Here is a 144,179-nt window from a genome sequence, read left to right on the forward strand (position 1 = left end):
GCATTGTAAGTTTCTTTTGCTCCCATTTGACATTTTCGTACTATGTTGGATGATGATGAAGTTAATTTCATTTTCGTCAAGTTTTCAGTTATTGTGCGAAAAACTTGTATTGTCAAACAATGTAAGCCAAATGGGCTAGGAGATATGCAAATATCTATAAAGGTAAGTTTGGACAACAAACATTTCGTCTTTTTTGTGGACATCCTTCAAATAATATTTGGACTTGACCCAACGACAGGATACCAGTGCGACTGTGTGGGCTACTGTTCATAGGAAGGTGCTACTTCATCCAGATTTTGAAAAAGATCTTACAGTGGGAGCCGTTTTGCTTTTGCACACAGTAAATACATATGTTGCCAACCTTATTCAATGGTTTAGAATAATCTGTCCACAACACTTAACACGATTTCGCTGACATGATTATGTTTTGTAATAGGTTGCAGCTTTCAGTCCCCGTCCACGACTTTGCTATGTCAACATAACTGTCTGCAACATTGTGAAAGTGTGAGTGAGAACCTTAAATTTTGTCAATGAAATATTGTCCTCTGTTTTCCACAACATCAATTTATATACATTTTGTCGTTCTTCCAAAGTAGATCTTCAAGGCAGACATATGTGAACCAACGGATGAGTTTGTTCATGCTACTTTGAAGCCTGACATTGTCCTCCACCCATCCATGGATCCGAAGGTTGATGACTTATTACGGAAACTTGTGAAACCGTCCACTGTCACCAACAACACTGACCATGGCTAAGGTTCCTCTGCCACTCATGGTACCTCCTCAAGCACTCAAGGTGCGCCAACAACGAACCAGGGAATAGAATAGACAAATTTCATTATTGTGGTGCTTAGTATTGTCAAAATTACTTTATTTCCATTAGGATGTTCCTTAGTTTGCTGCTTTGACGTTATATTTTGTGTCTGTTACTTTGTTGTTTAGTATTGTCGCTATTGTTCGTCTTTTCAAAACTTGAAGTGGTTTATTCAGTAAAGCTATGTTAAACATCGTTCTGGGGAGTACCGCATACGTATGTGGGGAGCTATAATATATTTTATGTTTATAAAGTTCCAGGTTTCACTAAAATTAATTTAATTAATCACTTTGGAACATTGAACATTCATTCAGTCTCTCAAAATGTATTTCTATCATCCAATGGCCATTCGAAGGAGCAGTTGTCTAACTTCACTATAGGGAAAAAACAGTACTATAACCAAAGTGGGGACTTACTCATAACTATGTGGAGAGTAACGTCAACATTTATTATGACAAGTTGCAGATTTTAATAATCGTTATTTAAACATCATATTTTGATCACATAATTCATTCATTGACTAAGAAAATAATTTCCATCATCCAAATATGATGGACTTAAGTGGGTGGGTGGTTTGTCAAACTGAACAACAGACAAAAAACACAACTCAAACAAAAGTGGGGAGTAAGGAATAACTTTATGGGGCGTTAGGTGCAACTTTAATTCCATACACTGCAAACTTCAGTAAAGGTGATTTATATATCGTATTTGGATTATTGGTCTTGCATTCATTGACTTACAAACCCAAAAAACAACAATATTCATGAACTAAACTGGATGGTTTAAGTAACAAGACAGAACCTAAATTACACAACTCAACAACAAGTGGGGAGTTAGGCATATCTATATGGGGAGTTACGGGCAAGTTTTGGTCTATACAGTGCAAACTTCAGTAAAGTTCATTTATATACGGTATTTGGATCATTGCTCTTTCATTCAATGACTTACAAAGTCTTCTCCATCCACCAATTTCCATGAACTAAAGTGGGTGCGTTGTCGAACAAGACAGAACCTAAAAAACACAAATCAAAAAAAAGTGGGAGTAAGGCATACCCATGTGGGGAGTTACGTTTAGGTTTTTGTCTGTACAGTGCAGACTTCAGTAAAGTTCATTTATATACGATATTTGGATCATTGCTCTTTCATTCAATGACTTACAAAGTCTTCTCCATGACCTAAAATGGGTGCTTTGTCAAACAAGACAGAACCCAAAAAACACAAATAAAAAAAAAGTGGAGAGTAAGGCATACCTATGTGGGGAGTTACATGCAAGGTTTTGTCTGTACAGTGCAGACTTCAGTAAAGGTCATTTATACACGGTATTTGGATCATTGCTCTTTCATTCAATGACTTACAAAGTCTTCTCCATCCCCCAATCTCCATGAACTAAAGTGGGTGCTTTGTCAAACAAGACAGAACCCAAAAAAAACAAATCAAAAAAAGGTGGAGAGTAAGGCATACCTATGTGGGGAGTTACGTGCAAGGTTTTGTCTGTACAGTGCAAACTTCAGTAAAGGTCATTTATATACGGTATTTGGATCATTGCTCTTTCATTCAATGACTTACAAAGTCTTCTCTATCACCCAGTCTCCATGAACTAATATGGTTGCTTTGTCGAACAAGACAGAACACCAAAAACACAAATAAAAAAAAAGGGAGTAAGGCATACCTATGTGGGAAGTTACATGCAGGTTTTTGTCCGTACAGTGGAGACTGCAGTAAAGGTCATTTATATGGTATTTGGATCATTGCTCTTTCATTCAATCACTGACAAAGTCTTCTCCATCACCCAATTTCCATGAACTAAACTGGGTGCTTTGTCGAACAAGACAGAACCCAAATAACACAAATAAAAAAAAAGGGAGTAAGGCATACCTATGTAGGGAGTTACGTGCATGTTTTTGTCTGTACACTAGAGACTGCAGTAAAGGTCATTTATATGGTATTTGGGTCATTGCTCTTTCATTCAATCACTGACAAAGTCTTCTCCATCACCCAATCTCTATGAACTAAACTGGGTGCTTTGTCAAACTAGACAGAACCCAAATAACACAAGTCAAAACTAAGTGGGAAGTAAGGCATAACTATGTGGGGAGTTACATGTAAGTTTTTGTCTGTACAGTGCGGACTGCAATAAAGGTCATTTATATGGTATTTGGATCATTGCTCTTTCATTCAAACACTGACAAAGTCTTCTCCATCACCCAAGCTCCATGAACTAAACTGGGTGCTTTGTCAAACAAGACAGAACCCAAATAACACAAGTCAAAACTAAGTGGGGAGTTACGAATACCTATGTGGGGAGTTACGTGCAATGTTTTGCCTGTACAGTGAAGACTTCAGTAAAGTCATTTATATACGATATTTGGATCACTGCTCTTTCATTCAATTACTTACAAAGTCTTCTCCATCCCCCAATCTCCATGAACTAAAGTTGGCGCTTTGTCGAACAAGACTGAACCCAAAAAACACAAATCAAAAAAATGTGGGGAGTAAGGCATACCTATGTGGGGAGTTACATTTAGGTTTTTGTCTATACAGTGCAGACTTCAATAAAGGTCATTTATATATGGTATTTGGATCATTGGTCTTTCATTCAATGACTTACAAATTCTTCTCCATAACTCAATCTCCATGAACTACAGTGGGTGTTTTGTCAAACAAGACAGAACCCAGAAAACACAAATAAAAATAAAGTAGGGAGTAAGACATAACTATGTGGGGAGTTACATGCAAGTTTTAGTCTGTACAGTGCAAACTTCAGTAAAAGTCATTTACATATGGTATTTGGATCATTCATTGATCGATTCAGTAATTTACAAAGTCCTTATCCATCATTCATGCACTGGCTTACATTCACACAAATGAAAATTTACTACTTCAATATTTTCCGATATCCTTTTTCTTTTAACAAATGTCCCAAGATAATATTAAATGGGTAGTTCCAATTGTTTTAGTATGGACTTCTGCTCAATATTGTTGTTTCAATCACTTCCCTCACTCTCTCGTCGTCTCTATTTGTCTCTCTGATACTCTGGCGACACAGTGTCGAAACTAACTTTTCTCTCTCTCATTCCCATTCTCGCTTTCCAGTTTCTCCCTTTCTCGCTTTCTTCCGTCCTCTCTCTTTTTAAAATTTCACTTTCAATTTCAATTCTGTCGCACGTGTAAACTTACATTTTTGTAATAAAAATTTAAAAAATGCATTGTCACGTCAGCATTGTCAAAACCTTGTCAAATTTTTTTGTTGAAATATCATTTTCGTTAATAAAATTTATCATCATTCATGATATACTAGGTATACTTCTGTCAAAATCAAAACAAATTTGAACAAATCTTAGGGTTCACACGTCTTTTCGGCTTAGAGGATTATAAGAAAAAGATAAACTTCCAGTGTACTTGTTCTCCGATCAAAATTATAATTACATTTCCATAAGAATGCCAAACCTTACTGAAATGAATATTAAAATTTAATTGAAAAACAATATAAAAACACAAAACTGAAGGTAGTTTTATCAAATACATAAACATGAATTGGATAAACATTACATTTTCTACGTAATTTTTGGCTGGGTAGAGCACTTCCAGGGAACAAAAAATTTGGAACCTAAAGGTCAGCAAATACAACTGCAACATTCCAAAACCGATTCCAACTTCCAAGAAGAAAAACTCCGCACAATGATCCTCCCCGGTTTCAGCATCATGTATCCTACTGCAGATTGAAAAGTTGAGCAGGCCAACTACGTTTCTGACCATCAGGACTAACACCAGCAGCTTCTAAGGAAATGTCAATGCTGCGATGCTCTGTAGAACGGACAATGCTAATGCGTAAATCGATATTTAAAGCTGGATACACCTCAGTGCCAATTGCTTCTAGTCTACCCCTCTTTTCTTTTCCAAACCCCATTGCAATAGGTTCTCTAAAGGTTAAGATCGTTTGCGACCAATGTGTTCTTGGGGTATAAGGGGATGTGGATAACACAGAAGGTGTTTCCCGGCAAAATCTCCTCGTAAAACCGGTTTCAAACCATAGGACAACACCGTAGCACCAGCACCATGTTGCTGAAGCACTTGGTTTCAATTCCAAAGTAGTAGTTGCAGTGAAATCCACTTCATTGGGCTTCATGGTTGCCAAGTCAAAAGACTGGAGAATAAAAGAAAAAAAAACATTTCAACAGTCAGTGTGCAACTATAGACTGGGTTATGAATTTATCATGAAAAATATCCTGGACAGTTGTCCCCAGCCCTGGGAAAAAAATAAGAAAAGATATTGCTTGGCATAGCCCACGTACATGTACTAGTTAATATCACAGTGAAGAAGGAATAGAAATGAGTAATGTATCAAGAAATGCATGATACTTTTTAATTTTCATTTGCATACATTCACCTATATATTTAAAAAAAAAAATAACAGTTGCAGTTTAGAAGACATGGGAGGGGCCACTTCTTGTTGGTTAAAATAATTTAAACCAAAACAATATATCGACAAGTTTATGACACGAGTACATGCAGTTCACACAAGGTACACTTCAGCTACTTTAGAATTGCAAGATAACCAGTTAAAAACAATAGCCTAAGATAAGATCTTGCAATATCCTTACAGTCATTGGAAAACTATTATTGACTGGATTACAAAAATGGATAAAAATTCACTGCTATACTAATGTCTTTCAAAACATTTACTTATGCCAAAAGCACCAACCTGTAGAATCGCAGAACTGGTAACCAAATCTTGTGAGTCCAGAACATCAACTATAGGAATTTGGGCGGCATCTACGACAAGCTCCTTCCCAATGCAAGACATGTCAAAACCGCACACGTTATCCCAAAATGGAAGACTTGTGGCTCCTTTTCCAAATCCTGCAACAAACTAGAAGAGAAAATGGAATGGTAATTTATTCTAGAGAAACTTGCATACCACCTGAAGACAATATTTTGAAAATGAAATGGTTGAGCAATGGACAAAGGAGAGACTCACAATAGTTGCTGTGTCAGGAAGAATGGCACCACCAGGCTTCAACCACCGGTCCCGTGCATAAAGCACTGAACCGAGCATGGATTCATACAACAAGCAATATCCCATCCATTCACTTAGCAATACATCAACACTATGAGGTTGAAGTTCAACTGTTTTATCAATCTCTTCAACCATACCATGAACCACTTCTATGACTCCCTTTTGGAGACCATCAATTCCACTTTGGCTTTTATTCCACCAAAGACCGTTATCCTTTGCAACCTGAATAAAAAAATGGAGAGAGAATGAATATGGAAGTAGACATGTAAGTTTAAAAGGTAATTATAGAAGCTACCAAGTTAATGATCTATACCTGAGATGCCACTGCTGCCATCTTGGCACTAGCCTCAACAGCAATAACCCTGGAAGCTCCAGCTTTTGCCGAAAATAGGCTAAAGAAAGAATAACAACAAAATGTGTCAAGCTTAAAAATGGCAGGGCAATCAAATAAAGTAACTTATAAGCACAGGCCACCAAAACCCAGAATATGCACTTATAGCAGCCATAGGCCACTTTCAGTTTTTTTTTTTTTACTCACGAAGTTTAGTATCAAAATAACAAATGAGCATTGGCATAAGAATATACAAAATTAGATTCAACATAGACTTTGTAAAAGCTGCAATGACACTATTTATGGTTGGTATGACAATAACCTTGTGTTTCTAACTTATATGTACAATTTTGGTAAAGAATTTTCTTTACAAAAGGTTTTTACTTTGACATCATCCTCCTACCATTAATTATAGATTGCATATTATATATTGAGAAAAGTCAAGGATATTTCTCACCTGAGGATTCCAGTTCCACAACCAACATCCATAACAACAGCCCCCTTTAGTAGGGAGGGATTCTTCAAAATTGCTTGACCATAGGCATCCATTCTCACCTATATAAATATTGATATTATTTCAATAAAATGGTTATACCATGGTGAAAAATCTTCAATTTTTGCCAACTTATTGTAGATAGTTAAACAACAAATTACTTAAACTAAGCCAACAAATGCAAAGCACATCTTATACCTTATCACTTAACATCTCTCGATGGATACCGAATGAACTGTATGAACCAAAATAACTTTCATTGACCTTCTTAATATGCTTTGCAATGTGATTTTGAGAATTAGCAATTAAAGGTCCCTTTTTTGGATCCTTATCACTGCACAAAGCATGTCCCATTGAGTCTTCACCATTAACAATCTCCCTTTTTGAAGAACTATCCTTATTCAAATGATTAATAGATACAGAAGCATCATGATCGTCAGAGATTCTCTCATCAATGTTCATCAAATCCTTTATAAGATCTTCATCAATTGGTGTAATTTGCTCATCTTCACCTTCTTCGTCACATTCACCAAAACTGTACAGCAGAGAATCATCTTGCATGAAAGGTATTAGATATCTATCATCATTCCATAGAGCCTTTATCTCATTAAAGTCAACTAGATCATGCAGATGATTCTGCAAATCACGCTTGCCTTGACATGTTAATCCACAACTCCAACATTTGTTCTCTGCCACCTAGAAATAAAAATTCGAAGAAAACACCAGTTAGCAAGACAACTTAGACATGAGAGATAATCCACACATCTGAAATTTTGTATATAGTCCACATATAAAATGACCAATTAACATTGAAGGATTATTTAAAATAGAATTAACAAAATTAGAACACCTCCATGTAGCTACTGCCGGCTCCATAAACAACTGCAAAAAGGAATTTGCTAAAATAAAAACTTTTAATACAGTAATATGATTCTCTTCAAAAAAATTCACAACATACAAAAACATTTAATCAACATTCTTTTAAGCTATAATAATACTTTAATCAATATAAAAGGGAATTGAAAAAACTAAGACACTTAGCTACGTCTGAAAGCAGGACTAGGACTAAAAGAGTATATTTAAATTATCTCTACAATTTTTTTCCATATACCAGAGTGAAAGGTCAAAAGAGGGAAATCTACATGAACAAACCCAAATTGATATCGAATAGAACAAGTAATAACCACCAAAATCATTATAAACTGCCATTTTAAAATCTTAAAATCCAAAATTTCTCTCAATTCCATTTCCTCATTTCTAAAACTCCTAACCTCAAGAAAAATAATAACAGAATTCGGATTCTCTTTGGTCAGCAAAGCAATGTCATGTTATGAGAAAATAACGGCAAGCAGTAGTATGAATGATCGTCTTTCTCTTTAAGAGAAGATCCTATGAAGAATGATAATAACACACTCTGGATTATAGTTTAAAATTTATTTAAAACTCAATGAAGACCAAGCTAATACAGGAAAAAAACTACAAAGATCCTAATTTCAGGACCCCTTCTAATTCTTATTAAGTGTTCACCAAACAATCACAAACAAAACCACCAAATTTTATGATTCCTAACAAAGTTTAAATTAAAAGAGTGTGCTTAAAAGTAACGTGTTGCTAGCATTTCTAAAGATCCTAATTTAATTATGAAAATGTGCTAACTCAGAAAAGCACAAAAGAAAAGAAAAGAAAACGATAAGCTCACCTGAGAGCGAACGAAGTTGATGAGCTTGAAGGAGGCATAGAAATCCAGGTTGAGACTTGCTCTAATCGCGTGGAAATCGAAATGGTGAAGGGAGGCGCAATGATCGAACAAGGAACTGCACGAACTGTACTGGGAGTCACAGAAGAGACACGTGAATTCCGATTCTCGCTCTCCTTCCCAATCGTCCCATGCTTCTTCTTCTTCTTCGCTATCTTCGTCTTTTTCTTCTTCTTCCATTCTGTACGGTTCCTTTTCTTCTTCTCTCTTTTGCTTATCGATGGATGCCATGAGTGAAAAAACGCTTAAACCCTGTCAAAAACCCTAAAGCGTAGGAACTTTGCGTATATATATTCTGCTCGCGTTCAACAAATATTTTTAGCATAAATATTTATTTAAAAAATAGAGAGAATATATTTATTAAAATAAGTTAGAAAACTGTTTAATTATAGAACAAGAAAATTAAATAAATACATAAAAACAAAAAATTACTTATTTTATTAAAAAATAGTAAGTAAAAACATACTCAACCACGATGTTTCTTATCCTAAAACAAACAAAAATGTGTTATAGTATTTAGATTCATGAGTTCTAAAACATTAGTCTTCTAAAATTACGTGAATTTTAACTAATATATATTTCATTTAAAATATTTTAATTTTTCAGTTTTTTTTCTTTTTAAATATAAACAATTGTCTACTACTTTTTGTCTTAACAACATAATATAAGAATATTATTCAAAATTTTTAGATCATGTCAAATTTAGTTTGATTTCAAAAATAATAATTTTTCGAGTTAACTTTTATTTAAGAGCCTAATTAAAGGGTTTTAGTTATGTAAAGGTTTTTAATAACTAAATTTCATTTTTATAAAATCATCAACTTTCTACAATCAAAATCTTCTAAACTATCTTAGCCTTCTCTTAGCTTATTTCATTTGTTCTTCATGTTCTAAAAGATCAAGAAGCATAGTTGTGTTCTTCGTGAGGAGTTTTACACAACAGATCGATCAAAAAGTCAAATAAAGTAAGTCTTATATTTTTCTTCTTTTAAGATCAAGTCATGCATGTGACTTAAGACTGTTCTTGATAACTCATTGTTGCTCTCTTTTGGTCTTAATGGTAGGCTTAGAACTCTAATCAGGGTTTTTGTTGTTAGTGTAAAGGATCCAATGTGTTTTGGTGCTTTAGAAAAATCCTTGTTTGAGATAAAAGTCTTTGACTAAGGTGAGGGGAGCTAATTATACCTCTTGCATGTTTAATCTTGTTTTGGAATGGTTGTTGTGCCATGGATGTAATGGTATGTTGAAGTTGGTGTATTGGTCTTCGTATTGAATTGTGATTTTGGATTGAATTAGAAAAATGTGATTTTCAATAAGATGTTTTGAGATGTGAAAATTGGACTCAATCTATAAACTGTCGGGTGGATAATGAGTTATTTAGAATGAAATTGATTTGTTGTTGTCTTGAAGGAATTTGAATGAATGTTAAGTGTGTCTTGAATTGGTGGTATGGTGGAATACATAGTTAATTGAGTAACATTTCTTATAAGATTAAATTGGGGTTTGAGTGAACTTGTGATTTGGGTATTTTGTGGTTGAAATGGGTGGTTATCATATGTTTTCAAAAGTTATGTGATGTAGGTGAAGCATAAGATGGGTAATTGTGGTGTGGCATAGTCAAAATTGCAGGATTTTGGGTGTCTGCGTGATGCAGACTCTTTGGGCTAGCCCCCCCCCCCCCCCCCCCCCTCCCCCTCGTTGGTCGAGCTAGATTTTTCGTTATGAGTCATTTTGGAAAAGTTGGGATGTTCGTTTCGTTAACTGTTGGATTGAATTAAAATTTTGATAGTTGATCCTAGGCACATGAATCTTTAATCTGACTGTTGGAATCTTTGAACGAGTTTAGTTAGAAAAGTTACTCTCTTATGATTGCTTTATTTTAGGTTAGAACATTTCTACTTGATGGGTTAATAGGTTGTTACATATTGTTGTCATCTTGGTTAATTTTGATATAAAAGTTTGTATTCTGAGAATGATAAATGTGTTTGATATGAAGTGTAAGACATTTCAATGTGATGAAATAAATTATATATATGCTTTGTGGATATGTGTTATGAAAATATGAATGAAGAGGAAATAAATGATGAGTATAAAAAATATGAAAGGTTTCAGGGAAGTTATATCATATATAAAAGTGTTAAATATGTTTTTGGTACCTGAACTTTCAGTGAAAATAAGAATTAGTCTATTCTTGAAACTGTGGTCCAACTTAGTGATCCAACTTTAAAAATGTGTGAATTTAGTCCTTTTAACCAAAATTTGTTAAGTTTATTTGATATTTCAAACGCATTTCATGATTGTTTCTTAGCTAACATTGAAGCGGAAATATGTCAAACGGTGTAAACAACTCAAATGTTATTATAAAACGCGTTTAAAACGTCAAATATACTTCACAAAATTTTATTAAAAGCACTAAAACCATATATTTCTAAAGTTTAAAGACTAAATTGAACCAAAGTTTCGATGAGGAACTAATTCCAATTTTCACTAAAAATTAAGGGACTAAAAACATATTTAAACCTATATAAAATGATATGAGAGGAAAGAAATATCTAGTACAACATGTAGTACTTTTTAACATAACTTATAAATTATGTCTTATACAATGTGTAAGACTCGGAAAAATTAAATAAATAATTCATTTAATAAATGCAAGGGCGGGAATCCCTAATTTAATTAATGCGGAGAAAAGACAAGAAACAGCACTAGCTCAAGTGGTTAAGAGTATAGGTTAATGGACTTAAATGATATTTTCTTTTTTGTGAGTAAAGGGCCATTATTAGGGTAATAATTATGAGAGGGAGGAGAGTGTTAGGGGGTGGGGGTTGTTAAGAGTGCACTAAAACGTGAGAAAGGAGATTGTGGAGAATTTTCTGCAAAGGCTAAGAGGGGACTTGAAGTTATAGCAATTTTGGTACAAAGAGGCGCCTTTAAAGTGCATTGGAGCAAGGAATTCAAGTTAAGGGATATGTGTATTGTGCTTTTAAATATATATGTTGTTTTTGGTGTGTTGTGTTTATGCATGGTTTCTACTTCGTTTTCACTGATTTACGTGTAATTCTAGGAATTTTCCCAAAAATCGTTTGGCGGTGTTCATAGCCCGTTAGGCGACTCATACATCGTTGGCCAGATTTTTAGATTTTTTCAGAAACCGCCTGGCGGCCTTGAAGGCCTACTAGTCCATGCAAGATTGAATTGGGGTTTTGGTATTTTTGTTGGTGTCGTGATCAATTGGATTCTTTGGGGATGTTTTTGTTTTGTGTAATGAGTGTTTAAATGCCTCAATTGATGAATTGATGCATGAGTAACTATGATTATGAATTAGGGTTGGGAAGGAATTGGGAACTTGAGTTCTAGGGAATAAATGGTGTGTAATTAACCATGAGAATCTGGGTGTGGGAATTTTAATTGAAATCAAGTGTAACCAGAGGCATGGTGGAACATGGGTATAAGAAAATGGACAAAGAGAATAGGGTTGGGAAAATTGCGTACTTTGTAGTTGCAAGAGAACCTGTTGGTTCTGGGTTGTTGAGAGGTGGGGTTTCTAAATTTAGAGTTGAATCTCTTCAGTTTAGATATTAATGTAAAAATGGTCCTAAGGGAACTATGGGAAGTTTAAAGCATGGAATCATGTTTGTATGTAAATGTTAAGTGAGTTGAGCATGTGTTAAATTGAAATAAAAGGATATAATAGGGGTTGCTTGTATTTTGACAGTGGCGATGTATAGTTCCTGTTTTGGGAATTTTCTTTTATGTGCAAATTATACCTTGGTTGGAAATCAATATGGCGTGCTAACTTGGTAAAATAATATATGTAACAAAGGCTTGTTCAACATTTAAGTGATGGTGCGATCTCTACTTGTGAATTCGTTATGTATATGATTGTTTTGGAATGTGATTCAATCATATTATCATGACTGGACAAGCATTTTAGTGTCATTTGATAGGAATGTCAGAAAAAATCGTACTCGTAGATATCCGCAGATAAAATCCGCAACGGGTAGAAATGGTTATTGTAAATGGATACCCACGAATAACGAGTACAAATATTTTTAATACCCGCATGTTAACGGGGTGGGTATGGGTATCATAGTATCCGTACATGTGGATACCCGTACCCGCTATACTATAATTTAAATTAAAAAAAATATGATTCAAATATTAACATATTGATTTTGAATGAGTTATTTTTTTATCAATTAGTTTAAAAAATCATTTATTTGTAAACTATCATTCAACACTATTTAAATGGGTTATTTAGACTTTGTTTAAATTTTTGAATGCCATGTATTGTATTTTATTTGAATTTACGATTAAAATATGTTGTTAAATATTTATTTTTATTTTTATTTTAAATATCCGCGGGTACCCGTGGATATCCATGGATAATAAAAAATTATGCGGGTACCTGCATAACGGATACCCGACGAATATGGGTACGGGTACGGGGCGAATAGTTATCCAGCGAGTATGGTACACAGGAGTTATTACCCGTACCATACCTGCCCCGTTGACATCCCTAGTCATGGACTACGTGTGTGGTGATTGGGTTCTTTGGAACATGTACTAAAGTGACAAAAACTAATAAGAATGATGCTACTAGTATGGCGCCTAGCGGCACGGAGTGAGCCGTCAAGCGATAGAGGAGGGCCCTAGAACGCGTTTGTCAATGAGGAGGGTTCCGCCAGGAAATAGCGGCCAAGACAGTGGTCACTGGAACAAGTGGTGCCTGGCGACATGTGGTGCCTATTAGGCGATCTGGAACGATATTTCGCCTGGCAACGCTAGAGGGGCGCCAAGCGATACCGAGTGTAGTGTCGTGATGAGTTAGAGGATCTTTACACTGCTTTAGATGAAAGCCTTGAGGAGATGACTTGTTAGGGGGCCCATTCACGAGTTGTAGCTTGTAATAGGGAGTTAAACAGGTGGCCATTCTAGGTTGGAGCCTAATAGTATTGGAATTTCAGTGTGAGCGTGCTAGTTATGGCAATTATGACTGGTTCACTTGATTGCTCTTCATGGTCGGAGCCGGTGAAACTGGTAGTCTTGTGATGAATACAGATTATGGTTCGTATTGGGGAGCTTCACTCGGTGTTATAGATTGTAGTTTGTAACTAGATAATTCTCACGTGTGATCTACAAGTGATGGCTGATAGAAGGTGGAATCACAAGTTGGAGCTTGTGGCGGCAAGAGTCATCTTAAAGATATCATCAAAGGGTGTAGAGTCACGAGGTTCACGGTGGTGGTTGTGATCGCTTGTGTCTGAGGATGGGAGTCCTGAGAGGAGTCATGGGTTTAAACTTAATAGTCGGGTTTTTAGTCTCATTGCATTGTTTCTTTTCTTTTTATTTGAGCTCACCCTATCTACTTATGTTTGGCGATGATCGTGTAACTTGTTACACGAGAGCATATGATGTTTCAGGTGGTACTAGTGATCCTTAGTGTAACGTCCTTACCGGAAATTACTTATTAAAAAAAATAAGAAAATAAATAAAATAACCACCTCATTTATTAATCATCAATTTCCCAAAAAACGCGGGAAAATTTAAATATTAAAGTCCAACGCGCCAATACAAATATAATAAGTCGTATCAGTACATGTTACAATTAAAATTGTCTATAAAATTATTACATATAAAACCATAGTTCATCATAATGACTAGTGATAAAATCCCTGAGATATCCCCACTCCATCTCTAAGCATTTGTCTGCTCACCTGCATCAACATCTGCTTTCATGTAACAAGTTACATAATCATCGCCACACACACACAGATAGGGTGAGCTCATTTAAATAAAACCAAACAATATAATATTAAATACAACATCCACAAATTTAAACTCGGTTAGTACACTTTCCCATTTTCTTTTACTTCTTCACTTCCAACACTTGCCTTTAAACGTCTATCATCTCTATACCCTTTAGGTGAGATCAATGATCGATCTTTGCTGTACGAGTGTCTGCTCGCCCCTCCGACTACAGGCCACCACCTGATAGTCCACACGTGGGAATAACTTTGCCACAGCATCTCACCGTGACACCAAGTGAAGTTCCCCAAAACAAACCTAAGTTTGTAGTTGTTTCCAGACTACCAAATTTCTATCAGAATCCACTGAAGAGCGCAATCATCCAAAACCTCGTTGTACGAGCCACAACCTGCACACTCCACTGGACTTCCTAAACCACCAGGCTACAACCTGGAGTGGTCACGTGTTACCCCAATACAAGATGCACTCGTAACTGGGCCCCCAGCCAAAGCATCGCATCATGAACATCCCCTAAAGCGGTGTAGAAAACTTTCCTCGCGCACCATCACTGGACCAAAACCACCTGGCGTGCATCTCACGACGCTAGGGGGAATTTAGCTTTAGACCGCCTGGCGGGCATCACACATCGTCAGGCGCCAAGCGCCTACAGAATCAACATTGCACCGTCATCACCTGACGGACACCATCTTGCCGCCCGACGCCTCTAACACCGTCGCCGCCTGGTGCTTCCACCCTGTGTCGCCAGGTGCCAGTCTTCTTCCAGGTCTTCTGCTGCACCGACTCCGCTTGGTGGAACCATCCTTACCGCCAAACACGTTGTGTTAACAGTGGCCACTGCCACTGATTGAAGGTCCTACCTCCTGGCGGCTCGCTCATGCCGCCAGGCACCATACCAGTAATGTAATACTACTGGTTTTTTGGCACCTAAAAATAGGTCCTAACAGACCTAAAACATACAACACTTGAAATTTTAACACAACATGATTTCCTAGTCATATTCTATAATTAGTTAACATCACACACAAATATGTATCCCATCAATCCCTTTATCATTATTCACACATCTTTGTCAGGGCAAAGAGTCAATACTTTCATGTTAAAACCACATTCTTTTACAAGCGCTACTTTAAAACATGTTGTAACACGCTCAAGAATACAAGTCACGTACTTCAGCAGATGAATACTAAGATATCTCATACCAATTCACATACTAATGTTACATAATCAAAAGAAGACAATTATCTCACTACAACAACCAATATATATATATACATCACAGCACACCAAACCATCTTTCACACACCAATTGATCCCATAATCGTTTCCCATTACCGCTATACTAGAATCCCTATTTTCACATACCACACTTTATTTACAGTCAACACAATGGATTACATACCATAGTTATCTTACACACACCACCCTTAGTCCATAATCTTCTCTGTTTTAACCCTCTTTCATTAAAATCTCGTGCCCATCACAACACAAATTACGTACATGCATAAGCACTTCCTATATGAGTAGCAGCGTCTGTTTAACTACTCCCGCACAGTTTATAGTCCAAAAATTACGAATGGTTCCATCACCCAAGTCTAGGTTTACTTATTTTCCAGAATCTTTCAATGTAAGCATATACACAACATTTCAACAAGATCATACATGGTAGCACATAGGTACTTTGCTCATAATAGCGTCATTTTCAACAAAATAGTGCCAATCAGGTACTTATATCATGCACAATTATTTTTGACTCCCAACATAAACCCAACACCCAATTTCAGATCAATATCATGCCTTCCAACATAATCATGATATACACAATCAATCATATGCGTAAAATTCACATTCAAACATTTAATCATCCCAACCACATCATAGGTACCCTAAACAGATCCAAAACAACCAAAACAGCGTCACAGTGTTCGTGCCGCCTGGCGGTTCATCTTCTGCCGCCAGGCGGTTCATGGAGGAAACCCAGAAAACGGGTGCAAACATATGTGTCGCCTGGCGGCTCATGAACTACCGCCAGGCGGTTTCTGGAAAAATCCAGAAACGCAAATATAACGAGAGAAAGTAGGTTCCACAGTTTCATTATGGTTCAGATCATACATTCATTTCATTGCGAGATAAAACAAGCAATGCGAACTCCCCTAACCTGGATTTCCTTGCTCAATTTGCTAAAGGTGCTACTTCCTTCTTGTTTGCCAACCTCCTTCTTGCTCTTCTACCAATTCAGACCCAGAACCTCACCCAACACTCACAAATACTCTCCTTTCGTGCTCTATTTCTGGTATAGTCTCAGCCTTGCCATAACCTTTCTTAATACTAAACTTTTACCTTTTAAATCGTGCTTAAATTTAGGTCAATAATGCAAAAACGGGATTCCCACTTAATTAATGGTTAATGGCCATTCATGGTCCCTTTATGGTTGTTTTTCAGCCTCCCTTGGCTACTAGATAAGTTAGGGTTTCCTTTAACCCTTCCCATTCCACCCAATTCTACCATTAGCAAAAAAATATAAAGTTAAATTTAAGTTTTCCCCAAGGCTAGAACTCACCACCATGCACTTGCCAAGTCAATACAAAACCATCATGCCAATCCCCGTTTCATGCCAACTAGTATAACCCAATTGCTATCTTCTTACTTACATGCACATACATATTAGTAAAATAAATAAATAAATCCTACATAAAGGGCATACATAGGACTCAAACCTAAGTCCTCTTATATTAAAGTACTCTCAATCACTTGAACTAATACTTTTTCACGTCATGAAGGTTAGTATTTAATGTCATAAAGACTTCTTTTACCCGCATTTATTAAATAATTATTTAAATTTAGTGGGTCTCACACTTAATCTCATAGCAGTACTAGTATGAGATCTTGTAGAGACTATTTTATCACTATTTTTCTTTTAATTTCCGATACTATGTTTTATGAATTGGAGACTTGAAACCTTTGTAGATTTAATGTAATTTTAAACTTTAGTGCATGAAATAAATTTTGAATTTTCCCACACTTTGATTGGGACGAGTTTATTTATAATGTATAGTATTTATTTATAAAGATTAAAACATAATAATTAATGCTATGTATGATTGGGACGAGTTTATTTATTTTTCTTCTTAAATTTACTTTATATTCCTAATAATAAAATTACTATTTTCATTTGCTAATTTAAAATTTATAAATTGTCCTTACATTTTCATTTGAAGTTAATTACCTTTTCTTTTTATTCTTGTTTTATGATACTTCAACAACACTAATTCTTCTTTCATTTCTTATTCAAATTTCTTTTCATTATAAATTTAAACGAACTTTAACAGCATTTGCATTTCTTCTTTCCTTTGTAGATTTTTTAATACTACTCCTTGCTCAATTTTCCCTTTACAAATTCACTATATATATTTATATTGTATACACAACATATGAAGAAAAAAGACTCTAAAAAAGTCTCCGTATCCCCAAGTTCATACATATATCTACATGGATAAATTTGAATAAACACTAATTTATAAAATAAAAAATTAAACTTTTTTATAAATGAAAACCAAACACTTATAAAAAATGTTTAATAATATATATATATATATATATAAAGAAAATTTACAACAAAAATTATCACTTTCCCTTTATGTAAAAGGATAAAAATAAAGAATAATGATATTTTGACTCTTTTTTTATATCCACTTTTAACTTACCATTCTAATCATCTTTAAATCATCACATAACACCATTACACAAAAATCAAAATAGATAATTGAAGAGTGATTGGAATGATAGATTAAAAGTGAATTAAAAAAAATAAATCAAAATATCATTATCCAAAAATAAATAAGAGAAAGGAACTTCTTCTTGTTGCTTCGAATGGATGATGATGATGAAAATCTTCTAAATCATATCAAAGCTCAAGAATTCATATTGAAGTTGTCCATTCAGTGGTTCCATGAAAGAGCTGGAATGATGATGATCAAGAGATTTGAACCAAGTATTAGACTCATGAGAATAGGTTTCACTAGTGCCAGTACTCCATTGTTGAATGTTTGTGCCCTTTTGGTTAGCATCATCAAGAACACCATCATCATCATCATAATTGTAACAGTAATCAGCTTCCACAAACATTTCAGCAACATTGGAGAACTGGCCTGTGAGTTCTTGCACAAGGGCTCTGAAGTTTGAGGCACTGGTCTTCACCTTCATAGGGCTTGAGATATATGTCACTTTAACATCCTTCTTCTCACCCCTTTTGCTCTTCCCTTTTCTCTTCATCATCACAACATGGTTGTTCTTAACTCCAAGCATTATTATCAACAAAAGGGTTACTTAATCAACCAACAAAAACCCAATTGCCACAATTAAAAAATGATTGAAGCTATAGGGTTTGTATTTATAGTATGATAAAGGGTGATGTAAAATCAGGGTGAACTTCCAGGATAGTGATTATGTTAAGAAAATTAGGGTTCGTGGTTGAAATAATGGAAAGGGGTTAGAAAGTGCATGGTTGAGAAGGTTCCATTGGGGTGTTGAAGAACCTTTCAAGTTTTCCATGGATATTAACATGGTGATGACAGATTAATACATGTGTATCTGTCACTGTTTTGTTTTTTATTTGTGGTTTACGTTCCGTGAACCTTTTGGTCATGTGCAGTTATGGATGACTTAGGAAATTTCCAGCAAGAAGCCAAAGTAAGAATCTGAATCGTCACAATTTCAAATTGTGATTAAAAGTTATTCAACGAATGTTTGATATAATTAAAATGATTTATAAATAGGGATTTCTAATGTCAAATTTATATTTATATCTGTTGTTGTTTCCTATGTTAAGATTGTTTTATCTTGATTAGTTGCATGTTTTTTTTTTTTTTTCACTTTGAAAACATGTAAAATAAATTTCTAAAATCAATTCAGGTTAATAAATTGTTTGAAGACACTCAAAATTAATTATAGATAAAAAATATAATTATTTTTAATTTCTCAATCAATCAAAATTATTTTTTTCACATAAAATAAAATCAATTTTTCTGAACGCATTTTAAATTTCTTTTATGATTGTTTTAAATATTTTAGTAATGATTATTTGTATTCAACCTTTACTAATAATATTTTAATTTATTTTTCCCTTTTTATGTTTTTTCTTAGTTTTGTCAAGTGAAATTTAAATATTTTTATATTTTTATAGATATTAACTAAATGAATGTTGGTGAAGAATTTAATTATGATGTCAGTGTCTGATGTAAGATGAATGGAATAAATTTTGTTGATGTCGTGTTGTCACTTTTATATCTGAGCAAAAAATCTCAATAAGATCAAATTCGAAGAAATTTAACATAAATTTAAACATGTGTTGGAATCAAACGAGACACATAAATATATAACAACTAATATAGATAATTGTACTCATATTTAAATAATGAATTAAAATTTTATCAATGTCTAACTTCAATACATATTTTAAATTTGATTTTTGATATCGTATTTTTTATTAAAGTTTAATAAAAAAGTTGATTATATTTATGTCACTTATTAAAACTAAAAATATTTAATCATTTAAATCAAGTAAACTGTAATTTTTATTTTATTTTCAAGAACTATAAATCTTTAGATATTTTTGAGATTCTAGAAATATGGTTATGGTTGAATTTAATTTATAAATACACAATTCTTCATCTGTGCCAATTAGTCAAAAAGGTTACTTCCAGGAAAGTCATATAGTATGAAAGCAAAACATGAGGATGAATTAAATTTGATGTGACCCAAATGATAGAAGGAAAGAAAATTCATCCACACGTTTAAACCAACTGTATATTACTAATTAAAAGTTATTAATACTTTATAATAATTTATATCCAAGATAAATTGTTTTTAATTTTTATTGATAACGAAAAAAAAAATTCTCCTGTCAGTTTTTGTGTAAGTAAATTTGTAGAAAAATATTCAGATTATAGAATAAAATTTTATATTGTATTTCTAATAAAAGAACCAATACAATTACGGGTTTTTTTATGATATTTCTCTTCAATATTCCGTAATCAGATCAATTTCTGATGTTGACTCTTAAATAAAGTTAGATTTTTCTCATATTTAAACAATTACAATTCATCCTTTTAATTTTGAAAAATGATTGTAATATAAAACGTTTATAAAAGGTCAATTATTTTTCTTTCTTCCTCAAGATGAAAGTGCTCAAAAGGGAAAGTTGGAGGAAAGTGTTATGGTATGGAAGTCTTCCAACATTCAATGTGATCGCACAAATAGTGTACTTACTTGGCAGCCACACAAAAGGAAAATTTGTCAAATTCAAACTTTTTTAATCTTTTCAAATAGTTACATTTTGAAAAAAAAAAATCTATGCATGACGTTTTGTATTTACATACACTATTTTTAATTGTTTATTTTTGACTTAATTAAGCTTTTGTCCCTAATTTATATACATGGTTCATTTTGGTCTCCTAATTTTTTCGGGTTTCAGTTTAGTCCTCTAGTTTGTTTAGGAGGTTCAATTTAGTCTTCAATGTTAACAACGTTAAATAATTTAACGACAGAGTGTTCTGATGTGATATTGTGCCAATTGATAATTACGTGGCAATGTAGGAAGATCAAATGATGTGGACAATAAATAAAAAATTGAAGTTGTATTGGGTTTTCGAAGAGGGTAAAATTAGGGTTTGTGTGGTGAAGAAATTGGGGTTACTGGTGGAGAAGAATATTGATTCGAGGAAGAAGCAATTGAAGGATAATAATTCGAAGAGGAAGGTTTTGCGGTCTCCTTGGCTGTGGCATAGGGTCCTTGCTTTGTTCGTAGTGGCACCAAATCAAAGGTAATTTTTTGGGTTTTTAATGGAATCGTTGTCGCCTTTTAATTTTATACTATTGAAATTGTGGGCGTTGCTATTGTTTTTTACGTGTTATTCTGTCTCTGTGTGTTTTTAATGGTGTGTGGGTTGTGGTCCCGTTGATTTGTGGTCAGTGGGTTGTGGTCCCCTTTTAAAGGAGACTATATTTAACTTTTTTGGGGTATGGGTTGTAATATGTATTGTATCCGTGAGCATTGGTAGTGTATTAGAGTAACTTTTGTTTTATGTTTTTTTATAGGTTGGGATGTGTGATGATAAATTTGAGGTGGTGGTCCACCATGGGGGATACTTTGAAACGAATGAAACATTGAGTTATAGTAATGGGTTAACGACCACGTTGGTTTGTGACCCAGATAGGTGGAGTTTTTTCAAGATAATGGAAATACTTAGGGAAATGGGTTATGTAAACATTAAATAATTATGGTATAAATTTAGTAAGTTAGTTGTATTGGAGAACAATTTGAAAATTTTGTCTGATGACAAGGGTGCAATGCACATGGTCAATATTGCTAGAAGGAATGGGCAGGTTCATATGTTTGTTATTCACTCAATTTGTGAAGCTGAAGTTGTGGACAATTTTTTGGAATATTTCCCTAAAGAGGTGGTGGCAGAAACATGAACTAAAAATTTTGAGGTCCGGGGTAAGGTGGATGGTTATAGTGGTTGTGGTGATGGAGATCACATTAATTATGTGGAGGATAATAATGTGGTTCATGAGGCTGAAATGCAACAAGATAATAATGGTTGTCACATGGAATATGAATTGGAGGATGACGGTGATAGTCATCATAACATTAGGGTGCAGCCACAAACTGAAGTGGATGCTGAAATTGAGGTTGATGTCAATGTTGAAGTTTAGCCAAAAATTGAAGTGGATCAAATTCTGGTTGAGGAAAATAATGAGGTTGAAGCAGAAGTTGGTTTCCAACTTGAAATTGATGTACACGTAGGTATTGCACATGAGGCAGTAGGTGGTGTCCAAACGGAGTGTGATTTAGAAGCACATACTGGAGCTGAGGTAGAAATAAGGATTGGGGAGGAAAGAAATGAAGGTGAAACCGATTCTGATCATATTGCGAGTGAGGGAGATCTACATGATGCAAGTGTCCATTATGAGGACAATTTGTGGGAAGGAAATGGGGAAGATGTTGAGGAGGAAGAATTAGAATTTGATGGCAGTGCCCTTGTTGATATGCATGATAGGGGTTTATTTGATGATGGGTGGGAATCAGATAACATAGACAACGATGATCCAAATAGTGATGAGTCATTGGCTAGTGGCAACCAATGTAAGACAAACTTTGGAACCTTTAAAATGCCTAAAAGCATGGCCCAATACCAGTGGGAAGTTGGAACGTATTTTCCATATAAAGAGACATTTGTAGAGGCAATAAGGACATATGGAGTGGAATCTGGAAGAAGGCTAAAACTTCAAAAAAATGATAAACGTAGATGTAGTGTGATATGTTTGGGTGGGAAAGGAAAATGTACTTGGTTTGCCTATTGGGCTTATGTGGCTGCAACAAACATATGACGATTAAGGAGAATTAATGACAAGCATAAGTGCAATGGAGAATTCAATGTAAAAATGTTAAATGCTAAGTGGTTAAGTAGTAGGTTGGAAAACACATTAAGAGACAACCCAAGTCTAAGGGCAGTTGATATTCACAATAAAGTAACTAGGAAGTGGAATATTGTTGTGACAAAGTCCATGGCTCGTAGAGCAAAAACATTGGTTGTTGAGCAAGTTGATGGGTCTTATGTAGAGCAATTTAATCGAATCTATGACTATGCACATGAGATTCTTAGATCTAATCCTGGTTCTACAACAAAGGTGAAAGTTGAAGGAAATGAAGGGGAAAGATATTTCAGTAGGTTCTACATGTGTTTAAAAGCGTGCCAAGATAGTATGATTTCATGTCACCCTTTTATTGGTTTAGATGGATGTTTTCTGAAACACAAGTATGGAGGTGAACTCCTTACTACTTTTGGAAGGGATGCCAACGACCAAATGGTACCAATTGCATGTGTTGTTGTTGAAATGGAAAATAAGGACACATGGACATGGTTTTTGGAGTTGTTAATTGATGATCTTGGGGGACCAAATATTTGTGCATCCTACACGTTCATGTCGACCCAGCAAAAGGTATGTATATTATTTTTGCACACTATTGTTATTACCTTTTACTGCTAAGACATTTGGTGCCCTGCCCAAGTTAATTTAATTGTCTTTTGTAGGGTTTATTGCCTGCTATTCGATCCCTTTTGCCTGGGGCTGACCAAAGGTTTTTGTATGAGGCATTTATATGCAAACTTTATGAAGAAATTATCGGAAAAGAATTTGAAAGTTTTAATGTGGGAAGCAACTCATAGCACATATCCACAACAATGGGAGAAACTCATGAGGAAGATTAAAGAAGTTAACATCGATGCCTTCAAACATCTATCAGGAATACCCCCAAGGTAAATGTAATCAACTTTGCTAAAAACTTATTGTGAAGCATTACTGATTTGTGTGTGCCACTTGAATAGGTATTGGTCAAAATCAAGGTTCATCCCCAGACCTTTTTATGACACAAGTGAATAACATGAGCGAGACATTCAACAGTATAATTGTACAAGCAAGGAATAAGCCAATAGTGTCCATGGTGGAGGAAATACGTCTTTATATGATGCAAAGACAGGCTAAAAATATATCAAAGGCAAAATCCTTCAAAAACTCAATATGTCCAAGAATTAAGACAAGATTGGACAACAAAACAGCAAATTCCACAAACTGGATTCCCAGGTACTTCTAATTTGTTGCCCACCCATTCTGATTTAGTCACCATTACCTCATTTGTGATTTATACTTGTATTGAATTGCGATACACAACTAGTTAGCAAATCAAATATTTGAGGTTAGGCACAAATCATTTACTGGGGAGAAATTTGTGGTCAACATAGACAACAAACATTGCACCTGCAGGAAGTAGAGTATAACAATGATACTTTGTTGTCATGCAGTGGCTGCAATTAAGCTTTTGAACTTAAGTGAAGAAGATTTTGTCCGTCATTGGTTCAGAATCTCAACCTATGAAGAGACCTACAATTCCATCATATACCCTTGTAATGGTCAGCAAATGTGTTCAAACAGAATTTCCAGATGTATTGCCCCCTCCTAAACGAATTCTACCTGAAAGACCCAAAAAGAAAAGAAGACTTTAATCTTGGGAGATGAAGAAGAATGGGAAGCAGATTACAAAACATGGTTTGACTAAAAAATGTGGCATATGTAAAGAAGTAGGCCATAATTGAAAAAGTTATCCCCAACAACCTCAGTCAACACCACCAACTCAGTTAACTCAACTAACAAATGTAGGATCAAAACAGCCACCACCACCTGTAACAACTCAGCCAACAAATATGGGATCATAACATCCACCACCACCTTAGACTCAACCAAGTCAGTCATCACAAGAGCCACCACCAACACAGAATTAGGCAACTCAATCATCACATCAGCCACCAGAATCATCACAACAACCACCACCAATACAAATTGAGGCTGCTCACTCATCACAACAGACATCACACCAACCAGGATCACAAACAGTTGTACAAAGTCAACCATGCCACCTTCCAATTCCTCGTCCAACCTCAACCATACCCAATAGAAGGCAAAAACTCCAGCATAGGAGAGGACGTGTGTGGAAGCCAGGAGGCTTACTTATGCTTTTTTTTATGATGCATCATTTATTTTTGGGCTATGATGTATTATGCAACTTTTAGATTTCTAAGTCAAGAATGCTTTGTCTACTTTTATTTTGTAGCTTTTACATTGTATGTTCAAAAATCTAAAATAATATTGGATGTCTTTTGTGTTGTAACATCAAGTACAATTATGTGATTATATAATATTGTGTTATGACTCAAAATTTCTCTTCATTGAATGTTTGTAATGGTTGTATTCGATACCAAACAAAGATTTCTTTAACGCCAATTTTTCATTAATTTACTAACTGATACAACAATTCATCTTTCCAATTACATATTTGAAGTCAATAAAATCACATATACAAACTGATACCCCCAATACAGATTCAACACCACCCAATACAGATTAAATCACACACTTTTCATCAATCGTGACAACACAATGATGTTCACTACAACTAATAAACACACTATCCCTAGTAAAACATTAACAAACATTCTAGAACCCTTAAGTTCTTTCTCCAGAATATATATCTTCCTCCTTTGCCTTATAATAGTGTTATCCCTTTCATCACCAGCATCTTCCGAACACCATTTAAAGTAATTACAACCAATGAAAGCTTCACTTCCGCTCTGTCGTGACAACATTCAGAACAAAAAACAACCTTCATATTAGTTGCAACCACTTATTCATGAATGAATTACAGAAAAAGGGTGATGGATCTAACCTTATAATTAGGACAACCCCAAAATTGTTTCCCACCATTTTTAGTAGTTCGAGTTGTTCTTAACACAGCAACCTCTCCACAGTTGCAAGTGGGTGTTCCACCGTGAGAGAAAATTGCACCATTGTATTAGATAACCTAGGATTTTGCATACCCCACGAGTTACAAGAGCAAGATGAAGAAGAGTGGCCCCTAGACATCACTCAGAATGAATAAAGCAAGGCAAATGAAGAAGAACTCAACAAAACGAAGAACAATAGTGAAATTAGGGCAAATGAACAATTTTATCTCCATAAATAACCTTCGTTGCCACCTCATTACACCACATTGATGATAGGGTATTCAAAACTTGTCACGTTTCTGTTCCAAACTGACACATGGGCATTATTCTGACGCTGTTTAACCAAACTAATGGGAGGGACCATTTTAAATTGTTTTAACAAAGTGGAAGATTAAATTGAACCCCAAAAAAATTAGGAGACCAAATTGAAACAACCATAAAAATTAGGAGACCAAAAGTCTAATTAAGCCTTTATTTTTAATGGAAAGCATGTTTATATCTATTTTTGTTTTATAACAAAAGTTTTATTTGTATGCGCATTTTTTTTTTAATTTTTTACAAGTGACATTTTCTTAATTTTGTTTATTTCATGATTTATTATTATTATTATTATTGCTTATTTTTATGACACTAAGTTGTTTTTTTAATCATTTTATTTATTTTTGGAATAAATTTATTTTTAATGCAAAATGTGTCATTAAATTATTATTTTTATTAATTTAATAATCTTTTAGAAAATAAAAAAGTGAGAATAAATATTAGACATCAACTGTGACATCTCATTTAATAGAATAATTCTAATAAATAAATCATCATATACCATAATAAAGTATATCGGAATTTAACCATTAGAATCATCCCAAAATATACTTAGAACAGAAGTACCATGAGCACAGAACAATGTCATAAACATGTCTTAAAACATAAAACAGATTGACAAAAGATTGCTCAATAGAGCAAGAAATTACATAAGATCAGTTTTTCAAAAGATGCTCAAAAGAGCAATAACCAACACGCCTGAACTACACAACAACATCTTCACCGTCTTGATGATCACCAAGGGTCTCCATGTCTGCTCTCACCAACATTTAGTGATCATAGCAAAAAGAAAAACATAACAAAGAAACAAACACAAAAAGAAAGAAGCTTAAGCTAGCGTATTTAAGTATTCATACTTAAATACAGTTACATAAGTACATCACCCAAGGAACACATACATTGAGAAAAGAAACATTAACTCACGATTTTCACTCAATTAAACACCCAACTAGAGATGTCAACAGGGCAGGTAAGGTACGGGCAATAGCTCCCTCGTACCCTACTTGTTGGATAAATATTCGTCATGTACCAGTACACATATCCGTCGAGTATCCGTTATGCGGGTATCCACATAATTTTTTAATACCCACGGATATCCATGGGTACTCACAGGTATTTACAAAAAAAAAATTAACAATATATTTTAATCGTAAATTCAAATAAAATACAATACATAACATTTATAAATCTCAAACAAAGTTCAAATAACTCATTTAAATAGTGTTGAATAACAGTTTACAAAGAAATGAACTTTTTTAAAAACTAATTGATAAAAAAATAACTCATTCAAAATCAATATGTTAATATTTTAATTGTGATTTTTATTTTTTTAATTTAAATTAGAGTATAGCGGGTACGGGTATCCACGAGTACGGGTACTATAATACTTGTACCACCCGTACCTGCCCCGTTAACATGCGAGTATTAAAAATACTCGTACCTGTTACCCACGGGTATCCATTTACAATATCCATTTCCTACCCGTTACAGATTTTATCCGCGGATACTCGCAAGTACGAATTTTTTTGACATCCCTACACCCAATTAACTCTTGACTCGATCTCGATATCCGAATTATGCGCTTGATATAGAATTCTAAGTAGGGATGGCAATGTGCACGGTGGGGATGGGTTTCGCTATCCCATACCCATTCCCGTAGAAAAAAAATTTATCATCATCCTTATACCCAAATCCAACAGGTACCAAACTTTTGTCTCATCCCTATCCCCACCAGGTAACATGTATAATTTCGTACTCATACCCATACCTATGATCTTACTACTTCAATATTAGTTTTAATTAATTACTATAAAATAATAAAAAAATACGATAAAGGAAACATAATATTATCAAATATTCAATATTAGGAGGAGATTGTTTCTTTGGTATCAAATACTTTGAAATAAATTATAATTGTTTACATTTTATATTAGAATACCGAATAAAATTTCATGAGAACCAAAACATTTATTAAATTTGCAAACATTAATGAAATCTAGTTGATAAAATTTAAAAATATTTTAAAAAAATATATAAAAGGGAAACAAATATTCAAATTAAAATATATTTTAAATGTTTGTTTACTTCAATTTTTTAAATTGTAATGAATCTCTGTTTTATAAACTAATAAAAGTTATAATACATCACTTGATCAAAATGACATAAATAACAAATAATAAATATAATAATAAAATTTTTGACATAGATCATGTATCTTTTGAACTCCAATATATGTTGCATGGTGATAAAAAAATATTGGGTTAAATATGTTTTTGGTCCCTTAACTTTCAATGAATTTTGGAATTAGTCCATTTCGAAACTTTGGACCAATTTAGTCCTTCATCTTTTGAAATACGTGGATTTAGTCCTTTTAATCAAATTTTGTTAGGTTTATTTGATGTTTCGTAAACATTTCAGGATTGTATTTGAGTTGTTTATATTGTTTGACACATTTTTGCTTTAATGTTAAGTCAAATACTATTATGAAACATGCTTGAAATGTCAAATAAATTTAACAAAATTTGATTAAAATGACTAAATTCACGTATTTTGAAAGATAAAAGACTAAATTGGTTCAAAGTTTCAAAATTGACTAATTTCAAAATTCACTGAAAGTTAAGGGATCAAAAACATATCTAACCCAAAAATATTCATGACAATTACATTCAATTTTTATATTATAGTAAATAAAAGTTATTTATACAATTACAGTGAAAAAATTACAGTATTATTGATAATGAGTTAGAAAATAAAAAATAATTAGATAAAATATATTGAAATATTATTCTACATGATGAAAATAAACAACAAATAAAAATATTAAAAAATTAACAAATGTGTGTCTTAGAAACAATTTGAGAGACTAGTGAGAGAAACCACACATAGAAAAACAAATGTATAATGAAGAGTATGATAAGATAAAAAAAATACCTTAGAGATCTAAGAAAACTTTTCAAATATCAACATATATACTCGATGGTTGAAAAAAAACGAAAATTATTTTAGTAAAACAAAAGTTATTCAAATGAAACAAAAATGAATAATAATAAGTAAATAATTTTTTTTATATTACCTAGTAAATGAAATGTTTATACTATTAAACACTTAGATTGAGAGTATTAAACATTCTCATGTGAAAGAAAAATATATAACAAATAAAAATATTAAAAAATAATAGAAATATTCAAATGTGAGACATAAAAAAATTTAATTAACATGCATCATTTTAACATATTACATAAAGGTTATGATAAAATGAAAAATGGATTGGAGATGCAAACGAGTTTCATGACAAATCAAATAATTAGAAGAAATAAAAAACAGAAAGTATATATATATATATATATATATATATATATATATATATATATATATAGGGTTACTCAATTAATTGTGAATATTTTAATAATTTAAATGAGGGTGGAGATATGGCGGGATATGTACATTCTCATACCCAATTGAAAAAGTCAGGGATTCCCCACACCCATACTCATACCCAATCAATGCGGGGATTCCCACGGGGACGAGTTTATTTGTCATCTCTAATGCTAAGGATGTATGCACCTGCGTTGATTTCTAAATCCTGCAGAGTTTAGCCACAAGAGGTTATCACCCAATCAATCACAAGATAAATCCCAATATGTCTCAGGCTCAAACACCTCCCAAGACCAAGATTTCCTGTCACTCTCACCACATAATCACTCTACTCTATGTGAGTGTGAGTGATTATTAGAGTTCAGAATACCTTCCTTATCTAGACATCTTCTATATCAAGGCATACACTAACCACATGTCATCAAGAATTTCCTTTGAAACTCTTTTATCATCAACATTCCACATGTTATCTCATAATAATTATTATCCCAAGTTAAACACATCAAGTATAGGTAAAAAATATGCCACATCATTCAGTCAATCACAAATTTAAATAAGGAGTTAAAATTCTGCAGCAATTCTCGCTTAAGCTAGATTAATCTCGCTTAAGCTATAAATTCTCACTTAAGCTAGAAATTCTCGCTTAAGCTAAAATTCGAATAGATAGCAAAGCGAAATTCTGCTATTCTTGCTTAAGTTAGATTTTCTCGCTTGGGTTAGACTGATCTCGCTTAAACTACAAATTCTCACTTAAACTAAAAAGATCTTAATTAAACTAAAAATTTTCGCTTAAGCTAAAATAATATGTTTTCACTGATTTTAGATTTTAGATTTTAGCATGCAGAAAACAAAAATCCCAAAATCCTGAGATAAAAAATGGACTTTACATCAACAAAAACAAACATAAAATATTATTTAATACATGAAAAGTAATATATATATATATATATATATATATATATAATAAGATATATATATTATTTAACGGTCTTTTTTTACATTTGGTTTTGTTTTTCTAAAATTTTTCTTTCCATAATAACTTAATTTTGTCAAAAAATTCTTTAATTGTACTAAATTGAATTTAATCCTTAATCTAAATTTTCTTTTATTGCAGATGTGTCCCTGATCATCTCGTTTGCTGGATCAAAACACAAAGCTTCACTAACTCACGAAATAGCATATCTGATGCTACAACTTGATCATGCGAATTCATCTTTACCATCTCACCGTCTCAATGCAGTGAAGAAACAACCATCCAAATATTTTTATAATGGGTTAAGTATTTAATTCTTGAACTTTGATTCAAAATTAGAATTTGTCCCTGTTCGAAATTTTAATATATTTTGGTTTCTAAACTTTAAAAAGAAATAAATATAGTTCTTTTAACTCAATTACGTTAATTTTTGTTGAAATGTCAAACATGTTTCTCAATCGATATTAAACCAAGAATGTGTCAAATGGTGTAAAAAACTTCAATACTAATATGAAAAATGTTTGACACGTCAAAAAAAGTTAATATAATTGGGTTAAAAGGACTATATTTATTTATTTCTAAAGTTTATGGACCAAAATATATTGAAGTTTCAGACAGGGATAAATTTCAATTTTAAGTCCAAGTTTGAGGACTAAAAATATACTTAACCCTTTTATAATTGTACTAAAAAATTAAAGTATTTTTTTACCATTGCAATAAAACATAAATGTGTTCACAAAGGATAAACAACGTACAACTTTAGCATTAACAAATATAAACTCCAGACACTCATCCATTGAATTTCAAAATTGTACTAAAACAAGAATTAATAAACAAGGCTAAAGTTTTCTTTTTTTTTTCAAATATGTCTTATAATTTTGGTTTAAGTAATGCACAATTCACTTTATACATCAAAATTGTATGCAATTCGCAGCAGCAACAGAAACCAACATTATCAAATGTGAATGTGGGTATAATAATGTTTTCCTCTCATAAGTGTCAAAATAATGTTTTCCTTCACCTTCGTGTTGTTATTATCATACTTAACACGTGACAAATGTTCTAAAACTACAATTCTAGACTTCTGTCATTCTTGCATGGTAGTGACATGAATTGGATTTTTGTGTTGACTTTTTTTTTTCTTGACATTTCTTTGGTTCCCTTTGGACGAACCGTTGTAGGTGAAGTTAATCATAACTTGATGATCTGCCTTGGAAACACACGATGACTAAAAAATTGATAAGATGTATTGGAATTTTTCTTTTAATTCAAACGGTGATTTTACCGTTGAACTCCAATTTTAATTTTGTACATGTAATTTTCAGTTAAACATTAATGACTATTTTACTGTTTTTTTTTTTCATGAAAAAACTCACAATTTAACAAACATAAGATAGTTTAAATTCAACAATTGAATTTTACTATTTCACATTACTCACCTCACAAGACATATTTTATTGTTAATATAACTTATTTAATGCCATCCACAACAGAAAAAAGTTACAAGAACATGTGTTTATTTATACATTAAATACGGTTCAAACACCTTTCTTTGGTGCGCTAACAAATTATTTAGGCCCTCAAAGACTTACTTATACCATTATTAAACCAAAGTAAAGTAAATGTTGTTATGCTAGCTAACACTGCACTTAATAATCAGACATAGTTAAACAAACAAAAAAAGGAGCAACTCCTAAGCATGTTTAACTACCAACTCATGTTTCCTTCCAAAGTCATTCTTTTAAATAATTTCAATAGAAGAGTTTGTACCAGCCAACTAACCCATTTTTCAATTAAAGAAGGTAAAAATTAGGGCAGAGTAAGAACATGAAGGTGTTCACATAAGCCAGGATGGTAAGTTGAATTCTGTGACCAGATAAAAAATTTCTATCATGGATGGATGACATTGGTGAGACTTACACTTACACAGCAACCTTTACTTCAGAAGCAGAGGCATTTGCATACAAAGGGTGGAGAACATGGCCTTCTTTAGGCTCAACATGCACCCATTTGCGACCAGTCAACTTGTTCCGTTCAAACTTCACCAATCCCTCTTTCAATGCAAACAGAGTATGATCTTTCCCAAGTCCGACATAGTTTCCTGGATGAAAACGAGTACCACGTTGTCGAACAATGATATTTCCAGGTATCACCCTCTGCATAAGTAAGAGAAGAGTTACATCATGAGTGAATGAAGTCAATGAACCATCTTCAGGACATTTAGATTCAGTTCTCACTTCCTCTAGCTGCATGGCAATAACTATTAGTACTTAAAGTGTAAAACAAATACCTCCCCACCGAATTTCTTCACTCCAAGGTTCTTGGGTTTTGAATCCCGTCCGTTCTTTGTAGAACCAGCAGTCTTTTTGGAAGCCCAACGCCTGAACACCATACTCAAACCTTCTCCAGATACATCTACAATAGTGGGTCAAAAAATCAATACTATAGATTACTTTAGAAAGACATCATACAGTAGCCAATATACGATAATGAGGTTATACCACTGGTGCTTCTATACACAGGAACATTTGTCACAAGTTCCTTGATATTCAATCTTCTGCAAAATGATGCTGCAAAATTCATGGTGTTTTCTATGTCACAGAGACACAACCTGAGACAAATTAGAACATTGGAAATTTTCAAAAACTGTGAAACAGATCAATTACGAATGGTGCGCTTGTGGTAACAAATACCAAACACCAGAACTAATCGGTTGTGGCAAGATCGGATCATCAGAAATAAGTTGGCCATACAATTCCATTGTCATGTGATCCTTATAACGTATTTATATATCTAATAAGCAAACAAGAAATTATAATGAGTCCATGCTAATCTCATAGAAACAATGAAACCAATTATTTAAAGAAATCAATCATCTGCAGGCACAGGGATACCTCCCTGTCATCCTCATCTGTGGTGATAGTTCTCTTCTTTAAGTACACTATACAATAATAAACTGCGTAGAAATCTAGTTTCTATTCATTAGCAACTAAAATATGTTAAATCAATGTTTCAAGTAAAATATGAACAGACGGTTGCTTTGATTAAACTATAGCAAATTAAGTGGTTATTTAGTTACACAACTCAAGAAATCTAAATTCACAAAATAAAAGTTAACGATATTCTATATACTACAACTGATAAAATTATTTACAAAACTAATATGCAGCATAAAAAAGTAGGGAATGCCCGAATGTGGCATGGGGTGGCACCAGATAATCTTCAGTATGTTTTAGATCCAAATAGGATATGCCACAACTGTTTTTGAGACTCTCAATATAGCAATTGAAACATTTCCCCTCACGCTGCCTTTAATTAAATACTTGCTTACCTTGAAGGAGGCTAATGACTCAATAAATTTTGGGACAACTTATGCGTAGGAAGTGCCCCTTAAATTGTGTCTTTCCATGCTTTTATTACCTTTAATCTCTAAATTGTCCTCCCCACAATTTTCAGTGTCCAATATTTGTTTTGGCTTTCAAGGAATTTCAACTTATTTCAAAATTTAAATGACAAAGATTTCTCCTAATTAAATACCCTTTTAGGACTTCTTGACTCTATTTTTCTTCATGACCAGATAAAAGGATATGGTTCCATGATCCTTCTAGAGCCTTTCCCTGCATATCCTTTTTTCTTTCAGTTACTCGGTCATTCCTTGAATAGGAAAAAGTCTTAACCATCAAACCTTATAGAAATCTAAAACTACCTTTAAGAACAAGTCTTTCATTTAGACAGAAATACTTAAAATAATAATGCCATGTTGAAGGTTTGTAGGCTGCACAACACTCTCTCCAATGATACAAGGGTAATGTGAGCTTGCTCAACTTCTATTCCATGCCTATTCTAACATTTCTCAGTTGAATTGGTATTTTTAACAAATGCGTCCAAAGGAATATTTTCAGTCTTCTTAATTGATGCTTTTAAATCACTTATATTTAGGGATGTCAAAACGGGCCAGCCCGGCCCGTTTTGACCCGGCCCGATTTTGGCACGATTTATACGGGCCGGGCCGGGCTGGCCCGCAAGGGTGAAATGGGTTACACTTTTGAACCCGGCCCGCAAGCTGGCGGGCTGGCCCGCAGGCTTTTTTCCATATGTTACATTTTCAGTCCAAAATCAGATTTCAACAAAATTATTGCAACAAAAACAACCCTGCAGTATATAATATAACTGATCACAAAACAAACAACCCTACAATATATATAAATGACATTTTGCTCTCAGCAAGTCATCAACACACTGTTGCAACATCAATAACAAGTCTGAATTAGAGTACTTTAGGCATGGAGCATTACCAAAGTGCAAACAATTACATAAAAAAAACAGAAGCATTAATTATGGATGAGAGGTTGTATAATTTGTTTGGCAACATGTGCTGCAGAAGCATCTAAACCCTCCAAATCAATAGGAGCATCTTCTGAAATCTCCCCATCATCAAACCCCGGTAGAGATGCCTCAAACAAATTAGAGTTCAGAACAGTTAAAAAGGAGGTGGCATTATAGTTCTACATCAAATATACTGCAGTGTATAAGCAAATTTCAGTTTAAGTTAATGCCAAACAACTCAATCCCAGCTTTGCAAACACGGCACATACAACTTTGCAACTTGGTACTTTCTATCATATAATTCAATCATTAATGAAGAACATATTTTTGTCTCAAGGATGATAGAACAATATGAAACAGTGGCAGTATTTATTTGATCACAGTGCAACGATGAAATACATGTTCTCCACATATCTCCAACATGATTACAGATAAACAGACAAACAAAGAAAACAACCACAACTATCAGCCTACCACACAGTCAGATAAAAAATAGTAACACTAGAAAAACAAGAAAAAAAGAAATGAACATCACCACCACACCAAAACGGCAGCAACTACGAAATTGAAATTGGGGGAAAATTTAACCAACAACAGCACAACAATTATGATTCACAGAATGGGTCCAATCCAAACAAGGACAAATCGCAGCAACAACAACCACACATACACCATAACTTCCAATTACAGGAAACCAATTTTAGGGTTACGAAAATCATAAATTTAGGTTACAAATTGAAAGAAAAGGGAACCAGAACGCAAATTACAAACAAACCTGTGTTCGTGGTGGTCGTGGCTGTCGAAATCGTTCGTCAATCGCAGTCCGATGGTGGCGCTGCTGCCCCTGCCAGCGACGTGGTGGATGTCACGGTGGAGGAGAAAGGAGACGCCGTGAATGGCCTGCACTCTGCCTTCGTGTTTCTTGGCCAGCGACGTGGGTGGAGGAGAAACGAGGGTGCTCTCTTCTGGTTTCCCAAAACGTGGGTGGTGGAGGAGGAGGAGAAGAGAGTGTGAGAGGAATGAAGGAATAAGTCTGGCAGTGGCAACGATAATAATGGAGAAAGAAAACCCTAATACCTTTTAAGCCTTGTCTGGGTTTTGGAATTTGGATGAAAGTGACAACGATAATAATGGAGTTTGCCGCCACTACTTGTCTCGGTGAAACTAGGTTTTTGTTAACAATGAAATTGGGTTTGATTGGGCTTGCCCAAACACAATGCGTCCACTTCAGAATTCGCACATGGTTTGTGCTTCTTGCACCCCATCATTGTTAAGTGCACACCATATTAATATCAAAAAGGCTAAAATATCCTTTCTTAGTGCACAACACTCCTGCTGCCTCCGCCGCAGTGAAAAGAAGAAGACAGAGAGATCTCTGCAGAGAAAGAAGAGAAAAACATAATACTATACAAAAATAAATAAATAAATAAAAGAACTTATTCTAGATCTTTTTTTTGAAAACGAATTTTTTAAAATCTTAAAAATTAAACACTCCACCCACCTCCTGCTGCTACACTGCACGTATTTTTTTTTTATTCATTAACTTATACGGTCCGCGGGCTGACCCGTTTTGGCCCGTGGGCTGGCCCGACGGACCAGCGGGCTTGACGGACCGGGCTGTCATGGGTTGGCGGGCTGAAATTCTTGGCCTGGCCCATGCTTTTTCAGTCGGGCTGGCGGGCCGGCCCGTCGGGCCTGGCCCATTTTGCCATCCCTACTTATATTACTCCTCAAACTTCAGTACAACATACAATAGGAATAAGATGCACCAGTAACAACAAATCACAACAAAAAGAATGTAAAGGCTTTTATTATAGAATGCACATATCCCAATTCTTCCATCTGGCTTCTTACCATTGGTCCTCCTAAAGAATTAATATCCCTTAAGGTTGTTGATGGACCCTTGAGTAAGAAACTAATGTCCTTAATTACGTTAACTTCTAATTGTAAATTAATATTTCATTTCTTATCTTATCTCAAAATCCTCCTATAAATTCGCGTTAAGTGCTCTGCACAGTTTTACTGTTTACAAAACTACCGATATTTCATAGTGATCCTATCATCCCACAGCTTAAGACAAAGAAAACCCAAACATCTTGACAGCAAAACTGGATAAAGAAAAGGAGATATGAATGGAAAGAGACAGACCACACCAGATGAAGGATTTTGAATAACCATAAATAACATAATCATGAAAGCCTTAAGACAGGAATCTAATCTAACAACATAAACATAGAACAAATACGTAAACTCAAATATCACAACTTAAAGTGCTTGCAACTGCTTCAAATTTCTCCCTCAACGAAACATAAAAATGAAAACGTAAAGGGAAATAAGTTTATGAAAAGGATTTAATTTAGTTAGTTTCTTCATCCACACCAGAGACGAAAAAAAACAAGCTTCCTCGGATTAATCATATCCTTGATTGTCTACTTCAAAAACTCAAGCACAAGAGAATTTCAAATACAACATTTAATTGCATCATCTCTTGGCCCCAAGTTTAGTCATATCTAATAAGTAATGTTAAACCTATCACCCTAAACAACTTCCAAGATTTCTGGTCCATCTGATTGATTTCAATTCCAATTTTCACATGAGCCATCAAATACCAGTTTGTCAGGACATCTTCATCATACATTCTCTTAAACTACCATAGCTTCCATTCAAATAACATACTAATTTGGTGGAACTTACATGAAGCTGTCAGGATATAGTTAACCCCAAAATAATTTAACTGAACTGACCTCCCACATACATGTCTGAACGAAAAACCTAGCAATTCCATATGTATGGCCAATGACGAATGATTCCACATTAAAAAAAATCTCAAATTTACCAGTAATTCAAGCTTAAATAAAACGTTTTCAGTGATAAAACTACATAAAAAGATCACAACAACAAAATGAAAAAAAAATAGAAAAAGTGAAACATGCCTACTTTCTCTTTCAATTGAAAGAGGTTTCTCTCAGTCCCACAACCTCACTGGGTATTAACGGTGTCTTTCTCTAAAGCAAAAGCAAACTCTCCCACAAGGACCCATTCTAAACCCATTTTCTAATACACCCATCTCGATTGATAGGAAACAATTATTCTTCATATGTTCGTATATTAACTATATCCTTGGTTTATTTTCACATAACAATCCCCAAATTCATAAATGGAAGGTTGAACATGGTGATGCAAGAGAAGAAAAAATTAAAAGTTAACGGAAGTTTAACCTCTTAACAGACCAGAAAATAGTGATGCAACGGGACAGTGACGGCGCAAGCAGCGAAGCAGTTGGTTGATCGGAGATGGAGACTCGGGGTAGAATCAAACCTCTGTTAATTTCTCATGGATTTTAGTCTCTTTATTTTACTATTTTAATTTTTAAAATTCATCATTTTATTGTCTTTAAAATAATATTCTTTAATTGTGTATTTCTTTTAATATCTACCGGCGTAAAACACATGCATATTTAAATATTTTCTAAGCACAATATTATATTAAGACGTATAATATTATAATGTTTTTAAATGTTTTTAAGTTAATATATTAGGTATTAAAAATAAAATAAAATAGAAAAAAAATTATAAAATAAATATTAATTAATAAAAAAAGAGAAAAAATATACATGTAAAAATAATTTTTAATTTTTAAAATTTTTAAAATAATTATATAATAGAAAATAAAATTAGAATTATGAAATATAAAAATACTCCTTATATAATATATATATATATATATACTTAATTTTACAATTTTATTTTTTAAACTTTTAAAATAAAAATAATTATGTTATCAATTTTTTCTTTTCAAGTGATCTTTAAGTAATTATTTTTTTTAAGTTTAACGTTATTTTTTATTTGACTTTTTTTAAAAATTTTAAAAAATTTAATTAAAAAATCATTAATGGAACTAATAAAAAGTTTATATTTAATTTTATAGTTATAGTAATAATAATTTTATTATTTTTTATTATAAAAAAATAACACGTGTTTTATTTATTTATATTATTTTTAACGTATAAATTAAGCTTAGTGTTTAATTTTAAAACTAATCAAATGCACAAGTATTATAGAAAAAATTACAAATTTTCAAAATTTAAATATAACAATACCTCAAACTACTACATCAGAATTATACCATTATTGATATTATCCATAATATATATATATATATATATATATATATATATATGATTAAAATTTTAAAAATTAGTTTACCTTGATTTGGGTTTTATTGATTTTTTTATCCCAATGACACGATTTCCTTTTTTATTATCTCATATAACATAATGTTGATAATATTTACCGAGTAGCATTGTTTTTTAGTTGGTGAGAATTCGGTTTACTAATAGTCCCTTTTTTAAAATCTCAGTCAAAATTTGGTTTTTAGGATTCGAATTTTGAACTGGATTTTTATTTGTTTTTATTTATTTTTTTTATAAATAAATTAGAATTAAGATTTTTAAATTTTTTAATAAAATAGATTTAAGAGTTAATTTTTTTTGTTTTTTTAAAAAAATGTTGAATTAGAGGTTAAATTTATTTTTTAAAAAAATAGATTTAGTATTGTGTTTTTAATTATTTTATGTATTATTTGAAAAAATAAAAAAATAAATATTATTTTCTTTTCTTTTTGAATTTGTTGATTTAAAAATCAAATTTGTATCGTGTAATAAGTTATTTTATGTGTAATTTGAAAAATATAAAAGTCAATTTAATTTAATTCATAAACGTACATCTTTTTACACATGTTCAAAATGTATACCACAGAGGTTAGCACTTATGTAATCATGGGTAAGCAAAAATACTGCGCACAGTGGTAGTGAAGAAGAAATATAGAAACTTTTATTTTCCTTTTTCAAAAAACAAAGAGCGGCAAACTAGACTCTCACTACTCACTTGAAGGAATATGAGTATGAAGATTTAACTTTATCACATGAACTCAAGGCATGAAATTGCCACTATTGAAGTTATTGAAGAAAGAAAAATTCATGTGCAATCTGTGTTAGCATTTATTAAGTCACGGGTTGGCACATAGTAAGCGAATGAATTCATATGTTGTTGATTAAATTACGAAAATTTCATTCCTTGACTCACCAACATATACTCCATATACTCCATATACTCCCTACTAGTAATGAAGAGAGTGAAGATTGAAATAGGTTATGTACATCCTTTCACACATGTTCAGAACGTATATCATAGGTTAGCACTTATGTAGTCATGGGTAAGCAAAAATACTGCATAGTGGTAGTGAAGAATAAATATAGACACCGTTATTTTTCTTTCCAAAACACAAAGAGGGACAAATTTGGACTCACTTGAAGGAATAAGTGTATGAAGATTTAACTTTATCACGTTAACTCAAGGCATCAAAGTGTCACTACTGAAGTTATCGAAAAAAGAAAAATGCATGTTCAATGAGAAACCCTCACTGTTGGGACGAAGAAGAAGAGGGATTTTTAGAAAAATATGATTTTTAGGAAACTCACACCGTTGGGATGAAGAAGAAGTGGGATTTTTAGAAAAATATGATTTTTAGAAAACTCACACCGTTGGGACGAAGAAGAAGAAGAAGAGAGGCTTTTAGAAAAATAAGGCTTTTAGAAAAATAAGGTTTTTAGAAAACCCACACCATTGGGACAAAGAAGAAAAGGGGTTTTTAGAATAATAGGATTTTTAGAAGAACAACGATTAAGACGAAGATTAGCGCGGTTGAAGAAGACGAACAAGATGTTGTTCGGTTCATCAGTTTGCACTCCCACTTTCTGTTTTTTTCTCCTCCGATTTGCATTCACACTTTTTTGTTCTCTTCCCGCTTTCTTCCAACAAGAACCAACTGAAAATTGAAAAGATTAAACAAAATAGGAAGTGATCGTATCACATCAGGTTGTGAGAGAAGTTGTTAATAAATGGATGTTACTATATCATTTTCCAAAATAAATAATACAACACCACCTCAAACATTATACATTAATTGTTTTTACTTTAGTTACCTCTATTATAATTCATAATTCTTTTTCTAAAATCACTATTATAAAATAATTAATCAACAAAGTAAAAAAAATTAATTTAAATTGACTTTTATATTTTCAAATTACACATAAAATAACTTACTACACAATACAAAAATTGATTTTTAAATCAACAAATTAAAAAAAAAAAATTATTTTTTCAAATAATACATAAAATAACTAAAAACACAATACTAAATCTATTTTTTTAAAATAAATTTAATCTCTAATTTAACATTTTGTACAAAAACAAAAAAAAATAACTTTTAAATCTACTTTATTAAAAAAATTCAACAATCTTAATTATACTTTATTTATAAAAAAATAAAAATCCAGTTCAGAATTCAGATTTTTTGGAGACCGACTGAGATTTAAAAAAAAAATATATATTTGTAGGTTAGAATTATGTTCCGGAGATCGAATTCTCACATACCTAAAAAAACAATGCTACCAGGTAAATATTATGAACAATATGCTATGTGAGATAATAAAAAAGAAACCGTGGGGGTAAAAAAATCGGGTCTTATTGGTGAGAAATATTTGCAAAATTACATTACCAAGACATGAGGTTACATAGGTTGGTTTTATGATAGTTTATTAAAAAATAATACATTTTAAGATAGTTTAGTTTTTCTCAATAAAACTTTTATTACATTTTTTATTCGGTTTTTGTTTTTAATGTTACTTATATCACACTATAGTTTGGTATAATTTTACGTATAAAAGATTTAATTACTTAGTTCAACATACTGGATTTTATGATAGTTTATAAAAAATATATATATACTTTCTACTAACTATATAATCAAACAGATTTTTTTAAAATTTAAAGTCAGTTATATTATGTTAGTTTAAATTAAATACTTTTAATTACCTTGATTCTGGTCTTATTGGTGAGAATAATTTGCAAAATTACATTTCCAAGACTAGGGCTTACTAGGTTGTTGTTGTATCTAGTAGAAGGCAGCTTCTTTCATAATTAAACTATAACCATTTAGAATTTTCTCCTCTAATTTTTGTATGTATCATAGGCTAAGTTTTAAAATTTTGAACATTTCACTCATTAAGTATATTTTTTCCTCACATTCTATTGTTATAATTATTTTAACTTTAATTGAAACAAAAAGGCCACATAATTTTCTGTAACGACTTTTATTTTTCAATAAATTTTTTTATTAAATTAAAATAATTTTATTATGTAATAAATTATATAATTCTATCATCTATATCTAACAAAACTTTTTATTAAATTAAAATAATTTTATTATGTAATAAATTATATAATTGTATCATCTATATCTAACAGTAATTGTATAAATCCTTCAATTCAAAAATAACAATTTAATTTTCATATTTTTCTTACATGTCTTTACGCTTGGAACTTAATAAAAATAATAAGATGATATTATAGAAACAGTGATACTTTATTTAACATATATGTAAGGTACACAAATTAAAAATAATGATGGTAAAAAATATAAGAAAAAGTTGGAGTAGTAAAATTTACTTAATCTCAATAGTTAAATGGTAAAATATATAATTAAATAAAAAGTAATTAAGAAATAGTGATTTTGGTATAAATACTAAACATGAGGTAAACAGGGACATAAAAACACAATTATTTTTTTTTTCATCTGACGCCATATAATTTCACCATGTTGTGTTTGGTACATGGAAACTTCTCAGCAGTTATGTGGTTTAATTGGACATTTAATGACCTCCCATCAAAAGGAGGTTCTAATTTCAAAAGTCTTTTGTTGACTTTGATCATCTCAACCCCTTTGCAAATTTTAGTTATATTTCTGAAATATCAGCAGAAATTTATTAAGTAAAATATTCTCCTAATCACTTTTCCAAAGGAAGAAAAGTTGGCATTGAACAACTTGGTTGTGTATAGAACAATATCTGATAGCCATAATCAGCATTTAAGCTAAATGTAGATTAGTTGATTCCTCACAAGCAACCTTGGTTAACAATTGTAACCATGGTTTTAACAGTAAAACTGATAACCATGGTTAGCACTTGCCATAAAAGTCACAAAGAAGCATACATTACTTCCTTACTGATTTTATTGTTGGTATATTCTGCACTTCAGCATCATATTGAATCCAAAGAAGCTATGGCTTTTGTGGGAGAAGCTTTCCTCTCAGCTGCTGTGGAGGTGTTGTTGAACAGGATCATTTCCTGTGAGTTCCAAGACTTCTTTCACAGCAAGAAGCTTGACTTTTTGCCACTGAGAAAGCTTAGAATAACACTGCTGAGTCTTCAAGCTGTACTTAATGATGCAGAAGAGAGACAGATCACCAACCCTGCAGTCAAGGAATGGCTGGATGAGCTCACACAAGCTGTCTTTGATGCAGAAGATTTGCTGGATGAAATCAACACTGAGGCTTTGCGATGCAAATTAGAAGCCAACTCTCTGAGTCAATCCACTACTGATCAGGTGCTGAACTTCTTTTCCTCCCCTTTCAACAATTTTCAAAAAGTTACCAATTCCAAAATACAAGAATTGTTCCAAAGATTAGAACAATTTACACTGCAAAAAGACATCCTTCAACTAAAAGAAGGTGTTTCCAGCCGTGTCTGGCATAGAACTCCTACTAGTTCTGTGGTGGATGAATCCACTATTTATGGCAGAGATGGTGACAGACAGAAACTGGTAAGTTATTTGCTGTCAGAAGATGCTGGTGGCTGTAAAGTAGGAGTGATTTCCATTGTGGGCATGGGAGGGCTTGGGAAAACAACACTTGCCAAACTCCTTTACAATGATCCAAATGCACAAGAGAAATTTGATTTGAAAGCATGGACACATATTTCTGATGATTTTGATGTTTGCAAGGTTACTAAAACCATTCTTGAATCTGTCTCCTTCAAATCAAACGATATAAATAACCTGAATATTCTACAAGTGGAATTGAAGCAAAGCTTAAGCAACAAAAGATTTTTGCTTGTATTGGATGACATATGGGATGGGAGCTATGTTGATTGGAACAATCTGATGGATATTTTCAGTGCTGGGAAAATGGGGAGTAGAATCATCATCACAACTCGAGATGAGAGTGTCGCAAGAGCCATGCAAACTTTTTTACCTATCCACCATTTGACATCTCTGACTAGTGAAGATTGCTGGTCTTTACTTGCTAGACATGCATTTGGAGCAAATAATTGCAGCCAACACTCAACCCTAGAAGAAATTGGTAAAGAAATAGCAAAAAAATGTGATGGGTTACCATTAGCTGCAGTAACAGTTGGGGGTCTTCTTCGTACCAAATTATCAGAAAATTATTGGACCAAAGTATTAAAAAGTAACATTTGGGATTTGCCCAATGTTAAGGTTCTGCCAGCTCTACTGTTGAGCTATCATTACCTCCCTGGTCCTTTGAAACGATGCTTCGCTTACCTATCCATATTCCCAAAGAACTCCAAGATAGAAAAAGAGATGGTGGTTCGGTTATGGATTGCAGAAGGCTTAGTATGTCAGTCCAAAAGTGACAAAACTATGGAAGAAATCGGTGATGAATACTTTGATGAACTAGTATCAAGGTCACTGATACACAGGTCACTAACCTGGCATGCAAAATTTAAAATGCATGACCTGATCAATGGTTTAGCCACAATGATTTCATCTACATACTGTGTCAGGCGTGAGGATACAATGTCACATGCAAGTGTTGAAAGAATTCGTCATTTTTCATACAATAGAGGAGAGTATGACTCTTTCAATAAATTTGATCACTTTTATGAATCAAAAGGTTTGCGTTCCTTCATAGCCTTACCATTAAGACTATGGTGGATACGAAATGGTCGTTTTTCCGCTCAACACTTGTCAAACAAGGTAGTACATGACTTGTTACCAGCAATGACAAAGCTAAGGGTGTTGTCCTTGTCACACTACGTGAATATCACTGAGTTGCCTAATTGTCTTGGAAATTTGATTTTTCTGCGATACTTAGATCTTTCTAACACTAGAATTCAGAGATTGCCAGAAGTAACATGCAAGCTCTACAATATGCAGACCTTGTTGTTGTCCAATTGTTGGTCACTCACTGAATTGCCTGAGGACATTGGAAATTTGGTAAATCTACAGCATTTAGACAACAGTGGGACTAGATTGAATAAAATGCCTAAACAAATAGCCACACTACAAAATCTTCAAACCTTGTCCACCTTCGTTATCAGTAAGCCACAAGATGGATTGATGGTTGGAGAGCTGAAAAATTTTCCCCGTCTACAAGGGAAACTCTCCATTCTGAAGCTACAAAATGTAGTAGACCCCTCTGAAGCTTTCCAAGCCAATTTGAAGAACAGAGAACAAATAAATGAGTTAGCACTAGAATGGGATTGTGGTACAACTGAAGACACACAAACTGAAAGGCTTGTACTTGAGCAGCTGCAGCCTCCAGCAAACTTGAAGAAACTGACCATCAAGTGTTATGGTGGAACGAGCTTTCCAAATTGGCTGGGTGATCCTGCATTTGATAACATGGTGCACTTACGCATCAGTGGCTGTGATCATTGTTGGTCACTGCCTCCCCTTGGGAGATTAGTTAGTCTCAAAGAACTCTACATTTCTGACATGAAATTAGTGAAGACTGTTGATACTGAATTCTATGGAAGTACTTCACCTTCATTTCAACCGTTTCCCTCCTTGGTGATTTTGAGCTTTGAGGGGATGCTAGGGTGGGAAGAATGGAATATGATCGGAGGTACAGTTATAGAGTTTCCTAGCCTATCAGATCTCTCTCTCAAGAATTGTCCCAAACTCAAAGGAACCTTACCCACCAATTGCCCTTACCCAATTGATTTTGAGCTATCAGGTTGTCCATTACTGTTTGCAATGGTATGTCCTGAACTCAAAGAAAGCAATCTCCATTCCTCAATTGAACTTCAGTCCACCAGTAACATCCTAAACTTGACTATCTCAGGCGTTACCTCCCCAGCATCCCTTAGAGATGGTCTGCCCACAACACTGAAATATCTCACTTTACGTAATTGTAAGAAGCTGGAATTCCTGCCTCATGAAACCTTGAACAATTACACATCACTTAAGGAATTAACAATATTTAATAGTTGTCATTCATTGACTTCCTTTACCTTAGGTTGTCTTCCTGTGCTAGAAAGTCTTAGTATCTCTGGTTGTAAGAATTTGAAATCTATTTCTATCGCAGAAAACTCTTCCCCAAGTCTCTCACTTCTTCAGTGGTTGAGCATAAGATCTTGTCCGGAACTTGACTCATTTCCCGCAGGTGGATTGCTCATTCCTAACCTCACTACTCTGGCTATGTCGTCCTGTGACAAGCTCAATTCACTCCCTGTACCAATTAACACTCTTGCTCCCCTTCAAACGTTGAGCATTCAGAATCTTCCAAATCTTGAGTCTTTTGCCCAGGAGGGTTTGCCTATCAGGCTACGCAGTTTTACTGTATGGAGTAGAGGGAGTTTCTTGACAACAACTATCGGTGAGTGGGGTTTGCAGAAGCTCACTTGTCTTTCATCATTGCGTATTGGAGGTGATGAAATTTTGAATGCGTTTATGAGGATGAAAATGCCATTGCTGCCTACTTCTCTTGTGTCCTTATCCATATGTAATAGTTTTGGTATAAAATGCTTGGATGGGAAGTGGCTTCAGCATCTAACCTCTCTTGAAAAGCTTGAGATTCAATGTTTTCGCCAACTTGAATTCTTACCTGAAGAGGGATTGCCTTCCACTCTTTCAGTATTGACCATCTGGAAGTGTCCATCATTAGAAGTTAGTTGTAGCAACGGAGGGAAAAATTGGCCGAAGATTTCTCACATTCCGTGCATAATTATTAACAAGGAAGTGATCATATAAATGTTTAGTGCTCTTAAAAGAGAGATTGTTAGGATTATAAATGTGAAATGAAAGCAAGATGAACAGTATTTAAGAAAAAAATAAAACACCACCTTGGACTAATGTTTTCTTTTTTTATGTTGTTCATCTTGTTCATTCTAACCTGGTACACGAAGTCACTTTTGGAATCCTAACACATGGAAGCAGACTCTCAAAGCTTAAGATATGCAGGAACTACATGAGCACAAACCTGAATCTCCACAAATGTGACAAATGTTGGCGGGTCATTCTTCAAAGGTGACAAATGTTGCCTCCAATTTACTTTCTGCGGTTAACATCTGTGCAGTTTCCATTAGCATGTAGCAGTTGTACCAAATCTCATGTTCCATTCTTCTCTCATCTATTCAATTGTACTTCTAAAAGCTACAATTTTTCATGAATGCCTGATTCAATCTTTCTCTGACCCTCTTTCTTTCATCAACAATTGGTATTGAAGAGAGTGTTTTTGAGGTTGTCGTTATCGTGCACTTTTCTTGAAATCTTTCACCATTGTCTTCGATGGCAGATTTTTATTTTCAAATATTTTTTCCTGCCCTCATAAAAATAAAAAGATAAACTCTTTATTTTGTCTTTTTTATTGTGTAACAGAAAAATCAGAATTGATTTTTAAATTATATAATCTGAAAGTAATTTAAAGTAAATTGAAAAAAAATGTGGGAATTATACAATTTGAAAGTTAAAATTGACTTAGATCGAAAAAATTAATAAAAATATATTTTTTGAATTATGTAACTTTAAGAAAATTTAAATGAAAAAACAACTTTGAAAATCGCTTCGACTTTAAACTTATTTTAACTTTCAAATTACATAATTTCAAAAAATAGAATATTAAAAAAAAACATATATAAAAATGCAGAAGAAAGGTGTTCTTGTCTAAAATATATGAAAACAAACACCTCTGAAAAATACTCAAATATCCCTATTTATTTCGCTGACACGTGTCCAATTTAATGGTTTTTTGGTCACTTTAACTGCTTCTGATTATTGTCCGTGAAGTGCACTGGTATTTTACCAAAAAAATCCTGTTGAGCAGTCAGGATTATATGTTATTGTATAGATATTTAGGTAATTTACAATTTCCCGTTTGTTTGAGGGTTAATGGAGGGATTACTGTACATGAGTTGATTGATGTTGCATGCATTAAACTCTCAGCTCAGATACTTTCAAATTTTGTGTATTTTTAAATACAGATGTGTTGTGTTGTTTGTTTCGTTGTTTGCGTTTCTGCTTCTTTTTTCTTCCACTTTCTGAGGTATGTATTGTTGATATCGTTTTACATTTAGAGTTTGGGTTTTGTGAGATTCGTTCGTTTCCAGTATATTGTTGGGGTTAGTTTTGTGAGGTTCGTTCGTTCGTTGCATTTTGTCTAGGTTTTGTTTTTCCCAGGTTCATTAGGAGTTTTCTTCTTCCAGTTTGCTGAGGTATGTATGAGTTTCAGTTCATTTTTTTTAAGTTTTGTGTTGTGTATTTATTGTAGATTTTTTTTTAAGTTCTGTGTTTTGTCTACGTTTTGGTTTTCCGAGTTTGATCAGGAGTTGTGTTATTCTAGTTTGGTGAGGTCTGTACGAGTTTATGTCATTATTTTGTGTATGTATTTTCACATTTTCTGACGTTTGTGTTTCGAAAGTTAAGGTAACGAATGGTGAGGAAATTTGATATGGTCAAAGATATCGATGAGAAGAAAGAAACGTTGAAGCTTGTTGTTCGAGTAAAAGACTTGTGGTTTGTTCAAAACCGGGATACCAGTCGTCATATGGAACTGATTCTTTTGGATCAGAAGGTAAAAAAAATTTGTTGTTCTTTATATTTTAGATTTGGAATGATTTTTTTTGTTAACTTTTTTTGTCAGGGTTCCATGATTCCTGCAATGGTAAAAAAGGAAGATTTAGGATTGTGGGAAGAAAAGTTGGTAGAGGGCCAGACGTATATAATGCATAACTTTTAAATCTTGAATAATCAAGGACAATTTCGTATTTGTGATCATCCTTACAAGTTATTGTTCATAGGAGCAACCACTATTAAAGAACAAGCAATTTCGAGCATTCCAGTAAGCGTTTACAATTTCAAAAGTATCGAGGATATAGTTGATGGAAATTACGCTGCTGATTTATTGTATGGTATGTTCATGTAATGTTTGATCATTTAATGAGTTGTGTGTCTTTAAATGTTCAATTATTTATTGGATCATGTTTATAATGGTTTTAGATATTATTGGAGTGGTGGACAATGTGAGGTGTAATCCTTAGTCCAAGAATGTGGTGTTTCATATAAGGGATTTCAGGTTAGTGATTTAGTAATTTCATATAACAATGTGGTTTCGATTATTACTTCATATTCATAAACTGTTGTGGTTTCCTTTTGCAGCTCTGCTGTGATTGGGTGTACCTTGTGGGATTCCTATTACTTGAAATTTATGAGCAATTGGAGGGGTGACCCGGATTCATCTATTGTTGTTGTTATGTTGACTCAGGCTAAGATCAAACCGTGTTCGGGTTGGTCAATTTATTTGATAATTTGTGGTTTTTTCGTTTTGTCTGTGCTGATTTTTTTTTCCTTTAGGACGGGGGCCAATGTCAATTTCAAACTCTTGGAATGGTTCAAAGTTGTTAATGGGTGATGAATGTGCTGAATTGGTACAATTCAAGGAGCAATGGATAGAGTATGTAATTGTTAAGTTTTTTATCTCTGCGATATTGTTTATCATTAATTGTATGGAAATGACTTTCATATTGCTATTATAGACGGTTTGGAAATGTGGTTAGTCCGAGCCAAGAATGCAGCCAACTGAGTTCACCTTCCCAGTACAGTGAACATGAAAAATTTATGTATAAAGTTGTTGTGAGTACGATATCTGAAATCACAACTATGAAAGAGGTAATGAATTACTTACTATTTGTTTTTGTTACATTTCTTTCAATTTTTAGATTGTGCATTGTTGTAATTTTGTTTTTGTTTTTAAAATAGGAACAATATTGTGTTACAGTTGCAAATACTGTGAAGTTTAATTTAAGAAATGATGGATGATGTTATCCAGTATGCAATAGTTGCAGGAAGAAGACTGATGAAGTAGGTGCTTTTAAGTGTGTTCTCTGTGGCTTTGATAATGAAAAACATGGAATTAGGTTTGTAATTGTTTTTTAAATTTTACATCTTCAGCGACAGTTTGTTTGTTTGAATTTACTAAATCCACTTCTTGCAGATATAAGTTGGAATTACAGGTGACTGATGGGTACAGTTATACCAATTTTGTTTTATGGGATCAAGACTGCAATAACTTGATTGGTGTATCGACTGTTGAGTTAATGAATAAAATGATCGAGGTAATATTACCATCTTTGTTAATTACTGTAATTGACTTTTAGTATATAGAAGATTGGCGATTTTTTATTTTTCGTAGGATAGGGAGGACGATCCCAAATGTTTTCCGGAGGATCTAGATGTTTTGCTAGGCTGTACACTTGCTTTCAAGGTTAGAGTTCAACCAAATAACAGATCCTCATCAGTGATGAAAGCTTTCAGCAACCTTGAAACTATTGCTTGTGTTAGAAGCAAACTTGAGGCAAAGAAGGTAAGTCATTTACTTCAGTCTTTTAAATTTGATACTGTAAAATTTATTAATGATGTGTTGGTTGATATGTAGATTAAAGAGTCCAGTGGTGAAGGTACATGTGATTCCAGTTCTGAAGCAAACTCTAAGGTGGGATTGCAAACAGAAAACGTTGAGCATTTGATATTTCAATAATTGGTTCTTATTGATTGATTTTATGTTGTGGTCATTATATTTTCAATGTGCAGGGTAAAAAGTCTTTTGGTATAGTTATTTGTGATTCTAATAACGAAGCTGAAACGATTGGTGTGATTTCATGTGGATCTCAGGTAGATTTCGAAGAATAAATTAGCATTATGATAGTAATTGTTGTGATTCTGATAGCATTATGCAGAATGATGCATTATGTGGTTTTTTATTGAAATGACAGGCTAAAGACTCCAGTCCAACAGGTGTATCTGGATTTAGTACCCGAAGTAATGCTGTTGGTTTGATTCAAACTGAAGCTAATGCAAAAAAGGTATTTGTAATTGAAATTATTTTCTACTCTTCCGTGTTTGTAAAATTTGGATAAGGTGGTCTGATGAAAATGATAGGTTCAAGATCCGAGTCCTACAATAAAAGGTGCATCCAGTACCCAATCAAAAAGGATTGGTGTGATTAGAAGTGCATCTCATGGGACAAAGGTATTTGTATATTAATTTAATTTTGTATTTGTTAATACTGTATTTATCATAACCTTTTCTATTTCAATTGCAGATTATAGAGTTCAGCCCCACATATATATGTGTTTCCACTACCCAATCCAAAACTGTTGGTTCGAGTAAAATTGCGGCCCTTAAAGGAAAGGTCTCTGCAATCTATATATTTCTATAGTTATTTTGTTATTTTAAATTTGTGATGTGCTAAACAATTTATTATTTAATGAATAGGTTAAACAATCCACTGCTAAAGCAACTTGTGAAGAGAATACCGAAGCTGACATGTGCATGGTAAATCGTTATATCAGATTTCTTTTTATTATGGAATGTTTTCTTCATGGTAAATGTATGGTCATATAGAAATATTGTTTTATATGTTGTAGTTGACTCTGAGTACCTCAGGAGATAATGATCCATATATTGACTACTGTGTTACTCCCAGAAAGGAATTGTTGTTGGACTTCGAAGTTGAATGTGACCACCTCGACGATATACCAAGTGCAGAATTTTCCAGGACTAAAACTAAAAAGCGAATCAAACAGGAAAAGCAATAGCGTGGCCCACTGATATATGTACATATACCTATTTTGGAATTATGTGGTGTAATTGGAAAGCAAAAGAACATTAGTCGTTTTTTTGATGAATTTGGTATTTTGGTTGTCCTTGGTAATGATGGATAAACAATGGATGTTATTTTTGTACTCCAAAATAGTATCCTGTAAATTTCTAATATTATTTAATATAATTTACAGTATCTATTTCAGATATGTAATATAATTTACACTATCTGTTTGATCAACAGTCTTGCAAATTATTATTATGGTGTAAATTTGTTTTATTATTTCCAATATTTGTTAATCATTACCCCTACAAATTATTGGTATGCTGCAAGATTTGTTATATTGTTTCCAGTATCTTTGTAACTATTAGTCCTACAAATGTGTTTAAGCAATTCGGTGGTATCATTAAATACGTAAACGTGTCTTCATATTTTAGAATATACAATAACATTTAAACAATTATAAAGAACCTTTAGACATCGTAAAGCATAAAGTATGAATAGTCAAAGGCAAAAAATACAAAAATATCATTATATAATATACCAACAAAACCATTGTTCTTTAATTTACAAATTGACAAAACATAAATATAGTTCATATAGTTCCAAAATAAGCTATAAACATGTGGGTCTATATTTCTACTTCCATTACATTGATAAACAGAGATAGGTCCCTGTCTACACCAAATTGGATTATAGGTCCTTCCTTGAATCTGTTCTGAGTGCAAAAATCTTTCCAACCACGAGTTATGTAACAATCTTTGTTACTTTTGCCTGACCATCGAACTGTGCATGGCCAACAATCACATTCAGCATTTACCAATAAGTGGCGCTTTCTATTCTTAACCAAAGCCTTTGATGCAAATTCAGATTTCAAGTACTAAAAAAAGAATAAAAATGGTTGTAATTAGAACACATGAAATAATATTAGATCATAACATAACATGAAATTTAATGATGTAATACCAGTGATGATGACTTGATATCATGAGCAGATAAACATTTTGCCATGGAATGGTAAAAATCTGCAAGGTCATAACCTGGATTACTGCTGCTAACCAATTGGGGAGTATAATCCATCTCAACCCCATGACAGTAAAAAGCTTAAATAAAAAGGTATTTTCATCTACATAATTTAAATGTATTATTTTGTTGGATAAGAGGCCGTAGTACTGTGATATCTCTAAGACCCCATTACATATCACCAAGTCTCTATTTTCAGACCTCTAGATACCAACATCATGTTTTTTTTGCGGGGATCAATCAGGTGAACCTTCTCAAACTGCAATTGATGTCCCCAGAAAATAACAAATGTGTCGTCCAACCGAATTGTATTCTGCGCAAGTTAATATATTTTAAATAATGAGGATAAAGAATACAAACCAAAAAGAAGAATGTGAAGTCTAAAATATTACCCCAGAGACCAATAGCTCTGATTCAAAACAAGTCAAAAATCTTGAAGAAGACAAAGGTTGTTGTGGAACAGGAACCATTGTGGATTCAGGGTAGTCTATTTCTTTCATAGGCAAACTGAAAATCCGAAACTGAAAGTACCGGTCTCCACAGTAAAGTATGGCTAACCAGTACAGATCATTCAACTTATAAAAATTTGCAAGTTCACGGGCTATACGGAAACTTCTGGTTTCGATCATGGAGTCTTCAAATTCAACCATAATATAGTTCCCTAACGGATCCCGAAAATAGTTGGTGCCCATTAAAAACTTTTCTCCCCAGTAATGGAAGAACGTTTCGTTAAACTGAACAAATTCCTAAAGAAGAAACTCAAAATCAAAGAAAGTCACGATTTTTATTCATATTTCTCATCAAAAAGTTGAAAACTTTGTTAAAGGTTCAACCTTTTCCAAGATTCTAACAATAAGATAAGGTTGGTAGACAAGTATTCAAACATAAGTTCATTGCTTACCCATTCGGGATACACCAACGTCATGGAAGTCTGGAACCAATTTTGAAGGAATACCGTGTGGCAGAAGACTTCTCCTTGCGGTCTGAAATCCTCATTGCAGAAGATGCAGGGTGAGTTCGAAAGATATTTAGGAAAAGTGCAAAGTTAAGAGTATATATAAATGGGAACCATCGTGACGATTTGTGAAAATGGAACCTTCTACGATAACACTTTTCATTTAAATATTTAAGTTAACGTTAGATAATTTTTCAAGAAATGAAAACTTAATTAATCGATGTTGACATTTGGATAAAGTACATTCGGAATGACTTTTAGAAGTTTAATTGTCCCCATGCTATACAATCAATCAATTCTATAATAAAGGATCAAAAATAAATAAAATGAATAAGAAGATTTAATTTGGCGCGAATTATTCATGCACCCGAAAAAAAAAAAGGATATTTACAGAGTTTTTGTTTTGAAGCTTGCAAGAGGGAAAAAGCAATAACACAGAACAAACACTACATTATGATAGCTCTAAAGGAGAATGCAGTTCAGAACTGAAGTACATGAAGTTTGAGGTATTATAAACATCTTTTATTACTACAAGATGATACGCATATTCAATAGTATCTATGACATAGTACTTTGAATGTTTTGTTTTTGCTGGAAGTTCTTCATCTTATCATTTCATTGTGAAATTGCTTTTAAAATATTATTTTATTAATGATAATAAATAACGTTTTATGTGTTGGTAGAAATTTTGAAGTGCTGATTTCCAGCTTCAATGTCTTTTTAGACTTAGAGATTCATATGGTACATGAATATCTCCAATTTTTTTTGTTTCAGTGACCAAATTTATTGTCATACTAGATAAGATGAATGATCCGAAATCTCAATCAGATCTTCCATGCTTAAATGCAAGACTGAAAAGAAAATTGATCCTTAAGGAAAAGAAAATCAAATGTGGAGAAAGGAGTCAAAGTGTTGGTCTTTATAAAGACCAGCGAATCAAAAGGAACTGCACCCCACTATCTAATATAACAATGATGAATTTCCTGAATCAGGACATTCCAACAAATAATGATTTGCCAAGATACTATAATGGTCAAGCACACCTGGAAAAAACTAATGCAAGGACTTCCAGATACTTTCATCAGACTTCTCATCGTCAAAATCTACTTCAGAGGTTTGAAGTTACTAAAGAAATGTCATTAGGGTTTCATTCTTCTTCAACAGGGCAATCGTCTTGCCAGTCAGTGGGAAATAACTATACAATATTTGAAAGTGAAGATGTAACCAATGAAAATATATTTTCAGGTTTATGTTGCTAAATTTGTACTTATAAAACTTATACATTGTAGATTTATTTGTACTACTTTGAGTAAAAAAATATTTGTTTCAGATTCAGCCCCTTATGATTATAAGTTATGGATGATGAATGTATTGAAGAGGATGACGACAGTGCACGGATAACTAATCCAAGATAAGATTAAATTGAGTACTTAATGTTTTTATTGCATGTGCATTGAAGGACTTTTACTAAGGATATACTTTATTAAACACAATGTATGCAGATATTGGTGACCCAGTTTTCATATGCAAGGAATGCAAGGCGTATATGTGGTACGACGAAAGGATTAACAAGGGCAGAAGATCCGTGAATCCTACCTTCCATATGTGTTGCGACAATGGTAAAGTTCAACTACCAATTCTAAAAGACCCACCAATTCTTTTGCAACGTCTTTTATTTGCTAATGATTCAAAGGAGAGCAAGAACTATCAAACTCATATTAGAAGATACAATATGATGTTTGCATTTACATCACCCGGTGCAAAAGTTGACACAACATTTAACAATGGAAAAGGACCCCCTAATTTACGAATTAGAGGTCAATCTTGTCACCGAATAGGTAGCCTTTTGCCAGTACCCGGAGGACTTCCAAAATTTGCACAACTTTACATTTACGACACTGAAAATGAAGTTCAAAATAGAATGGAAAGTTTAAGGTACATGAACACTTCTTCTTTTGAAAGAAAAAATGTAGCAGAACAAGTCTTATTTAACTGTTACCTTTTGCAGGAATCAAGATAATATTGATTTGGAACTTCTGAACAAAATAAAGAAGATGCTCGATGAATTCAATGTTCATGCCAAATCTTTTAGAATGGCAAGGGACAGATATAGAGACCAGCCATTTGATGACTTGAAATTGAGACTTATTTCAGATAGGACAAAAGATGGAAGGATATATAATGTCCCCAATGTTTCAGAAGTTGTGGCTCTTATAGTTGGCGATGTAGATACAACTTCAGGTAGAGACATCATAATGGAAAAGCAATCGGGGAAATTACAAAGAATTAATGAGTTGCATACGAGCTATTTAGGATTTCAATATCCTTTACTTTTTCCATATGGGGAGGATGGTTATAGACATGATGTCAGTCATCGTGATAAACCAGGAATTAACAGGAAAATGAACAGACTAACAATTAGGGAGTGGTTCTGCTTTAGGTTGCAAACAAGACAGTCAGAAGCATTAACTTTGCTTAGATCTAGAAGACTTTTTCAGCAATTCATTGTTGATGGATACACAATGATGGAGTCTGAAAGATTGTCATTTATTAAGTTTAATCAAAGCAAGTTAAGGGTTGATAAATATAATAACCTCTGTCAAGCTTCTAGCAGCTCACAAACTCAAGGGTCAGAACAAGGGAAAATGGTTGTTCTTCCTTCATCTTTTGTTGGTAGTAGAAGATTCATGGACCAATTATAATTTGATGGAATGGCAATTTGTAGTTTCATGGGATTTCCAGATCTCTTTATAACTTTCACATGCAATCCTAAATGGCCAGAAATTAGTAGAGCACTGTCAAAGTTAAAGCTATCTTCAACAGATCGTCCAGATATAGTTTCAAGGGTTTTCAAAATTAAGTTTGAACAACTTCTTACAGACTTAACTAAAAATCATTTATTGGGCAAAACTATTGCATGTAAGACATCCACTTATCATATTGTTTGTAATATTATGTGCTGAAAGTAATCCTTTGCTGTTTAATTTGTAGTTATGTATACCATAGAATTTCAGAAGCGCGGTCTACCTCATGCCCACTTGTTGATCTTTCTACATCCCAACAACAAGTACCTAACTCCTGACGATATTGACAAAGTCATCTCTGCTGAAATACCATGTCCAATAAATAATCCAGAATTATATGAAAGTGTTGAAGATCACATGATTCATGGTCCTTGTGGAACGGTAAACAGATCATTACCTTGCATGAAGAATGGGAAATGCTCACGCCAATATCCAAAAAGATTTCAAATAACAATTACAGTTTTTGAAGATGGTTATCCTCATTATCGTAGAAGGAACGATTCATCAACTGTGTCTAAAAGTGGTATTTCCCTAGATAATCGTTTTGTAGTTCCTTATAACCCATAATTGTTGTTAAAGTACCAAGCACATATCAATGTTGAATGGTGTAATTGTAGTACTTCTATCAAGTACTTATTCAAATATATCAACAAAGGTTATGACAGAATTACAGCTACCATAGTTCCATAACAGAACGAATCTTTTTTGACGAAACAACCAATCGATGAAATTAAACAATATCTTGATTGCATATATGTATCTCCCTGTGAAGCATGCTGGAGAATATTTTCGTTTCCAATCCATGGACGAAATCCAGCAGTAGAAAGACTATTTTTCCATCTTCCAAGAGAACAAGCAGTATACTTTAAAGATGATGATGAGATTGATGATATCATGGGAAAAGCAACAGTTTCAGAATCAATGTTTATAGGTTGTATGGAATGTAACAAGAAATACCCAAAAGCTAGGGATCTAACATATGTTGAATTTGTTTCCAAGTTTTTCTATGTCAAGAAAGATAGATGTTGAAAGCCAAGGAAGATGGGAAATACTATCGGAAGACTTATTTGGGTACCTCCAAGTATTGGTGAAGTTTTTTATCTTAGGAGAATGCTAACTCATGTAAAAGGTCCAACATCATACGTAGATATTAGAACAATTAACAATATTCTATATTTAGAGAAGCTTGCTTAGCTTTGGGTATTTTAGCAGATGACTCAGAATATGTTGAAGCTATAAAAGAAGCCAAAGATTGGGGTTCCGGAATATATCTAAGGAAACTGTTTGTTACTATATTGCTGTCAAATAGTGTTAATCGACCAGAGGAACTATGGAACAAAACATGGGAATGGCTGTCAGATGGAATTCTCTACAGAGAAAGAAATATATCAGGAAATCCAGGTTATGTAACTATATAGTACTTGTCATTTATATAGTGTACAAGTACAAAGACATGTTAATTATTGTTTTGTATGCAGATCTAAACATTGGAGTGGAAATGCTGCAAAATCTAACTTTAGTGGAGTTAGAAAAACTTTTCGAAGCAAATAGAAGCAGTTTAAAATTCTTCCCAACAATGCCATACCCAGACGATTTTTTAACAGAAAATTGTGGAAATAGACTGATATATGCAGAACTCAATTATGACATTGCAGAGCAACAAAATTTATTTCAATCAAACTTGAAATCAATGACAGGTTTGGATTTATTATTATTTTCTATTGTTGCATTTTAGATTAAGTACCCACTTTGAATAACAATTACATTACAGGGGAGCAGAAAAAAATATTTGACAAGATCAACCAGGTTGTTCTAAATAAAAAAGGAGGTGTATACTTTCTCTATGAATATGGAGGAACAGGAAAAACCTTCATGTGGAAAACACTGTCAGCATCATTACGTTCTGAAGGTAAAGTTGTACTAACAGTTGCTTCAAGTGGAATTGCTTCTCTTCTATTACCAGGGGGAAGAACAACACAATCTAAATTCAAGATACCAGTACCAACACTAGAAAATTCAGTTTGTAACATTAAACAAGGATCTGAAGCATCAGAACTGTTAAAGAGAGCTGAACTTATTATTTGGGATGAAGCTCCAATGGCACACAAATTTTGTTTTGAAGCTTTGGATAAAACTCTAAATGACATAATGAAGGGTTTGACAAAAGAGAATTCAGTTTTTGGAGGGAAAGTCATAGTATTTGGAGGTGACTTCAGGCAAATCCTACCTGTTATACCTGGAGGTACAAGATCTGATATTGTCAATGCCACTATTAACTCATCTTACCTATGGGACCACTGTGAAGTTTTGACATTGACAAAAAATATGCATCTCCTACAACAAGGTTTGCAATCCACAACTGCATCCGAGATTCAAGAATTTTCAGATTGGATTGTTAAAGTTGGTGATGGTAAATTAGAAGAACCAAATGACGATTTAGCAGAAATCAAAATACCTAGAGAATTCCTAATTACAGATTTCAATGATCCTATAGAAGGAATTGTATCTACCACATATCCCGACTTAGTACACAAGTATACAGACGAATCATTTCTGCAGTGTAGAGCAATATTAGCAAGTAGAATTGAGACAGTCAATGAAATCAATGAATATATGTTATCACAAATTCCAGGTATGTAAATCTGCAACCTATACCTAACATATTTGAAATTTTTTAGTTTGGTATGATAAATATTATTACTAATGTATCAAATAATTAATGCAGGGGAAGAAAAAGAGTATCTTAGCTCTGATTCAGTAGATGAATCAGAATCTGCTTCAAGTAATGCTTACTGCGCTATAACTTCGGAATTCCTAAATTCACTTAGTACATCTGGACTTCCTAATCATAGAATCAAACTAAAGATTGGGGCTCCAATTATGCTTTTGAGGAACTTAGACCAAGCAGAAGGTTTGTGTAATGGAAGCAGATTGATCGTAACCAGGATTGCAAACCATGTCATAGGGGCTAAGTTGATTACAGGAAACAAAGATGGACAAGAGGTCTACATTCCGCGAATGTCTATGTCACCTTCCCAATCCCCATGACCATTTAAGTTAATTAGAAAGCAATTTCCTATTATATTGTCATATGCAATGACAATAAACAAATCACAAGGTCAGTCATTAGGTTTCGTTGGATTGTATTTGCCAACACCCGTATTCAGCCATGGTCAACTCTATGTTACAGCTTATAGAGTTCAAAGTAAATCTGGGTTAAGGATATTAATCCATGACAATGAGAACAAATCATTCAGTACAACAACTAATGTTGTGTACAAAAAAGTATTCCAAAATGTATGTTTATCCAGCAATTTGTGTTTTTAATCAGAAACATATTTGTCGAACTGTTGATTATGATAAGATCTGTATTCAACCGTCCATTTTACAAAATATTGTTAAATATATAACCAAACAAATGACTGCAAGAGATAAGCTTACTTTTTGTGGAGAAGAATCAAAGGAGTTGAATGCTCTTTGGAACCTCTTCCCATGAAAAAAGTTTGATATCAGAAATTGCATCAATGACATAAGTGTGGCCACTGTTAAATTGATGAGCAGAAAACCTGATAAAATCACAAACAGTACATCCAGATAAACATATTTGTCAAAAATTTAATGTACTATAGTAATATATTTCCTCACTGATTTTCGAAAATGTTATTTATCACAATTTGACAAACAAATTCATACATATAAGACAATGTAAAGACTTACCAAGAACCACATAAACTTTCTTCTGTATCTCCATGTTTGGAATTGGTGTTAGAAGCTGATGAATTCAATGATATAAACGCGTGAATCGAGTATTTTAGAATCTTTGACCCTTTACCATTTCTTTGTACTATAAGACAGCACATGACACACTGCATTTAAACCGAAACCTACCACTGGACTAGACTTGCTTTCTTTCGCGAAACTATACCCAATATTTACTTTATGTACCTCCATTATAAAATAACCATGAATGTGTTTATGTTTGTTTACCATAAAATAATCCAATATTATCCTTACGTCATTGGTTACATATTTATGTTCGTTCCTACCTACTTAATTAAACATTACTACACATAATAATTTATACTAACCGAAATGTTTGAAATCACAGTCTTCGAAACGTTTTATGAGTACAAAAACTTGGATTCCAAGAATTTTAATACACTTTATTTATAATTTATAATGGAAACATATAAAACTAAGAACCCAATTAAGTTCATTTATACGTATATTATATCAGACAAAATAATTACATCAATAGTACATGAAAGAAAAATATAGAAATCCAAAGTGATTTTAGGATTTGAGAAATAAAAAAATTAGATATCTTGAATTTGTAATTGTTAATGTCATATAATCAAAAAGACATTTACAATCCATTACTAAATATTTGGCCCAAGAAAAACCTACTTTTGATAAATTTGTTAATAACAGTAATATTATACATTGCAGAACGTAAAACATATAGACGAAACCACATAAAATACATTAAAAACCTAAAATACATTAAAAACACATAAAAAACATATAAACGAAACAATGTTCCGAATGTTCATAAGGCTACAATATTAAAACCTAAGTTCTTACATACACCTTGGAAAAACTAAACCTTAATTACATGGATGACATTTTTCTGTTGATTATCGATCACAAACTTCAGTTCATCACCTGCAGCCAATTCATTCTCCTTGCAGAATCTTTTCCATCCACAAGTGATATAGCATTCAAAGGATGTCCTTCCAGTCCATCGAATTCTGCAAGGCCAAAACTTGGAAGTTGAAATGGTAATGAAGTACCTCCTGCGTCCCTTCTCCAAGAACTGTCTAGCAAAATCCGAGTGTAGATACTACAAACATGCACAAAATATCAGACAACAAATGGAAAACGAAATACTAAGAATAAACATAAAACTATGAACAAAAAAAAATACCAAAGATGATGTTTGAACATCATATTTCGTTAACTTCTTCACCAATCCATCAAGAGAATTAAGAAAGTCATGACGATTGACAACACCAACGTTATTTACAATACCACCAGAGTCATTTATCAAACCAGCAACCGACTCCCTCTCATAAATCATTTCTACTCCATCAACAAAGTAAATCTTGTAAAGAAAAACATTGTTTCCTATATAATTTAAATGTAGGTAAACCTCTTGGATGAAACCATAATACTTGATGAACTCCGTCAAACTAAACAAAATAATGATCCCATCTATGTTTGTGTCCAGATAAAGCTCGAACTTTTTGTATATAGGATCATATAATTGAACTTTGCGATCAAGTTTAAGTTGATCTTCACAAAATTTTTGAAACTCCTCAAGAAGGAGTATATATGGCTGTTGACAAACATAAAAAACAAATCAATACAAATCCAAATAGAAATCTGCAAATGGTAAATAAGATATGAACAATGATACCTTAGACAGCTCTAGCTTGACTCTAAAAGATTGGAAAAACCTCGGAGAACAAGAAAAACTGGATCTTGAAGAAGACGACGACGGTTCTACCAAAGGGTACTCGATTTCATTCCAATCTATGCCAAATACTCTAAACCTAAAGTATCTATCACCACAGTAGAGAGTGCAGACAAATGCAATGTCATATATGTCGTAAAAGTTTACTATGTCATCAGAACCACGAAACTTCCTCTCGGCCATAAGACTTTCTTCGAATTCAATGTTCAGTACGTTTCCCCTAGGATCCGAGAAATAGTTGGTTCCCATTAACAAACATTGTCCCAATTCCAGAAAGAAACCTTCTTCAAAAAGTAAAAAGTCCTGGACAATCAAACATCCAAAAAGCTTAACTTTTAATCAAAACAAAACATCTCCCTAACAACGACAAATATTTTTACACCCGAAATGAGCAAACTTCTTAAAAAGTCATGATATTTCAGAACAACAACACAGTTACAGTGTCAAAATCGTATTAACTAACCTACGAAGGATCCATGAACATGACTGAGCTCTGGAAAAAATTGTTGAAGCTATACCGCTTACTTAGAGACATTTTGTTGTCGTTGGATCCGGATGCCATGTAGAATCTAGGTTTTTTCTTTCTAGTTACAGCAAATGCGTATGAAACGGACGAACCTTTTCAACTCCAACTATGGAAAAGCAAAACGTCTGACGCACAAAACCAAATCTCTTTCCAAAGATATCGAAAAGACAGAAAAAAAATTTGCCTTGCCGCCAATATTAATCGTTTCAGATTGATGCCCAACGTAATCATTTCAAAAAGATAAAGAAAAATAAATATTAATTGTGGCAGTATTAAACGGTTCAGATTCATTCCCACATATTGATTTAAAAACGAAAAAAAACATATAATAATAACTATCAAATATGATCGGCCTACATACGTAATAACCCGAATAATGTTTAAACATTATTATAATTATTAGTTAATTCTATTTCATCTATACAATATGTTACCAAAAAACAAAATTGACAATATCACACAAAAGCAAAAAAAGGACCCGTCCGTAGACACGGGTCACATACTAGTTTACATTAAAAACCGGCAACTTACCCAATTTTCTCCGCGCCTTTCTTCCTGACATTATATATATATATATATATATATATATATATATATATATATATATATATATATATATATATATATATATATATATATATATATATATAAATATAAAATGTTACGATTTGCCTTGATTTAATGAGTTTAATATTCACACAATGTAAAGCAATGTTACATAATTATCCAATAATAAAGTAGTGCGGATATATTTTTTTACACGGTAATTATTTTTGAAGTACAAGTCTAAATTTTATATTAAATAAAAAAAATCAACAATATATAAATAAAAATAGTTATAAAACTATTATTTTAAGGTTTTAAATTGATGATATTATTTTTTTATTTAATTTGAGTTAAATTTTATTGTTTTAAAATCTTATGGGTAAATATCTTTTTAAAAATTTCTTACTCTTATTTAGAAATTTCCGTGCTTATTTTTTTATTTTCATCCCAAAAAGTTATTCTTTTTTCCTTTTACTTAAAAAAAACACGTGTATATAAAGGCAAAGCATTATGGAAGTCACTCCCTAACTGAATAAACAATAAAACATAAAAGTTAACATAATAAAAAAAAATATTTTAATATTTTTTTATCTTTTTTCTTGTTTTTTTGAGTTAGTCAGCTTATTTCTTACTCTCAGATATTTTGTTCTGTTTTTGAAACAAAATAGTTAAATAGAAACTCTTATTTTTTATCCTCAACTCTCACTTATTTTATTTTATTTTTGAAGAAAAAAAAGTATATTTCTTATCCAATTTGATATTGGTTTCATAATATAATAACTTTTTATCTTATAAGTCTTTTATATAATAACTAGAAGACTAACTCGTGCTTTGTATATTAACTAATAAAATATTATGTAATGAGATGTCATGAAAATTATGTTATATTTTTGTAAATGTTGTTATTAAAGTAATGAAGTAATAAGTATTAAATCTAAATGATATAATAATAATTTCAATTTTAAGTATAATAAATAAAATCGATATCAAATATAGTGCAGTTAATTGATTTTACGAAATAATTATAATAGCTTGTGATCCAAGTAGAGATGACAAATAAATTCGTCCCCGTGGATATTGCCCGAACTCGTGCTCGTTTTGATGGGAAATCCAGACATTGATTAGGTATGAGTATGGATATGGGGATGTACATATTTGTCCTGTCCCCGTCCTCATACCCGTCAAAATATTACATAATATAAAAAATTTATCTTTTTTACTCTGTTATTATTATTATTATTATTTCAGTTGAAGAACTATTTTGTTTCGCTAAAACAATTTTCGTTATTTCTAAATCATTGGTTATATTGATATTTAAATAGTTTTCTTAAATCTCTAAAGTATTTTTATTTTATCATACCCTTAATTATATAGGTTCTTTTCCTTCGTGTGATTTCATTCAATGGTCTCTCAAACTGTTTCTAAGACACACGTTTGATAATTTTTTAATATTTTTATTTCCATAATGTAAAATATTATTTTGATATATTTTATATAATTATCTTTTATTTTTTAACTCGTTATCATATTTTGATTTTGTCACTATAATTGTATGAATAAATTTTAGTTACTATAATATAATATTTTAACGTAATTGTCATGAATTTCCTTTTACCACCCCAAACATGTATTGAAGTTCAAAAGATACAATATCTATGTTAAAACTTTATTATTATTAGTTTAATATTTGTTCTTTGTGTTATTTGGGTCAAGTGATTTATTATAACTTTTATCAGTATATACAAAAAATATTCATTAGAATTTAAAAATTGAAAATTGAAGTAAAGATACATTTAACATATATTTTAATTTGAATATTTGTTTTCCTTTTATATTTTTTTAAAATAAATTAAATTTTATCAACTACAATTCATTAATGTTTGCAAATTTAACAGAAGTTTTGGTTCTCATGAAATTTTATTTGATTTTCTAATTTGAAATATATACAATTATAATATAATTTCTTTATAAATATTTGATATTGGAGAAACAATCATCCTCTTAATATTGAATATTTGATAATATTATGTTTTCTTTGCTATAATTTTTTATTATTTTATAAAAAATTAATTAATATTAAAATAGTAAGAAAGCTGGTACGGGTATGGGTACAAGTATATACATGTTACCTTGTGAGTAGGGGTGGCAAACGGGTCAGCCCGGCCCGTATGTGGCCCGTCAAAAAACGGGCCGGGCCGAACTGGCCCATCAAATAGAAACGGGCCGATAATCATAACCCGTCCCGTATAGGACAGGCTAACGGGTCGAGCCGGGCTGGGCGTCTAGTTTTTTTTTTTTAATTAGTTTTCAAATTTTTTAATTTGTTTTATTTTTTAAATTTGTTTATATATACATATAAATTATTATTAAAGTCATATTTAATCAAATAAAATATTATTTTAACTTTTAATTGATTAGTTAATGTTTTTAATTAGATAAGTTAAAATAATTATTAAATTTACATATTAAATTATTCAATTATAACTAATAATTCAAACTTAATTTGTAGGTGTTAATGATTTAAATTACAATATTATTATATATTTATACATTTAAAATATATAATATAAAAAATTAATCTTTTTTATTATTTTTATTTTATTTTTTATTTTTTAAAACGGGCCAACGGGCCAGGACGGGCTGACCTGTACTTTGGCCCGTCAAGTTGACGGGCTGGACGGGACGAACCAGAACGAGCTGATGGGTTAAAATCTTCAACCCAGCCTCTTCCTTTTAGCACAGGCTGACAGGCTGGCCCGTTGGGCCCAACCCGTTTTGCCACCCCTACCTGTGAGAATGGGGTGAGACAAAAGTTTAATACCCGTTGAGTATGGTATGGGGATGAGGATGAATTTTTTCAATGGAAATAAGTATGGGATAGCGAAACCCGTATCTGTCTCATCTTGTTGCCTTCCCTAGACCCGAGCGTTACGCACATTTTTTTTCTTTTATTTAAAATCTTTGTAAAATAATAATATAATTACTATTATATTTATTTAACCATTAAAAATAATAATAATATAAATTTTAAAAAAGATTAAAAAAATTAAAAATTTATTTAGCAAAAGTATTTAGTATAACAACGTTTTTATAATTAAAATAAAAACTTATATTAATAACACCACTATGAATAGTAATAATAAAAATAAAAATAATGTTTATGCTATAAATATTAATGTTAATACTAAGGCTAATTTTAACGATAATAATAATCTATAATTATATATAAAGATATACATCAGCAACAAAACAAATAAAAATGACAACTAATTGAAATATGATCATGTAGTAAATAAAATTAAGATGTGTGTCTAACTATAATAATAATAATAATACCATTATAATAATATCTCGTAGTGTTAATAATAATAATACAACAACTAAATATATTAAAAGATACACATTTTTTGTGTTCTTTTTTGTTTTTACAATTTTATCATAATTTGTTAAATTTAAATAATTATTCATAATAAAAAATTAGTTATTAGTTTTATCATTTTACTAATATAAAGATAAGATGAACAATAAAACAAATAAAAAGTGCAAGTAATTGAGATATGATCTCGTAATAAATAAAAGTAAAATGTGTGTCTAACCATAATAATACTGATCATACTGATAATACTACTACTAATAATAATAATAATAATATCGCGTAGTGATAATAATAATACAACTACATATATAAACAGATAAACATTTTTTGTGTCTTCTTTTGTTTTTCAAGTTTACCCTATTAAATATTATATTTTGAATTTAAATAATTATTTATAATAAAAAATTATATTTTAGTTTTATTATTTTACTAATTTTTGTAACTATTTTTTTGGTGAGCCAGAGGTGTTAAAGGTCAGGTTGGGAGTTCGATTCTCACTGGCAACAACCCACCCAGTATGAATGGACAGAGAAGGGTGATGGGTTGGGGTGCATTGGGCTGTAGTAACCTGACAGCCTCTAGGGCCCGAGGAGGGATAGCCAGGGATGTTACAATTATAATAGTTATTATTATTATTATTATTGTTTTGGTTAGATACATATTTTACTTTTACAATAATAATTATAGTTCTTATGATAATAAAAATGATTATATTTATAATAATAATAATAACAAATACGAACAATAAAACTAATATTAATAATAATAATAATTATGATTAATAATAGTGATAATTGATAATAATAATAATAATAATATTAAAATAAAATAATTATAGTATATAATAATAATAATAACAATATTTATAATAATAATAATAATAATGGATAAATAAATTAATATTAAAAATAATAATTATGAGATTAATAATATAATATTTTGAAATGTCAATTTTTTTAATTAGATATGATAATAATTATAATAATAATATAATAATTATAGTTTTTATTAGTGATAATAATAATAATTATTATTATTATTATTAATAATATTTCTAATTTATTTTTCATATCAATAATATAATATATTATATATTAATATTATTAATAACAGTAATAACTTGACTACTAATGTTAATAATACTAATATTAATAATATATAATAGTAACATATTATTATTATTATTATAATAATAATAATAATAATAATAATAATAATAATAATAATAATAATAATAATAATGATGATGATGATGATCAGTATTACTATTATTACAATATTAATAATGGTTATAATTTTATTATTGTTACTACAAATAATATTTATAGAAAATTTAATAGTAATACTTATAAAATATTACAAGTAATAATATTACTTAATTAACATTATAGTTGAAATCATAAATAAATGAAAAAATAAAAATAAATTAACTTTTGTAAGATTTGAACCTGAGTCCTTTTGTACCAGAGATTTAAAATGACGAAAAAACTAATTTTTATGATACATGTTAATAAAAGAAAATGAGTAATGTAACAATTTTGGTGGTATCTTCTTTTCTTAATATGTAATAGATTTCTTTTAGTTAAAAAGAAGTTAATCATTACATATCTTTTCATAATTTTTTTGCAATAAAATAATATAATTATTACTATATTAAATAAGTTATATATATATATATATATATATATATATATGTATGTAATTGCTATAATTATATATAATAAATAAATGTGATATCGAAATGAAAAGTTTAATAACTTAAAAAGTAATTAAATAATTATATTATTATATTGTAATATATATTAAAATATTTTTATATATAAATTTTATAATATTAAAATGTATAATGGTAATTAAATTGGTGCCTAAATTTAAGGGATTGTTTAAGATGATAGATAAATAGTTGAAATTAGAGATGTTAAAATGGATTGAATTTGAGCCAACTTGGTTCACGGGTGACAATAAATTTAAAATATGAACGAACAACATTCTAATCTCTAAAAAGATTTATGTTTTCTAATTTAATATGGTTCCAATTCGTGGTAAGTTAGTTCATCTGAAATAGATCATACTCCGACGATAAAGAGTTCATTCACTGTCATTCATAGTACGCGAACCGTCAAATTTCATGGTAGTCAACGTACTCATTAATGTCCCAACGAGGAACTTATCAACAGTTTGAGAGCACATTTCTACGAATTTCATAAATCTTTCGCATTGTCATTTAGAGGAAAAGCAGACTTAATGTTGATTGTTATGCTCATTCACATAAGCATTCGCATAATCTCCTATAAGGGAAATTCAACCTATTTAAAAAACAGGAACAAACTTAGCGAGCGAATGTAAATATATCGAAATAGAGACTTCAATTAACACATGTCTAATATTAATGCTTTGAGCTACAAAAACTAAACATAAATAATTATTTTATGCATACTAACGATCTCCTTTAGGAGATTCACTACTACACAAACATAATGATACTAATCATATAATAACATTATTGATAATTAAAATATGCATAAAGTAGAATCAACTACTACCTTGGAGTATATAAATAAAACTAGTAACCGTATACAAAATCATCTATGATCACGCTCATTGAATATAAGTACAATTAGTCAATCTTTGAGCAATCCTGAAATATCATATAATAACGAACTTCAATGAACCCATAACTCAATTATTCATAATTTAGTATCCATACTATGTGTAATTGAAAAAAAAAACATTAATAATTTAAAACAAAAAAACTAAAACTTTAAAATTTTGATGACTTTAGTTACTAACAAAATTTATTATGCTTGATTTTGAATAAATAAAAATATTTAACTGCTATTACCCATTCATAGTATTTTCATTATTTTTTAATTTAACCATAACAAAACATACACATTATTATGAATTAAAAAAACATTATTTATATAATAAAGTTAAAAAATTAATTGTAATTCAATATGCATTTATATTATTCGGAAAAGCATCAAGATTCCATTTAAGGGTTCATTAACGTGACAAAATGTGCAATTTTTCATCCAATTTAAGCAACATAATCGTTCTAGTTCTTAAATTGCGTTCATACATTGATTCACATTTGTGTAACAGTGAAAAGCATGGAAACCACTTTTCACTAAATTTCAATTCAATCATGAGGTGCACTTTCACTTGATCATACGCAACGCAGCATAAAACATTAATTTCCAAATCAAACATACAATTTCATCGTAGGCATCATACATAGGGTAAACATAAAAACCCATAAATCTAATAATTATGGTTCTTCAAAATAGGAAAAACATAAATTAGGGTTCAACATGTAAATTTCATAAAGAAATTCATAAATTCATAATTAACGTTCATAATCTCAGAAAATCCTTAAATTCATAACCGGGGTTTATCATAATTAGAGAAAAATAAGATTTGGGAAAAATATTATAATAGGATAATCATAAATCTAACAACACAAGCTCTCACACTACATTTACATTAATTTGTAGTATTTCAAATGATAATAACTCATTCAAGAAAACTACTTTATACATTAACACACATGTAAGTTATATTAAGATACTAACCTTTATCCATGAGAGATTTACACAATGTTCGTATGAGCGAATTACACTGTTGAACCAGATTTGAGAAAGCGAATTTTGGTTATCCAGCAAGTTCGTTTTCAATAATTTGAAGGGATATGCGAGAGCGTATTTAGGAGATGGATGGATTAATCCATCCCTCAAAACTGCGAAGATAGTGCATATGGTTTGGGCAGATGACGAAACTACCCTTTGCTTTCGTTTCCATGCTAGTAAAGCACCTACCATGGAGGGGGATTGTTGAGTTCATCCATGGAGGGGGAAGAAGATGAGGTGGTTAGGTGTGGTGGGTGAGGAAGAGGATGAAGGGGTAGGTTGTGGTGGTGCACATGCAGGAGGTGGTGGCGTGGTGGTGATGAAGATATGCACTGGTTAACTAATCGGTGCGGTGCAAGTGTGTGTGTGGATGACACCGGTTACGTAACCGATGCCTTGGCAATGAAGGGATGACACCGGTTACGTAACCGATGCCTTGGCAATGAAGGGATGACACCGGTTACGACACTAGTGTCGTGTGTGTGTGTTGTGTTTTTTTTTGTTTACTTTTTTTTTCTTTTTTTTTACTTTTTAAAACCTCTTTTTTAAACTTATTTTTTAACTTTATGTAACTTTTGTTTAAAATTTAATTGTTTAACTTTTTTTAAAATTTAATTGTATAATTTTTTTATATTTTTAAAAATTTAATTATAATTAATTTTATAACATCAAATTGCAAAATCATTCTCTTTTTCCATCAAGGGTATTTTGGTAACTTTCTAATTCTATCTATTTTTACAATTTATTTTATTTATCACATCAATCAAATATTTCACTAACTTTCAAAAAATTTATCTCCAAATCCACTCACTTTACCCTCTAAATCCACTAAAAAAACACAAAAATCCATCCACCTAAATCTACACAAATTCATCTTCACACTCTCTCCCATATACATCCTCCCAAAGGAACACACCCTTAATGAGAATGTGTTATTCAATATTTGTTCTTCAATCTCTCTTTTCTTAATATATCTCTTTGTCTTTTTTTATCCTCTCACATTCTCTTTCTTGAAGACAACCACATACTGTAAAAGAACCTTGTCGCCAGAAACAAAAACCTTAATCCCCTTTCATAAACCAAAGTTCATCATATTGAGTTGATCTTTATTTTATCTTTAAGTTATTTTATTATAACTTCTCATAATAACCAATAGGTCATTGTATTTTATTAAATCACATTTGGAACCATAATAATATTTCAAACGAGTCATTTAATGTCTAAATGTAGATTCATTTTGTTTTTAATTTATTATGATAATAAAAAAAATTAATGATCATTAAAAGAAATAGCATATAATTTTATTATATATAATTAATTAAATTTTAAAAAATAATTATAAAAGTTGAAGATTAAAATAATAATAGGGTTAAATATGTTTTTGGTCATTGAACTTTGAGTGAAAATTGAAAATAGTTTCTCTTTGAAATTTTTAACTAATTTATTCCACCAACATAAGAAATACGTGTATTTAGTCATTCTAACTAAATTTTGTTGAGTTTATTTAACGTTTCAAATATGTTTTACGATAATATTCGATTGTTTACACCGTTTAACTACTAATTTTCGCTTCAATGTTAGATGAGTAACGCATTTAAAATATCAAATATACTCAACAAAAATTGACTAAGTCCACCAAATTTTGAAAGATGGAGACTAAATTGGTTAAAAATTTTAAAAATGAATTAATTTTAATTTTCACTAAAATTTAAGTGACAAAAATATATTTAACACATGATAATATAATTTATACAAATAAAAATAAATTTGATGTTAAAAAATAATTACAATATTAATTCTCTTATTAATAGGTATAAATGTTTATGATGACATTACAATTATTTAAAACAATTCTTTAAAATGATGTCAGATCAATCAATGTATCTTATTATTTGATTAGTATAGTTTGTCTTTTAGAACGTTACAGTTTTTTAATTGAAGTCGGTTTAACTGATGTTTCTTAACGTTACAATTTGTTAATTGAAGTAAGTTTAAATAATGTTTCTTAACGTTAAAATTTAATAATTGATGTCAGTTTAATTACCGTTTCCTATTTTTGCGTAATTATTCTAGTTTTCAGATAAAACTTGTTTTTTCTTTAAATTCGAAAGTTTTTATACAAAAAATATAAAAGTAAACAAAGAATAGTTAAATTTTATTTATTTCCTTTTAAGTTATTGAAATTCTAATAATTCTAAATATAAAATTTATTTTTTATAGTAATAAATTAAATACTAAAATTATATTCCCTTAAACCTATAAAAAAAAATCGTACTAAGTTGAAAAACACAAAATATTGTTAGTCTAAAAAAAAATATAGCAATATTAAAATTTCAATTAATATATTTCATTTGCCATAAATTAAAGATGTTATAGTAACGGTGAGATTTTCACAAATCAATAAATGATAGTAGTTAGTGGCATGTAATTGAATGATAATTCATTAAATTGTTTTCCTTGTCAAATTATGTGGTTAATTACAGGTAAATAATGAATATGAAGAATTGAATTATATTTGTAAAGGTTATTTCTTTCTATTCACGAGTTAAAATTTTAAATTAAATAAATAATGTAACATCCTTTATCTATACTATATGAAAAGAGAATTCATTTTATTTTTCATATTTATTTTTTAATTTTAATCTTTAAATAAAAATTATTTGTGGTAAAATTATAAAAATCATTTATATTTTATTTTATAATAATAACAATAATAATAATTTTTATTATATCTTTTTATGTCCATATTTATTTTTTAAATTTTATTCTTTAAATAAAAAAAATTTACAATAAAAATATGAAAATTATTTATATTTAATTTTATAATAATAATTTTATTATTTTTTATTATCGTAAAAAAATAACGCACCTATGTTTCACTAATTTTGATACATATGTAAATGCTGATTTATATCTTTACTTTTATTTGAGTGTGTTAGAATCTTTTATTTTTTAGTTGAGGAAAAATATTTTGCTTGAAAAAAATGTCATCAAATTGTATATTTATAAATTTCTTTAATATATTAAAATTAAAATTTAATATGTTTCTAGTATACACAAAGTTGAAATTCATATATATTTTAATTTTAAACTTAATATATATATATAGTTCTTTTAATTTAGTAATATTAATTTTTTTAACGTGTGATAACTATTAACATTTGAACTACGAAACTACGAAACATGTTAACATAGTATAAACAATTTCAACCTCATAAAAATTTAAAATAATTAAATTAAGAAAACATATTTAATCTTCCATTAATATGTTTTGATATCACACCCTATCACCACAAGTTAATATGGTTAAATATTTTTTTATTTCAAACAAATCTCTTTCGATTACTTGTGGTTAAGTACCTTTGAACAAGCTTGACAAATGTATGGCTAGTTGAAAAACATGAACAATATATAATAAATGTTATATTTGTAAAAGTTGACTTATTTAATTTTTTCCCTCATAAATATCATTTAATTACATTGGTTAAGTATAAGTTAAAAAAAAGTTTAAACACTCTTGTCAATCTTTTTATCTGTTACAAATGTTCTCTAGAAAAATATTAATGAATATAATAAATGTTCTTGATTTTATTAAAAACATGTATACTACTTTTCAACATCTCCTATTTATTAATTGTAAAAGGCGGAGTATACTAATTAAGAAAAATCATTAATAGTTTACATATTCACATTTAGAAAAATCTTATTTTGTTTAATATTTTTCAATTTTTATTAGTATTAATAGTCAGTTTATCTTCGTTATAACGAATACATTCTTTCCAAGGTCTTATGATTGCAAAACAAAAATTCATATCGAAGAACGAATTGGTTGCATAATTTTTTTAAGTTTGGTAAAAATGACAAAGATAAGTAATGAAAATAAATATAATAAAATAAGAACAATTAAGGTAATATAGTCTAGTGAAAAAAAATACAAATAGATTTTTATGTATTTTATACATCACGAATGATAAGAATTTTGAAAGAATATTAATTAATATAAGTTATAGACTTTATGATGATAACCTAAATAATAATTCTTCATTTCTTATCTTTTGTTTTCTGAATATTTCTTATACTAGTTGAAAATGTCTTTGGATGACAAATCTACATTAGTTGGGATAGATTAGTGAAACAATCACTTTCTTCAATTCATGATCTTGCTTTATTATATTGTATATTTTTTATCTTCTAGAGGAGCTTAATGTACCATGTAATAATGTTAATACCAATGTCCCATTAAAATTTACATCTCCTTATTTTTTTATATTTTTTTCATGTTGTTCACTATTGTGCATTTTTTTTTTATTACCAGCTGTGTATAGTAAATACTAAACCAAATACATTCTTTCCTCCTACGGTTAGAACTCTACTAGAAACATAAATCAAATTAAGACACGACATTTTATAATAAATTATATTTATAAATAAGTTATTAACATTTGATCTTCTCAATCACGGAGAACAAATATTAAAAATAATAGAAAATAAAATAATATCTTATAATTGAATGAAAAACAATTCCTCTCCATTGGTAGAATGATAGCACCTCTCACCATTTACTTTTTTCCATTTTGTTGATGGAATAAAGGAACATTATTTTTCCAAAAGGAGACGAATTTAGGAAGGAGTTCCAAAGTTTGCAAAAGCATAAAAAATAAGAGTGTATTGGTATAGGTGGAACTCTAAATTTAGCAAGCACAGAACTCCAAGAACCTCTTTATCTTGCCAATCACAACCCAAACAAAACCTAGTTTAAAAGAAAAAAAAATACAGAGATGAAAAGCACACAATAGAATATAAAACCAAAAGTAGACCTAAAAAAACGAAAAATTATGCCACTTATGTGAAGAAGCAAAGTGTGTTGATTTTGAAGTCCAAAGTCACCTACATCATCTAACTCTCTCTCCTTGTTTCCTTCCTACCCACCTAGGCCAAACCCATTTCTCACAAATGGAAAAACAGTAAGGAAAGAAATAAAAAATAAATAAATAAATAAATAAATAAATCCCCTTGTTTCAATTTTTCTTTCCCTTTTCTTGAGCAACCACTTTTTCTGTTTCTCTCTCTAAAACCCTTTCTCTCTCTCTATCTCTCAAGATTAGCTTAATTGATGAAGCTTAAGTGGTTTTGCTGAGTTCAGCCCATGGATCTACCATTCGCACCCCTCGGCACCATTAATTCCGCGTAGAGCGTAGAGGAGATTGTCGTGATTCGATTTGGGATCAAAGCGGCGCCGTTCTGGTCAGTGGCGTGGCGCGTGGGTATAAATAGGTGGAGAGAAGATAGAGAAAGAGAGATACAGAGAGAGAAATGAAAATCCCGTGTTGTTCGGTTTGCCAAACGCGTTACAACGAGGAGGAGAGAGTTCCTCTTCTGCTGCAATGTGGCCACGGCTTCTGCAGAGAGTGTCTCTCTAGAATGTTCGCACCCTCTTCGGACGCTACGCTGGCATGTCCCAGGTGCCGACACGTGTCCACTGTGGGAAACTCCGTTCAGGCTCTGCGGAAGAACTACGCGGTGCTCGCGCTGCTCCACTCCGCCACCACCGTCGCCAACGGCGGCGTCGGGAGAGGAGGAGGTGGAGGGGCCAATTTCGACTGCGACTACACCGATGACGAGGAGGAGGACGGAGGCGGGGAGGAGGATGAGGACGACGAGAAGCGTCGTCGGAACAGCCGCGAGTCGCAGGCGTCCAGCTCTGGCGGGTGCGAGCCGGTGATCGAGGTCGGTGGCGGCGCGCACCAGGACCTGAAGTTGGTGCGGCGGATTGGAGAGGGGAGGAGGGCGGGAGTGGAGATGTGGATGGCGGTGATCAGCGGTGGAGTGGAAGGAGGACGGAGGTGCCGGCACAGCGTGGCAGTGAAGAAGGTGACGGTGGTGGAGGGGATGGATTTGGATTGGGTTCAGGGTAAGTTAGAGGATTTGCGTAGGGCTTCGATGTGGTGTAGGAATGTGTGCACTTTCCATGGGACAATGAGGGTGGAGGACAGTTTGTGCCTCGTGATGGATAAGTGCTATGGATCGGTTCAGTCCGAGATGCAGCGCAATGAGGGAAGGCTCACTTTAGAACAAGTCCTAAGGTTTTGGTTTTTATTTATTTATTTATTTTTATTTGTGTTTTCTTCGTTTATTCTTCTGGTTAATCTTGTTGCCTGATGTTTGGTTAGTTTGGTTTCTCTTGGTTTGTTTGATGAGTATCTGTGGTTTTAAATTGCGGTTGTTTGATTATTGTGGTTTTAAGTTGAGGTTGCAGCTATAGTTGGGTTGTTTGTTCAATTTGTGACTGCAGCTTCCAGTGATGTGGTCTGCGTTTTGAAACACTATCAGTATTGTCACAGTTTCAATGGTAAAAGTTGATAAGCAGGAAGGGTATCATTTTGGTTAAAATTTGGGGACAATGTATCAATGTCTAAGTAGACTGTACTAAATTATATGCATTCTTGTTGTCGTCATCTTTGTGGTTAAAATTTAGAGAAAATGTGATGTTATTATGTCCCTGCCAGTCGTTGAATAACCAGTGTTTGGTGGGAGACGCTATCTCTGTGTTTTTCGTGCTGTCTGTGTACTTTTCTTTTGGTAGACAACCAGATAAATAGTTGAATAGTATGTTTATGAAATTGCTTCAGAAAGAATTGGTCAGGATGATTATGACCTTTGACTTTTTTGCTTAATATGGACTAGGTAGTGTCAAAATCATTTTAGTGGAATGAATAATACCTTATTACATTTCAATTTCCCTTGGCACTACGGATAATAACATTACAATTTTCCAAATGTAGATACGGGGCTGACATTGCCCGAGGGGTCGTTGAACTTCATGCTGCAGGCGTTGTTTGCATGAATTTAAAACCATCCAATCTTCTTCTTGACGCAAATGGTCATGCCGTGGTTTCTGATTATGGACTTGCTACAATTCTGAAGAAGCCTTCCTGTTGGAAGGCACGACCAGAGTGTGACTCTGTAAAGATCCATTCCTGTATGGAATGTATAATGCTCAGCCCACATTATACAGCACCAGAGGCTTGGGAACCTGTGAAGAAATCGTTAAATTTGTTTTGGGATGATGGAATAGGTATATCTTCCGAATCAGATGCCTGGAGTTTTGGTTGTACATTGGTGGAGATGTGCACGGGTTCCATTCCGTACGTGGAGCAACTCATTCTTTACTCAACTTTTATTTCTTATGTTCTTCACTCTTTCCAAGTTTCTTAGTGCAAATTCTATATGCAGTTGGGCAGGTTTAAGTGCGGAGGAAATCTATCGAGCGGTTGTTAAAGCTAAGAAGCTGCCTCCACAGTATGCTAGTGTGGTTGGAGGTGGAATTCCGAGGGAATTGTGGAAGATGATTGGAGAGTGCTTGCAATTCAAGCCATCTAAAAGGCCTACTTTTAGTGCTATGCTGGCAATATTTCTCCGCCATTTGCAGGAAATACCACGCAGCCCTCCTGCAAGCCCTGATAAGTAAGTCTGTTATAGCCATTGTTGCATCTTTTTGTGCTGGTTCTGACAGATTAGGAAGTTAAGACTACTTATGATTTTTAGTATGCAAATGTGAGCTTCATTGGAATGAGCTGGATGAACAGTTGTCATTGATGTTTAACTAGCAGCGTTGTCTTATAACTGTTTTATACATTTGTGTGAATACAGTGGCTTAGATAATAAGGGTTCTGTATCAACTGTGATGGAGCCTTCACCTATACCTGAATTGGAAGTTCCTCAGGAAAACCCTAACCATCTTCATCGACTTGTATCTGAAGGAGATACTGCAGGTGTTAGGTTAGTTGGTGTCACAACACTTCTTGTCTGAGCTAATTTATTCTTAAACTTTATCATTTAATTCATTTTCATGTATTTCTTGAACAGAGATCTTCTTGCAAAGGCTGTATTAGAAAATGGCAGCAACTACCTAACATCGTTATTGGAAGCTCAAAATGCTCATGGACAAACAGCTCTCCACTTAGCTTGTAGACGGGGCAGTGCAGAACTTGTCGAGACAATTTTGGAGTATAGAGAAGCAAATGTTGATGTATTGGACAAAGATGGAGATCCTCCTCTTGTTTTTGCCTTAGCAGCTGGGTCCCTAGAATGTGTTCGTAGCCTTGTCAAAAGAAATGCTAATGTGCAGTCAAGATTGAGAGATGGTTTTGGTCCATCTGTAGCTCACGTTTGTGCCTATCATGGCCAGCCAGATTGTATGCGAGTATGTTTTTAAAATGAATTATACTTAGATCTTTCTTCTTCTTCTTCACTAGAACTATATTCATCTAGAATTTTTGTGGAGCAATAACAGGAATTACTATTAGCCGGAGCTGATCCTAATGCGGTGGATGATGAAGGTGAATCTGTTCTGCATAGAGCAATTTCCAAGAAGTACACAGACTGTGCACTTGTAATACTGGAGAATGGAGGCTGTAAATCAATGTCCATTGTGAATTCAAAGAACCTGACGTGAGTATTGGCATATATTTCTTTATAACTAGAACTTGTTTTCCATGTGTGTAAATCAGTATATGATATTCTGATCTTAATTAATTATTGTGAGCTTATTTATTATTATTTATTACACAGGAAAGAAACAGTTTTGCCGAAGCTGTCAATTTGTCATCTTTTTAATTTTACATTTATTGTTGTCTTCATGTCCTGTTCACACCTTAACTTGGGGTATCAGTTTTATGTTTAAAGATGCAGCTCAGCCTGTTGAGTTGCTATGAAGTATGAATTAATGTATTATTACTTTTTCTTATTCTTAGACACATCTATAGTTGTAAACATTTAACGATGGGAATAGGAGAGTGACATTTTTTGTATGCCTATTCTATGTCTAAGCTGCATCTTTAGTTCAATCTGTAATTTGAAGTTGATCGAGTGAAGTGTTCTTGTTCCCTAAAATGCTGTTGGATTTTGTGCATGGGTTTTTGGATTTTACTTGGGATTTTATGCGTATATCATTGGATTTGATTTTGCATCTTTGGATGATAGATTTTTCCTTTTACTTTACGGTACAATATTTCTAAACTATCATTAATTGCCAATGGACCATTATGGGAAAACCAAAAAGGAGAGAAAGTGAGTTATTCCTGTTTTGAGGTTTTGAACTTGATAGTGTAAATACTTCGTAGCAACTCAGCCTGTTGAGTTGCAATGAAGTATGAATTACTGTATCATTATTTTTTCTTATTCTTAGACACATCTCTAGTTGTGGACATTTAAGGAGGGGAACAGGATATGGAATATTTTTTACGTCTAATCTGCATCTTTAGTTCAATTAATCATTGAAGCTGACTTAGCAAAACTTGCTTGTTACGGCAAATGCTGTTGGATTCTATGCATGTGCTTTTGGATTTTACTTGGGCTTTTATGCATGCATTGTTGGATTTTAGGTTGTATCTTTGGATGATAGCTTTTTCCTTTCACTTTACAGTACAATATTTCTAATCTGTCATTAATTGCCCATGGACCATTATGGGAAAACCAAAAATGAGTGAAAGTAAGCCATTCCTGTTTTGAGCTTGGACCTGGCAGCATAAATACTTAATAGCAACTCAGCCTGTTGAGTTGGCACGAATTATGAATTACTGATTAATTTTTTTTTTCTTATTCTTATACACTTCTATAGTTGTGAACATTTAAGGAGGGGAACGGGATAATGGCTTTTTTTGTCTATTCTACGCCTAATCTGCATCTTTAGTACAATTAATAATTTGAAGCTGACTAAGTGAAGCTTGCTTGTTGTTGGATTTTGTGCATGTCTTTTTGGATTTTACTTGGGGTTTTATGCATGCATTCTTGGGTTTTATATTTCATTTTTGGATGATAGCTTTTTGCCTTTCACTTTACTGTACAATATTTCTAAACTATCGTTAATTGCCAATGGACCATTATGGGAAAACCAATTTGAGAGAAACTGAGTCATTCTTGTTTGGAGTTTGAACATGATAGTATTAATACTGCTTGTATTGGTTCATTATATGAAAGGGCTTTATACTCTAGGTAACTTGCCAGCTCAGCATAGTATTTACTGCAAGCTGCTGTTTTGGTTAAGAATTGGACTGATATTTGTACAATAAATCCTGATCCCGTTAGAGATACAGAAATTTAACAGCAAACTTTTCAGTTTTCTCTAAAATCATCCTAATCTCAGAATTCTCCAGAACCAATTCTTGATCGTGATTTGAGTTGTAAAGGAAGTTCCTGAAAAGTTTTCATTTTTAAGTGATAGTTTCTATTCCTTAATATGGTTACTGAGAAATTCATATCAAATTCTGCTAAAAAATCAATTATATTTAATCAAGTAAAATACCACTGGATTCAGTCTGTTGTTTTTGCAGAGGACCACTTTAACTTTATCTGATGATAACAATATCGCATTGCTTAATTGCTCATCATATTTCTTAGAATTTCAGTAAAATTTAGGTTGCTTCTGTTTTAAAGTTATAGAGTATTAGAAAAGAAAATTCTTTTAACGGGTCATCTTCTAGATAATTGAACCCCACATATTGTGAATTGTATCGTTTGTGTTAAATTGATATTTTGTCTAACATGCATATATAATAATCCGCTAATCGTACAGTTTTACTCTGGTGTTGCAGACCACTGCACTTGTGTGTGGCAACATGGAATGTTGCTGTTGTGAAGAGATGGGCGGAAGTTGCAACTTCTGATGAGATTGCTGAAGCAATTGACATACCAAGCCCTATTGGCACTGCATTGTGCATGGCAGCTGCTTCTAAGAAAGACCATGAGAAAGGTATCCAAAACTTCACTGTTTGATAATGATTTTGAAAATTTGACTATTTTAACTTATTTACTTTACTTGGTGCATCTAGAAATTCTTCAATAATGGATATTATCAATTTCAAATAGTTTAGATAAAAAGGAAGGAGTTTTGAAATTATGGGTTTAGGCATAGAGGAAGAGAGGAATGAAGGAAAAAAAAGAATGAAACACCGAGTTTATATTAACTGAGTGTCTGACAATGTATTGATATTTTTAAAACCTACAGCACTAACCCTTATTATCGCATATTGGGATCCTAACTAATTAGGGAAGCAAATCATGATGGTAATTTAAAATATGATAAAATATTTTCATATATTCTAACCAATAGAATGTCAACTGTAGGAAGATAAGGCCTGACAGATCTGTGAAAACTTTAAGTAGATATTGGCCTGTTTTACGTTAGCTTTAAGTAGAGAAAAAAAATTCAAAAAAAGTTTGTAAAAATTTAGCAAACCTGCACCCCCTTCAGTGACAACCTTAAAGTAGCCACTGGCTAAGCCTTAAAGGGACATGACGAAGATATTCTATCCCACAAGAAGTTCAGAAGGTACGAGACTGAATCGTGCATCTACTCCCATGATGAATACACCAAAGAACTTCAGAAACTGCTAATGCCACAAAATTTATACTTGCTATTTATTGAAAAAGCCTTGATCAACAGAAATTATTTCAGAGAAAAGGTCTGGGCCAACCCTCCAATAAACCTAGTATATTATTCTATGCAATGTTGTTGAATAACCATCGTAGTTGTACCATAATGCTATAATGTGGTGTCCTTTGTCCCCTCTGTAATGGTATGTTTATATTGTGGAATTTTGACCATTTTCCATTCATCACCTTGATTCCATGTGAAAATTGACGCCTTATAGTGCAATTGTTTTATTGAACCTGAACTACAACTTTGCACATGACACATCAGATGCCTCACCTATGAGGCCCAAGTAATACAAAAAGCCATCTCTATACCATTGTCCAATAGAAATTAATCTTGTTTTGACCCATATTGCTACCCAAAACCATAACTTTCTTATTTTTAGAACTGCCTAAACTTTTTTGCTAAATTCCGTGATTTTTCCAAGATTGAATAGTTTTCAACGGTCCTGTTGATCGGATGTGGATATCCAAATCTGTTCTTCCACACACTCATTTTAATTGAAAGGTTCGAACAGACATAATGTATTAATGTGTTTATTTAGAGCTTATAACAATAAGTTGTGAAATCTATCAATTTGCTAATCGATGATCACCAAAAGGGTTTGTTTCCTAATTTCATTTGGTCTCCTTATTAATTAGGGGATAGGTAGGAGTCTTATTGTATTTGTGAGATTTGATCTTTAGTTGTAGTATAACTTATATGCTTGTTCTAACTCTGCATAAACCAATTTTAATTCTTTGTTTGTCCACATCTTATCAAATCATTATCATTTTATATAAAAATATAAAAAATAGAGAAAAACTACAAAAGTTCCTTTTCTTTTTCTAATTTAAAAGCTGTAGTAGCCATGGCAGAAATGGTGAAGACAATGATGAAAAAGGAGATGAGTAAATAAAAAATATAAGATTAGAATACCCTAGAGTCTAACTCATGCCCCAGCCCAAACATTAAAATATGACAGCCCACCCAAAATATCCAAAATGGTTGTCTTTTCTCAAACAACTAGCAAAAACCGCTAGCAGTGACTTGTCCTGCCACCTTCAGTGTGTTCTTCAGGCGACCAGCCAGCAATGTGACTCAAATCTTTGGTGTCTACCCTTCTCCTTCACCCCCAGTCTTGCTATTTTGCATCGTTTCTCTGACTCAGCCTCATGCTTGTCTCGTTGCCTCTCTTTCTGACTAAACCAGTCAATGCCCTCTTCTTTTTTCCCATGCTCTGACTTATTTGAAAATACATCTGCACTGCAATTCTATCTCTGTAATTAAATACAAAAATGCATGTTCTATGTATTTCTCTCATTATCTGCATTCCCATCTGCCATATTCACATTGTGGATCTTTGGCTGGCACCATAGCCTGTTATCTGCCACTGATAACACCTCGTTGAATTAATTCTTCAAATTTCGGAGTTAATACACGGGTATTTTTAATATCATTTATGCTATTTATTCTCTTTATTGACATAATTGAATTCTGTGACCTTGTTTGTCTGTGCCAAATTTAGAGGGCAGAGAACTGGTGCAGATACTGCTTGCAGCTGGAGCTGATCCTTCTGCTCAAGATTCACAAAATGGGAGGACAGCATTGCATACGGCTGCTATGACTAATGATGTCGACCTGGTTCAGGTAAGCGAATGAGCTTCTTGATGACAATGATTGAGCCTCTTGGTTAAAATGATTTAGTGTCCGTAAATATATTTTTTGGTGCTAAAGTATGCATATTTTGTACTTCATGGTAATATGTGTTGGGTGTTTTGAGTAGGTTATTCTGGCTGCTGGGGTTGATGTGAACATTCGCAATGTGCACAACAGTATTCCTCTTCACTTGGCCTTAGCTAGGGGTGCTAAGGCATGTGTTGGACTGCTTCTAGCTGCTGGAGCAAATTTTAATTTGCAGGTTTTCATTCAAATTCTCATTTTCCTGTTTGATCATTTACAATTACTTGAGACTGAGACTTTAAAATATGAGTAGTGGACAACAGTACCACTCTCTTCCTCTTCTATTTATAGTGAAGCAAGCACGTACATATGAAAAGATATGAAAAGACTACTCTAAGATACTAGGCATGATTACATGCAACAGTAGATATGGCAGTAGGTAGTTTCCCACACTCAACACCCTACACATAGGGTTAATGATACAATAGGTATAGGTAATAATTCTAACACAATTATAATTAGGTATTGCTATGCTTGTCTGTTAGTTTTTTTTTGTAAGATGAGGAGAATGAGAGCGTACCATTTTACCGAAGCACTTGTCCAAAAAGAAATATCTGCGTCAAAAGTTGGTCACCTTCATATATTGTTATGGATGATGTAGAAATTTCAATCTCTGGCAGCACATCGAATATGTTGTTTTGCTTTTTGTGATGTCTTCTTTCCCCCCTATTTCTCATATAGTTCATAAAACTTTCTATTTTCTACCTTAAATCTTTATCACATGATATAGTTTTGCCTTCAGTATCTGATGTAGTCATTCTTTATATTGAGTAATCTGAGCTTAATGATATTGATTCCTGTGAAGGTGGTTGAGGGGCTAACAAATCTAAGGAATGTGATTCATATTAAAAATCAATAGATTAAGTAAACTGGAGAAGACAGAATATAATTGACTTTTATTCTTGGGCGTGTGCTTGTTTCCATTACATCAAAGCCGTCTTTGTGAATCTTTTTAATTTGTTGTGCTCTTTACTTTTTATATATATTTGAACCGTTTGTACTGGATTTTATGGTGAACCATAAAAGTGTGCAACTAGTGTTTAGCTTATAACAAAAGCACGTATTTTTGGCTTCAAAATTTTGTTTACTTGGCAGAAATAATTCGAAGTTGACATGTTACGTGTAGTTTGGAAGGAAGCTTTGCCATTATGTCCTTGTCATTTGATGTTCTAATGTAACTGTCAGGATGACGACGGTGACAACGCTTTCCATATAGCAGCTGAGACAGCAAAAATGGTTCGTGAAAATCTGAACTGGCTTGTTATTATGCTAATGCATCCTGATGCTGATATTGAAGTCAGAAACCACAGGTAAAGGCACTTCATTAAGTTGTAATTATTATTTTTGAACATCATAAACTTATCTGTAATATTATTGTCATAACTTTGAAACTGCATCTAACTGTTTCATGTTAGTCCTATTTAACTGATTATCCCGTGACTGATGGGGTTATGTTTTTTTGATAGTGGCAAGACGCTACGTGACATTTTGGAGGCTCTCCCCCGAGAATGGTTATCCGAAGATCTGGTGGAAGCACTCTCAAATAGGGGAGTTCATTTGTCTCCTACATCGTGAGTGGAAGACATTATTATATGCTAGCTTTTAGTTTGAGATTTATTGTCTTCCTATATATGAGTAATATGTTTAAAATTTTGTTTTTTGATGAATATATAGATTTGAAGTGGGAGACTGGGTGAAATTTAAAAAATCTGTCACAACTCCAACACATGGATGGCAAGGTGCTAGTGCACAAAGTGTTGGTTTTGTGCAAAGTGTTCCAGACAAAGATAATCTCGTTGTTTCATTTTGTTCTGGAGAGGTTCGTCTTCTGGCAAATGAAGTTATAAAAGTCATTCCATTGGACAGGGGACAACATGTACAACTGAAAGAAGATGTAAAAGAGCCTAGGTATAAGTTTACATAACTGTGTTTCGTAATTTTTTGTATGCAAAGGCTTCTTTATATTTGATGTCAATTATATACATTTGGTATATGGGTTTGGGCCCATTTCTATGTAATGCTTTATACTTAAGATTAAAAAAAGGAGAAATAAATATTTTAGATGGCTTGAAAGACCCCTCTTATGATCTTTTATTTATAACGATAAAAATGTGATACAATGAAAAGATGAAAGATCAAAAGGCTACTAGAATCTTAGGTTCAACTCATAGATATAGCAGGAAATAGTTCCCAACATAACTACTTTCTACCCAAATATTAATATTTATGCTACTAGCAATATGTATATATTGTTCTCAGCTGTGCTAATTGGAAATTCAAGAGGAGGATTATATCTCATAAATGTATACTATTTTTCCCTTTGTGGTACCTAGAGCCTATTCCTCTAAATGGTGTCTTCTCTGTGAACCCTTTGTTTATCAATGTCAAAATTTGCCTTGCAACTTCTGCGTCGTCTTGCCATCACCATTTTGACCAGCGACCCCACCCTTGCTATTGCGCTGCTAACACATTCACAACGTAGTGGCCTTGTGCCAATTGTGGATGTGTTTTTCTCTCTCAAGTCTAGTGCTTCTCTCTCCTCCACTTGCCCTTGGTGACTTTTAGCATTGGTCAATGTGAATATGCTATTTTTACTATGTCAATGTCCCACTCTCCATTGTCTACTTAGATGGGAACAATTATGACACTTGGACATCTAATGTCAAACTTTTGCTTAAAGGATAAGGTTATATTGACTATCTTACCTAAACAACATAGACTCCATTGATTAGAAGATCGCTCTCATTGGTCCAAAGTTGAAATCTCGAGTACCAGCGCTCCTAGATGCTTTGATGGCTCCATGAATGAGTACTTAGGCAAAGTTCATGGTCTCCTAGGTTTGCCAAGCTACAACATCTTTGTCAATTATGCCAACATAGTTAGTTGTAGTTCTTTTACTAGGAGTGTACCAAATAGAACTTTGTCTCCTTTTTCTTTAGTCCACTCAAATATGTGGGACTCGAGTTTCATTACATCCATTTTAGGATTTCCATATTTTGTAACATCTGTTGATGATTATTCTCAACATACTAGGTTGTTCTTAATGAAAATCATTCTGAGTTGTTTCCCATATTTCAATCTTTTTATAATGAAGTTAAAAATTAGTTTAGTATTTCTATTTGTAATTTTCCGTATTGATAACACTTGTGAATACCTCTGCCATTCTTTTTAGACATTCATGGCTTCCCATAGTGTTTTTCATAAAACCTCATGTGCATATTCCTCTCATCAAAATGGAGTGGCAAAGTGCGAGAATAACTCTTTTCTTTTTCATGGTTGTGTTCCTCAATAATTTTGGGGTGATGTTTAACGGTGTGCTATCTTATCAATCAAATTCCATCTTGTGTTCTTATTAACCAAATACCTCACTCTATTTTTGTTTTATCATCAATCTCTCCACCCTTTAACTCCTTGTGTTTTTGGGTCCACCTTTTTGTTCATAATCCCAATTCTGATCCTTTGTCAGCTAGGTCTCATAAGTATGTCCTCTTAGACTATCCTTGGTATCATAAAGGATATAAGTGTTTGTCACCCCTTTTTGTTGTTATTTGATTTTAGTTGATGTCACCTTTGAGCCTTCTCCCCACTTTGCATTGATTCCCTTATGAGAGTTTCCAAGCCCCCTTTACGACCCCCATTGTATTTGATCCCATAGACATATTCAATGTAATGTCAAATTCACCAACTTAGCCTCCACTCCAAGTTTGTCATTGCATGAAACACACCTTCCTATTGGGGCACCTATTGATATACTCTGATGCCAACTCGATTCCAACTCTTTTGCCCCTCTTGTTGTGCCTCTTGAGCATTAGCTACTCATAATCCTTTCCCTTATTATGCCGCCTCTAATTATCATTGGTTGTCTCCATTCCATTACATTTATCTCTCTTTCATTTCTTTTGTGTCTAATCCTAAGAGTGTAGGGGATGCCTTCGCCCACTCTTGTTGGAGACAAGCCATGCTGGATGAATTGTGTGCTCTTTAGAATAGTGCTATATGGGATCTTGCTCCTTTGGTTCTTTGCCATCAAAGCTGGCTTTGCGTTTGTTATATTTTTCATAGCCATGGGTGTTCTTTGATGTTGGCCCCTCTACTAGTTGAAATTTAAAAATGCCTTCCTACATGGTGATTTTCAAGAGGAAATATATATGAACCAACTACTTGTGTTTGTTGCTCAAGGGGGGTATTTTCGTTAAGTATGTTGAGTCCACAAATCTATGGTCTTAAACAATCTTTCAAGGCATGGTGTGGTAGATTCAATGCAGTTGTCCAACGATTTGGTATGACTCAAAGCGAAGTCGACCATTTTGTGTTTTTATCATCATTTGACTGTTGGGTCTATCTACTAGATGGAGTGTATTAATGACATTGTTCTTATAGGTAGTGACCACAATAACATCTCATAGATAAAACAACGCCTTATCATTTCTGAATAAAATATCTTGGTATACTCAAGTACTTTTGGGGGATTGAGGTAAGCCCAATCCAGCAGTGGAATTATTATTTCCAAGAGAAAGTATGCATTTGATATTTTAGAGGATAGTAACACACCTATGGGTCCCAAATCTAAACTTCTATCAAGTTAGGGGGAGCCACTTTCGGATCATAAGGGATATATAGGAGACTGACTAGTTGGAAAACTAAATTACCTCATGTGAGCTTATTTGGTTCAAATAGTTGCCTAAAGAACTGAAATTTGGGGGAAGTTGTACAAATGTCTCTCATTTGTGATAACCAAACTGCTCTTCATAATGTCTCAAATCTAGTATTTCATGAGAGGACCAAAGATATTGTATGTTAGTTTAAGAAATACAAGGGGTTATGCTAATAGGGGTGCAATTGATTTGGCCCATTGAGGGTGGGTTTATTTTAGCAGACCTGTAGCTGTATTTAAATAGGAAGAGGGGTTGAGAGGGATTTCATTTTGTCATTTGAGAGGATTGGTGCCTTTGGGCACTGGATATGCAGACCCTCGAAGTTCTGCAATCATATTGTAATCAAGGGAATTTTCCCATTTTCTCTATAAATCTGATCCAGTTCATATCATTTGATTGGAGTGCCTAATTAGTTTGGGGTCATGATGCTACTTTTTAAATTTTACTGTCTGGTGGATTTATCATACCGTTTTATTTATTCTCTATTCAAGGCTTTTATTTACAAGAAAGTACAAGAAAGGAAATGATAGTGTAGAAGACAACCCTTGAATGGCATGCTTGCAATCATACTGTAATCAGGGGAGTTTTCCCATTTTCTCTATAAATCTGATCCAGTTCATATAATTTGATTGGTGTGCCCAATTAGTTTGGGGTCATCATGCTACTTTTTAAATCTTACTGTTTGGTGGATTTATCAAGGTTTTTATTCTCTATTCAAGGTTTTTTATTTACAAGAAAGTATACGAGAAAGGAAATGATGGTGTAGAAGACAACCTTGTGCATGTCATGCTTGCAATCCTTGATGATTTTGCGTTAGTGTTTAATATTTATTACTATTTATCTATTTTAGATTTGGTTGGCGTGGGCAGTCACGTGACAGCATTGGGACAGTATTATGTGTTGACGAAGATGGAATCCTCCGTGTTGGGTTTCCCGGAGCATCTAGAGGATGGAAAGCTGACCCAGCAGAGATGGAACGTGTTGAAGAATTCAAGGTTGGAGACTGGGTTCGCATTCGTCCAACTCTTACATCTGCAAAGCATGGACTAGGAGCTGTGACTCCAGGAAGCATTGGCATCGTATATTGTATACGACCAGACAGCAGTCTGTTAGTAGAACTGAGTTATCTTCCAAATCCATGGCATTGTGAGCCAGAGGAGGTTGAGCATGTTGCTCCTTTTAGGGTAAGAAAAACTCAGATAACTTTCGTTCTATTGCGTTTATTTGTCTCCTGTCTTCATTATATGACTTTACTAACAAATTTGTCTTACAGATAGGTGATCGGGTATGCGTGAAACGATCTGTTGCAGAACCTAGATATGCTTGGGGTGGTGAGACACATCATAGTGTTGGAAGAATAAGCGAGATTGAGAATGATGGTCTCTTAATTATAGAAATACCAAATCGACCCATACCATGGCAAGCTGATCCTGCGGATATGGAGAAGGTGGAAGATTTCAAGGTAATCCTTTCCGTTAAAGTTGATTATTTATTTGTTCTTTCTATACATTTCGTGTCAGATGTCTTATTGGGTAGCCCTATTTAATTATTCATTTGGCCAAAGCAGGTTGGAGATTGGGTAAGAGTGAAAGCTTCAGTGTCTTCTCCAAAATATGGATGGGAAGATATTACAAGGAACAGCATTGGTGTAATTCATGGCTTGGAGGAGGATGGCGATATGGGTGTTGCTTTTTGCTTCAGAAGTAAGCCTTTTTCTTGCTCAGTCACTGACGTGGAGAAAGTTCCTCCATTTGAGGTGGGACAAGAAATTCATGTGATTGCATCAGTTACTCAGCCTCGTCTTGGGTGGTCAAATGAATCACCAGCTACAGTTGGAAAAGTAGTGAGAATAGACATGGATGGTGCTCTCAATGTAAGTTTAATCTGTATTTTCTAGATTTTATGCATGATTCTACAACTTCAATGACTTTAAGCTAACCGTGACATCTGAAGTGTCTTCCATAACTAAATTGCTACATCGGACCTAATACTGTTTTCTGTAACACTGTTATGTAGTGATACTGTGTGTTAGGTGTGTGAAGTTTATAACATTGTATAAATATGCCTAGAAAACTGCCTTCATCTGGGAGGATTTTGCTTTCTTTATGGCAGAAATTAAATTTTACAGCAAACCTTTGAACAAGCCCAGCTGTAACATGAAATTCTATCTTTTCTATCAGTATCTGTATGGCTGGTTTAAACTTAAGAAGTGATGCCAACAAATTTCAGTAAAGGGTTGGCTATTATTAAAATATTATATTATTAAATGAGTAAGCAACTATTAGTTGTCCAAGTTTATCCGCCTTGGGTGGACTGGGTATCAGAATTTGCCTGTCATGGCTGTAGTTTCTACAAAAGTGGTGAGGTGGTGCTTCACAAATAACAAGTGTGCAAATGTCATTTTAAGAAAACCACCTCATCTTTAGCTGTGTGTGCTGTCGTCCCTGCCTTATGAGAAAATTAGACTAATGTATTGACCGCTGTGACTAAGGAATTAAACAAACTAAATATAAAATATTTAGTCAACAATTGTTTTAGTGATTTCATGTTGATTGTTGAGAATAAAGAAAACAGGATTTGAGATTAATCTCCCTTGTGTATAAACCACACATAGGGTAATCTATTTATAGTAAAGAGAGGTACAATTAAAAAGAGTAACTGAAAATAAATAGAATAAATAAAAGATATTGTTTGATATTGTGATTAACAATATCTAATAATATCTTAATAATATCAAACAATATCTAACATTGATAATATATGTAAGAATTGATTTTGCTGGTTTCTTTGTAGGTGAGGGTCACCGGTAGGCAGAGCTTGTGGAAAGTTTCTCCTGGAGATGCAGAGCGGCTTCCAGGATTTGAAGTTGGGGATTGGGTTCGTTCAAAACCAAGCCTGGGAACCAGACCGAGCTATGACTGGAATAGTGTTGGGAGAGAAAGTTTAGCTGTTGTGCATAGTGTACAGGATTCTGGATACTTGGAGTTGGCTTGCTGTTTTCGCAAAGGGAAGTGGATCACTCATTATACGGATGTTGAAAAGGTTCCTAGCTTTAAAGTTGGGCAGTATGTTAGGTTCCGAACTGGTTTGGTTGAACCAAGGTGGGGCTGGAGAGGAGCTCGGCCCGAATCTCAAGGGGTTATAACCAGTATTCATGCTGATGGAGAAGTCAGGATCGCATTTTTTGGTCTTCCAGAGCTGTGGAGAGGGGATCCTTCAGACCTTGAGATTGAACAAATTTTTGAAGTGGGAGAGTGGGTGAGGTTGACAGAAAATGCAAATAATTGGAAATCAATTGGACCAGGTAGTGTTGGTGTTGTTCAAGGAATAGGGTATGAAGGAGATGAACTAGACAGAAGCATTTTTGTGGGATTTTGTGGGGAGCAAGAAAAGTGGGTTGGACCTACTTCACATCTTGAAAGATTTGACAAACTCTTTGTTGGACAGAAGGTTAGAGTGAAACAATATGTGAAGCAACCAAGATTTGGATGGTCAGGGCATAGCCATGCTAGTCTTGGGACCATACAGGCTATTGATGCGGATGGAAAGCTTCGAATATACACTCCAGCAGGATCCAGAACATGGATGTTGGACCCATCAGAAGTGGAGGTGGTAGAAGAGAAGGAGCTGTGTATTGGTGACTGGGTGAGGGTTAAAGCTTCGGTTTCAACCCCAACACACCATTGGGGGGAAGTGAGTCATTCAAGCATTGGAGTTGTGCATCGAATGGAAGATGAAGATCTTTGGGTGGCTTTCTGTTTCATGGAGAGGCTATGGCTTTGTAAGGGTTGGGAAATGGAACGAGTTAGGCCGTTTAAAGTGGGTGACAAGGTAAGGATCAGAGATGGACTGGTGAACCCACGTTGGGGATGGGGAATGGAGACTCATGCGAGCAAGGGAGAAGTTGTAGGGGTAGATGCAAATGGCAAACTAAGAATAAAATTCCGGTGGAGGGAAGGGAGGCCCTGGATAGGAGATCCTGCTGATCTTGCCCTTGACGAAGACTGATAATGCTATTTTAGGAATATGAAGGTTGTACCATAACTCAATATTCTCAATTAGCTCTTTAGCCTATGTTTTTCTGGGCTGAGCTTGTGCAAAGTGGAAACTTTTATGCGCTCTGCTACTTCTCATCAAGGTTGGAATGCCCTTTGGCCCCATATAATGAATGATGTTAATAAATAGAGTGAAAGAATTGAAGCTGTTGACCGGGTGGTGCGGAGATATAAAAGCTCATTTACATTCATTACTCACAAGTTTGTAGTCCCAGATTTTGAGGTGTATATCACATCATATGTATGTTTATTGCATATTGTACAAATTTGTACTCAACAGTCGACTTAATGCATTTTTTTGACTCACCAGTATGCAGTTGCATAATTCTTATTAAATAGAATTTATTCCATTATACATCTTATGTGTTTCTCTGATTTGGCAAAGCATCATGGTTATGCTTGTCACCGTTTTTGCCTCCGTTGTAAATGCCATTTTTTACTTCTACATTGAAGCGATAGGCTCTCGAATCCTTCATTTTTCACTGTGTCTTTATTACGTTAAAAATGATTTTTTCTTTCTTTTTACCAAAATTTAATAACTTTTATATCCGTAAATTTTGTACGGTGTAACAGTCGATTGCAAGGTCATATATTCCACATATCATAAGAAACTTAATTCAAGTCATCATATAGTTTTGTGGAGGTAATACTTTAGAAGGGCAAAATTCTTGGTATGTCTTCTTAAGGTAGCATAGACTTCTTGTTAGTATCATAATAGCATATATATCCATTGTCAAACGCTTCCTTCTTTAAAAACTCTTCCCCAAAATTTCATCATCAAACATTTCTTCTCCTTACCGATAAGAGGTTTTCGAATTTACTCTCTAGAATAGTTTTGAAAAATAAAAGCCAAAAAGACATCCTGAAAGGAAATATCTTTGCTATTATCATGATTGTCTTGATCCTCCATTGCACTCCTCATGCCATTTACGGAAGCATTCCAGGGCATCCCTCATCCATGCATGTCGGCAGCTTCCCAGCGCCTCAGATACAGCTAACCAGCTCCTTTCTCTTGTGCTTTGCTCCGGCCATGACTCAAGTTCCTCCTTCACAAACAATGCAAACATTGCTGCTTTACACAAACCTTCTGGACTGCACTCATCTTGGAGGGTCTTACTCCTAAATTCATAGTACCCGAGAAAATCCTGACACCAAGTACCCACCATATCATCGATATGCAATAATCCATCTAAATAAAAACTACAAAAAATGCAACATAAAAACCCTCAGAAGACTAGGTGATTCAAGGGACAACAAGTTAAGAATGAAAGGTTTCAAACCCCGCCAAGCTCATCATATATTTTTGCTCAAAACTGAAATAGCATGAGTCAATGATGTGAGAATATTTTCATTATTATTTTAGGTACAAATTTTGCTAACTTATCCCAGTTCTTACTCGTTACATGTAAATGTGACCTCAACTAGTTTCATATAGATGCAAAGTTAGCACCAATTGCTTCTCCTTTTGCAAAATTTTGTTGTCATCATCTGCTAATTTACACGTACGATGTGAGAACATGATTTGATTTTCACATTAGCTTCCTAGACCCCCCAAAAATATTCACTTTCAACAGATCAAAATATTACAGAAGATAGAATGTGACGGGTTCACAGTTGGACTTATAGGATCACGAGCTACCAGCTAACAAATAAAGAAGGAAAGTGATAAAGGGCATAAACAGAAAGAACAGGTTAAGTGACGAGTGAAGTGCTAGTTGAAAAAAATTCTATGCTGAGGAAAATGTGTCTAGAGAGATGTTAAGGAATTTATCAGAAGGAGGAATATTTGGTGGGGCTGAGTGAAGAAGCTGGCTCTTCCTTAGAAAAGGGTTCTATAACTTTTGTTATTTGTTTTGGTTTCTTTTTCTATTGTTCATCTCTTAGAAGGTTTCTATAACTTTGATATATTTCTAATTCGGTATGAATATTACTTTTGTTTTACCATTTCTATTCCGGTTCCTATCAGAACATTAAATTAATTCATATATGTGGAGAAGCTTTGCACCATTAGGTCTCCTCGAACTCCCGCTTCTTCAATAGCTTCTCTTACAGCTGCCTCCTCAACAGTTTCATCATTCTCCCAACCTCCCTTCAATAACAAAGCAAAAACACACTAATCAGAAAACGAAATCTCAAATCAGGAACCATTCGAAAAAAAACTTACAGCTTATGTGAATGACATTAATTTAGAGAAACAGATCCTTGCAATAAATTTGCATGAAATTTATTATGAAGCACTAAAATCTTCATCGACGGGCATACTACGCAATTGAACTGTCTCATCAATATATGTTGTTACAACAGATTTACACTAGTGTCTTGAATTATTCAAGTGTCTAAAGATTGGCCTTTATAGCGTGCAATACATAATTTGTGTTTTGTTTAAATTAGGATGAAACAAACTCCAGAACCTTATTCACTTTGTAATCTTCTTTCAGATCAGGGGAGGAAGATTCACTTGTTTTTGTTTTGTATCAGAAAATTCTATCCAAAAAAGTAAATTACTTATTTTCAGAAAGTGATTAATGATTAATCATCATCCACATTGGACATATGCGACAGATTTTATAAACTATGTTGAGCAAGACAACAAGATAATTCAATCAACTTATCCTTTTAAAACACGTAGCTAGTGAAAAATCTCAGGATAAAGCTACAGGAAAGTCAAGGTTCTCTTAATGATAGGCCAGATACCTAAGGTTGAAGCAGCCTCTTGAAAACATGCAAACTAGTTATAACAGCTACATGTATGCACCAGGTGAGCTAAAACCCTTCATGCGCATAACAATAACTGTCTATATTGCATATTAAATGCGTGAAAATAGTAAGCCCCGAGGCTATGAACTTTCTTTCCTCCAAGAAGCCATTATGATTATATCAAAGGCAGAAAAACAACCAATGAAAATTTCCCTACACCAGAAGAGCATGAATGATTGAAAGGAAACAAACTACAACAGTTTTGGTCAATGCAGTTTTAATGAGAATTTTTATGACCATTGCTGTTTGACACAAGAAACCATATGGATTGGCATCCTCTTGTGCTGCAAGACCGTCCGTCCCTTTAGAGAGATAGACACAAATTTCATTGTGTGGTGACCAACTATGATAGGTTATTGGGTCCACTAGTTAAAAGATAAAACCAATGTGTCTCTATTGACAGGGATCCAATCCAAATTTACTGTACCTGTCATCCGAAAAGTTAAGCCAGGATGAGTACTGTAGTAGTCCTTAACAATGCATCAGAAAATTCTTGATGAATAATTTTATAGAAACCGTAAGTATATGCACTTAGTAATAAATAAATGCAAACGTAGAGTATACTCGTATTCCAAAATCATACCTTCGGAAATAGAAGACCTGGTCCACTGGTTGAATTAATCATAAGCACTTCAACAGTCTTCTCAGAAGAATCCCCACAGCCATTACCGTTTCTATATCTAAATGGAACACACCTGCAGTACAATTATCATCTACAGATCAGATCAAACCTCTAAGTATATGAATCCAACTTTTCAGACTTCAGGTAATTCCTAGCTAGAAAACTTGCTTAACATAGTACAAGCTGCTTCAGCTAAAAAGCCAATACATTTCGATAATAAACATATCCTTGTTCTTGTCTTTTGGCTACAAATCTGCGAGTTGATTTTAGTTGGATTGAATAATATTTCCTAGTGTAAGAAATTATCTTCCATCACAAATATTAACGTTACAGACAACAATATAATGCAACAAAACTAAATATACTACTTACAAACTGATCTTCAAAATCATCCATAAACATTAAAATCTGATAAGTTCCATTTTCCAGGTCATTTACTATCACTCTCAAATTGTTGAAGTCTAATTCCTAGAAAAAAAATCTCAAAAACACAAACTCCTACACACAAGCCTAGATGAAGATTCTAAACTACATTCAATTCACTAGAGTGCCTTTGTAGAGAGAAGAAAAGACCACTAAGCTGAGAAAAATAGAAAACAAATACCCTCCCAAGGAAAAAGTTATATATTATCAGCATGCAATAAACATTTTTAAAAAGTGGAAACACAAGCGGGGGTTTTGTCCACATTTATGTAAAGTAACAAAATCAGGTACTACAATAAAATAACAATTATCATGAAAAAAAAAAGGTTAACAAAATAATAAAGATATCATTATACTCTAAATAAAAACTGTTAATAAAATTGAAATCCTATATCCTATTTAGGCATTAGTATAGGATAGTATAGATTAGTATAAAAGTATAGCTGAACTTGCATGGTTTCTAATTTCTAATAAAAATCTCTCTTTATAATACCCTTTAGCCAATAATCAACAAGACCTTTTTTTACCAATGAAAATTTATCAAAAAGAAACTACAAAACTAAGAAAAACATTTATCAGGATGTAGAAAACATTTTTTTTACGTGATATTTAGTAATTTTCGAACACCCCAGACGAAATGTGTTCAAAATAGTGTGATATGTATAGGAAATAAGTTAACCATGTTCCTTTTAGGTTTGTAATGTAGATGTAGAATAAACCACGTTTGATTATCAATATTAAGTAGAAAAAAGAAAAGGAAGAAGAAAATGACGAACCCTGCGATTAGTCGATACCCATGTTCGTATCGCTGCTGATGCCGACCCGTTCGGGCCACCAATTCAGACATCCTAAGAACTCAACAACAACAACAACAACTCCCTCTCTCTTTCTCTTTAGATGTGAATCACAAAAGGAAAGGACGATCACAGTTCCCCATTGTAGAATCCCAATGCACTCTCCCGCACCAGATTCCCACCCACGCAACCCCTTCCACGACGCCGCGTTTCATCCGGCACCACCCAACGCCATTGTGGTTCTAAGAGCGAGAAAGAGAAAGAGAGAAGAACTCAGCAGAAAATCATGAAAAAGGAGAGCGATTTTGTGTTGTTTGGAGTGAGAAACGGAAGAAACAACATGAAGCGATTGTAACGGATCGGATCGGCACTGTCCCCGCCACGTGGATCCTCGTCAGCGTCTGGGTCACACTTACAAGACGCTCTGCTTCATGGACCACTCTGGCTCGCTGCATTCGCCTCTCAGATATGGACACGTGGAACACAAAGTTTTTGAAGGCTCTGATGTGGGGGAGGGCAGCAGCATGCGTGGTAGCAGCGACGCAGGGAATTGTGTTGGGGTTTTGATTGATTTGATGAGATTATTAAATGTCATGATTCTGTGGGACCGCTTCCTCCATCTGTTCCAAATCAACGGTTTAAGATCTTAATCCAGGGAGACATGATAAAATTAACATTTTGAAACAATGGAAATTTTTAAAAGTATATTTTAGTGACAATATCATTTTATAAAACTTAATTGTAAGATATAATCGTGAGACAATACTATATTTTTTTCTTTTAAGAACTAAATTGATAATAGTTCATTTATTTAAGGATTGAATTCAACAATAATCTATCTTTACAACAGGTTCATTATCTTTATAAAAAAATAAGTTTTTTTTTTTAACTTAGACATTATCTAAATTAAATGATATAATTTCTTGAGATGGTTTTTGATGATAATAAAACTATGTTTGTGTATGATGTATATATGTTACAAAATTTTATGGTAAACATTTATTATTTGATAAGAGAATTACTAAAATGAAATATGAAAACCATTAAAACCATTAAATGTTACATGTTCAATTTATGAGACGATACATATTTAAGTTTAATTGACACTATATGTCAAATTATCAGTCGATATAATTTTAACTCATGAGACAAATAAGTTCAACTAAACATACTAATTAGATTTCAAACTATTATATTATTGAGAAAGTATTATATGATCTAAGGAACTAGTCTATTGTATATTAATCTTAGCACGTTTATCGACTTACTTAATCTTAAGCTTAGTGTTTAAAAAAGAAAATGTTGAAGTGAAACTTCAATTAATACATTCAAAGAATAACTTTGAGCATGAAAGGACCGATGAAGTTAAATGAAGATTATGAAAGCAAAGATCATCCATATAAGATCAACAAAGAACAAAATATCGACATAAGTAAATTCATTGTGTGATTTTTGTTCTTTAATGTTTGTTTTGTACTTTTGTTATTATTTATTGAGTATTTTACATTTAATTAATGCAAAAAGTTTTAGACTTATTGAGTAGTTCAACATACTACTCTTATAGCTTTCAAAGATTTTGAGAAAATGTCATTAAAGAACTAGTAGGCATTATCATTGTTCATGAACAAGTGTTAAGTAGATATGAGAAAAAGAATAGGAGCAAGAGCCTTCCTCTAAAATCAACGGTGAAGTGTACTCTGAAACTTAAACGGAGAGTTCAAGATACAACTTTTAGAGCTTTCAAAGACTTGAGAAAATGTCATTGAAGAATTAGTAGGTATTCTTATTGTTCATGAACAAGTGTTACTTATATATGAGAAGAAGAATAAGAGCAAGATTTTTCCTCTGAAATCAATGGTGAAGTGTTATGTACTCGACACTTAAGTGGAGAGTTCAAGATACAACTCTCGGATTTCGAAGACCTTGATATGTCATTGAGGAACTATTAGGCATTCTTATTGTTCATGAATAAGTGTTACACAGAGATGAGAAAAAGAATAGGAGCAAGAACCTTCCTCTGAAATCAAGTCACAGGATTAAGAGTCCAACTCTACCAAGGACCTTGAAGTAACGGATGAAAAATTAGACAAATCTAATTCAGAAGATGATGATGAGTTATATGTCATCATAAGAAGGTTCAAAAGGACCTTGAAAAGATTTAGAAATTTTGGTAAGAACATGAATTTCAATCCAGTGATAAAGACTTCAGAGAAAAGATGATTTGTTATGAGTGCAAGAAACCAAGACATCTATGGTTTAAGTGTTTGGAACTATAAGAAAAAGAGAGAAGAATAACAAGTCAAAGTATAAGAATCTCATGGCTACATGGAAAGACTTAGACTTTTTGGACTTTGAACTCGAGCAAGACAAGGCTTATATCTATCTTATGACAGAGAGGTAGACTTATCTATCTTTATTTAGATATAAGTGTATATTTTGAGTCAAACATAATCATGTTAAGTCACACTGTTTTCTTTCATTTGTTAACTTCACAAAAGTAAATACATTGAGTTGTTCTAAACAAATAAAACCAAATTGAGACTTTTGAAAATAATGAGACAAAATAAAATAAAAAAATTTAAAATACAATCGAATGAAATAATAGAAAGGAAAATTATAATACTAAAAAGATGATGGATCAATTCAAACTACAAGTAAAATTAGTAAGTGTACGTCAAAGAAAATTAATACTAAATTCTTCAAAATAAAAACTTCTAAAAATTAAAGGCCTTGTTTAGAATGTGAGAAGATTGACTAATGATAAATTTTTGAATGTATTAAGGAATTTGTCAAATTTTGAATGATTTTCATATAATATGGAGTTCAATTTTTGAATGATTTTCGTGAAAAAAATACCTTCTTTTCCTTTTTCTTGCTTTGTTTTTTATTTTTTAATAAAATTTATATATAATAACAATTATATCTAACAAGATCTTTTGAAATAAGTTAATGAAAAATTCATAACTGAAAATGTATATTCCAAAATTTGTAATTATATTTTCAAACTAACTATACAATAAATAGTTTATAATTTTTCTAATCCACAACTTAAAAAAAGTGTTATCAAAATTCTTTCGACTGAGTGTTTTTTCTAGATCATGCAATTGAGAACTTATCTCATTATAACTACAAATTATACAATATGAAAGGTTATATATAATCTTTTGAAATATATATATCCATAATAACTAGAGATGTCAAAAAAAATCGTATCTGCAAGTATCCGCGGATAAAACTCGCAACGGGTAGAAATAAATATTGTAAATAGATATCCGCGAGTAACGGGTACAAATATTTTTAATACCCGCATGTTATCGGGGCAGGTACGAATATCATAGTATCTATATTCGTGGATACCCGTACTTGCTATACTTTAATTTAAATTAAAAAAACATGATTAAAATATTAACATATTGATTTTGAATGAGTTATTTTTTTTATCAATTAGTTTAAAAAAAATATTTCTTTGTAAATTGTCATTCAACACTATTTAAATGAGTTATTTGAACTTTGTTTAAAATTTATAAATGTTATGTACTGTATTTTATTTGAATTTACGATTAAAATATGTTAAATATTTAATTTTATTTTTTTGTAAATACTCGTGGGTATCTGTCGATATCAGTGAATATTAAAAAATTAAATAGGTACCTGCATAACGGATACTCGACAAATATGGGTACAGGTACAGGGCGAATATTTATTCAACGGGTAGGGTACAAGGGAGCTACTACCTGTACCCTACCCGCCACGTTGACATCCCTAATAATAACACTAAAAATCAAGTTACTACTTTAGATTGCATAATTTAAAAGATTTTCAAATTACATGGAAAAGAATTTTTAAAACCAATATCAACAAGGATAATGATACAATGACCTGATTTTTTTGACCTCATTCTTACTTGCCTACGTGGCATCCTTTATTTTATTTTTTTAAAACTGTGAATGTCATTTGAGGTAGACTACAAATGTAAGTAGTGTGGAGTGCACGCACATGAAAGGCAAAGAAGATATTCAAAAAATTAACTGACATGTTCGCGTAAAACAAGAACACTTTGCATAGACGTTTTCCCTCCATCTTCTTCCACAAAGTTTCTTATTTCTTTATCGTTGATATATGGTTTGGGTAGCAATTGGAGCAGAGAGCGAAGAAGTGGATAGTGGATTAGGTTGTTGGACGTCATTGGTTCGCCAAAAATTGGTCGTTACCATTGGACGCTTCCGTTGGGCGCAAGGCTTGGCCGCAGGCTTCGTCGTCGTGTTTTTGCTTCACTAAAGCCCTTTCACAGAACCAATCGTTGATCGTTAGGTTTTCCTCAGAAACCCCTATTTTAAGGTTGTTATTCCTGAAATGGTTAGTTAATGAAGGTAAGTGAAGGTAAGCTTGTTATTCTATAGTCGAACGAGTACTCTGCATTTGAAATTATTGTTTTTTTTTAACAGGAATGTGCGGATGAATCGCCCTCAATTTGGCGTTGAAGTTGTGTTCATTGTCATGTAATAGGGCTTTCGTGGTAGAATTAGGGAATTTTTTAACTTTGTTACTAATACATTCTTCATTTACGGTTGAACATGGTGTGTTTCGTTGTTGTTTAGGCATAAATATTTGTGCCTTTTGTTTTACATTTGGAATTGTATGTAATTAGTGGGGTTCTATAATGAAGTATTTTGTGATTCCTTAATTTCTGAAGTGATTGTTTTCTTAAATGGAGTTCGTTGTTGATTGTTGGACATTGTATGATTATGATATTTAATAGGTTGTTGATCAAGCATGGGTGGAAAGAGTAGAAAAGAGAAAGTCATAGAATAGGAATGAGTGTGTTGAATTGATGTTTTGCATGCAAAATTTCAAATTATGATATGAATAATTAATAATGTAGTGTCTTTTGTTGCTTTCATTGAAATGTATGATTAATTAATTTTGGGGACACAAAAAATATATTGTTCAAATGAATAATTTGTTGACGAATGCACACCGTTCATGGATTGGAGTTACACCTTTCAAATGGTGTTTGGAGATGGAAAGATCTTTAGATATATGTACTTCTTTAATACAACAGATGGTTCGTCAATGGGATTCATGTGAACAATGTTTTCGTATCTGCCAACGTCTTGTCCCATTTGGTGTAGTTGATGTATGTATGAGCTTGGGTTTGAGTGTAGTTGGGGAAGAGGTTAAGTTTGATGCTTATAGTTGTGGTTGTGTTGGTTCACTTTTTAGTGGTGAAAGTATAACAATCAAAGATATTACTAAACTAATTAGTTGTACAATAGGTACTAAGCATGATGATGTTGACAATGTTTGTCGATTGTATATATTGTTGTGTTTTGTTGTCTTGTACTTTCCTAGAAATTTAAAATGTGTGTGTAACATGCCATTTAGGATATTAGACAAATTGATACTTTGATGAACTATAATTGGGGTGGGGTAGTTCACACATTTTTGGTTAATGGACTAAGTCGTGCACATTTGGTCAATTGCAAGCAAAAAAATCAACATAACATAACCTTACCTGGTTGCGTCGTGGTCTTACAGGTAATATGTTTTTATGTATTCTTTAATTATGAGGTTTATTAATTGTTGTTTTGTTTAGATTTGATTATTTTATATCTTATGTTGTAGATTTGGACATTTGAGCGACTTAGATTAGGCGGGTCCAATAGAGAAATTGTTTTCCCAAAAATTTTGCGATGGCCAAGTTTGAAGTTAAGGACAACAAGCATTGAGAGACTTTTGATTAAACCGAAAGTAATGAATTTTGTCATTTAAAAGTGTTTATTTGGTTATATTCATTATTTTGACATCATTGATTATGTTGTTCTTATTTTTTACAAATATTTTGTAGATTATTTGGGATTGGGAATTAACGGTTGAATGTAGATCAAATCCAATTGTTCAGGCTGCACTGATTATTGACGGTGAAACAATTAATGAAGATGACGATGATAGTGGTGAATTTAATTTTGAGGATGCTTGCATGAAGAAAGTGAAAATGAATGAAATGGAAATAATTACCATGAAGAAGTAACTGAAGATGCTACAGGATGAAGTATTGTTACATGGGAAATGATCATCCCAAGAAGAGCCTAATGTTGGAGATGATAAGGCATATATTTTTGAAGGAAGCGGAAAAAATCCTTATTGTTTTGATGATACAACAAAAAGTAGTGGAGATAAAGTTCATAATGATGTTCACACGAGTAAGGTTTCTGAAGTCTGTGGAGAGAAGGGTGTTAAGAAGGCACAAGTTAAACAAGAATATATTCCATTTAAAGTAGTAACTGTTAACTTTGATGGATATCGTTACGGGACTACTGAGTTTGTTCCAACAGTAGCAACAAGTGAACCCATTCAAGCGCATTGTAATTCATTGGGTGTGGATGCGATGAAGTTGTACATGATGTTGAGTCGTGTTGATTTTCCTTATCGGTATGCCATTTCTTTTACTGTTATAAGCTTCATTAACTTTATTTAAATTATTAATATTCATCAATTTTATTTCGTAGTGTTGTTTGCAATCTAAAGGGTCAAATATTGACGACCCCCGAATGTATAGGTTTTCGATAAACGAGTCACGTATGCAACATGATAATAACCTAAATTATGTCCTCATGTTAGTAATTTAGTTATAATGTACAATAATTTAATGTAGACTAATGTTTTGTTGTAGGATATACTGTTTGCAACAAGTTGCATCAACAACTGCAAAGAATCTCAATGAATCCCATGTACACGATATTATTATCACATTTAGTTAACGTTGATATATTCATAAAAATTCTTTGAAATTGACAAAGTGTTTTTTCCAATGCATAATTATGTTTTATATGACAACAATAAAAGAGTTGCGAACAGACGTGTTTGGAAATTAAGCAACTACAATATGTTTTTTTGTAGCAAGTTGGTTGTCATGCAAGAGATCCTTAACGCTGATTTTGTATATTTTTTATTACTATTGTACATTTAGTTGTTGCCATGGAAGTTGGTTCATTTTGTTAATTATGTTTGACAAACAAATAAATTTTGTATGTGGTTTGTAGCTGTTTACTCCAATTATCCATGATGATAATTGGTGATGTTATTGTGTGAACTGTAAGACAATGAAATTTTTTGTGTTTGATTCCCTTGGACATGGTAGAAAGAACCACACAAGGATAGACAACTGTATTGTAAGTAGAAATTGTATATCTTGATTACATTTTGAATTTCCTATACTATTTCCCATAATATGGCCAAGTTATATTGTAGGCCCGTAACATGAAATTGTTTTTCTCTATGTCATTAAACTGTGATTCATACATGAAGTCATCTTTTGAAGTGCAGACTGTGGACACTCCAATTCAACCTAACGAGTAACTTTTTATATGTTATTTGTTTAATCAGTGGAATGTACCATACCTCAAAGAAGTCTTAATATACTATTTTATGTCTTATATATATTTGTTTTGATTATTTGATTTTGCAGTCATGATTATGGGGTCCTTGTATTGAAATTTATAGAGATGTGAAACGGTGTAACCAAATTCGATAGCAAAGCTATGCCTGAATACACTACTATAAGTTTATTTATATAATAGGTGTTTATCTTTGAATATCATATTTTGTAACGTTATCTTGTTGTCGTTTTTAAGAAGAACTGCAATTAATGAGGCAGAAATTTATTTGTGATTGGGTTTTACATGAAGATAATGACAGCATGGATGACGTTATTCAACATTATGATCTGCTCATTAAGAAATAACTGTTGTAAATGGAGAAGTTCGTGATTTTGCATACAACATAATTTTATGATTGTACTATTTTGGAGACTAAGGTTATGAATGTGGGCATATCCTTCATGGAATGCAAGAACATGGATTTTGAAAAATGGGATGCACAGAAAAGTAGATATGTATAGTTAGAATGAAGTAGATGCAGGAAATGAATGTACTTATTGTATATGTTGTTCGTAAACCTTATATGAAATAGACACTAATATTTGCACAGGAATATATATGTCATATTAATGCATTTGAATTTGATTGGAAAGTATTATTTTAGTTGCAATATGTCCGAAATCTGTCCATAATGTTAACAATTGCATTCAATGCTTTGATAACATTTATTTGAAACTATGATTTTACATTGTTCAATGAAATGTGTGCTAAATTTTTGATTGTCTGCATAGTCACCAGAAATGTGAAAATCTCTCTTAATATACATCCACCCATGAGCGATTCTGGGACACTCGACGTCCATGTTATAGGTCACGAAGTGGATTTGACCTCTATTGTCCACTAACTCTCATTCCTCAACCAGTTCATCCTCGAAAGCAACCACAAAATGGCAATCGATGTATGCAATGTTCTAAGTTCAAAAAATAGCAATAATGGCAATTGAAACTAAATATTTGTGCATAAAAACCATAATTCATGGGTCCACAAGTGTACTTACCACATAGGCCACGTGAATTGTGTTGAATGTCCATAACATATTGTTGGTGTTGTCGTTTCCCGTGGCTGCCATTTCTGAACAAGATTGTGGGTCCAAAAGTAATGTAAAACCAAAAAAAGATAGCGAGATTAGATCGCATAGTGTGCGTATGAGCATTTGAATTCCCCAAAGTCCACATGAAACACATTAAATAGACAAATTGAAGACCATTTAATGAGTTAAAATGTCTGACCGCATTTAAATTTGTTGTTAGGTGGAAGTTGTTGTGGTTGAACAAAACAGTTGTGCTCAATATTGAACGTCATAATGACGTTTGGGTTCCAATGCAGTGGTCCATTCTATTGGTTGAATTAAAAACGAAAACGGTGTCATTATGCCATATTAATACATATAAATATTTGAATCCCACTGACAAACATTGAATGAAGTTCTAATTGCCTTAATATTTTTTATCACAACAAAAACAACTTAAATTACCTTAATTTTTTTTACAAAAGTAAATAAAGAACTAACTAAAGATAATCTAATCTAGTTCTGCGTGATAATCCTCCTCTGGCATTCTTATATAACCACAATTGGATATCTTCGAAATATTCTTGTGATGTTAGTGGAAGTATATCCCTCGTTTGTATGAACAGTTCTATGTCAGTGGAAGTGCATGGACGTATGACATGTTTACTTATACGTTGGACATCCTTCCACCTTTAAATCATTTGGACTACATCGCTATCACATTTGATTTCAACTATGTCATGAAACAAACAATTATTCACTACTTTAATCGCGTGACGGTAGCTAACTTCAGTGACTTCTTTCTAATATCCGCATCCAATTCCATGCAAGATTTTGTCCAATAAGTGAACGAATGTGTAGTCGTGGGAGATGGACATGTAGACCGCTGCTTTGGATCTGAACATTAGACAGTGTCCGTATGGGCACTCCAGTATAGTTGCCCACTTTAGATGTCCACAGAAATAAAGTATTATCCTCGTGCGTTGTTTCTCTTTAACGTCTAATGAAGAATAATGTGGTATCCTATATAATAGACGAAGTATTTCATATTCTAACCTTGTAAAGGTGACAAAAAGTTCAATAATCGTGTTAATTGGAAATGTGGGCTTACTCATTATCATTGCGATAACTTCGTCATCAGTAGATAAGTCACAATAACACTATAAATTATACACCTATTTTCATTCATCGTTGGTTTCCGGTAACATAACTTGTTAATGTTATTACCATCTGGTATGTGCAAACACTGATAAACTTTCTCCTTCAAATTGTGTAATGTGGTGTTGTATGCAATTTAGAATAGAGTTGGAGTTGGACCTTGGAAGTGAACATCGTCTTCACATTCATTCATTTCTCCATTTGCGTAAATTGTTGCTAGATAAGAGTTTGAAATATCTTTGCCATCATGAACACTTTGGAAGTCTTCCATTTCGTCGAATTCTTTGTTTCCCAAAAAAATCTATTAACACAAAAGGCAAACAATATCAATGAACAATAATATTTTGAACAATTGGACAAGTTAATTTGATAAATTGCGAACAAGCTACCTATGGGTTCAGTAGCATTGTTTGAGAGTGACTACATTCAATTTGTTCCTTCTATTTGTAGCCAGAGATTATTTATTTTGTTTTTAAGGATTAAATGGTGTAAAAGACAATATTGCCCTACATTAACTTATTGCAGAAGTAAAGTTATCCACCACCTTTATTTCCCTTCTACCTTTTGTCTCTCTTTCATTGCCTGAAGTGGTGTCTACTCCCCTTCCACCAATGGTTCATACTACATCAAACATGAATGATTTCAACAACCAGTTTCACTAACATGGACATAAATGCACATCTAATGCGCTTGGACAACATAGCGTAATTGTTGCAGAAAGGTTAGGTGGTCATTTATTCGTTTATTAAATATTTTGATTGTTATTAATGTTTTCCAGTTCTAACCTAAATAAAAATTCATAAAAATTATTACTTTAATCGTGAAACTGAAATGCAACGTGCTGCAACGAAATGTTTGTTTGCCCAATGTGTGGGGTAACCGCTTGCTTTGGTGGATGAAATTTTATTATTCTTTTTTATTTAGATATTACTAATAGGGACAATGTGATGACCACATCCAAAGTTGTGAACCCAATATATCTCGAAGACATTCCTTTATTTGAAGATACTGACGTCAACAACCCATCTGAAGATATTATTAAACCTATCGAACATAACATCGACAAAGAAGTTCCTGAAGTTCGCATGAGTTTCGAAAGTGTTGAGGAACTTAAGCAATTTTATAGGAAGTGCGCTATTAAATGTGGGTTTGATATGAGAATTAGAAGTTCATCTAAAGGAGAAGACAATGAGTTATGGTTCATCAAATTAGTTTGCAATCGTGAAGGGAAGTGTCTGTCGGTGATTCCTCCAGAATTAAAAGGTCTCCCAACATAGAGAAAATAATGTGCTGCAAGAATTAGCGGTGTCAAAAAAGAAGGGCAGTGGTATATACGCAACGTTAACAGTGTCCACAACCACGACCTTAGTCCAAAAACGTCGAGGTTGATACATGGAAACAAAAAAATTAGCATGCAGGTCAAGAGGACACTAGATATTGTAAGACCCGAGAAAATTAAATAGTTATTTAAATAATTATTTAATTATAGCGGGTAATAGAAACATTTAAAGCAATTAATGTGAGGAACTATGATGTGGAAAAGTACTAGCTCAAGTAGTTGAGAGTACTTTATTGTGTGTGAGGACTTGGGTTCGAGTCTTATGTGTGCCACTTGGATGTTATTTAAACTATGCGTTTTGTGTATTTATATATTGAATGCATGGTGTGATGATAAATTCCTAGAATTGTAGGAGTTATCATGAAATTTGGATTGGTTGAATGGTTTGGCCTTGGTTTGGTATGTGCATGAGTGTGGGTTCAAACCTTGTTGAGAACTAAATAATTTCTTTTTGCCAATTTTTCCTTTGGCATGAATGTGAAAGGGTTAGAAACCTAACAACCAATGGAGAGGTAACCTAAGGGCTGGAAAACAGAGGGATAATTAAACATTGGACTAGCCTTAGTGTAATTTTTTATTAAAATTCGTGTAAGGCACTAAAAGAGTAATTAAGTGAGAGTGATTGTGAGAGAGAAGGTCATAAGAGGAGAAAAAAGAGCATTGTGGGTTCGTCTTCATCATAAGCAAGGGTTTTCCAGAGTATTGGGACTGATAGAGAGAAGTGGTGAGGCTGAAATCACAAAGGTTGGAGTGGAAGGCAAAGGCCAGGAAGGTTTTTGGTGAAGGGATAAGCATACCAATCCAAATTTAGCAAGGAATCCAGGTAAGGGGAGTTGTTTTTATTTGTTTTGACTCGTGCTAACTGTACTGTGATTGAATGAATCGAATTGGATGAGTTTCCTTGCCTGATTATGCAATCTGTTTAACATTTCTGGGTTCTCGCCCAGAAATTGCTTGGCGGGCATGAAGGTGCCGCCAGGCGGCACATCAGTATAGCCCAGTTCTAGGTTTTTGTTGCGAGTTGCCTGGCGGTGAGTTGAATTCCGCCGGGCGGTGTACCAGGTTTATTGATCTTTTGCTGTACTGTTGGGAATTTCATCATGTGTTGAGGTTCCATTTAATATGTTTGCCTGATTTGATGATTGATTATACTGATACGATGTCTCTACAAGTGGTTAGAATTTAGGTTGTGATTGCGAGACCTAGGGGTTCAAGTAAGTGTGTGAAAGGTTCTGAATTATCAAAAGGTTGATATCAATGATGCATTTAATTGATTGGTATGGGATTATGGAGTGGTTTGGTGGTATAAAATGATCGGGTTTCGCGAGAGTAATGGGTGGTGATGGATGGAACAGTAGAAGAGAAGAAGTGAGTTCGCAGGAGCAAGGAATATGGGATTCTACCAGACACTGACGTGTTGCCTGGTGGCATCTTATTGGCCGCTGGAAAGCTTCACACTGAGAAGTTGGTGCAGTGGCGGTGAAAGGAGTTATGGGTGAGATGGTTTCGGAGAGAAGTTAGCTTGAATGGGGGTAATATAGAGGAATAGAAGGAGATTATGTCTGTAATCTCGGGTAAGGTATTGGTGTGCGTGCAAATGGGGTGCAAGGTGGTCTAACAGGTAATAAACGTGATGGTAAATTCATAATCTAATGTTAGAAAAGGCTGATAGTATTGATCAATAGTGTTAGACAGGAATGATAGATAAGTTGGAATTATGAATTTCAATGGCTTGCACAAATGGAAATTGGAAGGAGTTGTTGGGTAATGGAAGAGTGCGTGAATCATTGGGTAAATATAGGATTGATACTGATAAGCTTAATTGGGTAAGAGAAATGAGTGGAATTGGATTTCGCTATTGTTAAACTGAGACATGAGGTAATTTACATAAGTGTAGGTGAACCCCAATGGAAAGGGTAAAACGATAGTGATGGGTTATAGAGAAACCAAATCCAGTTGAATTTGATGGGGAATCAGAATCAGGTACTGACACATGAGTGAACAATGTACCATAGTGTAATATGTCTCATAGACTCAACCCAACTGTGTGCCAAAACCTGTAGTATAATGCTTCTGGTATGGCGCCAGGTGGATCGCTGATCCAGCCAGGCGATAGGAACAACAGGGGGAATCACTGCACCACGTGGCGCCTGGCGACAAGGGAGTGCTCCGCCAGGCGGTGTTGGAAAAACAGTGGCGCTGGAAGAACGCTGGTACCTGGCGGCGGGCAGATACCCGCTAGGCGGTCTGAGCCTGTTTCGCCAGGCGGTGCTGACTGATGCGCCAGGTGGCTGTGCATCAGGTTACGAGTTATGTGTGTTGTTTTTAACTGACAATGATGTTTTGCTTGGATCAGGAGATGTTGTGCCATGAGCAGGTAGGTTCATGGATGGTGTTTGACATGTGATGATATGAGCGGGGATGTTCATATCTAGTTACTCTCACATAGGGATACGAGCGAGGTAGGTTCGTATGTTCCGTGCTCACGATGAGAGATGCCACGTGCGGGGAGGTACGAGGCTGGTGGATCACATGTGTTGGACTACGGGCGGGCAGGTCCGTAGAGCAGGACTACGAGCGGGGAGGTTCGTAGAGGTAGGACCACGAGCGGGCAGGTTCGTGTGAGCATCATATTCCCGAGTCCAAGGCTAACCAGTTGTGTGATTTGAAGGCTATAAAGCCTTGGGGTTAAGGTCTTGGCCAAGAACTATGTAGAACGAATAAAATGGGTATATGATTTATCTTATGTTTTATATACCTGTTATTTTATTTTCTCAGCTCACCCTTTCTGTTTGTGTATGGCGATGATCGTGTGATTCGTTGCACGGGAGAAGATGTTGACACAGGTGATGCTAAGGATGTCCAGGCGACGGAGTGAGGGCTAGCTTTGGGATTAGAGCTAGGATTTACTCACATGTATTTTTATGCTTTTATTTATGAACACAAACTTCGAGAACTTGTAACACTTTATGGTTTAAGTTATGAGTTTGGTGCGCTCTTTTAATGAATTTAAATTTTCCTCGCGTTGGGATTATTATCGAGACGACTTTTGATATAATTACTTCTTTTATTATTTATTTTTTAGTAATATTCCCTAGGGATGTTACAGATATGAATGATGAAACTGGTGTGCACATTAACAAGAGTTTCCGGTCATTGGTTTGTGAAGCAGGTGGCTTTGAAATTGTTCCATTTGTTGAGTGTGATGTGAGAAATTACATCGGGAAGCAAAGAAGGAGATTGTGCAAGGATGATGATGCGTGGGCTCTGATAACACACTTCTCAAACATGCGACAATTGAACCATGACTTCTTCTATGACATTGACTTGGATTCAGATGATTGAATCTCAAATGTATTTTGGGTTGATGCGCGTAGTCGTGCAGCGTGCGAAGAATTTGGAGATGTCATTTAATTCGACACAACTTATTTGACCAACAAGTATGACATGCCATTTTGCACCATTTGTCGGTGTAAATCACCATGGGTAGTCAATATTATTAGGATATGGTTTGTTGTCATCAGAAGATACATCCACCTCTTTCTAGCTATTTTAGTGTTGGCGTCGATGCATGTCCAATAAGTCATTTGATGGCATTATGACATATCAGTGCAAAGCTATGCAAAACACAATTGAAATTATATTTCCAAATGCTAGGCATAGATGGTGCCTTTGGCACATAATGAATAAAAATACTCGAGAAGCTACAAGGGTACTCCCAATACAAAGGAATTAAGTGCGAATTGAAGAAATTGGTATACGAAACTGTGAATGTCCATGACTTTGAAAGTGGTTGGTCTGAATTGTTGATAAAATATGAATTACAAAATAATAAATGGCTACGAACACTATATGAGGACAAATCTCGATGGGTGCCGACATACTTGAAGAATAACTTTTTGGCTGGAATGTTAACAACACTATGAAGTAAGGGACTAAATGCTTTTTTTGATGGATTTATCAATTCAACAACCACATTGCATCAGTTTGTTGTGCAATGTGACAATGCACTAAGACACAAAGCAGAAAAGGAATGTGAGACTGATTTTGCCTCAATCAACACAACTATTTCATGCGCAACTCATTCCTTGATAGAACGTCAGTTTCAAGAAAATTACACAAATGCAAAGTTCGAGGAGATCCAAAATGAGTTTAGATAAAAAATGTTGATGTCGACGACTTTGTCTCCAATTACGTGGTGTTGCAAAAGTGTTTATGGGAAGAAAATTGTGCAAATAAGTACCACAATGTTCTTTACAATTGTAATACGAAAACAATCACGTGTACTTGCTTGTTGTTTAAGTTTCGCGGGATACTGTGCCACCACTGTTTGGTTATGCTTGCCAAGAAGAAGTAAAAACTATAGACTCAAGATACATAATACCGAGGTGAAGTAAACTGATTCGAAGGAGATACACTTCAATGAGAGCTGCTTACAACACCAAAAAGTGACGATCCACAAGTGTATAGGTACCAAGCGTTGTGCAAAGAATTCTTTGACATTGCGGATGTGGCATGTGAGATTGAATCGGTGACTGAAATGTTGTTTAATCATTTGAAGTCCTTACACACCCCTATTGGACAATGTTGTGAGGATATGCAAAACCAAAGTGATTGTCCGACCCCCGTTGGAACAATACACATACGTTTAATAACTTAAACGCTACAAATTCGGAGTTAATCATGAAACCTCCTCTACTTTCCACCCACACATTACTTAACTCACATATAAGCTTTCGACTGATCTTAACTCTTTCATGCAACAAAACAAACCACCAAAACAGTGTTCCTTCTATAAATTGTTTTTGCTCTACACTTAACTTCTTGTTCAATAAACCAATATACTGTGTTCTACAAGAATGCCTGAAATTAATCTACAAATATTCATATTACAAACCATAAGTTAAACTTATATTACTCAAATATAAATGAACTTAGAAAGGAACAAAAACTAAAATACCTGACTTATATCACTACAATCTCCAACTTCACAACCTTCACTACCTTCGCAACCTTCACTAACGTCACTCATGTCAACTGAACTGAAATTATCAAACACATTAACCAAATTAAATTAACAAAAATGCGGCACAAATCAATCAAATTATACACAACAAAGTCAAAAACCCTTAAATCAATAACAAATAATCAAACTCATTACAAAACAGATTTAATCATACATGATACAACAAAAAACCATCAAAACAACAATTTACACACACGAACAAGTAGTCGTCCCTTCACTTAATGTTAAACAAAACCGTGTTCTACGACAGATCTACTAACCGTGTTTTGTGACAGATCTTCTTACGTTCCAAAATATACACTTTCTAACATCCAACACCACAAAACCACTTTGCTTTTTGTAGCCACCCAATCCTTGGGCAAAACACTTCTTCTTCATAACCCTTCGCACATTCAAACCATTTTTGGTTAGAGAAACCCTCTCACTTTTTTTTCAAAACAATTTCAAACTGATATTTTGGGGAACAACAACATACATTTTTTTTGGGCAGATTTCACAACTAACATTACTTACCTTTTGGAACTGATTACGAATTAACAAACCACAAAAGCATTTCGAATTAAGAGAGCAACAACAAACCCTTTCATTTAGGGAAGAAGAAGATACAAAAATAACCTTTCATTTGGGGAAGAAGAAGAGACGAAAAAGGGCTTTCAGTTGGGGAAGAAGAAGATACGAAAATAAAAAATTTCAAAACGTGTTATCATATGTTTTCCCACAATCGCACTCTTTCTTTCTTTCTTTGTTTTCTCACACATGTGCATAATGTCCGAACGCTTCTTCACCTCACACATCCAACAACTTTAAAATTTAACAAAATATGAAAAAAAAATATGCCACATAGGCGAGTAAGAATGAGATAAAAAAATGTGATAATATCGTTATCCTATCAACAAATTCCATTATTATGATTGCTATAAAATAGTAAGGAAAAGAAAGCAAAACCATTTGACTGAATTCTTGGATAAAAAACCCATTTTCATAAACTTTGAAGCATGATGCTTTCCCCCCACATTCATCTAAGACCCATTTGAAACCCAACCCTTCATCCAAGATTTAGTTATTTTTTCCTATGAAATACATATATTAAAAAATATTTTTGAATACGAAAATATATTTCAAAATGTATTCTAAAACATATTTTAAAAAACCTTTTATATTAAGTATTTGGAAATATATTTTTAGATAGAGTATTTTGAAAGATGATTTTGGACTCAAATATTTTTCAAATTATACAATTTAGAATTTGTTGAAAACATGAGGTGCAATGATAATTTGTATCTTCTTATTATAATTTTAGTGAAATAATATGGGGTTTATAGTTTTATGGAGGTGAAAAAGAAAAAAAAGGGAAGTAAAATAAGAAACTGACCCATTTGAAACCAAAGTTTTACACTTTGTGGATATGATCATGTGATCTTAATAACAAATTTAGATTTAGAGGACACAAGTAAAAGCTACTCGAATTGAAGATACTAAAATCAAATTTACGCTTAATATTTATGTTTAAAAAGATAATTATTTTCAAGTTCCCAACTTTTCAATTTCCAAACATCCTTAACTTAACCTGAGTTGAGTCACACAGTACAGTTTCACAAACCCGCCACACGCAGCACACTTCGCGCGCTCCCTGAAAACCCTAATCTTTGCCTTCAAGTTTTTCAATCTGCCATAGTTATCTTCATCTCTTCACCAAAGAAATGGGTGAAGCCATGGAAGCTGAAGAAAGGCCCAAAATCAGAGATATCAGACGCTATTTCTGCGAGTTCTGCGGTATCTGCAGGTCCAAGAAAACCCTCATCACCTCTCACGTCAATTCACAGCACAGGGTGGCACCCCTTTTTCCTTAGTTCAGTTTCCGTTCTGCAAAATCTAATCTTTTGCAAGAAACCTCATGTAAATCTCAGTTGGGTGAACATGTGTAATTTGTCGTGCATGGTTTTGATTTTACCTTTGATGTGTTTTAGGAGGAGATCGAAAAGGCAAGAGCTGAAAGAGAAAGAGAACCCGAAACTGAGGCTGTGAAATCCAACACTTGCGGCGAATGTGGTGCCAGTTTCAAGAAACACGCTTATTTGGTGCAGCACATGCAAAGCCATTCGCTTGAGGTAATGCTAATAAATTACAGATTTTCTATTTCTCATTGGGAATGTTTTATAGATTTTGTAATTCTATAAATATTAGTTGATGGCAAAACGTGTGTTAGAAAGAATGTTTTGTTGGAGCATCTCAATCGGATTTAAGAACAATCACTGATATTTGAATCCAGCTTCCATGCAATGGATTTTTACACGCATTCTGCATTTCAGAACCCTTGAATGAGAATGAAGTCGTTGAAAATATTTTCCTTTGGTCAAATTAAGTTAAAACACACATTCATAATCTCAAATGTCTGATCTATATCTTACGGTTATAAGTAACAGCTTTGTTGAATCTAGCTTCCTAATTTTCACTCCTTTTTATTGCATTTTTTATTATGTTTTATAAAGTACTACATTCCTTGAAAATTGTTTTGTGGGAGGTATAGGTTTATGTTGTAAGTTGATTGTGTTTGTTGTTACATGGACTGAAGATGCATATTTTCGCAGGATAGTAATTTATGACTCTAAAATCATTGGATAAATTATGGATGTTATAGTGTGAAGCATTGGATCCCAGAAAAAGAACTCCAAAATGCATGAGGCAGCATGTTTAGACTTGATGGATCAGTATCAGGTTGGGAGACCTCCTGTGAAGCTCCATCAAGGATGCCTCATTCACGCAAAAATTGAGGTTGGCAATTTGTATTTCGTTCTTGTCATGGCATGATGGTAAACATGTGTTTTCTGATTTCTGGCTTTGACATATTCTCTGTGTGTATCTGTGCGTGCGTGCGATGGTTCCAGAGGCCATACGTGTGTGTTGTTGATGATTGTCAGGCAAGTTACCGACGAAAGGATCACCTGACTCGACACGTTTTACAGCATCAAGGGAAGACATTTAAATGCCCTGTTGAGAATTGCAGCACCGAGTTCTCTTTGCAAAGCAATGTGAAACGGCATGTTGAGGAGGTCCATGATGACAATTCTACCTCTACCTGTGACAGAACTCACAAGCAGCACACATGTCCAGAAATTGGCTGTGGAAAGGTTTTCAGATTTGCATCGCAGCTACGAAAGCATGAAGATTCTCATGGTAGGCTTAGCTCCTTTTCTATCTTCTGTATGAATTAGCAATTTCCATGGGATGTTTGTAAGGCATTTTATTGTGAAAAATGATGGACACAATTTTGAAGAAAGCCTTTATCCTGCAGTTAAACTGGAGTCAGTAGATGTGGTGTGCTTAGAGCCTGGTTGCATGAAGCATTTCACTAATGTCCAGTGCCTTCAAGCCCATGTAAAGTCCTCCCATCAATACATTACCTGTGAAACTTGTGGTACTAAGCAACTAAAGAAGAATATTAAACGTCACCTTCTTACACATGAACCTCTCAATTCACCAGAGACCTTTCGATGTGAGTTCAAGGGTTGTAGCTGCACATTTTCAAGAGTAAGACTTGTTATTCTTAAACATGTTTTTGTGTGAGTTTCATCTGAATTCCCAATCCGGGGTTACAAGTTGAACTTTCTTTTGAAGTTTTCATTGTTATTTTTCAACAGAAATCTAATCTTGATAAGCATAACAAGGTTGTTCACTTCAAGGAAAAACCTTATGTGTGCGGGTTTGCTGATTGTGGCATGAGGTTTGCTTACAAACATGTGCGAGATAACCATGAGAAAACTGCAAAACATGTTTTTACCCTTGTAAGTTCTTTTACCTTACTATTCTAGTTTTTGTGTACAAAGTTATCTGATAATAGATATACCTTGTTTTGCCATTTTACTAATATGCTCATAAGATTTCGATGGTACAGGGTGATTTTGAAAAGACTGATGAAGAATTGAGGTCAAAATGTAGGGGAGGGAGGAAGAGGAAATGTCCTAGTGTTGAAATGATACTTAGGAACAGGGTTACCCCTCCGAGTCAATTGGAGAGTTTGTTATTCATGCAGGATAGTGAGTAGCATTGTGTACTCTTGATAAAAGTTGGCAAAATGTAAATTTAATATGTTGTCATTCCTCTAGTAATAATAAAATAATATTTATATCTATTTTGAAAATTTTTTAGAATAAAATTTTCGAAATAGATATATATTCTATACTATTCTACAACATTCATTTATGAACATCTTTCGAATTGGATAATCTGAAAAAGTATTATAAAATGATCAATGTATAACATTGTAAAAGCATATCCCTTTCATTTTGAAACATTAAGAATTAAGTAATCCAAGAGTTTTTCATACATATTACACAACCCAGAAGTTAAAACATACCAAATTATCTGTAGATTTGGTTGGATGGTTTGGAAAGGAGGGATGTAAAAAAATGTTAAATATATTTTTGGTCTTTTTAATTTTTAGTAAAAATTCAAATTAGTCATTGTTTTAGAATTTTAATTTAGTCTTTTGATTTTAGAAATGTATGCATTTAATTCTTTTAATAAAATTTTGTTAAGTTTATTTGATGTTTCAAGAAGTATTTGAGTTGTTTATACTATTTAATAATTTTTGCACAAATGTAATTTAAAAAATGTTTTTGAAATATTAAATAAAATTTGTTTTAAATGATTAAATTCTGTATTTCTAAATATGAAATTAAATTAAATTGGTCAAAGAAATGTATGAGAGATTAACAAGAATTAGGTTTAAGGATTAAACTTTTATCTTATTCTAATCTTCTTCCTCCGAGCATAGTCCATTTCCCTGCTTCAAGCATACTTTGGAATATATATATTTTTTATTTTAGATTATATAATTTGAAACATTAGATAATAGATTGTATAGTATGTAATGTAAAAATTAAAAATACATTCCATATTATATAATATAAAATGTAAAATAAAAAAATGTATTCAAGATTGTATAACTCAGAATGATGTAAAATTTGTATTTCGAATTTTAGATTGTATTTTTGATTTTACGTTTCGGATTTATATAATTGAAAATACAAATTTTATATTTGAATTGTATATTTTGAAATATTTTTAAATTGTGTGTTTCGGCTAAAATATTCTTACAAGTCCAAATCCATTCTGAATCACCCGTAAGCCCAATATTCTTACAAATCAGTAAACATTAACAGCTGCTAAAAGGTTGTATGAATAACACGTGATAATGGTATTTGTGTTTTTATTATCTATTTATTTTGTTAAGTTAAAATTTAATTATTCTAATAATTTTTACCACTTTTTATATTAATATGTATATTAATTTCATTTTAATATATTTTTCAGTATATTTATTTATTCTTATGTTCAAATAATCCTGAACCACTTGCAATAAAACAACTTGTTAGAGCTAAGTTGGAATGTGTTTTCTGAAATCAATGCATTTTTATTTTCTTAAAAAAATTTAAATAAAAATGTGAATTATCTTTCTTTTACCCAGGAAACCGTAAACTTGTATTGTATTTTAATTAGATCCTTGTCCTTAGTTCTATTTAAAAAAGTTGAATGACATTAACATAAATTACAGGATTTGATTGTAAATTGCTTCTTAGACATATAATTAATTTTCTTTTTTCTAATAGTCCAAGGACTTGTATCTCCTTTGTAATTAGGTTTTTTTTTTTAAAAAAACTTAGGAATAAAAATAGAAAAATGATTTTTTGACTACTAAATTTTGACAATATTCTCCACAATTTTAGATGTCATGTTCTAAGTGGTTTTCTATTTTTTCCATTTTTTCATTCTCAATATTTCAAAACTACTTAGAAGATGTCACTTTATGTTATAAGAGAAAAATGTTAAAATTTTGTAGTCAAAATATCATTGTCCATAAAAATAATACAAATTTCAAATAAAAATAAAAATAAAAGACATAATGGTAAAAATTGGATCATAGCAATTATGATTAAAAAAGACAGCATAATTATGAAGTATATTTATTCCATTTTGAAGGGTGAGCAAGTTGTTGGTAAATAAATATATAAAGTTGAATGGATGATAGTGAGAGATATTGATATTCCTCTTTATTGGTTGTTCTTACATTGAAATTCATCATTGTGTGTCCAAATTATCTTGCATCTCATCATTTCACATCACAAATTCTTATTCCTTCTAATAATTACCTCATATTGCAAATATATTGAAAATAAGAAGAAAAAAAATGGCATGTAGTGTATATATAGTTTTTTTTATCTTTATTTTTTCTATAAGACATAAAATAATAATAAAAATTGAACATATATTATCCAATGGATGAGTTGAGTTTATGGATTCAAAGTCTAATTTATTACATTCTTTTATAATTATAGTAATTTTTGTGTCCACACAGTATAGTTCTAAATTCAGGAAAAATCTTAAATTTATAAATAAAATTTACAAGATATAAAATATTATTATTTCTAAATAACGGTGAAGGAAAATATATTAATTTTATGAGAAAAATAAGCCTAAAACGTCTCTTATTTATAATGAATAATCAAAACAATATTATAAAAATACACAATTAAAAATAAAAACTAAAATAAAATATGCGGTGAAGCTAAATATGTAATATCAATTTGTATACAATTGGCAATAATTATAAATGTTGTTATCTCAGTGTCTAATAAAATTCTTTAAGATATTATTACATGTTTACACACACACACACATATATCATATATATATATATATATATATATATATATATATATATAAAATTGAAAATTTTACGTGATTTACAAATAATGTTAAATTATAATGTACATAACTAAATACAAATTTTATTTTTCAAATCAATTAACCAAATTATATTTAAAATTTGTTTCCTAAAATTTAAAATAAAAAATTGAAATAGTAAATTTTATCTATTCTCACTACCTCAAATAAAATTTCTCAATATTTTCTTGTATTATATATATATATATATATATATATATATATATATATATAATTCACACATAATTTCATAATCTACTATATCAATAAAAAAATACACCATTAAGTCAATTACATAATTAACCTAATAAACTTGTCCTAACATATACCCATATTGGTCCATTTAATTGTGGTTTCTAAGGTTACCTTTGTGTGTATATATATAACACGTCTTTTGTAACATTTTAACACACAATCAAAATCCTGATCCATGATTGAGAAGAGAGAAGAAATTATTGCAGTAGTTCCTCTTTTCGAAACCCTAAGTCCTAAGCCTCTTTTGCAAATGTTATAATTGAGAAGAGATTCATGCATTAGTTCGTCTTTCCTAAATTGTAAACCCTTGGAAATCTCATTGGAAACATTTGTGTATATGGTTGAGTTTGCAAACATAAGAATCATTGGAAATATCAGTGTCCTTTGTTGCTAAACAAAGTTAAACCTCAACAACAATCTTCACAACAACATCGTACACAAAAACAACAGTCTCGTCCTCCTCAACAACAATAGTTTCATGCGGCTCATTCACATGATGATATTGATGCACCATCTTTGGATCAATCTCTGCTCGATCAATTTCAAAAGTTCCTTGCTTTCCCAATTGCATGCCAACATAACCTTGTAATGTCAAGGTACATCATCAACAAATATTCCTTTAGACAAATGGATCATTGATTCAGATGCCACTAATCATATGTCACATCATTTTCCTTTTTTTGTTTCGTTATCACCTAACTCATTCATGTCAATTACAACGATTGACGGTTATTTAGTTCCATTATCTGATATTGGTACCATTGCCACACCATCTTTGTATTTGTCTGATGTTTACTACATACCTCCTTATTTTGCTATGAATCTTGTTCTTTATTTTGTTGTGAAAATTTGTGATTCTGAATATAATGTGTATTTCTCTCCATCTGATTGTTTTGTACAGGATGACACATCTCATAAGGTGATTGAGATAGGTCGTAGGCAAACTGGACTCTATGTCTTGAATTAGTTCAAGGAGCCAATAGTTGTAGCCTCTAACGTGGATTTATCTTCGTTTCATTTATTTATCAAAGAATTATGTTTGCTTTTGAGAGTGAACTTAAATGCATTTGAGGAGAAAGAGAGATAAAAGTTGAGTTGTTTAGGTTAAGCCAAAAATGCTAATATTTGAAGGGAAATGAAAGAAGAATTTATAAAAATTATTAAGTAATGTGATAGATTAAAAAAATAATTTAATTGATAAAAGGATAAAATTACCATTTACCCTTGTATATAAAAGTAATTTAAATTAAATTATAAATAGTGTAAATTATATTATAGTGAAATGTGAGTGATTATTTAAATTAAATTAAATTAAAATATAATTTTAGTAATTAAGATGAAATAAATTTTGAAAATTAATTTAAATAAAGAAAATGATTTAACTTTATGAAATTATTTTAAATTAAGATGTGATAAAGGTTAAAAAAGAGAAATACCTAGACACAATAAAAAAGTGAAAAAACATTAAAAACAACATGGTAATTATATTGTAAGTGAAGAGACTTTTCATTCAAATCTTGCAAAAATCACCTCCTCTCACACTCCTCAAAATCTGTTTTTACAAATTCTTCTTCTAAATCAGATGATACAAACCCAAGATTCATATCACTGTTACAGTAACAATAGATAAGTAGATAGATAGAGAAATAAAGATAGGCTTAACAATAGTTTTATAAGCCATCATTATTGTTTTTCAAAGTTGTTTTTTATTTTATTTTTAACAAGTATTTTAAATTAAATTATTAAAAAATTATATTTATTTACAAAATTGTGACTATAATTTCTTTTACAATGATAACGCTAAAATTAGGGACGTCAAAAAAAATTCATACTTGTGGGTATCTGCGGATAAAATTGGCAATAGGTAGAAAATAAATATTTAAAATAGATACCCACAGGTAACGAGAATGAGTATTTTTTATACCCGCATGTTAACGGGGGTGGGTATAGGGTATCATAGTATCTGTACCCATGGATAATCGTACATGTTATATTCTAATTTAAATTAAAAAAATATATTAAAACATTAACACACTGATTATGAATTAGTTATTTTTTATTAATTGATTTTAAAAAATCTTCATTTATTTGTAAACTATTATTTAAATGAGTTATTTTCACTTTGTTTAAAATTTATAAAGATTATACATTATATTTTTATTTGAATTTATGGTTAATTTTTTTTTAATAAATATTAAATATTTTTTTAAATATCCACGGATATCCGTAAATATCCATAAATATTAAAAAAATATATAGATACCTACATAACAGATACTCAGATAAATATGTATACCAACATAGAATAGATATTTATCCAATAAATAAGATAAAAGAGATACTATATCTACTTTACCCGTTCTATTTGACATCCCTCATTAAAACTATATTATTAATATAGATCTGAAAAGCAAATCCTTTACTAATGTTGTGCAGTCTTAACAAGAAGCATTAGTCTTCCCATGAATTCCATAGCTCTCTCTCTGTTTTGGTCAATTGTGGTTTTTGAGAGAACTATTGAAGCATGATGGGTCCCTCCTCAGTCAAACCCTAATTTCGCATTCCAACATTGAATCTAAACCAAACTCAGGGGCTACGTACCAGAATCTCAAATAATTAACCTCTTCAAATTCTTCATGAATTTCACTTTCAGAATTCCATAAACAGTGGTAATCTTTTTAATTGGAAAAAAAATAATAAGTAAAAGTGTGCATCATAGATTCATTTGCTTCGCCAGAAGTTGGAAATTTGAACACGACAAAGCACCTTATTCATTCAATTTTGGATCTTCTTCAAAAAGGTGTTTCAATTACAATAAGTTTGAACAACTTACACATATAATTAAATTAATCGAACTTTCAAGGATGGTGGTGGAGTGTACACTTTTTCTTTTTATACATGTGATTTTATGTATGATTTTTTTTTTTTTTTATATTTTTTTCATTGCCAAAACTTGGTGTTCTCTATTCAAGACAAAGACTCGTTTTTCTCCAAATTTTAGAGATCTCAAATAAGTGATTTTTTTTTCTTTTTAATTTGAGTTTTTGTGTATTCTCGACATTTAAATCTTATTCACTCTAATTAAACTATTTAAGAGATATCAAATAAGTAAGTTTATATATATAAAGAATACATGTATTATTTATTTTTTATGAAAGAGTGAAAAAAATGCTTAAGCAACTCTTTAAGAAAAATATGACTTCAGATAGTCTCAAGATCTATAATTGTTTAATGGAGTCAACATATCAAATCTCAATTCTTATGAAAAAGTTGACAAGTACCTTTAGGAAACTTGTTTTAATAAATTGTTCAATCAAATAGCGTTAGAAAGCTGAATTTGTTAACTTATATACACAAATAAGATAAGAAACCACAGAAAACTACAATAGTTTATACCCTTTGAAATTTCATTGAGAAATAAACATATTTTATTATTATTATTATTATTATTATTATTATTATTATTATTATTATTATTATTTGGGTTAAGTATGTTTTTAGTCCCAGAACTTTGATTCAAAATTGAAATTCGTCTTTGTCCAAAACTTCAATACATTTTAGTCTCTAAACTTTAGAAATAAATGAATATAGTCTTTTTAATCCAATTATGTTAACTTTTTTTTACGTGTCAAACGCTTTTTATATTAGTATTAGAGTTATTTACATTGTTTAACACATTTCTGGTTCAATATTTACTGAGAAATGTGTTCGACACCTAAAAAAAGTTAACATAATTGAGTTAAAATGACTATATTCATTCATTTTCAAAGTTTAGGGACTAAAATGTATCGAAGTTTCAAACATGGACGAATTCCAATCTTAGGTCAAAGTTCAGGAATTAAAAATATACTTAATCCTTATTATTATTATTATTATTATTATTATTATTATTATGGTGTACCACATTTTCACATTTTAGATATATAATAATTCATGTTAGAGAAGAAATAGTAACATTCTCTCAACCTAACATTTTCAACCCTATTAATCATTATTTTTGGCGATAAATAATTAGTACTTCTTCTTTATCTGTTTATTTTATAATTAATACTTTTTTTCTGTCTTTTTTAAACCAATTTCTTCCACCATTTTGAAAAGTAGATCCTATACCATTCAATATTTGATGTATCTTAGAGCATTACTATTATATGAGATTTCTTTATAGGTAATAAGGATCCTTTTATTCGAAAACTCTCTTCATTTCTTTATGTTTTATCTTTTAGTTCATTATTGATTTGGTTAATTGACAAAAAAAATTGTTATCTAAATTAGTTTAGTTCTTAATTGAAGTTTGATATTGTTTCTTTATGTTGTCTTAGATGTATAAGATTTTGAAGAATTTTCAACTTTTGTAGTTACTATTTACATTTCAAGCAATTTCCAAAAAATGGAAGCTATTACAAATTGAAAAGGATTTATTTATTTGTACATGATTGCACTATCAATACTAAAAATTCGATTTTAGTGTAAGTTAAATATATTATTTAGTGGGAGTTATAATCGTCGCTATTTTTATTTTGTCTGAAACTAACATAGAATTTAGTGCATTAAAAGTATCTTAACGTCATTTAAATATAATCATCAAAATATCTGTCATTAAAATTATTAAAATCGATTTTAACTATCTCTAAATTAATCTTAAAAAAATTTCACCTAATATTTAGTGGTAATCGTAACCGCTAAGAAAATCATATATTATTTTTAAATTATTTAATATCTAATGGCGATTGTAATTACCAAAGAGATCAAAACCTTTTTAAAAAATATTCAAAACCTAGTGGTAGTTAATTGCCAAATAAAAATAAATGTAAAAAACCTAACCAAAATACTCTTTAAAACAAAAAAGAAACCATTTGAAAAAAATGTTGTACCAAATGCAAAAGCTACTATAATTTAGGAATTTTAAAAAATTATATAAAAAAATATTTTTAAATAAAGTACTCCATTGTACAATTTCTTAATAATTTCAACCCTTTACAAGAAAAATCTCAATATTGTAGATTTTATAGGATAGAAATGTGCAAATCACACCTCATAGCCTCATATTGAAAGGAAGATTATTGGCGGATTCCACAGACTCCATTATAAACTTGGCCATCCGTTAAATCCACCAAGAAGAATCGAGAATCCAGACAGCAAAATGGCAAGATTGCTTGAATAAGATCTTGTCAGCACAGATTGGAGACCAGTAAAATGCATATGCCACCATTGACTCATTACCACTTGTGCAACTATCTTGCGCTACCCACACACTGTTCTCTTTTGATTGCATTTTCTACTAAGTTATAAGAGGAATCCGGTGCTTAACTACTAACCAAGTTTTAAATTCGTTTTGTACTTGAATCCATTATGTATTTTTTTACCATTCAACCATCCAGAAAGGTAGATATTGTAGTAGAAAAAACTTACTTGGACTGTAATCACCCACCACAGCATTTAATCTAGAAGCAACTCACATAATGAGCATTAATATTAACATCATAATCACTGTTAGGCTGAAAGAAATTAATATTTTATATGTAAGCATTAGTTATATTGGTTATACATATAATAGATACAACAATAGTAGCCAACTAAGATATAACTTACATCCTGTTGGAAGAAAGGAGATCGGTAGAAACAACATAATACAAAAAACATTGCCTCTTATGATTCACCGTGTGTTCAACAAAATATTTACAACTGAAAGATTCTATTTACAAAGTCAAGTAAAACATAATACACAACACTTGAATTAATTTTGACACGTCCATGAAAAATAAGTTTTGACAATCAATTCTTGAGTTGCCTATGGCCTTACAAGATTAACCTTGTTCTCTAGATATAACATAGTCAAAAGTACACCTAGAGAGCTATAACTAAATTGCGCACTTATTTGAATTTTTCATGGCTAAGGAACTTTTGTCAATATATCATTTACTATAATATATTTTATTTTGTTTATGGTCTCAAGTTAAAGCAGTAAGAAGTGTAGGAATTTGGGATGTTAGAGGTGATCATGGGAACTAGCTGATGTGGCTTAGGCTAAGAAATAAAAACATGGCATCTGCAATAAAGGGTTTATGAGGGACCAAAACCTTCAGTTGCACCACAAAGGTCGTAACCTTTCATGGAAACTAAGGTAATGGACAAGCATTGAGGTATGGAAACATGTATATGTTTGCCTTGAGCCATCATGCGTGCACCATAACCGAACTCGTGCATTAGGAGACTTCACTAGCATAAAAAAAACACTATAGTCGTAAACATGGCGAGAAGAAATAGAAATGTGACAAGTGCTCTAAGAGTTACACAATGTAGTCTTATTGGAAGGCCCACCAGAAAACTTGTGGCACCAGGGAATACAAATGTGATTATGGAACCATATTTTCCAGGTACAAACTCCTTTCTTATTCAATGCACACAACTCCATTGAATTGAAGTGGTTATAATAATAAATAATATCTATGGGCAAAATCAACCATGTTCAATTTGCACAGAGAACAAAACAATTACAAAATAACATCTTAACTACAATTTTGAACCAAAAGCAGACAAAGTCATCTCATCATAACATTATATGCTTCTTCCTCCTCCAATCTTCATATTTATGATCAAATTTCACATTTAGATCAACAAAAACTCAGACAAAATCTGAGTATAGCAAAAAAGAAATTTCATAGCATTTATAACAGAAAATGATGAAAATTAGGGTTTATGAGAAGTTGGAAATTTAAAAGAAAAATAAATTTCAAATGACTAAAGAAAAAATCAATGAGGAAATGAGGAAAACAAAGGCTTAAAAAACCTAACTTACGGGAAGAAGATGGCTTACACAAGAAAATGGAGTAGATGGCACTTACGGAAAGAAAAGAGGCACTGGCAAAAACAAAGAATGAATTTTGAGGAGAAACGAAGATGGCAAAGATGACTTCTGCAAGTGCGAAATTTTTTACATAGAAGCGCGAGATTGACCTGCTAGAGTAACTTACAACTAACAACAAAAATAACATTCAAGTCTAAAATAAATATTAGAAGATCAGGTCAGTTTTAAACCGACTACAAATATTACATAATTTTATTTTTATTCAATATAGTCTCATTTTAGGATAACCGCCTTTATATATATGCCGCTAAAAAATAGTTTTCTCGTAGTGTATAAGAAAATAACTTAATTATGACAAAACAATTTATAGTTAAACCATCACTGATCACTCACAAGTGAGGAAATGGTGAAGACAACATTCCGTAACTAAATATAGGTAACTAAATAACGAGGAAATTATATCCTTGCTATTAGTCGAATTTTCCGTAGCAAATTCCACTCTAAAGCCTCACTAATGAATTAAAAGAAAGCATGTTAATAGCCTTGTTAATTAGCTACAAAATTTATCCACAGCTAATCCATAACAAATTATAAGAATTTATCTCTAGTTACTCCTTAACTAATTCGTAACAAATTATAAAAACATATCCCTAGTTGATCCGTAGCAAATTCTAACAATTTATCCATAGCTAATCGTAGCAAATTATAAAACATATCACTGACTACTTCCTAGTTGGTCTGAAGGAAATTCTAACAACTTATCCCTAGTTGATCCATTGCAAATTATGAAAGCATATCCTTATTTGATCCGTAACAAATTCTAATAATGAATCCTTAACTTATATGTAGCAAATTTATTTATGAGAAATTATAATTAATAACTTATTCTTTTCATTCTTTTATATTTGGAAACTTTTTTTTTAATTTTGAGTGGATGAATTAGATAGAATGTTAAACAAATATCAAGGCTAAAAAATATTTTATTATTAATTAAAATATATTAAAGTCAATTAATTAGATGAAAAGTTCAATAAATAATAAGTCATAACAAAAAAAAAAAGTGATTTCAAATTAACTACAAAGATGTAGAAATGTTTTCACTAAAACTAGGAAATTTTTACAACATATTCAATCCTTCCAAGCCCATGTCTATTGTTTTCCTAATATATTCCATGCTAAAGTATTAATATTCTTATATATAAGTTTGTTCAAGTATAGGAATCTCACAAGGTATATAATTAAAGTACAAAGATAATAACGAAAAATATCTCTGAAGAAATAATGTATACTTAGGAATAAAACAGTTCCATCATGATAAATATAACAAAAAGTTGGAGTTCTAACTAACATTTAAAGTCTTCATTCCATATACTTATAGTAAGAATATATACGCGTGAGAAATATCAGAGACACGTGCAATAATTTATTTTAGTAATTTTAGGCATGAAAGTCGAAAATAAATTAGCTAGGAGTAGTTTACTTATAACTTTATGTAATTAAGATAAATATGGAATAAAATTCTCCATGTAATAACATAAACTGAGTGATAATATCTCTGGATCTTTTTATAAAAACCATTTTGATTTAAAAAAAAAATACATTTTTTTTAATCTTTGGAACGTGTAGTTGTGTTTTTCTTTTGACTCTTAGAATTTTTTTCTTAAGACTTTTGATTTTGCAATTTGTTTTTGGTTTTGATCCTTAACTTTATTATATATATATATATATATATATATATATATATATATATATATATATATATATTTATATATAATACAGGACTGAAATAAAAGAACAAGAACCGGAATTAAAATAAAAAAAAATACAAACGGCAGTAAATGAAAAGTATTTTTTCTAGATAAACAAATGAAATAGGTTTTTTTTTTTTAAAGTTTTATGTTATAAAAATTGAAAACTATTCAATCTTTTCCTAATGAAGGAGATATTCCAAACGATTCAATTTCCTCTAAACAACATTATCATATATGATATCATTATTTTTAAATAACACTTCATTATTTTAATCGTAAAAGGTAAGAAAAAAAATAGTCCTAACCCAACATGATAGTAAGTTAAATAAGTTTAGGTTTAATAATGTCTTTGCTCCTTTGGAGTAAAAATCTCAATTTGGTATCCGAAATTTTAAAAGTCTCAAATTAGTTTTCTTTTTTGTTTAAACATCTCAAGTTTGCACTTTTTGTTAAGTCTGGGTTGACGCTGTTAGGAGGAGTCTGGCATAATACCGACACCTGACATTATCACTGCCACATCACTCTGTCACTGTCACGTGGCACGACGACAGCTTGACACATGGAATTTTTTTTATTTAAAAAAAAATTCAAAAAAAAGGAAATCAAAAAAATCAAAAAAATAAAAATCGTGGAACTGACTAAATTGAGATTTTGACTCCAAAATGGGGACCAAAGGCATAATTAAACCATAAGTTTATAGACTATGTTGTGCACAAATATGATACATGTATTGAATACGACATATGCTAATTTTGAAAATAATATGACATGACATGTGATATATGCATATTGAAAAATATACATTTTTAAAAAAATGATAAATATATGATCATTCTTATGTGAATCTAAATTAAAATTAAATATATTAAATATTTTTCAGCATAAAAATTTATAAATTTTTGTCATCATAAAAACATGATTGGTTTATATATTATATACTTCATCGATAAGTATTGGTAAAATATCTTAAAGTATCATATACATATATGTGTCAGATACAGATACATGACACAAATTGTACTATCAACGAATCATAATTTATCACCTAATTTATAATTCATTTTATATTTAACAAAGTAAAATTTATAAACTAAGATTTTGTGATTAAACATTTAAATCATCACATAATGAATTAAGGAATTATTGTCAATTCCAACTTTTAAAAAGTTTTAACATTACTTTTATATTAAATAACACTAACATTACTTTAGGATTTTTTTTTCAGATTAACTGATATCTCAATCTTTTAAAAATTATAGTTGTCCCATTCTTTTTTACATTACACGTGCCTTTCTTAGATTTTAAACAAAATATATTTGCACCATTTTCTTACATTACTTGCACACCGTAAAGGAGGTTTTGGTGGAAGGATGAAAAAGTTGAAAATATAAGTGTAATTATTTTAATCAGAAATTTCAAATTTTCATGAATTAATAAATTAAATGTTTAATATTTCCTTTATGATTATACTTTAAGATAGGTTGACAAGTTAGTCATGTGTAAAAACAATAAAGTTAATCCAATATTTGGACAAATAGATCGTTGAATTAATCTATATTTATATAAAAAGAATATCTTTTATATATTTTTTATTTTTATTTTATTTTTTATAATATAATTATTGACTAACTCTTTTAAAGATATAATTGTTAATATTTTTTTAAAAATAATTGCTATTTTAAAATATTTTGTTAAAAGTTTATAACAAATTTCTATTGTTTTTCTCTTTTGTTTTATTATTATATTTATAGTTGGGCTAAATATGTTTTTTGTCCCTCAATTTTAAGGGAAAATTAAAAATTAGTTACTTTTTAAAATTTTAGTCCAATTTAGTCCCCAATTTTAGAACCGTGTAGATTTAGTCATTTTAACATAATCTAGTTAAGTTTATTGAACGTTTCAAACACATTTTATGATAATATTTGAGTTGTTTATACCGTTTGACATAATTTTACTTTAATGTTAACTAAAAAACTATCATGAAATATATTTGAAATGTCAAATCAATCTAACCAAATTTGATTAAAATGACTAAATTCACACAATTATAAAGTTAGAGGACTAAATTGGAACAAAATTTCAAAAATTGACTAATTCCAACTTTTACTGACAGTTGATGGACAAAAAAAATATTTAACCCTTTATAGTTCTATTAGTTACATTCAATTACTTCTTTTATATATATATATATATATATATATATATATATATATATATATATATATTAACTTATAATATAATACAAATATTTAAACAATGTATAAATGCAAATGTTGTCGCATCTATGTTTATATTGGTGGACATAAAAATTATGTACACAAAAAGAAATATCTCTTTATATATAATTATAAATGAATAAAAATTTTATGTTATTTATATATTTATATTTTTGAAAATTTACCCAAATAATTTGAATTATTATAAAATATTATAGTTAACACATTAAAAAGAAATGTTTTAATTTTTCTATTTGTTTGAAATATAAAATATTACAAAAGATAAAAATTGAATATGACGAGGAGATAAAATAAAAATTGAATATGACGAGGAGATAAAATAAAAATTGAATATTTTAGAGGAGAAAAGTTGTAAATATAAAATTTAATTTGATATTTGTTTTGGGTGGGCGTGGGGTGTAGGATTTAGGTGGAAGCCTAGGATGCAATGAGTTGTGCGGAAGAGAGAAGAAAAATAGGGTGCAGAGAGTACAATAGAATCACGCGTGTGTTTGTAATGAATCAAGTGGTGGAAATTTGGAATGAGATTGGCGCGTGGGGTAAGGTAATCCCACGTGGTGAGATACATTGCACAGAGCCAAACACCCACAGAAGATTGCTATTAATTGGATCGTAACCACCACTTGCATTGCATATATTCTCCCTCTTCACTCTCTCTCTTTCTCTCTCATATCCATGCATCACTCATTTACCTATTTCATGCCAATTCATCATCATAAATCACACAAATCATAATCATCATGTGATATTCTCTCTCTCACTCACCACCACCGTTGATTTCAACCCAAAGATATGCTTTTGCCAACAATTCCAGCACATTCATTTTTATCATGGTTATCACAAGATTGATTAAAAAAATTTAATTAGTACTTACTTTCATCTATACGTGTCAGATTGGTACTCTTTTTTAAAAAATATCAATTAAATTCCAATTTTTCAAAAAAATGTCTGAATTAGGTCTTTTATAGCAAAATATTATTAATATTGTTAACGGTGTTGATAATTAAAATGACTTATAAAATTAAGTATTGATATTTATATCAAAATTTAGTGGTAAAAATCATAAATAATAACTTTAGTAATTTTTGTTTGAAAGGGATACCATCCGACTAATTAAATCATTAAAGAACTAAACAATACATAACATCAACTCCTTTATGTGTACGAATAAAATATAAAAAGATTTTGTTTAATCAACATTCAAATTAAGATATTTTCTATTGAATTTTTATTAAATATTTTAGTATATTAAGTATTTAAAATTTTATATTTTAATTAAGTTTCTTAACCTTTTGATAAAATGTAATTGTTATCTAAATTGTTATATTGTTCACTTGTTTTATGTATTAAAAAAATATAAAATGAGTAAATAGTTGCGAAAACATATCTTTTACATAGAATACATCAGAATCGTGACAACCTCGTTAATAACAAATGTCACTTATCATATTCGTATGAATCATAAAATTTCACATTTTTTAATACTGAGAATAATTATATCATGTAACTCACAAAGAAAGGAAATGATATTAATTAAAAAATATGTATATAATATAATCACTCATAAGAAAATTTAAGAAAAACTCCAACTAAACTTATTTAAAGTTTTCTTTTTTGTAAAGATGAGTTCATGTTGTTCTGAAAAAAATAATAATTCTTTAAAATTTGATGGAAGCAGAGAGTGAGGGTGGTAGGAGTGAGTAGAAGAGTTTAGAAAGTAATGTGATATATTAGAATTTGTGAGTTGTGTGTGAGAATGAAGAAAAAGGAAAGATGAATTTCGACAGAAAATGAGGTAATGCAACGAACAGAGACACATTCAGAAAATGAGCACAGCCACGCCCATTCCCATGTTGATTCTTGTCTCGTGTCTTCTTCCTATTCTCAGTTCCAACATGAAAGCATTCTTGGACTTTGGAACAAACCATATCTCTCAACTCAAAAAAATTCTGAACTGTGTGTTGGACTCTGTGATTTTCTGAGAATCATAAAGTATGGCCCTCCACAGCATCAACTTTTCATCTCCTCTTTCCCAATCATCAATAAATTCACCACAATTAAATACTATTTTCCTTCTCCATGCTTTCATACTTTTCATATTTCTTTTAAACTTAAATAAAAAAGAAAGAGAGTGTCAGGGTACTGATATATTATTTGTTTTATAGTTGAAGTATAAATAATCTGATGGAAAATTATTTTTTTACCAAATTTTGTGTATAACTTTTGATAATGTATGCGACTATCTTAAAGAAATGTTTGATGTAGTTTAAAAAAAGAAAAAAATATTTAATGTGTGTTAAAGAACAAATTGTGTCAAATTTTGTTAAATAAAATTTTGTCCAAGTATTATAGTCCTAATCTTATTTATCAATAGACAATATTATGATGAGTCTAATATTTGCTAATCAGTATGGTCTTATCATGGAAAAGTTAGATATAATATTTGTTTTCCTTTTTATGTTTCTTAATCATTTAATATTTTTGTGCACATTTTTCACCTTTTGACATTTTCATCTTTGTATCTAGACACTAATTTAGAGATAAATTTAGAAAGAAATATTTTTGGTAGTAAAAATTTTGATAACTAATTTTATAGATTAATTTACAAATTGATTATAACTTTTTATTCATATATTAACTATTTTAGTAATTAATAATTTTTAGTTTTGTAAATTGATATTTAAATTGGTCATTATAATCACTAATTATTTTTTATCATTAAAATTAGTTATTATATAGAGTTTTTTTTTTTTTTTGTAGTGTATGATAAATTTTGGTTATAGTGGAAATAATGTTATATGTAGTTGAAATTGAACATTTTCCAGAATTGGATTAAAATAAAATGTTTGAGTTGGTTTAGAACTTATGGCACTTTAAATGATTTATGCATATCTTGATTGAGTTGTTACTCCAATGTATAAAAATGGAACTTGATTTGATGATCGAGTAAAAGCCTTTAAAAAAATAAAAGTGGAGTCTAACAAGAAAAGGTCCACAAATTACATGGAACCCTTTCAAATATTAAGATTAAGATACACAATCTAAGGGGACAATCCTCAAGTATCTACCACTAATGAGTTGTCTACCACTAATGAGTTGTAGATATTTGTAAGGATTTACTACTCAAAACAAGCCTATAAGTTAAATGAGTTATAAACTTTTACAAGTCCTATAACTCAAGCTGATGTTAAATATGAAGAAATTGATTGAGCATTTAAGTACAATAGTTTAGAGTTTAAAATATGAAGAAATTGTATTTGATGAAAAGGAAATGTTTTCAGCATCTATCATCACAAGATTTGCACGAAGTTTAAAAGTCTCATTCAAAAAACTCTTGTGATTTGAACTAAAATTTAAATGTCCGCCAACTTTATCTAACATAAGCATATGTAAACTTTGGCTTATTATTTGCTTTGTACGATGTGCATTTCACTCATAGAAGTAGAGAGATGTGAAACCAAATGAGAAAATATTCTCAACTATAAGAGAAGTTGTGCAAAGAAGGGAAGCAATTAATGTTGCATGGAGCACATTCAATGCTTCTATACTCAAAGCTTATGATATAAAAAAGAAGAAAAACATATTCAAGTGAGTTCAAAGTTACTCAATGGATAGAAACAAATTGCAATGATTACTTATTCATGAGCTTATATAATGAAACTTTTTGAAGAAGAGGAAACAAGAACAAATAGTAATTTTGCAATTGCTAAATTTTCTCTGTGCCAAAAAAGCTTTGTAAAAACATTGTTTGTGTTTAACCTAGACAAATTACACAGAGAATCAAACCATTCTATATGTCAAAAGATGTTACTCTCTCAAGTGATTATAATCTTTTGATCACTTCAACATTATATTTAGCTAGGGGTGACTTGTCAAAAAAAAAAAACTTAGTTAAGGCAATGGCTTATGAAAAAAATACTTGAACAATGTCATCCATGAGTGCTTTGAGTCGAAAGAATATTTCAGTTAAGCTAATAGTTAATTGTTGAAAACAATGCTTAATTAAGCTAAAAGTGGCTTGGTGAAATGATATTTGCTTTTGCTTCACAATATTGACTTGCTTAATGGAACATGTTTATTGTTTGATAACTAAACATAATCTATTTAATGAGATTTCTCTTTGTGAGAACCTTTTGGAGTTTTGAGTTATAAGAACTCAATTTTGATCTTATTAAGGCAATCTATGGTGATCAACCTCATGATTTATCACTCACCTTCTCATATTTCTTGAGTGTGACATCAATATCCTGTCCCTAAATTGAATATCAAAATGACTCTCCTGGTTTCTCATCAATTGGTATCAGAACTTTGACATTTATATGTTCAGTGAGTTATCACTACAAAAAAAATCCATTTTTTCTACGGACAAAATTCGTATGTAAAGCCTTAAATTCGTATGTAATTGCACAATTTTGATGAACTACATACGAAAAAAACCCGTATGTAAAATAGGTGTCAAAAATTTTACATACGAAAAAAATTTCGTATGTAATGTTACATACGGAATAAATTTGTATGTAACTGATGAAAACATTACCTACGGAATAAATCCATATGAAATTTTGGATATCTTTACATACGAAAATGTGTCCGTATGTAATAAATGTAGATTTTACCCACAGAATAAATTTGTATGTAACTGATGAGTGACATTTTGCATAAATAGACCCAAATGTAACATGTTTATAAGAATTCTTTTTATATTCCAGTAATCCAATTGCAATAAAGTTAAAATGAAATAAAATTTTACCAACACTAATAACACTAATTCCAATGAATTTGGTACACATAACAATCTAATAAATTTCTAGTAGCACATCCAAAATCAAGTCTTAACAACATATAATCCAAGTAGAGAACTAAGAACCTATATCTAAAACCAAGGTCCCCAAGAAGACTTTTATATATCCCGAACAATTTTAGGTCATACTAGAATAAATATTTTTCCACTTCTATACAGAGTACCTCCTCGTGGAGCAACATTTGATTAAAGTGTCACACACCTGAAAATTCACATCAAAGAAAACAAACCAATTAGATATTTTTTCTTTGAAAGCATTTGGGATGACATATTCAACAAGTAGGATGCAACAGAAAAAGTAATTTTTTACCATGTCCTTTGCCTACTCTTCTGAGCTGACCACCATACTCAAAATTTTTTAATAGCTTCCACCTACCAAAATAAAAATAAATTATTTTTCTTTGATCAATTTAAAATCTAAAGTTTGTCAATTGAATATTGATAAAATTCACTTAATAATTTATCTAATAAACTACAAGACAAAAGTTCCCTTAATTTGCAACACCAAATTACATGTTCACCTAAAAATTCGCTTTCAATAAAATCTGTCAATTGCACATCATTATTCTTTGGTTCAACCTGTCAAACAACATGTAACAAGGTCAAAGAAAGGAATACGCATTTTAATAACATCGAATTGGACATAAATGTGACAAACAAAAAACTCATCTCACAGTGTGCAAGTTAAGAAGCTTCTCATTTGTTAGCTTCTCCAAAGACAGAGCAAGTTCCCTTACTGCAACAAGAAACAAACACAAACGCATTTAGTGTCATACTTAGAAATTTATAAACTTTGAATAAGTTGTGTTACATCATCTGTTACATATGAAATGAATCTGGTAAGAAATTATATATTTTATAAAATTAACCAATTAAGTCAACATGTACATACAAACTAAACACACATCTTTCGTTAAAATAAATGCACATAGTGCAACAAAAGAGAAAGGTTTAGTTATAAATTATATGAAAAAAAAATAGAACGAGAGGGTCATACACATAAACTATACAAGGAATCTTCCCATTTCCTCATGTTCTCAGAAAGAGGCATCATAATCGATTGCAACTTCACTTTTCCACCACGTTTGTTCTGAAAATTAATCAGATTTGAAATTTTATACAAAAATCTTTGTGTAGATTAAAAGTTGTAACTGTTTTATACTTGATATTCCATCAATTTCTCAACATGCTTTCTTTCCTCCTCATTTGACTCCTTAAAAAATCTACAACGATGGAATCAAAAGCCATAATGTACTCCCCATAAAAATAAAGTGAAATTTATAAGGGGTTATCGTTGGTGAATATAACTAAAAAGAGCATTTTAATTTGGAGTACGAAAAGATAGAAGCAGGGAACCAACCCACTTGATTTGTTTGTTGCTAACAACTTCACACTCATTGTGTACTTCTGTGAGCAAGGGAAGCTTCTAGAAGTGTGGGGACAAGGTCGAGCTCCTTCTTGACTGCTTCAAAGGAATGTCGCTAGAGGTGGATGGCATGGTCGGTGCCATCGGGATCGACCTAAAATGTTGTCCCAAACGACATCGTCGGAGGTTAGGCGATAGTAGAGGAGGTTGTCGTGAAAGTGGGTAGTTGTAGGAGTAGGAGTTGAGGTTAGGGTTGTTATTGGGGGTGGAGCGGATGTGGACGAGGGTGGTAGTAGGCGCAAAGGGTTTAGTAAAGAGGTCGTGGGTGAGGTGGGATAAGAGCTTGGCAAAGACGAAATCAAAAGGTATGGAGAGGTTGGAGAGAACAATGAGGGTTAGAGATGTGAAATGAGTTCAAAACCACAATACACTGAACAACAAAATAAAATTTTTAAATACGGATAAAAGGTATATCTTTATTTACATACGGATTTTACGTATGGATACGTGAATAGCTACTCATTTGTTTTTACATACGAAAAAAATTCGTATATAATGTAATTTTACATATGAACATAAATTCGTATGTAAAATTCATATGTAAAACTTAATTTATCTATGGATATTTTTCGTATGGAATTATCCATATATATATATATACTTTCATATTTTATTTGTGTTTTCAAATTTATGACTAGGGTTTAGGGCTAAAAGTATTCTTCAACTCGATGTTTATCATGTATGCAAAACAAAATCATTACAATTAAATTAGTATTTTTTATTTAACTTATGCTTTAACCCAAAATCAATTATTTTTTTTAAAACAACACAAGTTTACTCGAGTATTATAAGCTCCAACCTGAATTTAAGTTGAAAATTTGTCTGATATAAATTTATATTAGGATTTTGTCCATCGTAAATTTGCATCAGTTATGTAGTTGGATTATTAACAAACATAAAGAAAAATAAAAATGATCATATATAAAAAGCTTCTTCAGTGTTAGTGCATTATCCTATTGTCCAATCAATTTGAAGTTGTATATATTTCAATAATTTGCATAGTCGAATATTTCAATAAAATCCCATAAATATGCAAGTTCTGTTCATATTTTCAATCATTTGTCTTTTTTAATATTATTGTAATCTTATTTCCAATTTAAATTAAAAATAAACAAGAATTAAAAATAAACTTTATATTATAAATATTAAGTATAAATTACAAAATAAAATATTTGCATGATGATATTAATTATAAATTGTTTATACATTTATATATAAAAGAGGATTTGATGAAGTGGCTTCTGTTACGTGGTCTTGTGACACAAGTCTTTTTGAGCTTCTTCTTCTTTTTAGTTTGTTTTGGTGCAATAATAATAGTTGTTCTGGTTCATATTCTATGCACGTAAACATGGTAGGTGCTAGTTAACATCACCATGTTTTTAAAGCTGCTGATAAGAACATTTCTATTTTCAAACTATAAAAAAAAATTGAATAAATATGTATTTGCAATGATGCAATTGAAACATTTCATTTCATTTTCAATTAATGATACATCACTTATATACTTTTCGTGATTATATATTTATATTTGTGTAATTAATCTTTTCAAAATTTTAACTTTTTTGTTACATAGTCTTTCTACTAATTAATGTTTACACTGTCAGTTTCATTTTAAGAAATTTGGTTGTCCTAGATAAGAAAATTTTAATTCTTAGATCATATTTGAATAATAGAGATTTAAAAAATGCATATGAATTTTGAAACAATCATGTGATCATTAGTTAATTATAATTTTAACTTTTTATTGGTGGCGGCATGACCATTAAAAAAGTTGTCCACTTTTTTTAAATTTTGACCATGTTGATATAATTTAATGATCTATATTTAACAAATGCTATTTTTTTTCACAAAAGGTCGATTTTCAATAGATATACCAATTCTGAAAATCACATTAAAAATTAGTATAAAGTATATTAATAAGATTTTTCAGAAAAAGTATATTATCTAAAATACATTTAGTTCTAACACTTGGCATCAAACTTTTGCTTGTAAGTTGAAAATTTTTTTGATATAACTTCCTCTAACTAATGCTTTATTGTATCTTTTAATTAAAAAAAATAAAAAACACATGTTTTAATTAAAAAAAAAATGAAAGCGTTGAATATTGAAACAAAGCACATGTTATTTTCATATAAATTATGTTTATACAAATTTGTATTTTTCAAAATAATTTGGTATGTACATAAAAAGTTGATATAATATATTTTCAAAAGTTGAGACATATCAATCTTCAGTTCGGAACGAATAATCTCGACATCTAGTTCGAGCTAACTCAGGTTGAGTCGAGCCTAATTAGTCTGGGCAAAGTCGAGCTAAGTCTATTTGGAAAAAGGTCGAGTCGAGTCAACCTATTATGAAGGTTGAGAAATGTTGACTCATGCTGAAATTCGAGCCAAGTGAGTCTAAATTGAAGACCGTGCCGAGTTTAATGAATTATAGGTTGAGCGGAGTCGGCCCGAGACAAAAATTATTGATTTCTTTCTAAAATAACTAAATAAAATTAATTTCCATTACTATTATACTCTTCATAGATTTATCACACAAAAAAAAAACTAAAAAAACTTAACTTGTTCACAAAATTCTAATTCACAAACTAAATATATTACCATGGACTTGACAAATATTCAATTATTATGATTCACATATGACATGTGATCACACAAACTTGTACATGCAAGCAAAACAGAAGAGTAAAACTTTAGATACAAGAAAATAAAATCTAATTGGATATAGTATGTAACATTTTACTCTTGTACAGAGAAAAGCGAAATATTTTACATTTTAAATATACATAATATACTGTATTTTTATATAATAAAATACGTATTGTTCATTTAACGTAAACTCTTGACGAATATACCATAAAACGTGTTGTAGAATAGTGGTGAAAATGAATGTATCGAGAAAAGTGGTCACGTTTTCATTTTGGTACTCATAAAAGTTGACGCAGCCACACAAAGGTTGAAGCATTGTGCAACGGATAGTCGTAAAAAGACGATGATTGGTTAAAACAACAACTAAAGGACCCAAGTCAAATTAATGCTGTGTTGGCCCAGACATCCTCTTCTTCATTCTCACGTGATCTTCGCCCATTCCAATATTTTCAACCCTTCTTCATCTTCTCTTACAACAATAACAACTTCAACTTTTTTCACACTTTGGATTTTACATCTAAAACAATCTCACTCTTTCTTCTTGTCCACGCTAAAAATATGATGTCAATTCTATTGAACTGTTTCATAATAATAATAATACTATCTTAAAAATATTAAATGTTAGAGGATTTTTACCAAATATAATACTGTATTTATTTGAATGGATTTAGTGTTCAAAGTGATTAGAGAGAAATGATTCGAGAATAATCATCCTGTTTGTTTTCTAAGATTTGAGAGTAGATAAAAGAAAGAAATTGCAAGATTATGCTATTCTGTCATCTCTCCTCGTATGAGATAATTTGATGATAATTCAACTCATTTTCCCGTTTAAAATTATGCTTATAACAGTAATTAATATTTCAAATTTCTAAAATATTTATCTAAAGAATTTTCAACATGTAAATATCTTGTATTTTTATTATTTTTTGTTAAAATAAATATTTTTTTCAATTTATTTATTTAAATATTTTTTATAAAATAAATTTAACTCATCTAAGTATAATTTTATATTACTTTTAAGATCAAGATAATTTAATAATCTTGTTTTTCTTTCTGTTAAACTTAATGTTTAATTTATCTTATCAATAAAATCACTCACTCACTTTTTTACTTTTAAATCCAGACACTTTTATCTCTAAATTCATTAAAATTACAACACAAACTTTATTTTCTAATCCACTTAAATTCATTTTCTTTTTCAAATCAATCATCACCATTATTTCCAAACGACTATTTTAGAATCTTGAGTTTGGTAAAATGCCATCTTATTTCCAAAAGTAAAAACTTCGAGAAAAAAATTGTTGATTTAAGAGAAGTATGGTTAAAGAAATAGTATGAAACATGTGAATCAATTCCCCCCAACAACATACATTCATCCAGATCAATCTGAGAATGGAAAAGAGAAAAGTAATTTATGAAAAAGAAATGATGTAGAAAGAAAAGAAAAAAAAAATGAGAGGCAAGTTGATAGATGAGCACCGCAATAAAGAATAAAAAAAACTGCAGAGACGTATCAAGAGTGTATATATTGGGATCTGTTGTTACGATTCTGCAGATTCCTACCACCACCATCATCACACTCTTCTACACAAATTAACATAACATTTTTTTTTTAATTTCTTTCTCCATCCTCATGAAATTGAATTTAGTCAATAAAAAATGTTAAATAATATATTAATAACACTCTTCCATTAAATTAAACTATTATTATTACTCCCACCCCACGTCAACTCAAAATCAAAATAATCACCTCAAGTTAACTTAACCAACCGCACACATCCAGCACGTGGGGCCCACACCACTTGGGTCCATCCATCGAAACTCGCGCCATAGAGAGAGAAAGAGACCCAATCCAATGCACCACGCGCCACGCCTGCTATATATATATACACACACCCAAAACCGCGACACCGCTCTCTGTAACTCAATTTGCTTTGCAAGCCCCAACGTTAGCGTTTCGGAGAAACACATACACAGTAAGAGGTTCAGGGAACGCACCGTGTCGGAAGCTACGCTTTTACCCTCTCGCGGTGTCGGAGAGGAACATGATCGTAGGGAGAACAACAACAACATCATCGTCAACAGCAACAACAACAACATGGTGCGGTGTTTCAGCTTAGGATCCGTTCTCATTCTGGTGGCGCTCGCGGCGTCTATGGTGGTGCTTCCGCTCATGCTACCGCCTCTTCCGCCGCCGCCACTCGTCCTACTCTTCTTCCCCGTCGGGATCATGGCGGCGCTCATGCTTCTCGCCTTCTCGCCCTCCGACGGCAACGGCGTCGTTTATGCCACGTAGGATCCATCGGTGCCACATTTTGGTGGTTCTGGAATGTTCCGATGGGATCGCTTCATTCCCGGGTTTCTATTAGTTTTTTTTTTCTTTCATTTTTTTTTTTAAGTTACGCTGTTTATATGAAAGGGAATTAATTGTAAAAGCAAAAAAAGGAAAAAGGAAAAAAGAAGAAGGAAGGATTCATTGTATTGCGGCATAGACACGGAAATTTCATTTTTGTTTCGTTAATTATAATAATTATTATTAATTGAAACATACTTGTCCATCATCCCCACTCACATTTTTGTGGTAATAAAAAACAGATAATATAATTAAAATTTAATTATTATCTCCTTATTACGATAAGATAAATTAATAAGAAAATACGAGAGACAGGAAAAAAAGAAAATATATTATGACGTTTTCAAACTTTACTGATTTTTTTAAAATGACTTTGTTGTAATTTTATAGTTATTTACTTATTGTACTTTGTATGTACGACCCTAAACAAACTATAAGAATAGACTAAAGGATGAATTGAACGGTAAAATATTTTATTATTTTAAACCTTTTCAAATAATGACAATTAGTGTCATTTTAGTTCTCTTAATTATCAATTTTAATTCATGGATTGGTGTTATCTTTTTAATGAGAATAGTTGGCAAGTTACCTAATATAGGAAAAATACAAATTTTAAGTAAAAGGTTATCAGTTCATAATTATTAAGCTAAATGAAGAATATATTTTCTATCCCATGATAAGCATTGTACTTGATCTTAAAAAAAATTATAAAAATAAAGGAAAGGGTGTAATCATTTTATGAAGAAGTATAAATAATATTAATTTCGTTCTAATTTAAGACTTGATTCAACGAGTTCCTTCGAATTTCTAATTTAAATTCAATCGAATTTTAATCCAGTTGAATTAAATTAAACAAATGAATTTATTAAAAAATATATACTTTTTTATAATTGTATTTGTTGTGAATATTATATATATATATATATATATATATATAATAATAATAATTGTTTAACATCTATATAAGTTTTAACTATTAATTTTCTGATTATACCTTTATATTTTATTATAAAAATATAGATGTATGAGTTTCCACTAATTAATATAATATGTTTAGATTAAGTTGGATGTAGTTGAAAACTTATTCATTGTGTATCTAACTAAACTTTAATTAGGCAAAACAAAATTAAATCTAATAAAATTCAATTCAACTTTATGACTCAATTGATTCAAATGTATAGTTAGGTTTAGTTGATTGAGCTTGTAGGTTGATTTTGACCTACTTGTACTTCTAATTTTATGAAATTGACTTCACTATTAAGAAAATGTTATTAAACAACTTAAATATTATAAAAATAACATTGGAGGTATAAGTATAGAGTAATTATGTTTAAAAAAATAAAATAACCTTTATTTTAGACATTTTTAACACACTAATTATAATGGATGAATGGAGTATTAATATAACAAATCTAAATTAGTTAAAATACCTATCAAACTCGTTAATTTAATTTAAAGATTGTACTCTAACATCACTATAAATAAAAATATAACATGTACTTCTTTATTTTTCCGAAAGATCTCAATTATATAATAATAGAGATATTTTGGGATATATAATTGTTTCTAATATGTAAACAATAATAATAACAATTTTAAATAAGTTCATATATATCATGATGATTTTATTAAAAAAAACAAAAAAAAAAAACAAGACGATCACACCAAATTTATGACAAAATTACAATCAAATATTTGATTTTTTATTTTATTTTATATGCATAAATTAAAAATTGTTATCGTATGTAGAATATATTAGTAAAGATGAATCTCTTTATCTATATATTTAATTTTTATTTTTAAATTACAAGAAAACATGCACTTTTATCAAGTGTTTAAATAAATAATTTAAAAAAATGATAATAAAAGAGATTTAAAAAATGAATTCAATGTGATTCAACCCTATTTTATTTACAAATGATATTTAAGTATATTGGACGTTCAAGCGAGATTTCCTTATGCTTTAAAATCTCTTTTGGTTACTTAAATAAATTATCTCATAAAATGTATGTTGTTTGATTGGTATAATGATTTAAAAATAATATATCAACATTGAAATACTGATAAAATAATTGAGTAAGCACTAGGTGAATTATTTCATAAAGTGTATATTATATGATTGTTATTATAGATTTAAAATAGTTGGATTGAGTTATGGATTTAAATATTATTGGATTGCGATGAGGTTTAAAACTTAAAAAATTATCAAGAACTTGTAAAAGTTAAAAATAAGAAAAAAAAATAGCATGTCAAAACACATAATCTTTTATAAATGTCATATTTGAAAATTAGAATATATAATCGTGTGCATGTTTTCTTTAAGATAATAAGACATGAAATTAAATATTAATTATTAAGAAATTAACGGTAATAAAATGTGCAAAGTGAATGAACCATTCCCTTCATTTTTAGAATTGGCTTTAAGTCTAACTTAACTCCACAAAATCGGTTTGTAAGATAAGGATTGCACACCCACTAGTGCAGTAAAGACTTTTGGTCTCGGTTATTTTTGTCATTCTGCCTCGATTTTAGACTCGAGGCATATTGGGATGAGGCCAAAAGGGGGTGTCTTTTGGTCTCGATTGCAAAGGGACTGGAGCCATAGAGAGACTTTTTTGCTTCGGGTTTGTGAGAACCGAAGCCATAGGTTAAAAATTTCTATTTTTTAATTAAAAATTTCGTAGAGCCTTTTCTGCAGGTCTGTGGAGGTGCATTCCGCAACAAGCAGTGGTTCATGCAGCGTCGACGCGACTCAGGAGGGATTTTTTGCAGTGGCACACGATTCGCAATGGTGATTTTGCAGCGGCAGCGGCAGTGATTTCCAATGGCGGTGTCGATGGTGCAGTTGCGCACGTGTCGCAGGTGATGTTCCTTCAGTGGCGCGACTCGTGGTGGTCGGCGGAGGCGCGAGACAGATCTGGTTCGCAAGACAGAGCAATAATGGCGAGGTTGATGGCGTCACAACAAAGGTTGTCTGCATCTTCGCTCACAGTAGTGTCGATCTCTGTCATTGAAGTATGGCTCCGAACGCGCAGCAATAGCCTGGTTTCGCGTCGTTGTGGCACGCAGTGGTCTAACGTCGCGCTGGCTCTCGGTTTGTTTGCGTTTTGGGGGAGTTGTGCAGAGGAGAAAAAACTAGTTCGCGATTTGGGTTCGCGCAGAGAAGATGAACAGGTGCAGGGTTTGTGAATTTGGAACCCTAAATAAGGTCTATGGCCT

General features: G+C 32.0%; 8 protein-coding genes and 2 pseudogenes across 17 annotated transcripts; 5 read left to right on the forward strand and 5 right to left on the reverse strand.

Annotated features, from left to right (window-relative positions):
- Positions 1-4,265: 4,265 nt before the first annotated feature.
- Positions 4,266-8,680, reverse strand: LOC114173182 (probable protein arginine N-methyltransferase 3). The gene is made up of 7 exons (XM_028057466.1): positions 8,354-8,680; positions 6,853-7,350; positions 6,619-6,716; positions 6,144-6,222; positions 5,792-6,052; positions 5,516-5,683; positions 4,266-4,957 (listed from the first exon to the last, which is right to left on the reverse strand). The coding sequence occupies exons 1-7, from the start codon at positions 8,639-8,641 to the stop codon at positions 4,523-4,525; spliced, it is 1,827 nt and encodes a 608-aa protein (XP_027913267.1). The 5' UTR covers positions 8,642-8,680; the 3' UTR covers positions 4,266-4,522.
- A 9,130-nt stretch (positions 8,681-17,810) lies between these two features.
- Positions 17,811-18,693, reverse strand: LOC114162197. The gene has a single exon (XM_028046008.1). The coding sequence runs from the start codon at positions 18,479-18,481 to the stop codon at positions 18,071-18,073; it is 411 nt and encodes a 136-aa protein (XP_027901809.1). The 5' UTR covers positions 18,482-18,693; the 3' UTR covers positions 17,811-18,070.
- Positions 18,694-31,752: 13,059 nt separating this feature from the next.
- Positions 31,753-37,845, reverse strand: LOC114179031 (50S ribosomal protein L27-like). Of its 7 annotated transcripts, none has more exons than XM_028065241.1 (6): positions 37,726-37,845; positions 35,585-35,882; positions 35,283-35,472; positions 32,683-32,792; positions 32,472-32,596; positions 31,753-32,337 (listed from the first exon to the last, which is right to left on the reverse strand). In XM_028065241.1, exons 4-6 carry the CDS (start codon positions 32,762-32,764, stop codon positions 32,104-32,106), a joined length of 441 nt encoding a protein of 146 aa, XP_027921042.1. In that variant the 5' UTR covers positions 32,765-32,792; positions 35,283-35,472; positions 35,585-35,882; positions 37,726-37,845; the 3' UTR covers positions 31,753-32,103. The 7 variants fall into 7 exon arrangements, 4 of the variants coding, with proteins under 4 accessions (XP_027921042.1, XP_027921050.1, XP_027921034.1 ...); XM_028065249.1 differs by having other exon boundaries at positions 32,683-32,788; positions 35,281-35,472; XM_028065233.1 differs by having other exon boundaries at positions 35,283-35,882.
- A 4,507-nt stretch (positions 37,846-42,352) lies between these two features.
- On the forward strand, positions 42,353-46,858 carry LOC114184488 (putative disease resistance RPP13-like protein 1). The gene has a single exon (XM_028071809.1). The coding sequence runs from the start codon at positions 42,493-42,495 to the stop codon at positions 46,339-46,341; it is 3,849 nt and encodes a 1,282-aa protein (XP_027927610.1). The 5' UTR covers positions 42,353-42,492; the 3' UTR covers positions 46,342-46,858.
- A 1,717-nt stretch (positions 46,859-48,575) lies between these two features.
- On the forward strand, positions 48,576-50,122 carry LOC114182255. The gene is made up of 9 exons (XM_028069085.1): positions 48,576-48,613; positions 48,745-48,872; positions 48,940-49,039; positions 49,122-49,254; positions 49,305-49,317; positions 49,415-49,502; positions 49,580-49,700; positions 49,778-49,948; positions 50,021-50,122. Exons 1-9 carry the CDS (start codon positions 48,576-48,578, stop codon positions 50,120-50,122), a joined length of 894 nt encoding a protein of 297 aa, XP_027924886.1.
- A 4,535-nt stretch (positions 50,123-54,657) lies between these two features.
- Positions 54,658-59,296, forward strand: LOC114182274 (annotated as a pseudogene).
- Positions 59,297-74,563: 15,267 nt separating this feature from the next.
- Positions 74,564-91,697, forward strand: LOC114180288 (E3 ubiquitin-protein ligase KEG). Its single transcript, XM_028066581.1, has 16 exons — positions 74,564-75,605; positions 76,305-76,667; positions 76,756-76,986; positions 77,173-77,301; positions 77,389-77,725; positions 77,816-77,973; positions 80,115-80,272; positions 82,464-82,585; positions 82,722-82,856; positions 83,864-83,988; positions 84,145-84,249; positions 84,353-84,586; positions 88,184-88,517; positions 88,607-88,795; positions 88,901-89,206; positions 90,127-91,697. Exons 1-16 carry the CDS (start codon positions 74,836-74,838, stop codon positions 91,339-91,341), a joined length of 4,911 nt encoding a protein of 1,636 aa, XP_027922382.1. The 5' UTR covers positions 74,564-74,835; the 3' UTR covers positions 91,342-91,697.
- A 394-nt stretch (positions 91,698-92,091) lies between these two features.
- Positions 92,092-96,319, reverse strand: LOC114180297 (nudix hydrolase 16, mitochondrial-like). The gene is made up of 4 exons (XM_028066590.1): positions 95,967-96,319; positions 94,729-94,840; positions 93,394-93,477; positions 92,092-92,533 (listed from the first exon to the last, which is right to left on the reverse strand). Exons 1-4 carry the CDS (start codon positions 96,035-96,037, stop codon positions 92,276-92,278), a joined length of 525 nt encoding a protein of 174 aa, XP_027922391.1. The 5' UTR covers positions 96,038-96,319; the 3' UTR covers positions 92,092-92,275.
- Positions 96,320-113,511: 17,192 nt separating this feature from the next.
- On the forward strand, positions 113,512-116,155 carry LOC114173662 (transcription factor IIIA-like). 4 transcript variants are annotated; one of them, XM_028058194.1, is made up of 7 exons: positions 113,515-113,738; positions 113,923-114,063; positions 114,594-114,727; positions 114,841-115,129; positions 115,248-115,483; positions 115,594-115,737; positions 115,848-116,155. In XM_028058194.1, exons 3-7 carry the CDS (start codon positions 114,629-114,631, stop codon positions 115,995-115,997), a joined length of 918 nt encoding a protein of 305 aa, XP_027913995.1. In that variant the 5' UTR covers positions 113,515-113,738; positions 113,923-114,063; positions 114,594-114,628; the 3' UTR covers positions 115,998-116,155. The 4 variants fall into 4 exon arrangements, with proteins under 4 accessions (XP_027913974.1, XP_027913995.1, XP_027913981.1 ...); XM_028058180.1 differs by having other exon boundaries at positions 113,516-113,738; positions 114,544-114,727; XM_028058173.1 differs by lacking the exon at positions 114,594-114,727 and having other exon boundaries at positions 113,512-113,784.
- Positions 116,156-119,333: 3,178 nt separating this feature from the next.
- Positions 119,334-140,839, reverse strand: LOC114182296 (annotated as a pseudogene).
- Between the last annotated feature and the right edge of the window lie 3,340 nt (positions 140,840-144,179).

The sequence above is a fragment of the Vigna unguiculata genome, chromosome 1, assembly GCF_004118075.2.
Source record: "Vigna unguiculata cultivar IT97K-499-35 chromosome 1, ASM411807v1, whole genome shotgun sequence".
NCBI lineage: Eukaryota > Viridiplantae > Streptophyta > Magnoliopsida > Fabales > Fabaceae > Vigna > Vigna unguiculata.

Coding starts and splice junctions, on each gene's coding strand:
- LOC114173182 (XM_028057466.1), bottom strand. CDS start 8,641: ATGGCATCCATCGATAAGCAAAAGAGAGAAGAAGAAAAGGAACCGTAC. Junction 7,351..8,353: donor TCAACTTCGTTCGCTCTCAG/GTGAGCTTATCG, acceptor TTTTATTTCTAG/GTGGCAGAGAACAAATGTTG. Junction 5,684..5,791: donor TTCCTGACACAGCAACTATT/GTGAGTCTCTCC, acceptor TTTCTCTTCTAG/TTTGTTGCAGGATTTGGAAA.
- LOC114162197 (XM_028046008.1), bottom strand. CDS start 18,481: ATGCTTGGAGTTAAGAACAACCATGTTGTGATGATGAAGAGAAAAGGG.
- LOC114179031 (XM_028065224.1), bottom strand. CDS start 32,948: ATGACAATGGAATTGTATGGCCAACTTATTTCTGATGATCCGATCTTG. Junction 32,597..32,682: donor TGTGTATAGAAGCACCAGTG/GTATAACCTCAT, acceptor CCACTATTGTAG/ATGTATCTGGAGAAGGTTTG. Junction 32,338..32,471: donor TGAAGAAATTCGGTGGGGAG/GTATTTGTTTTA, acceptor TTACTTATGCAG/AGGGTGATACCTGGAAATAT.
- LOC114184488 (XM_028071809.1), top strand. CDS start 42,493: ATGGTTTTAACAGTAAAACTGATAACCATGGTTAGCACTTGCCATAAA.
- LOC114182255 (XM_028069085.1), top strand. CDS start 48,576: ATGGTTTTAGATATTATTGGAGTGGTGGACAATGTGAG. Junction 49,040..49,121: donor TTCAAGGAGCAATGGATAGA/GTATGTAATTGT, acceptor TTGCTATTATAG/ACGGTTTGGAAATGTGGTTA. Junction 49,503..49,579: donor AATGAAAAACATGGAATTAG/GTTTGTAATTGT, acceptor CACTTCTTGCAG/ATATAAGTTGGAATTACAGG.
- LOC114180288 (XM_028066581.1), top strand. CDS start 74,836: ATGAAAATCCCGTGTTGTTCGGTTTGCCAAACGCGTTACAACGAGGAG. Junction 82,586..82,721: donor ATGATGTCGACCTGGTTCAG/GTAAGCGAATGA, acceptor TGTTTTGAGTAG/GTTATTCTGGCTGCTGGGGT. Junction 84,250..84,352: donor GTTCATTTGTCTCCTACATC/GTGAGTGGAAGA, acceptor ATGAATATATAG/ATTTGAAGTGGGAGACTGGG.
- LOC114180297 (XM_028066590.1), bottom strand. CDS start 96,037: ATGTCTGAATTGGTGGCCCGAACGGGTCGGCATCAGCAGCGATACGAA. Junction 93,478..94,728: donor CAGGTCTTCTATTTCCGAAG/GTATGATTTTGG, acceptor TTGTTATTGAAG/GGAGGTTGGGAGAATGATGA. Junction 92,534..93,393: donor GAGTTCGAGGAGACCTAATG/GTGCAAAGCTTC, acceptor ACTTGGTGTCAG/GATTTTCTCGGGTACTATGA.
- LOC114173662 (XM_028058173.1), top strand. CDS start 113,656: ATGGGTGAAGCCATGGAAGCTGAAGAAAGGCCCAAAATCAGAGATATC. Junction 113,785..113,922: donor ACGTCAATTCACAGCACAGG/GTGGCACCCCTT, acceptor GATGTGTTTTAG/GAGGAGATCGAAAAGGCAAG. Junction 115,484..115,593: donor GTAGCTGCACATTTTCAAGA/GTAAGACTTGTT, acceptor ATTTTTCAACAG/AAATCTAATCTTGATAAGCA.